The following is a 144179-nucleotide window of genomic DNA, read 5'->3' on the forward strand; positions in this document are numbered from 1 at the left end:
TACTGTTCACTTTAACGAAAAACCACATTTTTACACTAAAAAGTCAATCCTGGTACTATTCACTTTACCCTTTATTTTGTCCTTATCATTAAAACTCAAAGTTTTCAAGCCCTTTTCATTAGTTTTTCTTTAAATTTAAGAGGAGCGGAAACGAATGAGAGTTTGAATCCGAAGATTGAATAAGTCAAAAAAATCAAGTAACTACTATTAAGGGAAGCGGATATTGAGAGTTTGAATATGAATGTCCAAGTCCAATAAGAGAAGCATTAGAAAAACCATTTTTATATGGGCAGATAGATTAGAGTCTGAATATGAAGATTCAATAAGAACAAATATTATCATTCTAAGTTATATCAAGAGAAGCGGAAATGAAGGAGAGTTTGAATACGAAGATTCAGTAAGAGAAACCGTTTTCTCTACATGGTTACTTCGTCTATATATTAAGACGGTTCTATACAAATATCTTGGTTTTAAAAACTGCACATATTTACTAGCATAGTCCACCACTTACAGTATATGTTTGAAATTTCAAAATATATATCAATAGTAGTAAACGTAAGAGAGAATATATTAACAATCGAGATCACGTTGTTTCGATTACCATGCAAGGATATGACATTTCACCCTTCCATGTTTGTATTTTTCCTCTCTTGGAATGTTGCGTGTATATATGATGAGCATGTAATGCTTTGAATTTAGAAAAAAGTCGATTCCATGACTTTACAGCGAAGCAGGTGAATTTTTTTTCTTTCTTGACTCAAAATTTTACATCTCTTTGGCTCTTATAGCTTAATAATAGCGCACCATTTTCAACTGGTGTCCAGTGGCGTTCCATTTGTGGCCTTTGTCCCACTAGGTTGCTCGGATTATTAATTATAAACCATAAACCATGAGTGAGGTTGGTAAGGTGGGGATGGACGGTGATGAACAAACGAATGAGGATCCTTTATGTATTTTTTTAGGGAAGTTTAACGAAAAGCACCTGGTACTGTTCATTTTAACGAAAAACCACATTTTTACACTAAAAAGTCAATCCTGGTACTATTCACTTTACCCTTATTTTGTCCTTATCATTAAAACTCAAAGTTTTCAAGCCATTTTCATTAGTTTTCCTTTTTTTATGAGGATTTCGAAGATTATTTAATTTTGTTTATTTATCGTACATTATGCGGTTAAAAATTATTTTATTTTATATTTAAAATTGAACACAAATAATACCCGACAAAAACTGACCGTACGATTTACTATAAATAGATACGATTAAAGAATTCTCTGGATCCTCACAAAGAGGATCTGGAGACGATCCTCATTCTAAACAAATATCAAATATCTGCATGTGGAGGACGACTTCACAGGCACCCATCACGTCATGTTTTAATAAAATAACGATCTATGTAAGGTTTTCAATTGTGTAAGGTTTTCAACACATGATATGTATCAGACAAGGATGTTATAAGAAGGCGAACTCGATTGATGTAAAATGCTCTTTTTTGTGAGGAAAAAAACTTATATATAACTGGTTACAATCAATGTGGCGTCGTAATCCAGTAACGTCATGTTATGTGTAGAATTTTCTCTACACAATATAATATTATTGAATCGGTACGTTACATGATTGTAAATATGGCAAGTTAATTTACTATGTTAGAGCCACCGTGTACGTATGGCCTTAAATACTCTTGTTCTCCAACAAATACTAGACAATTTGAATAGTTGAGGGAATTATATAAGGAATTAGGAGGCACTGTGGGTATCCATATGGTCATATGGACAATTTTAATTAGTCTAATCCCCCATGCCAACATTCTAAATTAAAGTATGAATTATCCTAACCGAAAATAATCCCATCCATCTATTGGGATAAGTTATCCCAACTAATGAAAAAGTTTAGACAACTTTGTTTATATGATTGTTTTTTTTTATTCTTAAAAAGGAAAACAACTAGTGGCAAGCCACGATTATTCTTAAAAAGGCAATCATCATTCTTTATATAATAAAAGGCCACCTCATCCTAATTTTGGTAGGAAGCCTCCTGAAATGCTTCCTTTCACATTCATATATTATGTATGTTTGTACCATACTTGACCAATCCCGAAACTACTGAGCACCGGTTAAAGTTATATCGTCAAGGACCCAGAAGTGTTTCCCTCTAACCAGGAGGCCAATCATAGTACGACACGTGTCAACATCAAAAGCCAATCATAGCGCGATCAAAAGCCAATCACAACACGACACGTGTCAATGTCATAACAAAGTTAGAAACTCTCTTCTATAAAAGGAGATCATTCTCGCACAATATTTTCTAATGTCATTTGTACCAAATCATTCACTAGTACTCACTAAAGGAGAGGTTGAACCTATGTACTTGTGTAAACCCTTCACAATTAATGAGAACTCTTCTACTCCGTGGACGTAGCCAATCTAGATGAACGATGTACATCTTGTGTTTGCTTCCCTGTCTCTATCCATTTACATACTTATCCACACTAGTGACCGGAGCAATCTAGCGAATGTCACAAACTTGACACTTTCTGTTGTACCAAAGTCCTCAATGATAATTTGCATCAACATTTGGCGCCGTCTGTGGGAATGACACTTATTCCCACTCTCTTCAGCTTTGTTAAGCTGGTTTCCACCATTCGTACACTCTCTTTTGACCAGGCATCCCTCTCCAATATGGGGAGCGAAGGAAGCCACAGTACACAGAATGACACCCTCCACGCACCTAGTGCTAAACAACGAAAGAAGGAACAAAAGAAGTTTGCTCTTCAGGCTAAAGTCGATGAGCTGGAGGCTCAGAACAACAAGATAGCAATGAAGAATGAGATCTTCCAAGAGCAGTATGAGAAGGTCTTCGAGATGCTCCACGAGGCTAGATATACTAAAACACACGAGCTCATCACCCTTGTGAAAGTCAACCATCAACTGGGTGCCCCCTAACACAGAGGGTCATTTGCCCTCGACATGGGTATTCCTGTTGAGGAGCGAGCTACTCATTGAAATGGCTACCAACATGAGACTTCTCTCAACCCAGCTGCTTCGACCCGAAGTAGGAGGAGTGGAGGAAGGCACTTTCTTACAGAATGAGGGAAGGATCGAAAGTCGTCTTTCGCGATTGTCAAGACTTCAAAAAAGCAACGTCGAGACAATCTCATCCATGTAAGCTTGAAGATCAATGACCCAAGAGTCTCTGAAAGACTCGGTCCCCTCCCATGTTCCAAGCTGGCTACCAATTTGGGGAAGGGGTAACAAGTCTTAGAGAAGCACGAAGGTATAGGGGACTTAGAGATGTTCCGACAGACATACATTCAGTACGGCGAGTCCAGGGAAAAATCACATGCTCTTGATCAAACCTTCCTACTTCCAAGAGGAAATGGAGATTTACGAAAGAAAGCTCCAGTGGTACATGACTCCACTCAGGACCCTCTTGTCCGACAACTTCTTAAGGAAGTAAACAAGTTGAAGGCCGAACGACAAGCTGAGATACCTAATTAGAACCAACCTAGGCATGACCTTCTTACAAGGAGGATCCTCGACACCCCTTTTAAAGCGAAGACAAAACAAAAGTTTGGTTTATAACTCTATACTGGAAGGGAGGACCCGATTGAACACCTTAACCTTTTTGAGTCCACCATGGCATATCGGATGCACGCCGACGAAGAACGATGTCTTCTTTTCCCTTCCACCCTTTCTGGTAGAGCACTAAACTGGTATTGTCGTCTTCCACCCGAGGCAGTAGACTCATTTAAGGAACTAAGGAAATTGTTTGTCTCTCAACACATATTCCAGAACGATCGCTTACATTCTGCAGATGACTTGTACACTATTCACCAGAAGCCAGACTAGTCATTACGAGAGTATGCTGGTCGCTTCAGCCATGAGTATTCTTGCTGCGCTGAGGCAGATGACAAGACCACCCTCAAAGCCTTCACGGCAGGCCTATGTGATTGTTTCTTCAAGTACATGATCAATGCTAACACTTGGAAGACTTACTATGAGGTGATGGCACATGCTTATAACCACGCCTCCGCCGAAGCAAGGATATACCAAGGGAACCTTCATATGGTTAACCCTTATCAACAAATGAGAAGTGGAAGTCAAGTTCTACCAAGTGAGGAGATCTTGGCCATTCAAACACCCATTGCATCATCTCCTGCCTCATTTAGCTACTCGCTAAGTCACCCAACGTATTTGTCTCTTGGTAAAAGGAATGATGTTTACTCTCAGGAAACCCATTACAACAAGAAGGATAAAAGTTCGTATCAAGACAACCAGGGGTGAACGTACCGTCGACTATTATGACTATGGGCCCAAGCCTCACTCTTTCAAAATGGAGGACTAGGTACTGAAGGAAATGCTATTATAAGAAAACATACACTTTACAAATGTTTTGACCCTCAATCGCTTGAGATCTTTTGTCACATAAGCCATTCAGCAAATATTTAAAGAAGAGGGAATTCAGAAAACTTCTTTTGAGTCTTTTGCATTCCTAGCACTATAACACTTGGTCTACGCTGACCTACCTCTATACTCCAACTCAGAGCTTCAACATGCGTACTTTGCCACAAAGTATGTGATACTAAGTGTTACAACCAACATGGTTCACATATCGAAAGCATGGATCCCTTTATGCATAGCAAAACATTCATAAGCATCACTCATGTCAATTAACATAAACATCATACATTCCAACACATTCATATATAAACATCATACATTCCAACACATTCATATATAAACATCATACATTCCAACACATTCATACATAAACATCATACATTCCAACACATCCATACATAAGCCAACTGTGCTTCGAAAGGGTTCAACATACTTTGTGTCATTCGACACTTGCTACAATGTGCCTCGACACCTTGCCTTTATTCTCACCAACTAGGTGATGAAATGTGAAGAAGGTACTCATCTTCATGCCACCAACCAGGTGATGAAATGTACAACCCGTACTCTAATATCATTTGTCAACTTGCCATTCATGCCATCAACTAGGTGAAGAAGGAACTCATCTTCGTGCCACCAACTAGGTGATAAAATGTACAACCCGTACTTTCCTTCATGTCACTAACCAGGTGATGAAATGTACAACTCGTACTCTAATATCATTTGGCAACTTGCCACTCATGCCACCAACCAGGTGAAGAAGGAACTCATATTCGTGCCACCAACCAGGTGATGAAATGTGAAGTAGGAACTTACCTTCGTGCCACCAACCAGGTGATGAAATGTACAACCCGTACTTTAATATTATTTGGCAACTTGCCACTCTTATCACCAGCCAGGTGAAGAAGGAACTCATCTTCATGCCGCCAACCAGGTGATGAAATGTACAACCCGTACCCTCCTTCATGCCACCAACCAGGTGATGAAATGTGAAGAAGGAACTCATCTTTGTGCCACTAACCAGGTGATGAAATGTGATGAAAGGTGATGAAGGAACTCACCTTCGTACCACCAACCAAGTGATGAAAGCAACTTACCATTCATTCCACCAACCAGAAGATGAGTGTTACAACTTGTACATGTGAACTCCTAGCATTCACAAATAATAAAAAACCCTCAAGCTTTACAACTAAACTAGGGGAGCACTTATGCCTAACAAGGGTTATAGTCACCAACAAAGTCTTATTACAAGCCAACAACGACTTTAGTGCATGGTATACGAAAATCAAGCTCTTTAGCCCTCTTGCATCTGCTTCAAACATTTCTCCTCTGTAACAATACAAACATTATAACTTGTAGAAAGCTTCACACACTATTGATCAAGACTGTTTGAAGCAAATTCCATTTATATGGTTCATCCAAACCTTCGACTACTACAAGGCGTGGCCTGCGTCATAATCTCTTACTCAATAGTGAGGAAGCAAAATTTGTATATGTTGTCTCTCTTACATTTTCAAATTTCTAGTTTGCCCATAAAAAAAAAAGGAAATTGGGAAATTCAACAACTTCAAAAAATGGAGGGCAACTACAATTCTCAAAAGTTTCGCACATTCTTGATCAAGATAGTGTGAAGTAAAATCAATTCATGGTACCCAATAAAGCTTCAACCTCAAAGCTTCACCTACAAAGCTTCACCACAAAAACTTCAACATCAAAGCTTCACCAACAAAAGCTTCATCAATAGAGGGCAACTACAATTCTTAAAAGCTTCACACACTTTTGATCAAGACAATGTGAAGCAAAACCAATTTATGGTGCCAACAAGAGCTTAATCAAAGGAGTTCAACCACAATTCTCAAAAGCTTCACACACTCTTGATCAAAACAGTGTGAAGCAAAACCAATTTATGGTGTCAACAAGAGCTTCATCAATAGAGGGCAACCATAATTCTCAAAAGCTTCACACACTTTTGATCAAGACAGTGTGAAGCAAAACCAATTTATGGTGCCAACAAGAGCTTCATCAAAGGAGTTCAACCACAATTCTCAAAAGCTTCACACACTCTTGATAAAGACAGTGTGAAGCAAAACCAATTTATGATGCCAACAAAAGCTTCATCAATGGAGGGCAACTACAATTCTCAAAAGCTTCACACACTCTTGATCAAGACAGTGTGAAGTAAAACCAATTTATGGTGCCAACAAAAGCTTCATCAAAGGAGTTCAACCACAATTCTCAAAAGTTTCACACATTCTTGATTAAGACAGTGTGAAGCAAAACCAATTTATGATGCCAACAAAAGCTTCATCAATGGAGGGCAACTACAATTCTCAAAAGCTTCACACACTCTTGATCAAGACAGTGTGAAGCAAAACCAATTTATGGTGCCAACAAAAGCTTCAACTACAAAGCTTTAACTCCAAAGCTTCACCTCCAAAGCTTCGCCAACTCTAAAGCTTCACCTAAAAAAGCTTCAACTACAAAGTTTCACCTACAAAAGCTTTAACTCTAAAGCTTTAACACAAAAGCTTCACCTACAAAGCTTCAACACAAAAACTTCACCTACAAAAGCTTCACCTACAAAGCTTCAACTCCAAAGCTTCACTTACAAAGCTTCAACACCAAAGTTTCACCTACAAAGTTTCAACACAAAAGCTTCACCTATAAAAGTTTCACTTACAAAAGCTTCAACTCAAAAGCTTCACCTACAAAAGCTTCAACACAAAAGCTTCACACACTCTTGATCAAAATAGTGTGAAGCAAAATCAATTCATGGTACCCAACAAAACTTCAATCTCAAAGCTTCACTTACAAAGCTTAAATATATATATTTTCGGAAATTCAAAAATTTGAAAATTCGAAAATTCAGAAATTCAAAAATTAAAAAAAAAAAATCTAAAATTCGAAATTTTTTTTTCTTTAGAAATTCGAAAAAAAAGGCCTAAGCCTCATCTTCTTTGGGCTTAACAACTTTCATAACAAATATATATGAAGGAGGAGTTTTGGGCTACCACTTAGAAAGGAAAATGGCGAAGTCTTGTTACTCTAGAAAATTGGCTACTAGCAAGACACCTCATTCGTCAACTCCTTCGACCGGAAACTTGGGGGACTCATACCATATGCTACTGCATCTTGATACTCCGAAGTCTCACGACTACTCAATGACTTGGATTTTTCAAGTCTCAAACCGAGAAGTTTTCTTCACTCGGGAAATTAAGGGAGCATTACCTCAACCTACATGCTTCACTCACAAAGCTTCAACAAAAAAAAAAAAATCAAAGAATTTAGTGAAGAAGGCCTTGGTGTATTTAGCACAATATGTTGAAATGAAGCAAAGCTTATTTATTGATACCTCCAATAAGTTACAAATATGTGCATATACATGAATCAAAATAAACAAACAAGAGGGAGCCTTCACAAAGGTTACTCAGGGGAAGTCTCAGCAGTCGGCAGAGCCCTAGAAAGAGAAGGCACTGAAGGGTGATCATTTGGAGCCTCAGTACTGGGCAAAACCCCAGAAGGAAGAGGCACTAGAGGTTGATCATTTGGAGCTTCATTACACTGTACAGCCCCAGAAGACGAAGACAATAAATGCCTTTGGAACAAACCCACAAACCTCTGATGATCAAGTAAAATTTGACCATCAGATTCCTGCAGCTGGTCAAGCTTTCTCTTTATGTTTGTAGCTTTCTCTTCATGTTTGTAGCATAGTTATGTATAAGCCTGTACAACGATTTATTCTCATGCTTGAGCCCTCTAATCTCCTGTTTGAGACTTATCACTTATGCCGCCAATGATTCAACTTGGAGGGTTCGAGCAAATAGGCGTTGGGCCATATTAGACACAGAACCTGCACACTGAACACTGAGAGACAGAGAATCCTTAACAACCAACTCATCAGATCGTTTGGAAAGTAGTCTGTTATCTTTAGGAGTGAGAATGTTCATGGCCACTACCGCAGCGGTCATATCATTCTTCATCACAGAGTCCCCAACGGTAAGATGACCAGTAAGGGATAAGAATGATGGTCGGAAGGGCCAGACATTTTCAGAAATGATGAAGCGAGAAATGAGGTCCAATAAATCTTTGAAGTACGAAAATAAGGGGAAAATTCTTACAAGCAATACCTCTCTGAACGTACTTTTTGCACACAATTGATGCCCCTATAAAAGAAAGGGCGGCATGGTCGTTTGTTCAAAAATCAAAGAGGCACCACTCTCTAGATTTCGAGAAGCAGATTTTCCTCAGTAAAATATGTCGACAATCCTCACACACAACATTAGCTTATCGGGTACCACAGATAACTTTGCCAAAGATCCCTGAAAAAGTTTAGACACATAAATTTTGAAGGTCCAGCTACCCTACCATTACCCACAATGGTAAAGGAACAGCACCACTGCTTGATAACTGGAAAGTCCCTATGTATGTCAACCTCCGTACTCTGTGGCAAGGTAGACTGGCAAAAATGCCCAACCTTTACTCACATCGAGAAAACACTCCCAACATGATTACTTGCTCAAAAATCGAAGAGGCATCATTCTCTGAATTTCGAGAGCCAAACTCCCCACTAGGATTGCTTTCTCAAAAATTGAAGAGGCACTGTTCTCCGAATCTTGAGAGCCAGACTCCCACCAGGATTGCTTTCTCAAAAATTGAAGAGGCACCGTTCTTCGAATCTCGAGAGCCAGACTCCCACCAGGATTGCTTTCTCAAAAATCGAAGAGGCACCGCTCTCCGAATCTCAAGAGCCAGACTCCCACTAGGATTCTTTTCTCAAAAATCAAAAGGGCATCGCTCTCCGAATCTCAAAAGCCAGACTTCCAACATGATTGCTTTCTTATAAATCGAAGAGGCACCGCTCTCCGAATCTCGAAAGCCAGACTTCTAACATGATTGCTTTCTCAAAAATCTAAGAGGCACCACTCTTCGAATCTCGAAAGCCAGACTCCCAACATGATTGCTTTCTCAAAAATTGAAGAAGCACCGTTCTCTGAATCTCGAAAGCTAGACTCCCAACAAGATTACTTTCTAAAAAATCGAAGAGACACCGTTTTCCAAATCTCTAGAGCTAGATCCCCGACATGATAGTTTTTTCAAAAATCGAAGAGGCACCGCTTTCTGAACTTCGAGAGCTAGATCCCCGACATGATAAAGCTTGTCTGCAATTTTCACATGCAACATCAACTTTCCAGATACCATAGACCACTTTTTTCAAAGTGCTCTGACAAAGTTAAAACATGTGAATCTTGTAGCTCCCTCTACATTGCTATGACCGAGAAAGGTAAAGGAACAACGTTACTACTCGCTGTTGGGACAATTTCTATATATGTCGACCTTCATCCTCCACAGCCAGGCAAACCTGCAAATAAAAAAAAATGCTCAACTTTTCTTCACATCTGAGAAGGCACTCTCAGCAGAGTCTTTCGAAATACTCAGCTTCTTTTCCTCCCGATAATACCTTTGCAAACAAGCCACACCAAAGCAAGAGTATCTCATATCATCATGGTTAAAAGAAAGAGTATCCCATATCATGTTTTTTTCCCTGTCTTTTCCTTTGCCGTTGTTCTTACTTGCAAGACAAGGAGAAAGAGAGCAATCAGTCAGCGTCTGGAATCAAGTTTCCAGTCAGGAACTGACTGCCTGGAACTCCTTGCCTGATTACTTACTGGGCATTGCTCTCGATTACTCATCTTCAACATCTTATGCTTCCAGAAAAGATACCACATCTGCCTGAGAAATAAATAGGGCAAGTGAGAAGGATACAAGGAAGCATGTGAAGACAAGCGCAATAGAACACGTGCCGATTTATCTATTACTTTGTCAACAGCAAAAGTATCCCATATCATCAAGGTCGAACGCACTCTTGATTTGATGGACTTGTTTTGACCCTCAAATTCTTGAGTCGGCCTTATACTCTGAAGGAAACCAGAAAACCCTCCAGCCCAGTTCAAGAATAAGCATGTGGAAAGTTACTTATTCAAAAGAAAAAGTATCTCACATCAGCTTTTCTCCTTTTTCTTCTCTTTATCCTTCTTGCTGCCTGCAAGATAGGGAGAATGAGAACAATCAGCCGGAACTTGAAATTAAACTTCTGATCTAGGACTGATTGCTGGGAGCTTTGATTGCTTACCTTGTATGTCACCTCTTTCGACAGATCTCATAGCTCGGCGACTTAGGGGACTCCTACTACATGGTTTGTATCGCGCTTGACTAAGCCTAAAACTACAAGTAAGCTTCAAGTGAAATTGATACATTACCTTGTGCATCTCCACCGGTTAAAGATACCACCCCTGGATAGAGGAAAAATACTTCCAAAGAAGATGCAACATCTACTTATGAGACAGATAAGGCAAGTGAAAACGATACCACACTTCGGTACTTAAAAGTTTCATAATTACTTAGCGGCTTGGATTTTGCAAGTCCCCAACCGAGGATCTTTCCTCACTCGAGAACTTAGGGGAGCATTGTTTATACCATACTTGACCAATCTCGAAACTACTGAGCACTGATCAACGTTATACCGTCAAGGACCCAGAATAGTTTCCCTACAACCAGAAGGCCAATCACAGTGCGACACGTGTCGACATCAGAAGCCAATCATAGCACGACACATGTCAACATCAGAAGCTAATCACAACACGACACGTGTCAATGTCAGAACAAAGCTAGAAATTCTCTTCTATAAAAGGAGATCATTCTCCCACAATATTTTCTAATGTCATTTGTACCTAATCATTCACCAGTACTCACTAAATGAGAGCTTGAACCTATGTACTTGTGTAAACCCTTCACAATTAATGAGAACTCCTCTACTCCGTGGACGTAGCCAATCTAGGTGAACCACATACATCTTGTGTTTGTTTCCCTGTCTCTATCCATTTACATACTTATCCACACTAGTGACCGGAGCAATCTAGCGAATTTCACAAACTTGACACTTTCTGTTGTACCAAAGTCCTCATTGATTTTGTGCATCAACAATGTATATTATTAATGAGAATTGTTATTGGTACTCTAAAATTTCATTCTACACTCCAAACTTTCTATATTTAGAAAGAAAAATACATTTGTGAAGAGTGTAGAATGAGATTTTTGGAGTGCCAATAACACTTCCCTTATTAATTCTCTTCTTACTAAACTGTAAAGCACGTTGATGTTGACAATAAAATGAATAACTCAACTCTTTATAGTCCTTTCAAAGTTGATTGATTTTCCGACATCTAAGAAAATTTTCACATCTTCATAATCAAGAATTTCTACAAGTTACCAACATTAGTGAAATACACAACGCAAAAACTTGCGGATGCAGTATTGCTAAAATTCCTTCCAACGGGTTTCTCCAAACGACCAAATTTGATGTTCTTGTAAGAATTATTGTGAGCATCTATAACTTTGTCAATCACATCACTTGATTCGAGTGATCTTGCAGCCCTAATATGGTTAGAATAATAAAGTATTAACTCTGATTAACCAATTACGTAGTCCATATTTGGTAAGACTTAATATGGCGGGATATAAAATATATAATTGTGATTATGGTATTTCTTATTTAATAATAGGCTTAATTGAGAGATATCTTAGCAACTATATAAGGATTGTCCCTATTCTCACAATAATCTATTATGTGCAAAACCCTATTTATAGCAAGAACATATAGTTTGGAGAGAGTTGAAGACATTTGTAGGCATACGCCAATTCCTTTGTCATCTAAAAGAGCCATGTCTTCCGTATTCTACATATAAGTTCAATATAATTAATTCATCTCTATTTTATATTGATTCAATTCATTATATTCGTGATTCTAATGTCTTGTTGTTGTCATTTCAGAATATGTCTTACAACTCTTAGATATGTTTGGGTCATGGTTTATTTTCGTTCTGTTAAAGTTTGGGCATATATGATCAACAAAGCTTAGTCAAGTATTAAATTAAACTATACATGTACATAGTTCAAGGTTTAGGTTCCGAGGACAAGCTCGAGTCCGAGTTTGAGACTTGAGGCTTGGGTCCGAAAATTGGGGCATGGCTCCGTCCTTTTGCACTTTCAACCTCGGACCAATCCTCCCATTATGCGTTCATTCATATTCTTAAGAAAACATCTTTTTTGTAAGAATTATTGAATCGCTATCTACGAGGTGTCAAACCTTCTCATTGATGAGAGCTTTGGGGAAGATCAGTCTGTTATCCTTAGAGTAACTTTTATTCGTTGAGTGACGGCCCTTCCACTCGGCACCGCTGGATCACTAAGGCCAACCTTCGTCCCTCTTGAATAGTGGGTCTTGCAGTCAAGCTCCTTTTTACCTTTGCACTCAAGGGCCAATCTTTGGTTTAGACTATTAGACGACTAAGACTGTTTGTACCATACTTAGTGCCTCCGTATTTAGACCTCGTATAAATACTCGGGGGACTCAAATGTAATTATGTAATAAATGAAGGGGTAAATATGTAATAAGTGAGGAGCCCTTATTCTATAAAAGGACTTCTCAATTTCCTCATTGAGAGAGGCCAATTCTTAGGCCCTGTGGAAAGAACCCTCACTCTCACATTATAAAGGCTCTCTCCATCTTCAACATCTCAGAGAAATACAATATCAGTGTGGATGTAGCCCAAACATTGGGGGTGAACCACGATACATCTTGTGTTATTTACTTTCTTGCAGATTCACAGTCGGATTTACGTTGTTCCAAGACCCATCCAGTTTTGTGCATCAACATTTGGCGCCGTCTGTGGGAATCGACACAAAAACAAAGTCGCTCCTTGCGCTTTTCCAGAAAACCCCCACAAAGACAAAGTCGCTCGTCCCTCCCTCTTACTTTCTCTCTTTAAAACCTCCAGATTTAGAAAAGCTCTCTCTCTAAACTAAGCTTTCTCTCTCTAGAATCTGCAGCAATGATAAATAGTATGCTAAGGCTCTATCTCCTCTGACCCCAAGCTCCTCTTCAGCTACACCACTAACTTCTCCAGTGTTAACCGCTTGGGCTTCAACTGCGAACCGCCACTTACCTGCTTCATGCACCACAGATTCATCACCGCCAATCCCATCGGTGTCCAGCACATCCTGAAGACCAACTTCCCCAACTACCAAAAAGGACAAAGAGCATCTGGATTTGAACTGACCTCTTCAACAATGACATTTTCAACACCGATGGAGATGACTGGAAATTCCAGCGCCAAATCTCCAACTACGAGTTCAACACCAAGTCTCTGTGTAAATTTGTCGAACAAGTGGTCGACACTGAGCTTTCCGACCGCCTTATTACAATTCTCTCCGCCGCCCTCGAGCCTCCAAACCGACCACCTTCTCAATCTGTTCCTCAAACACAACACGGCCATGACTTTTGTGTTCGTAAACTCAGACCTAAAACTGGAGAACCACGAACTCAGTCGCGCCTGGACTTTCTGACGAGTTTTTCGTCATTGTCCCGACCAATAGCAAAAGAAAAGTCCACTGTAGGACTTCGACGAGTTGCAGAGAGAAACACCACTGAAGACTACGCCAACGGCTTGTCGTCTTACTATGAGGGGGTCTTTCTCACTCAGGGCAAGACCATAAGCGTTTGCTTCGGGTCAAACAATTACACCGACCCGACTCGACTTCTCCGTTCCTTTCGACACTCGATGCTACAGATGATACTGGAGAACGAGATATACTCCAAAGACGATCTCCGGGAGCTTCTTAACTGTTTCATGCAGCTCAACTTTCCCTACAACCACGACATTATCATCAGGATTATCACTGAGATCTGGATTGCTGTTTTCTCTGTCAGGTCTGGAGGTTCGACGTTGCTGCACTTTGCGAGCAACAAGTCATGTGAGTACGAGCTGAAGCTGTATCTTGTGCATGTGCAACAGAGTTGGGAGACTGAGTTTCCATTTACATGTCGAGTTAAGCAGAAAGACAATGGGATTAAATTAAGTTACTTTGCCGTCTGTGGCCACGTCATCGACTCGGGGCTTGTTCAAGCCGTTCAGCCTCAGATCCATGGACGAAATGACTTCGTGCTCGACCGTGGATGGCGGTCTTGTGATGAACAACCCGACAGTGGCGGCTGTTACGCACGTGCTCAACAACAAGTGCAACTTCCCCTCCGTCAACAGCAACATATTGGGACAATAAGCAATAATTCAGAGAGCTCAATGACCCATCCCCTGCATCTTCTTTACAGGGTGGTAGCCATGTGAAATATTTTCTGAGAAAGCAAAAGATGGCCTTGGGTGGATAGAGAAGGAGCAGGGAGATCAAGAAAAGCAAAAGATAAGCTTCCTATTATTGTTATTCTATCATGATTCCTTTTGTTTGCCAGGTGAAGAGACAGAGAGAGTGCGGTGGAAAAGCAAAAGCAAAGTAGAAAAACAAAAGCAAAGCAGAAAAAACAAAAGTAAAAGCAGAAAGCAAAAGAAGATAAAAAAACAGACATAATTGCGGTGGTGATGGCTTTATGGGCGTGACCCATTGAGCATAGGGTCGGATTTATTTCTGAATGATGTAATTTATTTTTCTTATCTTTCGGAGACATCTGTATAACCCCATCAGAGGGTAATAAAAAAACGGCAAGCCCAGTGTAATAGGCTGGAGTGTTATGTGGAGGGCGAAGGCCCATATGGCCAAAAAAGCCAGGCCTGTTATTATCACCAACCAGGTGATCAAAAGTACGCTCAGTACTCCAAAATTATTTGGCAACCTGCCACTTTTATCACTAACCAGGTGATCAAAAGTACGCCCAGTATTCCAAAATTATTCGGCAACCTGCCGCTATTATCACCAACCAGGTGATCAAAAGTATGCCAGTACTCCAAAATTATTCTGCAGCCTACCGCTATTATCACCAACCAGGTGATCAAAAGTACGCTCAGTACTCCAAAATTATTTAGCAGCTTCTGCTATTATCACCCACTAGGTGATCAAAAGTATGTCCCGTACTCTAAAATTATACATGAGCATTACTCATGTCATTCATACATAAACATTCATGAGCATCACTCATGACAATCATATATAAACATTCATGACCATCATTCATGTCAACATTCATGAGCATCACTCATGTTCACATCCATGAGCATCACTCATGTTCACATCCATGAGCATCACTCAATCAATGTAAACATTCATGAGCATCACTCATGTCAATCAGTTTCGAAAGCTTCATTTACAGAGCTCCAGCTTCAAGAGCTCCAACTTCAAAAGCTTTATTTACAAAGCTCTAGCTTCAAAAGCTTCACTTGCAAAGCTTCATCTATAGAGCTTCAGTGCAGGGTATACAAATACTGCATCCGAACAACCACCACTTCGGCCCATACATGGATTCAATTTGAAGTCTCCAGCCAACAGACTCTATTGACTGAAGACTTGGGGGACTACATTATGTACCATATATTGGGCTTCAACTGGGCCTCATGAAAAATACTTGGAGGACTTAGCCCATTATTTATGTACTGAGGAACAATCCCTTATTCTATAAAAGGGACTCCCTCACTTTCATTAGAGAGCACCCATTATTCATGTGCTGAGGAGCGAGCCCTTATTTTATAAAAAAGACTCCCTCACCTTCATTAGAGAGCATCGCCGCCAGCTGAGCAACTGCCTCGTCGCGAATATCACTCATAACCCATCATTTATGTATTGAGGAGCGAGCCCTTATTCTATAAAAGGGACTCCCTCACCATCATTAGAGAGCATCGCCGTCTACTAAGCAACCACCTCGCCGCGAGCTTCACTCTTAACCCATCACTTATGTATTGAGGAGCGGGCTCTTATTCTATAAAAGGGACTTCTTCACCTTCATTAGAGAGCATCGCCGCCTACTGAGCAACCATCTCGCCGCGAGCATCAACTCTAGCCCATAATTTATGTATTGAGAAGCGAGCCCTTATTATATAAAAAGTGCTTCTTCACCTTCAACGCCACAAGCCGAGCCAACCAAGGCAACATAAGCCACAAGCTGAGCAGCCTCGCAACATGCGCTATTTCTAGTTGAGCATCATTTCAGATTGAGCACTGCCTCATATCGAGTATCAGTCCTAGACGACATCTAGTTACTTCGGCCCACACATGGACTGAATTTCAAGTCTCCAGCTAAAAGACTCTCTTAACTGAAGACTTGGGGGACTACTGTTTGTACCATACTTAGGGTCTCCGTATTTAGACCTCGTATAAATACTCGGGGGACTCAAATGTAATTATGTAATAAATGAAGGAGAAAATATGTAATAAGTGAGAAACTCTTATTCTATAAAAAGACTCATCACTCTCCTCATTGAGGGAGACTAATTCTTAGGCCCTGGGGAGAGAACCCTCACTCTCACATTACAGAGGCTTTCTCCCTCTTCAACATCTCAGAGAAATACAATATCAGTGTGGACGTAGCCCAAACATTGGGGTAAACCACGATACATCTTGTGTTATTTACTTTCTTGCAGATTCACGGTTGGATTTACGTTGTTCCAAGACCCCTCCGGTTTTGTGCATCAACAAAGATCATCTCTAAAAGAGATTTCAAATTTTAAACATAAAATTTAAATTTGAAGGCTTATGTGGCACATATAAAAAACATTTATTAAACTTCCTCTGCTGCAATTTCATGTCATGCCATATAGGAATTGACATTTCGGTTGGAAATCACGAGTGATGTCTTTTTTTACTGTTATTGGTAATGTAGACTTTTTGACATCTTTTTTGGACATGCTCTAAGGTAAGCATAACGAAATATATGGCAATCAATAACTATTACACCTCATTTCGCTGTGCGATACTCTTTTTTCTTTGACATGATTAAAAGTTCTAAGAAAATTTTAACGAGTCCGCACTTATCTACCCCCATGATTTTGCTACCAATTCTTTCAAACTATTGATTTTGTTTCCAATATGCAATTGGCTTAGACATGGGCTGAAAAATCTGGCCCGAACAAAGTGGAGGTTCTACAGGATAAATAGGTTTGGTCATGGTCTTCCACCGACTACAAGAATACATAGTTTCCAAATGCCCAACTTCGATTTTGTCATTGGGTTTGCTCTTTCAGTTAAAGGCTAGAGAGACTTAGGTATTGTTTAGTATGCAGACAAGACGGGACGGGACGAGACAGAATGGAGAGGGAGCAAAGATGCCCTCGGATGGAAACAAGGAGGAAGAAGAAGGAGACAGAGAGGTTATAATTTTGTGTTCCACGGATGTGGAATGAGTCATTCTAGGGGGTGAGGCGGAACGAAAATTCATCCAAAATTCGTCCAGTGGAACAACGCGTTTCACCCGTTTTAGGCACACCAAACGTGAGACGGAACGCCTCGTTCCACTTTGTTTTGTCCCGTCCCACGTACCAAATGGTGCCTTAAAGAACGAATTTAACCATTAACTGTCGCATAATTCACAAAATATTGTTAAAACCTATAATCGAAAGAGAAGAAAAGAGAGAGAAGTAAAGAGAAAAGAGGAAGAAGATAAAACTAAAACATTCAATATTTTGATTCATATTTTCAAATGAGATGGAAGAGACCTCAGTAACTAAATCCTAAAATATCTAAATGGGTTTATTATACATTTTAGTACATTGATATATATTTTACACTAAGAGAAGAGAGGAGTTCGACAACCATGCAATAGGCAATATAATTTAGTATTGAATTTGCTATTCACGAGATTCGAACTTAAGACTTCTTACTTACAAATGAAGAGAAATACAACTAAACCATAGTACTAAATTGCTAAACTTATCATACTTAAATAGGCCAAACCTAATATGATATCATATAAAATATGGTCTAAAAATATAATTTGCCTAACATTTTTTCGTGATAAATAACTTATCTCCAAACCCAAAAGCTAGAACTTAGCTGACACGTCGTCAAACAGCGACCACGGTTTCTAAAGTGGCGTTTACAGGTATATCCACGGTCTGTGTGCCACCACGTTCGCCCCCAGTCAGCAACCCCCTACACGAACCTATCCTATCCAAACCTATTAATTTTCAATTTTTTACCCAAAATACCCTCCAAAATTCAAATCATCCCCCTACTTAACCAAATATCTTAGTCTTCTCCTTGTAAAATCACACTGTGTTCCCGCCATCCATTTGGACTCTGTAACATTGAATTCATCATCCCAACTTCAAAGTTTAGAAGATAAATTAGATAAATGTCAATATGGTTGCCTGATTAGAGAATCTAAAATTGATTCCTTAACTCACAAATTTAAGAGAGAAACTTCGATACAAATTTCAAATTAGGGCACGTCTCACTAATCCAGCGAAACTAGTGGATTAAGGTAAGGTTAACATGCTATTCTTTTTTTAAAAGGAGATCAGTTGGTGGTTTCGGTATGATAGTCTACTTTTCTGGAGACCGGAAAGACTCACAAAGGTATTTCAGCCTTCCTCAGCTGCCATCATGTGATTCACCAGCCATAAAACGAACCTAGAACATGAGGTGTGAAATACTGGTCTCAAGGTTCTAAAAGACGCTAGACGCTAGTCGGGCGGAGAGCTGTGGCCTAGCTCCTAGGCAGACTAGGTAGATTTAAGTAAATATATTATATTTTGTGTAAATAAGTGTCCGTTTATACTTAAAATATATATAATTTCATTATAAACTACAAAATAGAATGACATATATATATATATATATATATATATATATATATATATTAAGAGGTATTTGAACATAATGAAAACATTGGGAACATGCATATAATGTGTATTCATTTAAGTATTCAACAAGTCTCTTACAATTTATTGGAAAAAAAAATGCAAAGGGAAAGATATCTATTCTCTGTCTAAGTGAGTCGCAACCTAGGTGAGTCTAGTCGGGCTAGGCGGGTGACTAGACGGTCTAGGCAAGCGCCTCAGCAGGTATATGAGCCTTTTCTTAAATTTCAAACGTCTAAGCATTAATCGGGGTGGTGGCCAACCGCCTGGCGTCTAGGCGGGGATTTTTAGAATAGTAACTAGTCTACAAACGTTATTGAAACTAAATATTAATTACATAAAAAAATACACATGTATGCAATTATCACAATTTTTTTATAGGTTTTTATTACAAATAGTCTCTAAAATTGACCCTCACCATCAAGATTGTCCCTGAAATTGAAAATCAAACAATGTAATCCCTGAAAAATAACTGTCGCAAATCAATGTGGTGCTTCCGTTACAGTTCTGTTAAAAATTCTGTTAAGTGTTGAAAGTGGCATGGGCCCCATAAGTCAATTTTTTTTTTCTCACAAGTGGTCCTTGAAATTGACCCGGGATATCAAAATGGTTCTTGAAATTGACTCGCAACATCAAAATGGTCCCTAAAATTGCAAATTGCTCAATGTAGTCCCACAAGTAAGTGTCTCAAATCAATGTAATTCTTCTGTTACAATTATATCAAAAATTCTATTATGTGCTGATGTGACACATAAATGGGTCACACAAGTCTAATTAAATAAAAAAAAATTACAAATAGGCTTTAATAATTTAATAGTTAATAAAAAAAATTGTCAACCCAAAAGTCTAGTCTTGCAATCACCTTTGATGTTAGTCCACATTTCTCTACCTCCTTTGCTCTCTATTCTTTAAAAAAAAAAAAAAAAAAAATTCTCATTACACATATTGTTACACACTTCGGCACCTTTCACTGAATTGAACTTGGATCAAGATCACCTTTGGTGACGACTTGACCGATTGGCAATGACTTTTGGGACATTACCGTTAACATTTAGGCGATCAATATCCTCACAATCTTAATCTTGGAGAGATTGTTCAACGCTTTCCTGGTGGTCTGGTGATGCAAAGAACGACAATGTCTACCTTGAGATAATACGGTTATAACTGAGGTGCGTCTATTGTTGGTTGAAAACTATTTCCACAACCCCTTTTAGGCCTTGGTTAAGCCTTGTGCCTTTGAGAATTTATGGAAGGGATCTCTCATTGGTGTAGGCTTTATTATAAGAAAAAAAAAATTTCTATTTTGCAAAAAAGTATTTAGACAACTCTTTTAATTAATTATTAAACCCACATTAGCACATAACAATTTTTTTTACAGAATTGTGGCGGAATGATCATATTGATTTGCGATACCTATTTTCAAGGACTACATTAATCGATTTTCAATTTCAAACACCATCTTGATAGTGTGGTCAATTTCAAGGACCATTTTCAAGATGATGTGGTCAATTTCAGGGACCATTTTGATGATGTAGGTCAATTTCAGGGACTATTTGTGGTAAAAACCCGTAAATCTTGTAGAGCCCATTTATATGCCACATCAGCACTTAACAAAATTTTTAACAGAATTGTGATGGAAATATCACATTGATTTGAGACACCTATTTTTAGACAATACATTGATTGATTTTTAATTTTAGGAACTATCATGATGGTGAAAGTCAATTTCAAAAATCATTTGTGATAAAAATCATTATTTATTTATTTATTATTTAAAATTTTTAACTTATTTATTTTTTTATATCAAGAGGTGCAATTATTACCGGGAAACGCTGCCGTGTCGCCTCGTCATCAGTTTCGTCACTCCAACAAGAAAGATATCAGAAACTGATAAACGCACCTCATTTTCTCATCAGGCGCTCACCGCAGCAGCTTTGCCTTTTACTTGAGAGCTCTCTGCAAAGCCAAATTGCAAGGCCTTCCCCTTCGGCCTTCCTCTCTCTCCTCGCCATTTTTCAGTTCGCTTCAAGCTTCAATTTTCTCTTCTGGGTAACCTTGTTTTCAGCTTATTTAGGCGAATGGACGGCGGATTCGAGCCCCAGGTTTCTATTGACGACGACCATTCTCACCAGAAAGTCAACTCTCTCACCGAGATGGTATCTGGGAATTTCGGGTATTTCTCATTAAGATTCAATTTAATTTAATTTTTTATTTATTTTTGAGCTGAATTTTTGTGATTAATTGTTGTTGGTATGATGGATTTTTGAAGGTGCGCGCATTACAGACGGAGGTGTAAGATCAGAGCACCCTGCTGTGATCAGATATTCGATTGCAGGCATTGCCATAACGAAGCTAAGGTCTGTTCTTTTTTTTTTTTTTTTTTGGTTTTCGAGTTTTTATTGATTTCGTGATCGTTGTGAAATTCGGCCTCTTATGATTGTGGTAATATGTTTATTTGGAGCAGAATTCATTGGAAGTTGATCCTCTTGATCGCCATGACGTTCCTCGCCACGATGTGAAAAGGGTCAGTTGCTTTTAGACCCCCTCATTAATCACATCAATGTCGAGTTTGATACCAATTTATTCCCTCATCTTGGTGTAAATATATCGTTATATAGAAAAAAAATAGTTAAGAAGAAAAGGAATTTGGAAATTGGAATAGAATTAGAAACTATTGTTGGGCATTTTTCTCCATGGAGATCTGATTTTATCTGGGTTTTGCTGGATGTGAATTTGCTTTCCATTTATGTTTGCTAATCACGTGTAGCGTTAAAAGGGTTAACATTAGAAGATCTAAACTTGATGGATAAGGTGTATATTATGCCTCTTTCCTGTTATTCCCCTCGGCCCTCGTCATACCATTTTCTTTTGAAGTTGTTAATCATTGGGAAATGTTACTGATCCAGTTTTACTTTGGTTGCCTTGCCTTGTATCTTTCAGATCATCTGCTCCTTGTGCAACAAAGAACAAGATGTAAGCCTTGTTTTTAGAAAATTCCGATAATGATAATTGTATTTCGAAATCTAAGGATTGAGGTTAATGGATTCTCAAGCTCTGATATCTTTTTCAGGTTCAACAGCTCTGTATCCAATGTGGGGTTTGCATGGGAAACTATTTTTGCTCCAAATGCAAGTTCTTTGACGATGACGTAAGCCCTGAATTCTAATCTGCTGAAAAAAAGAGAGATTATTTAGTTCATATTCTCATAATTATAAACCCTGTTTTGAAAACACTTGCATCATCGAAAAATCCAAGTTTTTATTTTTTGCTAGGTTTCGAAGAAACAGTATCATTGTGATGAATGCGGTATCTGCAGGTTGGACTTTTTTCTACACTTTTGTGTTTGATTTTGTCGTTTGTTTTCTTGTTGCTATGTTCTTAAATTGTTATGAATACGTTTTACCTTTCATTATCTTCTGTCCAGAAAAGTTTCTTCATCGATAAGTCTTTGCACGTGTCTAAGTCTGTTTTAATTGTTTTTACAGAACTGGAGGTGGGGAGAATTTTTTCCACTGTAACAAATGTGGTAAGATGTTAACCTTTGGTTTTTAACTTTTACATTCTTTAATCATACTTCTATAGATAGTCTAATTTAGATATCTCTATCTATATTTTAGGATGTTGTTACTCAAATGCGTTGAAGGATTCACACAATTGTGTGGAAAAAGCAATGCATCATAATTGCCCTGTGTGCTTTGAGGTAAAGTTTGGAGGATACCATGTCCAAGTATTAAGGGAAATTTGGAAAGTTAACATTCTTTCTAACAAACTAATGACTTTTAGCCTCTTTTTCAAGATTTGGATATATATCGAGGCTCCCTCGAGTGGTTAAAATTCTAATAGTTAAAAAAATGGACTGAAAGTTTTGAACAAATTTAAAAATTACAAGTATTATATACTGAGTTTTCTGCGTTGTAGTGCGCCAACTCACATCAGTATTTGTGCAGTTTCTTTTCGATACAAGGGAAGACATTACTGTCTTGCGATGTGGACACACTATACATTTGGAATGTGTAAAAGAGATGCAGCGGCATTTCCAGTAATTCATTTTTGTTTTCAAGATATTTATATATGCTGATAATCTGATATAGGTTGTTACAAATGGTAAAGAAACTGTAGCCATATTAAATGTATAGAACTGTGCAGGTATTCGTGCCCAGTTTGCTCAAAATCATTCCGCGATATGTCCCGTGTGTGGGAAAAACTTGATGAGGAGGTAAATCTAGGATTCGATGATTCAATTTAATGAGTGGTATGACTACCTCTTAGTTACCTGTCTTTCTTGTTTACCGATCTCTTTCAAATCAATTTTCAGGTTGCGGGGACTCTCATGCCTCTAAAGTATCTAAATAAGATGGTATGTATACCCAGATGATCACTTTCTGTGGCTTCTGCAACTATTAGGTAATTAAATTTTGCACTTTTGGTTAGGTTTGGATCCTCTGCAACGACTGTGGAGAAATATCTGAGGTCAATTTTCACATTGTGGGACACAAGTGCCTCAAGTGCAAATCCTACAATACAAGGAGAACACGAGGAGGGCCAGCATCATGCTCGTCAAGGATTACTGCAACGATGAGGTGACTAACCTCTAGATCAAAACTTATGATGTATTACTTCCCAAATTATGTAAAAAAAGTCAGCGTTTAGTTGTGACGGGGGGAAAATTGGTATTGCCAGTCCCTCTGTTCTTAGGCCAGTAAGTTTCTCCATAGGTTTAGTCGCAGGAAATTTGGTCATATTTGAGACAATTTTCGTATGCTAATGGGTAGGGCGAAAGCATTTTGCATTTGAAATGGGAATCCATTGTATGAGGCTTCATCAATGGAAAGTGCTACAACGTTTCAGTAACTATCATGAAATAAATATGTAATACAGTTACAAATAGGTATGCAACTTCTGAAGTACATATAGATTTATTGAAGAGAGAAACTGAAAGCAAACGTAGACCTTCTGAGATAGACTTGAACACACAGTTTCTGTAGTACATATAAAATTTGCCAAGATGTTAGTTATGAATGTCTCACTTGCTGAACGATGAGCCGTGGAGCTTGACCTCCCGGTCATTTAGAGGTTGTACTGGTCTTGAATTCATCTCTGCATACTGCATTCAGACAAATCAAGAGGAGTTAGTAGGTGTGGCTGGTTATTTGGAAGAATCACTTCACGAAGACATGCACGCTACTCACCTTGTAAACGGCTTTTTGAAGCAACGCCACCTGTGATCGTGAAACTGTATGTACCTGCGAACACTTTGTAATCAGCTTGGTTCTCGTTTTCGGGTACCAAAATGTGAATTCGCAAGAGTTGGGAAAATTTTTCAGGGCAGATGAAGTGGCTGTACCTGTTTGTTTATGGTCCAAGTAACTCCTTCGGTGCAAGGAGGGGTTGTGAACGATCCCATGTATCTGTAAAATTTTGAGCTCATCCTCTTCATCTTCCTCTTTGCCGCATCCTGCTTCCCCTTCTGAGCCTTTTTCATCTTCCTCGGATCGACCACTCCCAAGTGGACCTCCGTTGGCTTTTTAATCATAGACCGTATCGCCTTTCTCACCTGAAAAGTAGGAACACCACCATTGATCTTCCTATATTCGCCTTTTCTAGCTTTTACTGAAACGAGTTTTTACAGCGTAATGATGGGAGTTTTAACCTGTGTGATGAAAGGATTGGGTTTGCCGATTTTGTAGAGGAATCCAACCACAGCTACACGAGTGTTGCTCGTGTCTTTGTGAACCATGTGCAGTTCCACATCATAGGTTTTGCCATCGATGGTGTGCTCGGAGGGCGCGTGCCAATGGCATTGCCGGAGCAAGTATTCTGTGCCGTTGATCGTGACTCCTCCGGCATCACCCTCCCACACAACCTGCTTTGTCAAAATTACAACAAAAGCAGTAAAAACTCATGCCGTGGACGGTGAATAAAACAAGAAAACAGAAACGGGATTTCACACTTTCTTACCGAAATAGCATGACCTTCGTTCTTCATCAAGGCTTGGGTAGGCTTGTAATGGATTTTAAGATGATCCAAAGTTGAGTTAACTTTGTCTGCAATGGCATCCCTCAAATCTATAGGTGATTGTAGTTTTCCATCCTTACATGTGCTCCATTCTTCCTTAAGGTCTCCCCAATATTCTGGTCCTCTCTTGTCCCCTTCAGTGTATACAAATTCTATGGGATCTTCTGCACCAAAAATCCAAACTCAATAAGATTGCGATGTCCAAACGTGAGTCAGGCTAGTAGGCCAGAGCACTGTGCCCTCCCAATGCCCGAATTCCAATCCCCATCGATTCCCATAAATTAAAGCAGTTTAGAATATTGTTTTCTAAATGAATGACGTTTATGATGATGAATAAGATGACGACGATGTCGAAAAAAAAGCAAGCATATAGACATTACCCTCATTGGAAAATTTGGAAGCTCTAATGGGTGATGCATCCCAGCACAGAAGAAACAGTGTGAATGCAATGAAGCCAAGGTGGATTTGCTTTGATCCAAACATGTTTTGAGAGGCAATTGTCACAAATTGCTATACCCCCAAGATCTCTTCTCTCCTGGGTTTTATTTCAAAATGTGTTGCAATTGCCAATAGATGGAAAACCAAATCACAAATTCTCCATGATGTGCCAGTCCCTTTTTGTGCTTTTTTAATTTACTTTTTTTGGATTTTTGGTGGGTAAATTTACTTGTTTTGTACCGAAATTTTGGAAGTTGTAGTAACTAAATGTGGTTAATTTACACCCAATATAAATATATATGACTGTTGTAAAACCTCTGGCCAGTATGTCCCTCTCATTCTTTTAACTCCTTGATTTATGTAATTAATCTCTCTGTCTCTAACAAAATATTTCTGTCCGCAAATCATTCTTGTTATAATTATCTCTAGATTAAGGGGAATCTAAGTTTCGTAGACTGAGAATAAAAAATATAGCTACAAAATTAACTCAGGAAGCAAAAATACCATCAACGGTTGTTTTGGTGTGGAGGTACACATATTCATGTCCTTTTTTTGGATACAACTTATTCATGCTTTCGATTTTTATGGATATGTTTTTAGTAATGTATGAGTTTGAGTTCTACTCTTAATATGAGTGAGATCAAACTATATATATTTGGTGTATGTGTTTTGGTAAGAGGTGGTTAAAACCTCTTAGGAAACTGGTTACATCCGACTCCATGACAGGACGAGTGGTTACCAACAGACCTGATATTCGTGTCGTGTTTTTTGTGTTCGTGTTGTTTTAGTGTCATACTTGATATTTTAACGGGTTGTGTCGTGTAATACCTCTTAAAATAAACGGATAAATGACCCAAGCCGAACTTGATCCGTTAATAAGTAATATGGCCCGATCCAAATCTTGTTAAAGAAAACATATTTTAAACCAATAAATAATCAAATGACAAACATAATCCTAAATTATTATATACATACCACATTGTTACATAAATAGTTCAAAACATAAAAACACATTTGTCTTTAATTAATATAGAAGTGTGGAAAATATAAAAAAGATATATCACTCATAAGGACAAGCTTTACAACTTTCGTAAAGAGCTCAACTTCGAAATTTGCTATTATAATTACATAAACTATAGGTCGAAATTTAACAATTGATTGTCGTTTTCATTTACGCTCCATTCTTCTCACCATTTTTTTCTCCAGATTTTATTTTTTGAAAACATGATCTTTCGAAGGATGAATGAAGATGAATGGTTTGCTTTGTTGATATTACGTTCAAAGTTTTAACGTTAGTGAAAATATTGCTCCGAGTTTATAAAGCCTCTAAAACTATATAACATTGACTCGTATTTTAGTTAACCATAAATATCGGAACGTGATATCACGATTTGCACCATTCATTTTTCTATATCCGCTAAAAGATCATGTTTTCAAAAAAGAAAATATAAAAAAATGATATTCGGTGAGAATAATAAAGAATAAACAACAATCGACGGTCAAATATAAATATAAGGTTTATGGATTATGGTGTCGGACTTCGGAGTTGAACCCTTCATGAAAGTTGGAAAGCTTGTCATTACGAGGGATTGTTTATCTTTATTTTTTACATTTTTCACTACAATAATTATTATGAATTTTATTAATTTGCACTCAAATAAAAAACATTATTCATGAGGCTTTTTGGAGGATTTTAAAAATCTAAACTGCAATGTAACCATCGCCTATGCGTGGATGATCCAAACACGAGCGTTTATATATTCCTTGACATTTTTCACACTTGTACATAAATTATTATTTATTTTTATTTATTTGGACATATCCTAAAAATACTATTCACAAGGGTTTGTAGGGTTTTAAAAATTCAAACAATGGTATACCCATCTCAAAGCGCAGAGGATGCGATCATGAGCATTTGCATATTTTTTCATATTTTTTCGTACTTGTAAATTAATTAATATAGTTTTTAATGTGTTTGGTATTTTTAAATTACTTTGATATTTTTATTTTCCAAAGTGTTTTATAATGTTTTAATCTAACTTTTAAGAGGATAAAACATTTAGGTTAAATTACATTGTGCACCCTTAAGTTTGGGTGCAACTATAATGTCATACTTCATCTTTAAAATTTTACAATGTCATACACAAACTTATGATTTGATTGCAATTTTTTACATTTGTTAGTCAACCCGTTAGTTTGACCATTAAATGATGACTTATACTAATGTGAAACATGTGACACGTAAAATAAAATCAAATTAGTTTAAAAAAGGGCCCACCTTTTTAATCCTAGCACTAAACCCAGTCAGACGCCTCCCACGCCATAAGCCAGCACACCCATCACCACCTCTCTCTCATGGTCTCACCTTATTGTGCAAAAATTCCATCACCATGCTTCAGGCTAAGACTATATAACTAGTCAATGATGACCTTCTATGAAAACACCGATGCCGTACATTCTCTTTGATATTAGAACCGTTGAGCAAAGCGGGACGCACAACGACATTATTATGGCAATGTGGCTGTTGGTTTTGGTGGTGTTGAGGGTGGTGCCGTGGTGGTGGTTGTGTGGACTTGAAGTTGTTGAGCGCTAAACAACATCCTCAGTTATAGGGGCCCACTCCCACGAAAGAAAGGGAGCACTTCGTGTGTGAGTGGCCTCCGTGGTTAGAGAGATTATTCAATGTGACCGGCATATGGAGTAGTACATCACGTGTCATTATGCAAATGGTGAGATATGTGTGCTAAAAAGTTAATAACTTAAAAAATAAAACTTCCCACCACTCTTAATAAAACACAATGGTGTACCACTTTTATTCTCGTCACAACTAAAAACTTCTCTGGTGGTTGAGCAGAAAATTTTAATTACGAAGGATACACAAGTGACACATTACGTGTTTTAATATGAGTTGTGAGAAATTTTAATTCTTAAGTTATTAACTTTTTAGCATACATATATCATAATTTGTATAATGACATGTGATGAAACCACCCGTATACCGGTCACACTTACAAATTTCTCGTTAGTTGAGAGATCCACCTAGAAAAGCTTCAGTTCTAAAATATAAGACTCACTGCCATTTCCAATTGTTGGATCTAGAGATTATGTACCTGTCAAGACCCTGAGTGCACCAATGTAGGACTCGCCGCCATCTCCAATTGCTTTGGCAAATGCAGATCCTCGCGACCCAGCTGCAGACCCACTGCATCCGCCTAGCCGTTCCTGCTCCCATAATTGAAATTCAAACTGAAATTATCGTGATTGCCATGTCGGAACTCATTGGAAGTGGAACAATTGTTAGAATTCAAATTGAGATTCTTGTCGAAGCCATTGTTGATCTTCGAAACCATGCTGAGCTTCTAATCTTGGTGATGTTTCAGCTGGGCAAGGTTGTGGAGGGGATTATTGTTGGGACCTTGAAACCCGACTAGATTCCTCAAATCCTCCAAGTTTCCCGGGAATTTGTTTCTGGCGAACTGGAGAAGGGATTCGGTGGAGACGAAGGGGGAAGGATTTTACTTTTCATTAATTTTAATTTAAGAGGAAATGGGAGGAATGGTCCCTGAACTATGCTCGAATTGTAGATTTGGTCCCTAAACTAAAAAATCATTAGATTTGGTCCCTGAACTTAACAAAATGTATAGCATTGGTCCCTCTATACTAACACCGTGAGATTTTCCGTTAGTTTGATGACGTGGTCTTTGTGGGCTCCATATTTTTGTTCACTAAATGCCATGTGGCTTAAAAATTCAAAATAAAAATAAATACAAACATAGAAAAAGAAAATAAAATAAAAAAGTAAAAGTTATCTCTCTCTCTCTCTCCCGTCTTCCCTTCTTCCCTTCTGCGACGACGAACTGCGACGGAGAGGGAGGTCGCATCGATCGAGCACGCCTTGAGGGAGAAGGAGAGGAGGAAGGCGCGGATCATGGCTGGGTCGGAGGCGTCGAGTCAGAGCGCGGATCATGGCTAGGTGGTGAACAGCGAGGTGCTCCCGGGAAGGAGAGAGAGAGCGAAGAGGATGGCGGCGAGGGAGACCAAGAAGTCCGACGCCATGGTTTCTTGGAGCTTTCTGGAATTTGGAGGAGACGGCACTCGGCGGTGGTGAAGTCGGCGAGGGAGTTTGGCGCCCAGATCAAATGGCATGATGTCGCCGTGGTGATCACCCAGAGACGGCGCTCGGCGGTGGTGAGGTCGGCGACATTCCATCTTCTTTCCTTGCCGTCACCGATCAAAACCCACCTGACTGGTACACCGTTATTCAAATATCCCGATCTAGATCCGCAATCCCAACTCTAATCCGGACCCAGTTGAAATCGGCGACGTCGGCGAAGAACTAGACAAAAAATTCAAGAAAATCTTAAGAGAAAATAAAACTAAAAATGAAATCTAAAAAAAACGGAAGCACCAGAATCAATGGCGTGTGGCTGGGGTTTGGAGGAGGCGAGGCAAAAGGGAAGACGGGAGAGAGAGAGAGAGATAACTTTTACTTTTTTATTTTTTTTCTTTTTCTATGTTTGTATTTATTTTTATTTTGAATTTTTAAGCCACACGGCATTTAGTGAACACAAATATGGAGCCCACAAAGACCACGTCATCAAACTAATGGAAAATCTCACGGTGTTAGTATAGAGGGACCAATGCTATACATTTTGTTAAGTTCAGGGACCAAATCTAATGATTTTTTAGTTTAGGGACCAAATCTACAATTCGAGCATAGTTCAGGGACCATTCCTCCCATTTCCTCTTAATTTAATTAATCTTTAATATTTTTAATATCTAATTGATTTCTCAATCCAGTTGGTGAGGAAGTGGATTTCAAGTTTGTCATGTCATTATTTACAAAGAAATTGACTGAGACTAGACATTGCAATTAATTCGTAAGATCAGGTATAATATTGCATTATATAAAATATGAGGTATGAGATTGTAGTGCAACTCATTAGCTGTAGGGGAGAGAGTAAAAAACTTTGTTAGGTCGTTAACTCTAAAATTGAATGTTTGTATTTTTGCCTATACTAATACTAAACTAGAATTTATTCCAGTAATGATAATAAGAATATGTGTGTTGTAGACTCTAAAATTAATAGTCTGTCTCTTTTTATTTGAATTTTGAATAGGTTAAGTAAAATTTATCCTAATAATGATAAATAAGCAACTCTCATAATAAAAATAAATAAATAAAACTTAAATGATTTTTAACTTATATAGAATAATAACATAATAGTACATACTAGCAACGGTGCCCGCGTGATGTTGCGGGTGTTAAAACTGTATAAAACATGTGAAAAGTTCTAAATATATACGATATGCAATACTATTTAGATATATGTTGAAATCTGTTTACAATCATATGGATTGGCGGTTCCATTGTACTAATATTCACATCTTTTACAAATTTGAAGTCCTAAGTGTCCTAAACTAAAAGAAAAGATAAAAGTGGTTATATTGCCATTGTTCTAATATTCACATCTTTTACAAATTTGAAGTCCTAAGAGTCCTTAACTGAAAGAAAAGATAAAAGTTTCTTTCTCACCGAAATCTATCAATTTGAATAAAATCTACGAAAGAAGAATATAGATTGTAGCATACCTTGTAATTTCTGCAAGTTGGACACCTGCTATATCAATAGTGACATAATTTCTTCCTAAGCCATCGGAAAAACCAAAATTGAACAGAACTTTCTCCCCACTCCTCTGACCATATAAAAGAAGTAATGTTTCTCTTTTGGAACCTCTAATCACATGACACAAAACCACACAAAACATAAATAAAAAAAAAAAAACTGAACACATTAACTCTTGACAAAAACTTATTACCCAAGAATGGAAAGTCATTGAAAACACAAATCGCCAATGAAGAAATGAGGAAACAAATCAGCAACCTAACTTATATAGCATTAGGATGAACCATGCTAATTTGTTCATAACTGATCTGTCTCCCTACATTTTTCAAACCTGCAACCACATAGAATATTATAACATAATGATCAAACAAAACAGACTTAACTTAAGCACACATTAACTGTCGAGCATGGAAAGGCTTTGGTTTCTTGCAAAATAATGGAAAATAAAATAAGAAATATAAACAGAGGTTAATGATCCAGCTCAGCAGATCAGTTTAGAGGTTGTTAGTGTTTGTTAGTCTGTTCAGTATGTACCATGAGAGCTAAGCAAGGTGATTAATTGTTGTATAAATTGCTAGCTCTCTCTGTTGAATAGTTAATTCATTCATACAATTATAGAGCAACTATTATATCACTCTCTCTAAAATTCCTTTTCTCTTTTGTTTACTTTGCATTTCTCAAATATTTCAACGTAGTTTGGGAAGTTCAAGTATACCGGTTGATATTCCACAGTCGAGAAGGGAGGCCAAGTTTGGGAAGTATAGATTCTCACCTTCTCTGGGTCTAGTACTCTGCATCGATTATCATGAGAGAGAGGGAGAAAGCGGGTATTCGTTGAGAGCATTTGAGTACTGTATATTGGTACAGAACCAATTACATACTTGTAATTAAAAAAACATCTTACAATTGTGCAATCTAGAACTTGAACAAATCCAAAATAAAATGAAAATAATTACAGAACATATGAATACCATAGTTTCTTAACTGGCATAGTCTGCCTGCATATAAACATTTCCATGTAAATTCATACCTCACTAAAAAGAGAACAGAGAATAAACCATACTTCATACAATATCATGAATTAACTTAGGAAAAATTCTTTAACCCATATTTTAAAATTAAAGTCATAAAAATTTGAACAACGAAAAGAGAACCCAAGAGCTAAACCCTAACAAAAAATGTCAGAGAACTCATCAGGAAACCCAAGCTTTCTAGGTTTAAAATTTCTTCAATAAAACCCAAGATTTCCTTTAATGGAATTCCAAAAAGCATTCTCTATCAGCATCAGGCATAACCCCACTTACATGTGTCCCTTGTGAAAACTTCCCATTTGAAGTTGTTTCCAATTGATTGTCATGCTACAGACAAAATGGGATTGAACTTGGACTTTCCAAAAAATTCACCAAATCAAACCACAAAAAATTAATCGCACCAAACAAAGTGCACAATTTGTTGAAAGCAATAGATCCAACATTCATACAAAGGAAATTCGATCATGAATTGAATAAAAGAGTGAGAGAGAGAGAGAGGAACCTCAAGCACTTGGAACCCTACACATAAAAGAGGCAAAAAACGATGACCACTGCTTCCCAAAATTAAAAAAGAACCAAATACCCACACTAAAAATCCAAACACAGAAACAAAACCCCAAAAATTAATTATTATTATTATTAAATAGATCTGCAAACGAAATAAGACCCAAAAAAATTTAAACTTTTGTTCAAGAAAACATTTAAGAGGAAAAACATAAATTATATACCTTAATCAGAAAAGGCTTGCAAGCTTCTATACAAAACCCTAAAATTCGAATAGCAACGTTTCCTGAAATAAAAAATGAAATCAGATCAAACAACCACATCACCAAAAAAAAAAAGAAAAAAAAAAGCAAAATACTCAATGCAAAAGGCCAAGGCTTGTGTGGTTATTTTTCTGTGTTCAAACCTTCATTAGAACACATAACACATGCCAATAAAATATTTCGCCAAATCTGAAAGCCATAACACAAACTAATTTAAAATTCCTGCAACTCAAAATTTGAATAAAAAAAATCATCAAATTAAAACTCCCAAACCCAATTCAATCCTTGATCAGAATACATAACAAAGGCTAATAAAATATCTCACCAAAATAAACAATCAATTCTTAACATCTAAAATTGAAGAGAATAAAACCCATAGATTTGGGAAAAAACCCTCCCACATGCAAGTTTTGAATAGCTGAACGAGAACTTCCCAGTGAGTCATTCATCTTGGAATTGCTCTCACTGATTCTCGCTTAACTTCGGAGTTCCTACGGAACCCGAAGCCAATGAGCTTCCAAAAAGCATCGTGCTAGGTAGAGATGAGAATATATATATAATACTTACATTATCTACTCCCCTGGGCGATGTGGGATGTTACAATCCACCCCCCTTAGGGGCCCGATGTCCTTGTCGGCACACTTTCGGCCAGGGATTGGCTCTGATACCAAATTGTCACATTCCGGCCCCGGCCGCCACCACATTCCAGGCTCAATTCCGCCATAGCACGATATTGTCCGTTTTGGGTCCCGACCACGCCTTCACGGTTTTGTTTCTAGGAACTCACACGAGAACTTCCCAGTAGGTCACCCATCTTAGGATTACTCTCGCTGATTCTCGCTTAACTTTGGAGTTCCTACGGAACCCAAAGCCAATGAGCTCCTAAAAAGGCCTCGTGCTAGGTAGAGATGAGAATATACATATAATGTTTACTTATCCACTCCCCTAGGCGATGTGGGATGTTATACGAACAAATGAAAAGCAACATAAGCAAAAAGAGTGAAAACCAAGGGAAGATGCCAGAAGGCACAACGATGGTCGACAGGTGGAGCGGAAGGGTATAACCGTCCTTTCACTGTAGATAATTTGAAACAAAGCACTGCTAGTAAAATAATTTGAGGGCATTTTCGCCACTCCACTGTCCACGAATAGTAACTGGGAATTTGAGTTTTAGTATATATAAATTTAATATATACTAGCATTTTCCTACACACTTTGTGTGTATGAACACATTTTTTTAGAAAATGAAAATGAGAGAGGGAGATAGAGAGAATATGGTAGGGTGGGAGGTTTTTGTTTTTGTTTTTTTATTTTTTTATTTCATTATTTTTTTAATATTGGAGGTATTTTAACATCACATGTAGGTGAGGCTTCAATAAAAAATAGTAAAATTTGAACCTGTGAAATTACATTATTGCCCATCATTTTTTTTGTGTGATAGAAGACTAAGTAGTTTTTTCACCCTCTTTTGATTGACAAAGAGGGTTTCATTAATTAATAGAGATTAATATACAATATATAATAATACATATTTAATATATTAATATATACATATATACACAATGACTATTGTATTTCATAGTAAGTTTTTTTAGTAGTTTAACTTTGTGAACAAAAGATATTATCTACATTAGGGAAGGGGGTGAGCTTAGTCTCACAATGGGCTAACAATAATGTGGTTCAAATTTGCATTTGGTGAGAATCGAACCTAAGACATCTCACTTACAAGCGAAGAGGAAATAATTTTTTCCTTAACAGGTCGAAATAGGTTACCTGCGTGTAAACCCTTTAAAACCATCTCCAACTCTTGGGTTAAAACCTAAAATTTTTAGCCCAAAAAATTAAGGTTTTAACCCAGAAATAACTTTTTAGCTCCAACTGTTAGACTATCTCCATTCCTTGGGTTAAGACCTAAAATTTTTAGCTAAAAAATTTAGGTTTTAACCTAGAAACAACTTTTCTGCTCCAACTCTTCTAGCCTAAAATTTTAGCCCCAGATTATTAAAGAATGGATTTAGGCTATCTTTTTTTAAATTAACTTTAAAAAAAATTATGTAGAATATTTTAAATTAATTTTATGAACATTTTAACCTCAAATTATTTAAATTCCGATAAATATTGAAAAATCATTAAATCGACACATGAAACTCATGAAACACTATGGAAGAATATGAAACACATAATAGAGATGTATAAACAAAAAACACACAAAACACATATGAAGCATATACAAAACACATGATAGAGATGTATAACACATGAAACACATGAAATACATACCAATTATATACAAAACACATGAAACACAAACCTACACACATAAAATGCAAACTTTCAATAATCCTCTATATAAACATAGGTTGAATATCTAACCATCACGCAACATATTTACCAATCACCCAACTTTCATAGTGTTTTTGTTTCCTCAAAATCATCACTATCTTATCAATGGGTGATAGAAGAAGGTGTAGCTTGGCAATGCAGGTGACACTATACCAAGCAAGCCTTGCAACTGGGGATGCAGAAATGAACAATGAAGAAGCTGAATTTGTAAACTCGATTATGCAATATGAGCATCATGCCAAATCTAGCTATCGTGGTTTTGTCACGGGGTGTTCATTTATGCAGCATGATAGAGAAAAGTGCCATGACCGAATGATGAAAGACTATTCATTGAACGTCTGAGATATCCTCCTCATGATTTTAGGAGGTGGTATTGGATGAGGAAAGAGCTTTTTGAAAGCATCTTGAACGTAGTTGTCCATCTGTTGGAAATGTGCCCTAAAGCCAATCATATGATGATACTTTACGGACATTTTACATGTTAAACTAATCTAGTTTAACTATAAAGGGCAAAGATTATTGTTTGAGCCGTCTCATATAAATGTTATATGCTTAAACGATAAAGTCCAAGGAATATGTGATTGGAAGAATGTAATCTAATGAAGTTAGATTTATGAGACCATTCTTTCGTAGACACATCCTAAATGTTCCTGATCATAGGATTGCCAATTGGGCATTGACAGTCCGTCAAGATCGGTACGTGCTATGTCTTCTCTCAGGGAGAGTGACTAGTCTCGAGTCAATGGTGTGTGTGACATCAAGACAAGTACGTAGGTGCTCAATAGAGAATGAGTTCACTGAACGCGATCAACGAAGAGTTCTCATACTCATGTCACATGAGAACTCATGTTTGGGATAATGCAAATTAGTCCTTTGACCTGAGGCATCACAGTTGTCTTGTGGTTAAGTCCTTGATCTTTGATTATGTCAAAGTCACCCCATCGGGGTGTCCACGGCATCGTTGGGGTTAAGCCACTTAGTCATGGAGGCAAGTGAATGCGCAACAAGGGATCTCTAACCTTCAAACCGTTTGAGGGAGAATACTCTATGATATGATTTAGAATCTCTGGCCAGAGTATGAATGAGATTTAGGAATGCGTTCCAAATCACATTCAAAGTAATCATATATGCACAAGATTCACATTGGATAGTAGACATGAATAAACTATCAAACCAAACAATGTGGTCAAGAGTATTGTATTAGAGAAGGACCGTATTGCATTTGTAATCCTAAACTGAATAGGTTCTTAACCTCTTCTGATTAGCTTGGGTAACCATGACATACGGCTAGGTGTCACTCATGGTTTGTGGAAACCCAAAAAGTGTATTATCACTAAAGGGAGAATTGAAAGTAAGTTTCAATTCATAATCGATTTGAAAGAGTTTTGATCGCCCACTGCCTCGCTAAAAGGAACCTAATGGATCGTACACCGTATAAGGTGGAGATGGATGAAACAAACTAAATGAGTAAGAATAATTGAATAGTTTAATTATTTATGGCAAGGATTAATTAATATGTTAATTAATCAAACGAATAAGTTCGTTAAAGACCTCGGGATAGGTTTTGGACCTTAAGGCCCAATGGGCTTCGAACGTCAACCCCATTGACTTAAGTTGTATGACAACTTAATGAATAATGATTCACTAAGACCCAAAAGCCCAAACAACCCCCCATGGCCGGCCATATAGAGAAATGGTAGTGAACTTGCTTTAATTACAAGTTTGCCACTCAAATGAATAAAGGTATAAATATGACTTTATAGCCTTTTATTCATTAAGGGTTTGTTTTGGGGAAAATTGGTGAGAATTGTCTCTCCATTTCTCTCTAGAAAGGCCGGCCACCATGGAAGTTGTAGCTAGCCATCTATTCTTCCATGGTCACTCATTTATCATCCATGCTCTCCTTGGTGTAGATCCATCCAAATCCATGGATCTAAGATGCAAGGAATGAAGGCCCTATCTCTTGGGTGATTAGCCTTTGTTTAAATACAAAGAGGAATCTACAAAGGTATATATTTCAACTCACTTTGTTTTGAGTTGAGTTTTGGTTCACCAATCTACTAGGCTTTGAATTTCTTGGTTAATGTTTTGTTTTTGAATGCATGCAAGCATGATTCCGCCTTTTAATTGTTATTAGCATGCTATAGATGTTATTCAAATGTACATGTTTTCACAAAATATTCCTTCAAGTGGTATCAGAGCCTAGGTCTAGTAGTTGGTGAATCCTTTTGGGTTTTGTGGTTCATAGTTTGTGATTTAAAAGTTGTAATTGTTACAAGCTTTATTCTTGTTTCTTTGAATGTAAATTTTGTTAGAAAATTTGCCATCTCAAATGTTGTAGATGTAGTTCATATGAGCATGAATATTGGAGCTAAAATTTGGTGCCATGACTTTGGGGATTTTCGGCCAAATCTAAAGGGTGGATTTTTGGGTTCTTGTTTGACTTGTTAAAAGTGTTTTCAAGTGACTTTTGGAACCCTTATGTACCCTAGTTTGGTTAGATGTTATTTCCCTAAAGTTTGAATGGTTTTGGAATGTTTTTGGGTGGAAAAAGTTCATGGAAAAATTTTGTTTTTTTTTTCATGAATGTTCTTCATTGTTCTTGACATTTTTGCCAAGAACAAAAAGGTTTGTGTTTTGATTCAAAGTTTTGATTTATTTCATAAAGTTTATGTTTTATGTTATTCAAATGTTTAAATGTTTTAGATATTTGTTTAAATGGTAATAGAAATAATGGTGGGTGTGAAAGGATTAAAACCCTTTCACACACACCACTTGTGCACTTGCATGCTTTATGTCAAAACTCACAAATCAACACACACATCACTCATATCCTCTTCCAAAACCGGCCACCCCCTAGTGGGGGTACTTTTGGGGCTTTTATGCAATTACATAAAGTTTTGATACTTTTATGTATTTGCACTTTGGCCCAAAAGTTTACGTTTTTACGTTTAGGTCCAAAAACGCTAAAGGACAAATTGTTTTGATCCTTTAATGAAGTTTTTGCATTGATTAAATTTTGGGTTCTAGTGTAATTACATGAAGTAGTGGACTTTTGTGTCTTTACAAAGTGACCCCAAAAGTTTTGCAATATAGCCCAAAAGTTGAGGTTAATTGCTTTATGGCCCAAAAGTTGTGGTTATTGCATATTGGCCCAAATTAGATAGAGAACAAAATTGTTTTGTCTCTTTAAATAAGAATTGGATTTTCATTTTGTTTAGCTCCATTTAAATCAATTTTATGGATACAAAAACCAAATGAAAATGTTGCATTCAATTTAATTAGTTAAAGTGTTAATTAATTAAAGGGTGATTATGAACCTAAGCCTAATATAATTGAGCTATGTGAAAGGCCGTTTCAAATTTGTTTGAACCATGGGAATGTGTAGATTAGATTTTGGTTGTAATTTGATTTGATCAAATGTTGTAAAAGGGCTTAAGCTCTTCTTTACTTTAAAGTAATTTGTTTTATGCAAATGTTGTAATGAGCATAAGCTCACCTTTACTTTGAAGTACTTCTTTCTTGCTTTATTTGATATGCATGAAAATGAAGTAGTTGGGTCCAACGCCCCTAAGACAACACGCCTTAATGTGATTAAACGCGTAACTAAAATCAATCACCATTCCTAGACCGAGATTCAACACAAGGCTCGTGTTGAATCTAAACAAAGGTTCATAGTCATCCTAAGGCCCTAAGGCAACTATATAGTCCATCAAATGAATGCAAAGGTTATGTTAGTAGTATCATATACTCTTGCTTTAAAAACCGTTTTATAAGCATAGTGGGAGTATTATATACAACTAAAAACAATCATATGGACCAATAGTTGTAATAGGACCAAAATAGTTTTAATAGAGATTAAAATGTATGTTTATATGTGATGAGACCTAAAACCCTCAACCAAACCATTATTAAGTTGATAAGCGTGAGAGTGCTTAGACCACTCTTTTGTAGGCCTTCCACCGTGGTGGCTCCAATCGTTTATGACTTGTACACCGGTTTCACCCTATCATGGGGGAGTACAAAGTGCATGCTTATACTCAGGAGGAATCCATAAACATATGATGAGGTTAGTGTAGGCAACGAGGATAGCCGACATCGTATCATCGTGAGGCTATTCTTGAACCCCTTCACGAACTAAGCATGGTGGGAATGACTTAACTAAGTGCAATGGAGCCAACATCATATCATTGTGAGGTGACATTCTCTAGAGGCCAAATAAGATGGGTACTTGCATTAGTTGCAAATGAGTAAGTGTACTCTCTCATTATTATTAATGCTAGCCAACATCATATCATTGTGAGGTGGGCTTGGTAATAGTGAGTCTCCCATAACCTACTAAGAGTTTCATCCAAAACTCTCGAATTCCAATGAGGGATATGGAATTTGCCAAAAATAGTAGGTGGTGCTATTTGATTTAAAGACCCGAATCAAATGGCTTAAAATCAATCAATTTATATTCGTTATGTATTTGTTTACCAATATATTTGCAAACGCTATCCAACACTTGACAAATAAAAGCCGAAAGTTTAGTTTCCGGACTTAGTACTACAAAACCATAGATTGTCTTTAATGGCTTGTAAATGTACTTAAGTAGTCTCATCCTCACAATCTTCCTATTGATAATGTATCATTAGAAGAATATGTTAGAAAGGTCTATCATGAAGAGGACAACACAAACAACCAATGCTTAATCCTTTGTTAAATGAACAAAGGAACTTACGAAGATTAGCATAATGACAAGGACACTTTTAGTGTTATTAGTTCTTCACTTACAAATCGTTGTATGAAGAAATAATAGTTGCTTTGAACAACCCTTAGTCAATGCAAACACTAGTGCTTGTTTCTTTGTTAAATGAACAAAGAACTTGAGAAGAAAGCACAAAGGCATGGACACTTAATGTGCCATGATTCTTCACTTACAAATTGTTGTATGAAGAAATGAGAGTTGCTTTGAACAACTCTTGAAAGTTTGTAATTATGTTTAGAACATAATGGTTGGTTGACAAAAATAGTCCATCAACATGGACTTATGATGATTTTGAATCATTGAGTGTTGAAGTGTTAAAACACTTCTAGAGAAGGGAACTAGGCAAGGACTTCACCTTTGTGTCCCTATCCTAATCGTTCACTAAGTTTATTGTAAACTATGTAGTGTACAATAAACACATGCTCTCCAAAATGTTTGATGTGTATAACACAATTGAAATAAGTTTCAAGAGAGATAGTGGGAGTTTAGGGACCATAACTATTGTAGTCAAAGGAGAAGTCAAATGAAGAAAGCGAAATAACTCCAAGGGAACAAACTTTCTTTATGAAAGGATGGACATTGGAAGGGGTATTTGCAAGAAATGTCTTGCAAGTGTCAAGAACACACCTTTCGAAGGTGTTGTAAATTGTTCTTGAATAGTTCAAAACAGTTGGTTCTTCTACTTGAATGTTTGATTCCGTATTAGTAACTATGTTTTACAATCGTTGTAAAAGTGTGGCTAATAAGAAGTAGAAGATTAATGAGAGAAGAGAAAGTACTTCACATTCGGAAAGTGAATAAAATATAGATTTCTGCGAAAGCAGATGGTACTTACTTCCTCATATGAACTACCAAAGAAATTGGAAAAACCAAAGATTGTCTTTACATTCCAATTTTAAGGAATTTAATTCCGTCACTATAGTAGAGATGGATGAATGTTTTGTTTGACAAAACATTGTTCTTTATTAATCAATGATTGGATTATAGTAATCTAATTGATTGTCTCTATAGTAGAGATGATATGGTAGTGTTAACTGTTTAGAATACAACGATGCTTAAAACCCAAAAGGTTGCAAGGTAGTGACTAATCCCAACTAAAGTTGTGATACCTCTAAAACATAAATTATGAGTTGGTCATAGATGGACGCTTTGGATCGTTAGATCCGGATCCAATGCCTTCTTGTTAAAATTGTATAGAGGCAAAATGTTTGAATCTTCATTCTTTTGGAAAGAATAAAGAATCACAAAGTTGTTGAGGTTAATTCACTTAGATGTTAGTGGCACTTGTCCACAACATAATACTACTCATGTTGTATGACATTCACCGAAGATCACCCTCGGTTGGACTATAGTTTATTTTAAATAAACACAAGTCCGAATACTTTGCAAAAGGTTTCAAAGAATTCAAGAAATGTAAGTTGATGAGTAAGACGTCTAAAGTATTTACATCCTTAGATTTGATCCAAGGAATGGTAACACTTTAGAATAGTTTTCTTGAAAGATATCAAGGAAAGAAGCATCATAAGATAATAGATTTCTCCATTAGGAGAAGAACGAATTTGAATAAGATTTAGTTCGTTGGATATTATCAATAACCCATATATAGGATATATATGCTTCTAAGACAATATGATTGTCAATTAGAAGATCTTCCAAATTTTTCATGACTCCATAAGATGTAGTTGAAAAGAAAGACAAATCTTAAGCATGTTAAGATTTGGGGTTGTGTGCTTATAAGCAATATTTGTTTGATAACAATCTTGTAGGATATCCTTAAAATTAACTTTTGGATATCGCTTCTATAAACCAATTAACAAATGTTGTTTTGTTGGGTAGTTCATTGTAATCCTACAATGTGATTTGCCTAAGAGCAAATGAACGAGGGATAGAACTCAAAGAATGGTTCTTTGAGAGACAAGATAATAATCAACAAATAGAACAACCTAGTTCCTATACCAAAAGCTCCAAGGTAGTCGATAAGGATTTATAAACCGTCTCAGTTGAATAGTTTGAACTTTATGACTATGTCATAGAGTTGCACCTCTTAATTCGAAAGAAATAAGAATGAAAATCCTTATGACTACATTGAGTGTATATATGATATATACTCAAGGAAATGGTAAAGTACCATTTAACCCGAAATAATGAAACCTTCATAAGCTAATTGGTAGCTTAAGGTGACTACAATCAAAGAGAATGGTTGACTTTGAAGGAACCATTTTTGACGTAGTCTTAGTTTCAATTAATTCGAAGATTGCTAGCTACAATTAAATGGTGATTCAATGTTTGGACATAATATGGGTTTCCGAAACCATTATTAAGATAGTCTTGATAATATATGTCTAAAACTATGAATCACAAGACATGTAAGTTGTAGAGATCCATCCATCATGGATCTTAGCAAGCTAGTGGGAGCTATAAGCGTCTTATAAGAGAAAGGTCAAATCGTTTGCTTTCTCATAAAGATGTAAATGAATCTTTTGTTTACTAGGTTTACAAAAGATTAGTGGGAGTTAATCATATTCCTAAATTTATATATATATATATATATATAAATATATATGTGATATATATGAATGTATATATGATATATTAATTTTGGAAATGAAAAGAATATTTCTTCGTTAAAGTTATGACTTTAAACATTATATGAAGATAGAATGTATATGGGAGACATAGTCTATATACATGGGATGGAAATCTATATTGATAGATTTTAGGATATAATTTGATTATATCAATCTCTAATAATAGACAAAAGATGCTAGGAAGTTTCTCATATGATGATAAACTTTAATCAGAAGAACAACTCTAGTGAGACTAGGAGGTAGCTCTTCTCAAAGGGAACGTACCCTTTGACTCCCAAAGAAATAATGCGTAAATAGAATCCTTTATGCATACGCATAAAGGTGATTTATGTATTTCATATTGTATGAAAAACATTGATATGAGTTGTACCTAGAACGGTACAAGATGATATCAGTGCAAGCCCAGGATCAGAACCATGGCAACTGTCAAGTGAGTCCTTAAGTATTTAAGAAATACTAAAGGATAAATTCCTCAAAGATCGAGGAAGAATTAGAGTAACGTAATGGAAGCGTAAATGTATCAGATTATGAATCTAATCCATCATTGGATGTTTCTTCATTATGAATGAAGAGATAAACGAATATCTCTTTATTATGACTAAAGAGATATTTGGATGGAAACATTAAAGTAATGACTTTAGTGTGTTCCATTATGAATGCAAAATATATTGCCATATAGAAGTTTGCAACAATGTTGTTTGGATGGGAAAGTTCATTTAGTGAACTCTCTATTCGGTTCCAACCAGAAAGTGTATCTAGTGTACTGACACTATGACACTAATGGGGCGATAGCTCAAGCCTGGGAATCAAGGTCTCATCAAGATCCGAACTCATATGAGAGACTGAACCACATGATTGAGAATCATGTATAATGGTGACGTCGTTATTCTCAAGGTTGCTTCTATGGATAACATATAGATATCCATTGCCTAGGCCTACTATTCAGCCATTTATGAAATGACTACAGAAGAGGTATCATAACTGATGACTAAGCTGATTGGCTCTAGTGCAAGTGGGAGATTGTTGGAAATGTGCCCTAAAGCCAATCATATGATGATACTTTACGGACATTTTACATGTTAAACTAATCTAGTTTAACTATAAAGGGCAAAGATTATTGTTTGAGCCGTCTCATATAAATGTTATATGCTTAAACGATAAAGTCCAAGGAATATGTGATTGGAAGAATGTAATCTAATGAAGTTAGATTCATGAGACCATTATTTCGTAGACACATCCTAAATGTTCCTGATCATAGGATTGCCAATTGGGCATTGACAGTCCGTCAAGATCGGTACGTGCTATGTCTTCTCTCAGGGAGAGTGACTAGTCTCGAGTCAATGGTGTGTGTGACATCAAGACAAGTACGTAGGTGCTCAATAGAGAATGAGTTCACTGAACGCGATCAACGAAGAGTTCTCATACTCATGTCACATGAGAACTCATGTTTGGGATAATGCAAATTAGTCCTTTGACCTGAGGCATCACAGTTGTCTTGTGGTTAAGTCCTTGATCTTTGATTATGTCAAAGTCACCCCATCGGGGTGTCCACGGCATCGTTGGGGTTAAGCCACTTAGTCATGGAGGCAAGTGAATGCGCAACAAGGGATCTCTAACCTTCAAACCGTTTGAGGGAGAATACTCTATGATATGATTTAGAATCTCTGGCCAGAGTATGAATGAGATTTAGGAATGCGTTCCAAATCACATTCAAAGTAATCATATATGCACAAGATTCACATTGGATAGTAGACATGAATAAACTATCAAACCAAACAATGTGGTCAAGAGTATTGTATTAGAGAAGGACCGTATTGCATTTGTAATCCTAAACTGAATAGGTTCTTAACCTCTTCTGATTAGCTTGGGTAACCATGACATACGGCTAGGTGTCACTCATGGTTTGTGGAAGCCCTAAAAGTGTATTATCACTAAAGGGAGAATTGAAAGTAAGTTTCAATTCATAATCGATTTGAAAGAGTTTTGATCGCCCACTGCCTCGCTAAAAGGAACCTAATGGATCGTACACCGTATAAGGTGGAGATGGATGAAACAAACTAAATGAGTAAGAATAATTGAATAGTTTAATTATTTATGGCAAGGATTAATTAATATGTTAATTAATCAAACGAATAAGTTCGTTAAAGACCTCGGGATAGGTTTTGGACCTTAAGGCCCAATGGGCTTCGAACGTCAACCCCATTGACTTAAGTTGTATGACAACTTAATGAATAATGATTCACTAAGACCCAAAAGCCCAAACAACCCCCCATGGCCGGCCATATAGAGAAAGGGTAGTGAACTTGCTTTAATTACAAGTTTGCCACTCAAATGAATAAAGTTATAAATATGACTTTATAGCCTTTTATTCATTAAGGGTTTGTTTTGGGGAAAATTGGTGAGAATTGTCTCTCCATTTCTCTCTAGAAAGGCCGGCCACCATGGAAGTTGTAGCTAGCCATCTATTCTTCCATGGTCACTCATTTATCATCCATGCTCTCCTTGGTGTAGATCCATCCAAATCCATGGATCTAAGATGCAAGGAATGAAGGCCCTATCTCTTGGGTGATTAGCCTTTGTTTAAATACAAAGAGGAATCTACAAAGGTATATATTTCAACTCACTTTGTTTTGAGTTGAGTTTTGGTTCACCAATCTACTAGGCTTTGAATTTCTTGGTTAATGTTTTGTTTTTGAATGCATGCAAGCATGATTCCGCCTTTTAATTGTTATTAGCATGCTATAGATGTTATTCAAATGAACATGTTTTCACAAAATATTCCTTCACCATCATGACCACTACCTTGCAAAGAAGATAGATGTTATAGGCAAGCAAAGTCTATCACCTCATTAGAAGCTCATATCGGCATTTCGGATATTGTCGACTTGTCGCGAGTACTGCTATTGAGAACCTCAAGTTCTTTTGTAAGGTAATTGAAGCCATATATGGAGCCACATACCTATGAAAGCCAAATCGTGAAGACTTGAAGAGGCTTCTACGTAGGGTAGACAAAAGAGGCTTACTTAGCATGATAGAAAGTCTCGAATATATGCATTGGCAGTGGAAGAAATGTCCTATTGCTTGGGCTGGCCAATTCAAGGGCCGTCACAACAAGCTAACCATTATGCTTGAGGCTGTGGCATCTTACGACACTTGGATTTGACATGCATTCTTTGGCACTCCTGGATCAAACAACGATATCAACGTTCTTTGGCCTTCTTCTATGTTCGATGATGTTGTCAATGGATGGGCACCAAAATCGAGGAATAAGGAAAACGTCACGAAGCCATGTTCAGGATAGTCCCACAGTCCAAGGAAGAAAGTTTGAGGACTTATATAAAGCGCTTTCAGGCAGAGGTGGCAGAAGTTGAGAAACCAGATAATAGGTTGGCCACCATGGTGTTCAATAGGGGTGGTATTGGTACAATTACCGTACCAAAATCCATGTACCAATTACCATACCAAACTTTTGGTATGGCAAAATCTATTACTATTACCGTGCCAAACTTTCGGTATACTGAATTTTGACATGCCAAATAGTTCGGTTGACATGGTATGGTAATGGTAATTACCAATTTGTTTTGGGCCATTCTTTTTGGCTAAAATTTGATTTTTTTTCCAACCTAATTCAATGCCCAAACATGTTTTGGCCACTCTCTTTGGCTTTCTAAATTTTTTTTTATTTAATTATGAGAATTTTATAGAGATTCATTTAAGAAACAAGAAGTAAATAGATGGAAGAATTGCTCAAAGAACCCAACATCCCTAAACAAAAATTGTATAAAGATTCCTAAATTCCATCTCTACATTCTTTAAAATTGTACAAAAATTAACTTGATAGACGAAATCAGGGAGAAAAACATCACAATTTGATGAAGGAGAAGATGAGATGGACTACGAAAAGGGAGAGAGAGTCGCCGAAACAGGAGCAACAGAGATGAAGCTGATGGCTAGATGAGTGAAAAGTTGAAGAGTCACAGTGCAAGAAGGCTTCGGTTTTTATTTATTTATTTATTGGGAAAGTAGAGGTTAGAGGGTGAGATGATTGGATAAATGACTAGGAAAACAATATAAAGTGCATATATAATGATAATAATACATAATTATATAAATAAATGATATAATATTAATAGTAGTGCTAAGGTATGGTATACCACTGGTAATGGTTTTGAATACCATTACCGTACCGAAAATGTATGGTACTGTACAAATACCGTACCATTACCAATTGTACAAATTTTTTGGCACAACTTTGGTATGGTACGATTGGTATGGTAATTTGGCAAAAAATTCTACCCCTAGCGTTCAAGCAAGGATTGCATGTCCATTCCCCACTCTCCGAAAAGCTGAACAAGAGAAAATATGACTACATTACTCTGGTGGAGTGCTTTGATATTGTGGATGATTTGATGGACTAAGATGGCAAGAGTAGAAGTACAACAACCAAGCCGGATTATCCCAGGAAAATCGACAGAAGAAGGGCCGACAAAGATACACCTTCCCTTTCTTTGTGACAAGATGCCAGAGGAGGACCCCCAGACAAACGAGCATCGCCAAAACCAAAATAGTATACTACTCTGAACATAACCATTAACAACATCCTCCACAACATAAAAGACAAACCGTTTCTCCAATGCCCAAACTCGCTCCCGGAGCACCTGGGCAAGAAAAACCCGAATGAATACTTCTTCTTCCACAAAAGTACTAGTCAAGCTACTAGAAGATGTAGAATGTTATGGGATCACATTAAAGAATTGATAGATCAAGGACACTGTTGTGAGTTTATCAGGGATAAAGCAAGGAAGCAAAACTAGGGCGAACCCAGAAACATAAACTAATCCGATAAGTACACTGATGTTGAGGATCGACGGCCAGCGAATGAACTAACCCTTAACATAAAATGAATCCACAAAGTACAAGAGAGGCCAAGGAACAAGCAGTTGATAGAAGTAGTCACAAGGAACCTGGTCCCGATTACTCTAAGGTGGGACCCCCTAGTGCCTCCAAATCAAGTAAAAACGAAAGTAGCGTGAACTACAAGTGATTTGATTCCCTTCCCAAGGTCTCAAGATATTTAGGCAGTCTTATTCGACCTAATCACAAAACCGCCATCTGTGCGAAGACAAGTCCACAGAGAGTCATCTCCTCACGTTCAACATAGGCTTATTGTTAAAAGTGATCCCTGGTGTAATTTTTACATCATATCATCTTTTTCCTAAATCTACATTAGTGATTTGATTATTTGTCCCAAAGATACGTAGGCAATCCTTTCCAGATTCAATCACACCCCTTCGTCAACCAATTCTACTTTGGGTTATGAAATAAAAGAAAATTTATCTACTTTAAATGTTTGTTCTTTCTTTCCTTTTTGGTGATGTAGGGAGTACCTTACTGGTCCAAATAGGGCCCAAAATTTGAAAACCTTCTTATAAACGCATGTCTAAAAAAGTTCTAAGTTACACTGTCAGAGGAACCTCTTTTAGCTTAATCTGTCTTGAACAATTAGTAGCTTGGGAGACTTGAATAGTAATAGGTGTGATAACAATTGGCGCGGTATGGACATAGGCACATGGTGTTATGACTTGAAAGTCTAATTCACCAACCAGCCTCCAAAAAGTTTATACAACAAATAAGGTTGTGGGTTATAACATTCAAACTCGAGCCTTATGACATTTGAGGGAATTGTAGAAAGGGTAATTCGAAAATTATCAGAAGGCGACTTTGAACTCTAACCTCAAGTACGACTGCTTCTATCCTAGACTAGCATACTTAGTCAAATACGTTTTCACCACCGTGTGTTAGCAGGTTCGAAAGGGGCATCCAAATTAGCCAATCCCAAGAGGAATTTTATTCCAATGGAGTTTAGATACGCGAAAATGCTTTGGTCAAGCCAACCAAGAAGGTTTGGTCGGAAAACTCAGGTCCGATGCATAAGGTCTGACAACAAGATTCAAAAAGTGTTTCCGACCCGCATGCAAGCGACCAAGTCTCCAAAGAACTTTCATTTGATATGATATTGGCTCCTTATACTAAAGCTGCTAAGCATGGATGAGTTATCGAGAAGTGATATTTTGACAGATCATTCAAAGGTAAAAGGTTGTGTACCACTTCTGCTGCCCAGGAGGCTGGAGTATAAGGATCAACAATAAACCCTTAAAATTTCAAAAGGAGAAAATGAGTAGTTAACTAAGTGAATGTAAGACCAACGTTCAATGATGGGAATCCTACTCATAGCCCCAACAAGCTCTACATGAGTCTATGCAACTAAAGGATAAGAACGACTTCAACTAGTATTCTATCTCATTAGTTTATATCATTCAAATAATGTACAAAAAGGTAATCTAAATTTTGAAAATTAATTACCAAATGCATTACAAGTTACAAACATGCTGCATGGATTGAAGTCTCAATAAGACTATCCATGGACTTGGCGCTACTAAACTATTGCATGGTCAAAGCATGACAGTTGTCACATGGACTCACGTCCTAAAAGGACACTCCATAGACATGGCAATTTTAATATATCTCATGTCTGAAGCATGATAGACATATAGATTTCAATAGTTCAACTTCTCGGAAGTGGAGATTAAAAATCCAAGCTCTATAACTCTCTAAAGGACGTTAGGATCCAAATTCTCCAAACAGGTCATCTATTAAGAAATGACTTTCTTAGAAGTGACAATGTAATGCCTTTGAAGAGGCAAGGATATCCAATGTAATGAAATGCTTATAAACAATGCATGCACATGCACATAAGAATTATGGGATTACGAATTGATGGTAATCAATGTTAATTTTGGTTTTTACAGTAGCTACTAGATTTATCAATGAGCTGTGTTGATGTTGAGCCATGTTAATTGTCGATGAAAAGAAAAATTAGTGGCCAAAATGGAGAGAGGCACCTCCATTGCTATTTAGTAAGAACGTGGAAAAAATGGACCTACATTTCAAATTGCCAAATGATGTTGAACCCAAAAGGTTACATATGGGCATTTACAGTGAAATACACTCCCATGATATGACACAAGGTTCCTAGTTGAAACCAAAAAATGTAATGCACTCCAGTAAACATGATTTACCATTGTGAAACTCGTTCATTTCAATGGAGAATTATATATTATATGAAGATTTATGAAATGCCTAAAGCACACATGTAAAAGTTTTCTCTCAAGTATACATAGAAGCAAATTGCTCTATATAAATTTCAAAGAGAATGTGTCATGAAGTGTAGAAAATTCTTGAAGGATTCAAATTGCTTTAAGTAAGCCCTATATAGGTAAAACACAAATTATGTACTCAATACCAATAAATTGTATAAATTGCCTTAGTGAATACTATCATTATGATATTGTTGCAACATTCTAAATCTCTTGCGAGAGTTGATGATTTTAGATTGGGACTCCTAAAGAGCCTAGAAAGATTAAAAAATGTTGAATGACATATTGTCTCGAGCTACAGATCGAACAATATGACAACATGAATCTTATCCATAATGCTCATAGTATTAAAGAACCATATGGATTGAAGATCATGAATTAAACATTGAAATGATTAACGATATTTAAACACTAAGAAATATCACTCATCCTCGTGAGAGAAATGATGAATTAATACTTGGTCCAGAAGTACCATATCTTAGTGAAGTATGTGTCTTTCTCTATTTATCACAATAAATCAGATGTACATTTCATGTGAAGTACACTATGAACATATTGGTATTGGAATGAAATAAAGTTTATCTATTGTTATCTCTGGGAAATTATAGACATGCACTTTCTCCATGCCAATAAAGTTACTAAAGTCATGGTCTTAATGGGCAAGAAAAATTTGAATATCTCTCTAGCCAAATGTTCACATAAAGGGTTTGTGTATTTACATAAGGAAATAGATTGATAACGCTCAACGAAGCAAACATTTGTTGTGACATCTTCGTATCTCTTAGAAATACAAATCTCCAAAAAATTTTAGTACACATGAGCGATCAGAAATTGAAGTCAGACAAATCTGTTCCAATGATAACTTGGTAGACCCCTTCACCAAATCCCTATCAAATTGTACGTTCCAGAAGTTGATGCATAGTATCGAATTATGTCAACTTAGTAATTAGTTAGATTGAAGAACACGGAATCAGGGGAAAATGCTCATCAGGGGGAACATTCAAGACACATGCGTGTTGTACTCTTTTTCCTTCGACTAGGATTTTTCCACTAAGTTTTTGCTGGCAAGGTTTTAATGAGGCAACCGATATTATATGGGCATCCAAGGGGATTGTTGTAAAAGTAGTGTGAATGCCCACCATATACGCAATGTGAATGCCCACTATAAAAGCATTGTGAGTATTCACATGATGACTTTGGAGATTATATCCTAGGATGGTAAGTATTGGTCGCCTAACTTTTGTATTTTATATTATTGGCAAACAGGAAATGGGAGGTTGAATGAAGAAAAGATAGTTGGACATCTGCCCATAAAACCAAGAGGAGAAGTAGCAGGAGAGGTAGAAGTGAAATATATCAGTAAGGTATAAGGCTAGAGAGAAGAGAGAAAATTAGTGAGAGTTATTTGCACTCATATATTGTAGCTATAGTCCCTTAACTTTAATTCAATTGGAGCAATGATCCTTCAACTAAACATCCATTACCGTTGGTCCCTCAACTCATCAAAACGTGCAGCTATGGTCCCTCAACTAAAAATTCATTACCATTGGTCTCTCAACTTTAATTCAACTGGAGAAATGGTCCCTTAACTTTAACCAAATTGTAACAATGGTTCTTCCAACATAACTCGTTTTGACAAAAATTTTTACGTAGTTGACGAAAAGGACCATAATTATATACTTTGATGAGTTGAGGGACCCTAATTATATAAATGGTTATTCCAACATAACTTATTTTGACAAAGTTTTGAAGAAATTGATGAAAAGGACTATAGCTACACATTTTGATAAGTTGAGGGATCGATGGTAATGAATTTTTAGTTGAGGGACCATTGCTCCAATTTGATTAAAGTTCAAGGACCATTGCTACAATTTACTCTATTTCAAAAAATGAGAGAACCATTATTGATGCCCCGATGATGTAGGCACATTTGCTGAACCTCATAAATATTGCGTCTTATTTACTTTATATTCCACTGCATACATATCATCAGTTTCACAACAAACTTATTTAATAACCAAGTAGAGAAGATACGCGAAGAGAAACGCGATTACTTGTGGGGATAGTTTAACAGTCTGTTGGGAACTGTGGTTTCCCTGTTTGGGGCTTTGACTACTCTTAGGACTGGCCGCATTGATCGAACCTTGAGGGCTTGATGAAGCTTTAATCGTCGTGTGAGGTACTTTGTCATCACTTAACGTTAATGACGGGACATAGAGCTTGATACCTCGGCCATTGGCAGGTTGCAGTGGTCTTGCATTCATCACTGCATACTGCATTTTAATTAACAGAAAAAGTAAATGCATGTCCTCAAAAGTTATACTTCATGTATGGATATACAAAGTCAAAATATGCTCTAGTGTGGCAAAAATTAGTACAGGAATCACTAGCAATGAGCATTTTGGTTTAAGCCAGGTTAAGCTTTTACCTTCTTGAAGGAGGTCGTGATTTTGAGTACAATTATAAACTTTTGTCATATTTTTGACATTAATTGAGTCAAATTGGCTATATTTCGCATTCTTTTCTTTTAATACAAATGATCATGCCACCTTCTTGACCACAAGTTTATACAGGATTGTGCCCATGTGTAAGACTAAGTATCTATTTTTTTTTTAATTTTTTAATTTTTATTATTATTATTTTTTAACAATCTTGGGAGCAGCCTCTCCTTAAATGGGGGTAAGGCTAGCCGACATTCACCTCTCCCAAACCCTGCGTAAAGCGGGAGCCTTGTGCACTGGGTACGACCTATTATTTTTTAACAATAAGATAAGTATCTTATTAAATTTGATGAAAAAACTATTAGATTTGATTAAAGGAGTAGGCTAAGCCTAATGAGCCAGCCATAATAATTTAGTTCGAATTCGTCTTGGAATCATATTTATTTGAAATAAATGAGATTCTCTCTTGCAACTAAGACATAGTCTTAGTGGCATCACCTGTCCAATAAACACCACGTGATGAATTGTGCCAAAGATACATACATACATACATACATACATATATATATACATACATACATACATATATATATACATACATACATACATACATAGATATATACATACATACATACATACATACATACATATATATATATAGTATACAGATAACATATTTTAGTTTGTTTTGTTCCATTATTCAATTTTTACCAAAGTTCAAATCCAAGTAGTTGTTAATTTTTTTTTTAAAAAAAAAAAGGAAAAAGAAAGAGGAACCACTAAACAATTAAAAAGGTAAGGTGACTTACATCATCAACAACTTGTTTAAGTAACTCCAGTTGTTCTCTTGAAACAATATTTACCTGAGGACACAGTACATGATTAACTAAATGCTCTCATTACTAGCTATATATCCAAGACATGAAAAAAATGCTGTAGGGTTCATAACAGTGTTGTACCCTTTCGTTTACCATCCAAATAACTCCTTCCGTACAGGGAGGGGTTGTGAGTGATCCTATGTATCTGTAAAATATTAAGCTGCGCCATATTATGTCCCTTGGATTAATCACTCCGAAGTGTTTCTCCTTTGTACCAATCATGGACAGGATATCCTTGTTCACGTGAAAAAGTGGAGCAGTTGGAATAACGCCATCAATCTCTTAACAATTCATTTACATCTATATGTTTTGAGGATTTTTACCTTTAAGAGAAAAGGATTGGGCGGACCAACTTGGTATAGGAATGCAATTACAGCTACACTGTTCTTGTCGGCGCTTCGATGTACCACGTGCAATTCCAAATCATACCTTACGAAGAGAACTCTTCAGATATGGAAGAAACGTTTTGGATTTTAAAGACAAAGGAGCTGAGGGAGAGAGACCTTATGCCATTGATGGTGTGCTCGGATGGGGTGTGCCAATGGCATTCATTGAGGAAGTATTCTGTGCCGTTGATTTGGATAGATCCAGCATCACCTTCCCATTCAAGCTGATCCAATTAAATACAATACAGAATCAACAAATTGGCAAGAATTAGAAAACCAAAGCTGTTTCGTGAAAATGAAAAGCAGCACTCTTAACTTTTTTGCTAACATTTAATAAGTATGCTGGGTTAAGATATATAACGTTTCTTCAATCTCCATTTTTTTTTTCTGAATTCACGTTGACAATATCATTTAATCTCCAGTTTTTGAATTCAAATCTCATGGACTATAGATATTCAACAAATAAATATACACAACAATAATACTTCCATATGACATACGTTGTAGAAATTCATAAGACCATGCATTCTCCACCTATAAAAACCATGAAGAAATCTAATGTGATTTTCACTTCCTCACCGCGATGTAGTGACCTTAATTCTTGAGAGTTGCATCAGAAGGCTTATGTCTCTGTGTAAGATCTCTTAAAGTTGGGATCACTTTGGCGGCGTGATTCTCTATTAAATCAATTGGTGATTGAGATTTTCCATCCTTGCATGCCACCCATTCTTTCTTAAGTGATGTGGGCCATTCTCATTCCCTTCTGTATAATCAAACTCTATTTCTTGGTCTGCACCCAAAATCCAAATTCAATATGTATGTAATAACGATGATCATGATAAGATGGTGAAAATGATTTCTGCACACGTTCTCCTTTTCCACATGATTCTTCTTTGATTTGTTCAACCTAAAAGGTCGGAAATGAAGATGTGTGTGAAGGAGAAAATGAGTGCGTAAATCAGTTCCCAATGGAAGTCCATATATCTGGCATTACCAAGTGGTTTAGCTGTATTGGAATCGGGTGCCAGTACAGAAGGAAAATTGTCAAAACAAAGAATTGAAGGTGAGTTTGCTTTGATTCAAGCATCATTCACAACAAACGGCAAAGATCGTTCATGCAAATGTTAAGAAAGAGAAGCCTAGGTCTATGAATACTGAAATTTATAGAGCTTCTTTAATCATACACGGCAGAGCTAATCACTGTAAAAAAAAAGTTAGAGGATGTAGATGTGGCAATAAATGTTATCTTCACCTATATTAGATGCTAAGTTTGAGTAACTTGCCTTGACTTAGGGGTGGTTTGGGAGTGAGGTGCTTAAAAAAAAAACACCCATGAAAAAAAGCTGTGAGGGTTTTAGGTGTTTGGTAAACTGAAAAAAATGGCTTATTTTGGAAGCTGCTGTGAGAATAAGCTGAAATCAAAGGAAAAAGCTGAAGCTGCTATTTGCAGCTTTGGAAAACTGGTTTTTTTTTCAAAGCACACGGAGCTACAGTGCTCCTTTAATGAAAAGACCCACTATCAGACTGCTTTTTTTCTTTTCCAAAAGCACTTTTACAAAAAAGTTTACCAAACACTCTGCTGATTTATTTCACAGCCGCTTATTCTCACAGCACAGCCGCTTATTCTCATAGTAGTTTTTTTTCAAAGCACAGCAATACCAAAGTCACAACGCCATCTAATAATATCTCACCATATTTCATGGGCGTGATAAACTTCTCAAAATTTAAAAGCTAGTTCATGCTCAAGTTGTTATTATTCCCACAAAATAAAAATCAATTTTTATTTTCGAATGCAAAAGAACGTAGAAATCCAAAGAATCAATAAATATTAGCTAAATTGTAGGAAAAGAGTAATTTAAGAACAAAATAAAACAGTTATTGGAATTAGTTGACGCAATAATTTTGTTATTTTTATTTTACCAAGAATATAATTTATTGATTATAATTGAATTGAAATGCATACATCTTCCGCTAAAATGTTAAATAGAAAATTGAGGCAAATACAATCTCACTCCCAGGGACAACCCTTGTTAAACACATGTTTGGCTACCAGTGTGTTGCACGATTACATTCTCTGGATACAAACATGAACTCCACCGAACCCAGACTTCGCGAAAAAGTCCAGTTGTGTTCCAAGATACATTCTGATAAAGTTTGTTACTTTAGTGTATTTTGATTCACTGTTTCATTGATTTCTAGGGATTTGAAATGAACAGAGGAATAAAAAATGTTGCAGGTTTGTGACAGCTCCAAGGCTATGCAAGTGCATCAACCATATTTTGATTTATATAAAGAATGTTTGTAGGCTTTGGTACATTCCCAACTCACAAACTTATCTCTAAATATGCTAGGAGACAAAATTGTGCTATGAAATACACCTAGCATTCTTTAGATTTAATCTTAGCCCTTCATTAGGGTTTTAAGTGATCTAATCTAGAATGTACACTTGTCACTTGATTATGTAACCAAAAGCTTTATACAAAACAAGCTGTTAGGATACAAACCCTTGTTCTTCCTCTTGCTTCTTCAATTATGCAGCAACCCTTCACTTGGAGCTTCACTTGTTGCCTTCAATCCTTGGAACCAGAATCAATTTAGGTTCCAACACTCCCTTCTAAATTGGTTTTGGTTGTCACGCCAAGCAAACTTCTTAGGTAATTGAATCTTAGCTTCGGAAATGCTTTTGTGAAAATGTACGCGATTTGATCTTTTGTTGTGCCATTCCTTGTTCTTCTATGTTACGGAGCTGTGAACCTCATTGACAAACCTAATCAATGAGGTTCATAGTACTTGAAAATCTCTCATTTCTCTGTGGATTTGAAACATGAAAAAGCAGTGACCTTTACCGAGAAATCCATGGAAACAAAGACAACCCAGTACTTGAAAATCTGTCATTTCTCTGTGGATTCAAAAAAATTATACCTGATTTTTTTTGGGGGGGGGGGGCCGGAACCTTTGTGCTACATCGAGAGAGAGAGAGAGAGAGAGAGAGAGAGAGAGAGAGAGAGAGAGAGAGAGAGAGAGAGATGGCTATGTGTGGTGGAGGGAGTTGAAACTTGAGATGGTTCATTAGAGCGGAGATGGGAGATTTTAGTCGGAATTGAGAATGGGTTTGTCAGTTTGAATTCAAGAGAGAGAGGGGTGGCTGGCTAAGGCTTTGAGTTGCTAAGGTTCGAAGAATCAAATGAGAGAGTTTGAGCGAGGCAGAGACCCTAACTTAGAACAGACGACCCTGATTAATTGGAAACAATCCAACGATTCAAATTAATTATAAATATATATTTCCAGTTCGGTTCGGGTTTCCCAAACCATTGAATATGTAATCCTGAAGGAGGGAGTGAGGGAAAGAATGAGTGCAACGAGCACAATGCAGATTGGATGAAAAGAAAATTGATTCAAAATTGAATTTCTCTTTTCTTTTTTGGTTATAACGAGAGAAACCAATAATCAGTGTTCTAAAAATCAGCCTAGGCGGTGAGCGGTGGGCTTCCGTGGTGATTTTGGGCAAAACGTTCAATAAAACAGAGAGGGTTTAGGCAGCCGACTAGGCGGCGTTAGGCGGTGCTAAACGGCATGGTAAGCGGTTCCTCATCTCTTTGATCTGTGACTGTGAAAACTGCAAACCCAGAACATCTAGATGTCTCTTGTCATGTTGTACCTCAGATTTGACCAGTATTGCGAACCCAAGACTTTTGTCCATGAAAACGGAGAAGCGAGGTGATGGATAGAGGGAGATGTGCGGTGGAGAGATGAAGGGATTGATGGAGTTGTTTTAATTTAGAAGGATAGAGGGAGATATTTTCGATGTTTGATTTGTGGTTTCTCAGGAAAAACAAGATGGAAAGAAGAAGAAGAAGATGGATAGAAGAAGACAAAGAGAGAACAGGCAGCTGGGAAACTAGGAAAGTGGAAAAGTCTGAAAAGATGCCTAGTTTGGCGTGAAGACCACCAGCCTTATCACAAAATAAAGGGACAAATAATAATTACCCACTATCCCCTAATAAATAAATTATATAAATTATTTAGATAATATTTTATTATTTGTTCTTTTTAAAACAACACTATATTACACTCTTGCATTATATTATTATATTATTTTTCCTTTTATGATCAGAATAAGATCAGCTTATATTATACTTTTATGTTAGATATGTATATTTTTTTTAAATAACGTCTTCCTCAATATTTAATCATCTACTATAAAATAAATTTAACTAATTTATATGGTACATAATATATTTATTCCAAGATATACAAGAATAATTTTTTGTAAGTGTCAATATGCACTTATTTACAAGATATACAAGAAATTTACCTAAATCCGCCTAGGTGCCCACCTAGACCCTGCCTAGCCACCTAGGCGCTAGGCGCCAGCCTGCCGCCCTACTAGCGCCTAGTGTTTTTTAGAACCTTGCCAATAATTGAGAGCAGTGTTCTAAAAGGCCTCACTTAACGTCACCTAGGCCTTGCCTAGGAGTTTGGTGGCTAGCCACTGACTAGATTAATCTATGGGCATTTGGAAAATAAGAAAGGGTGCCTAGATCGCCTAGGTGCCCGCCCAGCACCCCCAAACCCGCTTAGGGCCCCGCCAAATTCTCCTAGATTGTCTAGGTGAGCTAGGAAATTTTGTAACTTTTTTTGCTTTTGTTTAAGAAAATGATTTAGGTCACGACACTCACTTAGATAGAAAATAGATACCTTTCATTTTACATTTTATCTTTTCAATAAATTGCAAGAGACTTGTTGGATACTTAGAGGAACACTCATTAGATGTCAAGTACTATAAAATTTACATATCATTCTATTTTGCAATTTATTTGTAGACGAAGGCAATTATGTGTTTATTAAGTATCAGTAATCACTTATTTATATGTTATATAATGAATTTAATTAAAATTAAAAAAGCCTCTTAGGTCCCCACCTAGTCCTTGCTTAGGTGCCTAAGCCTTAGGCTTCTACCTGCCGCCCGACTAGCGGCTAGTGCCCTTTAGAACCCTGATTGAGAGAGCATGATGACAGCGGAAGGTGGATAGGGTAGAGGCAGTTGTCGGCAGCAACACCAAAAACCCTTTATCTTTTTCAGAACCTAATCTAACTCTTGCGACTATTCGTTGACATAGTCATAGGCCAAAATTCTCATTCATCATCTTTTTATCATTCTCCTCCTAATATGATGCCACTTGGCATCATCATAATGGGGCAATTGTAATATTGATTAGTTATTGTTTGCAACTAATTAGGAGTTAAAAGGTCATGTGGTTGTTATTTTGGAATCTTAGGGCGTGTTTGTTTGACCTCGTTAAGTTTCACTAGACTGGCCAGGATTACTAGTCAGTGGAATCTTGTGTTTGTAGTAGCAAGGACTAGGTTTAATGAGACTAAGGGGGACTCGCCTACACTAAATGCCAAAATCCCTTGAAATTGAGCAAATTGCTAAGAACAGCTCTGCTTCACCCCTCCTTGCTTCGCCCTTTCTCAAGTTCTGCACTTCACCCCTTTCGACTCCTATTTTTTTCTTCCCAAAAAACTCTTTTTCTAGCGAGGCAGCCATGGATTTGTGGTCAAAAACCCATTTCCCAACAAACTCATTTTCTGTTCAAAAACTTGTTCTTTGATAAACCCATTTCGTGGAGTTTTGTAAATGTACAACCTTCTTGGGTTGACATTTATCACTCCATGGCAAACCTATAGTAACAAAGGAATTACCCACATTGGATTTTGCAGAAATTGGAAATTTACCCTTCAAAGGCCATATCCAAATCTTGTATATAGAAATGCTTTCACCTGTACTTACACTGTTAATTTTCTTCCCTTCAGCATCTCCATTGCCAACATTGAAGACGAGAAAGATGTCGAGATTGGGGTCTTGAATTTGAAGTCGTTCGGTACATTTCCAAAGCCTCATTCTTTCGCTTCTCAGAAGTTATTCGAAAATTTCAATTTTGACTGGCGATTTCGATTTCAAATGAATTTTGTGGTAGTTTATGCTTTGTGATTTGGGAGTAAGCTGTGGAATTTTGGGAAAGGGAGGGGAATTTGTATTTTGTGTTTGGTGAGTTGGACGAGAATTAAGGGAAAGGGAAAAGAGAGAGCTTTCGAGAGAGACATGACGAAGAGTTCTAGTAAAAAGAGAAAGAAAAAAAAAGAATTTTTTTTATTATGTTGATAATCCTACTTAGACTCCGCCCGTGTAAGTTTATCTTACATTGCCAGTCCCAATCTAGGATAAAGGAAGAGGGGAACGGTGTCAGGTAGTCGACAACCGACATTCTTATCTTACGTCAAATCCTTATGATAATGAATCTTGAATGAAATTGCACTAAATCTAGGTCGTCACCAGTAAGTGGTGCGCTATATGGCCTGAGCACAATGATAAATGAGTAAGGGTTGCTGTATCTCCATTGGCGCTCGGATGCAGTGTTAAATGAGTAAGAGGGCCATAAAAACTTCTTTTTGAATGACTCTACTCAAAGTTGTTTGGTAGCATCTGCTCTCATCAACTTTGCACATGACAAACAAAAGAAGTACTTTGACTTTATTAGACGGGGGATGGTGAAGAAGTTAGGACAGAAAGGTAGAGTTCAAGAGAGCAGAATGTGTTTAGGAACATGGAATATAGGAACCTTAATGGGAAAGTCTATGGAAGTAGTGAAAGTTATGGTGTGGAGAAGGATAAGTATTATGTGCCTCCAAGTAGGCCTGGCAAACGAATCGTGTCTGCTTGTTAAGAAAAATATATTTTTTTTCTTAAATTTGCACATACCACACATTGCCACATAAATATTACTTCAAAACATTAAAACACATTTGTCATTTAAGTACTGCATCTACACTCGAAAATAAGAGCCTAATAAACAAACATCCATACACTACTAGTCTATTACAAAATATTAAATGTGCAAAGATATGCAAAATGAAAGAGTTTCTGTTTTCAAGGTTGTGAAGCTTTTCTCAAAAGTTTAAACCTTGCCAATGGAACTCAAAGCTTGCATGTTATTCCTTTTACAAAATCCTCAATTTTCATCGATCATCATGACATAAGATTTTGTGTTATCCACTAGTGTAAATATTTTAAATTGAAGATCGAATCATTCATTGTATTCATATAGGGTCAAGAAATGTAGCTATAAAAAATCATCAAAATCAGAGTTAAAATAACTGTTAAATTGTGATTTTTCGTTGACAACTGTCGAAAAGTGTTGTCCCGTTACTTGACCCTTGAATGTTTGATTTCTGCGATTTTTGGCGTATGCGGTCTTAAAGCATATACAAACAAGTTTGACGGTTGGATCGTTGAAATTAGTTTCGTAGAATGCGTATCCAATCAAAACGATAGATTAACTAACACTTAGAGTTTATTTATATTTTTATTAAGTATAACATAAGATTTTGTGGTATCCACTAGTGTAAATATTTTAAATTGAAGATTGAGTTCATTCATTGTATTCGTATAGGGTCAAGGAGTGTAGCTGTAAAAAATCATCGAAATCGGAATTAAAATAACCGTTAAATCGTGATTTTTCGTTGATAACAGGTCAAAACGTTTTGTCCCGTTACTTGATCTTTGAATGTTTTTTTTTTGCAATTTTTGGCATATGCAATCTCGAAGTATATACAAACATATTTGACGGTTTGATTATTGAAACTAGTTTCGTAGAATGCGTATCCTATCAAAACAATAGATTCACTAACACTTAAGAGTTTATTCATACTTTCATTAAGTATAACATAAGATTTTGTGGTATCCACTAGTGTAAATATTTTAAATTGAAGATCGAATTCATTCATTGTATTCATATAGGGTCAAGGAGTGTAGCTGTAAAAAATTATCAAAATCGGAGTTAAAGTAACCGTTAAATCGTGATTTTTCGTTGATAACCGTCGAAAAGTTCTGTCCCGTTACTTGACCTTTGAATGTTTGATTTCTGCAATTTTTGGCGTATGCGGTCTTAAAGCATATACAAACAAGTTTGACGGTTGGATCGTTGAAATTAGTTTAGTAGAATGCGTATCCCATCAAAACGATAGATTAACTAACACTTAGAGTTTATTTATATTTTCATTAAGTATAACATAAAATTTAGTGGTATCCACTAGTGTAAATATTTTAAATTGTAGATTGAGTTCATTCATTGTATTTGTATAGGGTCAAGGAGTGTAGTTGTAAAAAATCATCGAAATCGGAATTAAAATAACCGTTAAATTGTGATTTTTCATTGATGACCGTCGAAAAGTTTTGACCCGTTACTTGACCTTTGAATGTTTTTTTTTTTGCGATTTTTGGTGTATGCGATCTTAAAGCATATACAAACAAGTTTGACGGTTGGATCATTGAAATTAGTTTCGTAGAATGTGTATTCCATGAAAACGATAGATTCACTAACAGTTAGAGTTTATTTATACTTTCATTAAGTATAACATAAGATTTTGTAGTATCCACTAGTGTAAATATTTTAAATTGAAGATCGAATTCATTCATTGTATTCATATAGGGTCAAGGAGTGTAGCTGTAAAAAATCATCAAAATCGGAGTTAAAATAACAGTTAAATCGTGATTTTTCGTTGATAACCGTCAAAAAGTTCTATCCCGTGACCTTTAAATGTTTGTTTTTTGCGATTTTTGGCGTATGTGGTCTTAAAGCATATACAAACAAGTTTGACGGTTGGATCATTAAAATTAGTTTCGTAGAATGCGTATCCCATCAAAACGATAGATTCACTAACAGTTAGAGTTTATTTATATTTTCATTAAGTATAACATAAAATTTTGTGGTATCCACTAGTGTAAATATTTTAAATTGAAGATCGATTTCATTCATTGTATTCGTATAGGGTCAAGGAGTGTAGCTGTAAAAAATCATCAAAATCAGAGTTAAATAATCGTTAAATCGGAGTTATATTTTCATTAAGTATAACATAAAATTTTGTGGTATCCACTAGTGTAAATATTTTAAATTGAAGATCGAGTTCATTCATTGTATTCGTATAGAGTCAAGGAGTGTAGCTGTAAAAAATCATCAAAATTGGAGTTAAATAATCGTTAAATCGTGATTTTTCGTTGATAACCGTAAAAAAGTTTTGTCCCGTTACTTGATCTCTGAATGTTTGTTTTTTTGCAATTTTTTGTTAATGCAATCTCGAAGCATATACAAACAAGTTTGACGGTTGGATCGTTGAAATTAGTTTCGTAGAATTCGTATCCCATCAAGTTTAATGGTATATATATTTATTAAGTAGATTTAAATTTATTTATTTTGTACATATAACACTTAAGAAATTGAATGGTCTGTATATTTAAGCTGATCCAATGGTCACCAATTTTTAATATTTAATATATATATATATATATATATATATATAATTATTATAGTTTTAGGGTATAAAATTGTTAAATTAATATATACAATTATTATATTATTTTTTAGGGTTATAAAATTATAAATTAATATTTTGCTTATTGTGTATCGTGTTACCCACGTATATACCCAAACCAACTCATTAATTTAACAGATGCTTATCGGGTTACCCGATAATGACCTGATTCGTTATCGTGTCGACCCGAACACCTGTTAATTTAGTGTCATGTCGGGTTAATCAAGTCGTGTCATGAATTACCAGGCCTACCTCTAAGAAACTAAGTGGGTTGGTCATAAGGCAAAGGATCTTGAAAACTCAGGTTTTAAACTTTGGTATTCAGGCACAAATAGAATGAGAAATGGTGTTGGCATCATTGTGGCCAAGACCCTGACACAAGATGTTGTAGATGTCAATAGGGTAGGAGATAGAATTATGACAATCAAGATTGTAACAGGACAAGAATTGATCAAAGTAATTCGTGCGTGGGCACCTCAAGTTGGGTTGGATACGAGTTTGAAGAAGAAATTTTAAGAAGACCTTGAAGACTTGGTGTAAGGAATCACTCAAACGGAGAAAGTATTTATAAGAGGAGATTTAAATGGACATGTGGGCAAGGAGGCATGCAACTATGGAGGTTTTCATGGTGGCCATGGTTTTGGGGAGAGAAACAAGGACGGGGAAGCCATCTTAGATTTTGTAATGGCATACGATCTCTTCTTAGACAACACCTACTTTAAGAAGAAAGAAGAACAAGTGATAACCTACAAGAATGGGTCTTCAAAAACACAAATAGATTTTCTTCTAATGAGGAAGGGGTATCGTATAACTCGTAAGGATTGCAAAGTTATACTAGGAGAGAACTTGTCTAATCAACATCGCTTGTTGGTGATGGATGTACAAATCAAAAGAGTGAGAAAAAAGAACAAGACCTTGAAGTGCCTAATGACTAGATGGTGGAATTGAAAAGGAGAAAAACAAGCAATTTTCAAAGAGAAAGTAATCACCTAATGCATTTGGGATAGAGAAGGAGAAACTAGCCAAATGTGTGATTCCATGGCTAGTTGTATCCGAAAAGTAGCAAAAAAGGGTTATTAAGAGAGTCCAAGGGCTTTGCTCAACACCAAAAGGAATCTTGGTGGTAGAAGGAGGAGGTACATACAAGGTTTAAGGCTAAGAAAGAATGTTGTAAAGCCTTATACAACGACGTAACCTATGAAAGCAGTGAAAGGTATAGAATAGCGAAGAAGGAGGCAAAGAAAGTTGTGAGAGAAACTAAGCTACCGTCTTTTGACGATATGTTTAAGCGACTAGATACCAAAGAAGGAGAGTTAGATATCTATAAACTAGCTAGAGCAAGGAAAAATAAGACAAGAGACCTAAATCAAATGAGGTGCATCAATGATGAGAATGGAAAGGTTCTTGCTATAGAGAATGCAATCAAAGACAGATGGAGAAGTTATTTCCATAATCTTTTCAATGAAGGACATGAAATGAGTACTTCTTTGGGGGAGTTGAGTAACTTAGAAGAGTGTAAAAACTACTCATTTTACAGCCGAATTAGGAAGGAAGAAGTGGTTGTAGCTTTGAAAAAGATGAAGCATAGAAAAGCAGTGGGCCTAGATGATATATTGATCGAAGTGTGTAAAGTCTTGGCAGAGTCGGGTATAGCTTGGCCCACAGATCTTTTCAATAGGACTTTGAAAACGAAGAATATGCCAAATGAGTGGCGAAAGAGCACTTTGGTACCTATCTACAAGAATACAAGAATGAGGGCGACGTACAAAATTGCATGAATTATAGGGGTATTAAGTTAATGAGTCATACAATGAAGCTCTGTGAGAGAGTAATTAAGCAATTGATTGAGGCAAAAGACACGGGTCTTGGACAACCAATTTGAGTTCATGCTAGGGCGCTCAACCATTGAGGTAATCTATCTCTTACAAAGATCGATAGAAAGATATAGAGATATGAAAAAGGATTTGCACATGGTCTTTATAGATTTGGAAAAAGCATATGATAGGGTCCCAAGAGACATTCTTTGGAGGATTTTGGAGAAGAAAGAAGTATGAGTAGCATATATCCAAGTTATAAAGGATATGTATGATGGAGCAATGACGGCAGTAAGAACTCATGAAAGACAAACTGAAAGCTTCCCCATAACTGTAGGGTTACATCAAGGCTCACCTTTAAGTCATTACCTTTTTGCATTGGTAATTGATGAGTTAACAAGACATATTCAAGATGATATTTCTTGGTATATGCTTTTTGCAGATGATATAGTGTTGATAGATGACACTCAGGAATGAGTAAATGCGAAGCTTAACCTTTGGAGAGAAGTGTTGGAATCTAAAGGTCTTCGCCTAAGTTTGTCAAAGACAAAGTCTATGGAAGGCAAGTTCAGTGCAAACAGAGGTTTAAATGAGTTAGGGGTGAGGATTAGAGATTAGGAAGCACCAAATAGCGACCGCTTTCGCTACCTAGGATTTGTTTTGCAAAAGAACGGAGAGTTGGATGGAGACTTCAACCATAGAATACAAGCTGGATGGATGAAGTGGAAGAGTTCATCCGGCATGTTGTGTGATCGTCGTATGCTACTTAAGCTCAAGGGAAAATGTTATAGGACGACAATAAGGCCAGCAATGCTTTATGGCATGGAATGTTGGGCAGTGAAACGTCAACACGTACATAAAATGAGTGTAGCAGAGATGAGAATGCTTCGTTCCCTTCTCTTGTAAGTAAACATGCTTGTAATGAATGTTCTGCTTTGAGTCTAAGGTAGAAAATGAAGACATTGTGTGCATGCTATTACGACACGAGAAATAGGACAACGCAAACTCACAATTGGTGCAGCAGATTCATGCTATTTTCTCTTATTTGACAAATTCAACAAACCACATAGGGATTACAAGGCTACTAGGAAAGCATGAAAGAACAGTAAAGGAAAATATTTATCTTAATTGATAACCAATTAGAGAAGATACGCGAAGAGACATGCCGTTAACTTGTGGAAATAATCTGACAAATTGTTGGGGACTCTATCTCTTAGGGACTTGCTGCTTTGATTCACTCCCGAGGGATTGCTGCGGAATTAAGTCTCCCCCTGTGAGGTAATTCTGCATTCAAGTCACTTAACGATGACGACGGGCCATAGAGCTTAATATCTCGGCCTTCATCACGTTGCAATGGCCTTGCATTCGCCGCTGCATACTGCACATTCAAGAATCGTGCTATATCGTTAAGTATCTTATTAAATTTGAAGAAAAACATATCATATTTGATTCCCAGAAAAATTGTGCCTTTATATGACTGATATAACAATACCAAACACAAAAACCATATTTGTTCCAAATGAAGGCAGCTAACAGTACTGTAGTAATGTTTTATTCTATTAATAGTTTTTGCCAAGAATTCAGATTTAATAGACTTTAATTGTTAAATTTAAAACAAGAAAGACATAAGGAATTATTAAACAAAGATACGAAGACTTACATCATAAACAGCTTCTTTAAGTAAGTCCAGTTGTTCTCTTGAAACAATATCTACCTGAGGGCATGAAGTTTATGATTAGCGAAAGGTTCTCATTAATTATTGGCTGTATATCAAGCTAATGATGAATACTTTAGGGTTTTGGGTTGATGAAGTGGATGTACCTTTTCGTTTACGGTCCAAATAACTCCTTCTGTACAGGGAGGAGTTGTGAGTGATCCCATGTATCTGTAAAATCTTGAGCTGTCCCATTTTATTTCCCTTGGATCAATCACTCCCAACTTTTTCTCCTTTGTACTAGTCACAAAAGATATATCCTGGTTTATCTGAAAAGGGAACAGTACGTGTCAGAATACCCTGAAATGAATCTCTTATAATTCATTTACATGTGTTTTGTGGATTTTAATTACCTTTGATAAAAAAGCATTGGGCTGCCCGACTTCGTATAGAAATGCAACTACAGCTATATTGTTCTGGTCTGCACTTTGATGCACCATGTGCAGTTCCAAATCATACCTAATGAAGAGAACTCTTAAGTTTAGACATGGAAGAAACATTTTGGATTTTTAAGACAGGAGCTGAGGGAGAGGGGAGAGAGAAAGAAAGAGACCTTGCACCATTAACGGTGTGCTCAGATGGGGTGTGCCAATGACATCTTTTGAGGAAGTAATCTGAGTCGTCGATTTGGATAGATCCAGCATCGCCTTCCCATTCAAGCTGAACCAATTTAAAACAATACAGAATCAAGAAATTGATAAGAGGAAGAATTTTTTCTTAGAAAAAAAGAGTTCTACAAAACCAAAGTCATTTTGTAAAAATGGAAAGCAGCACCCTGAATATTTTTTACTACTAATAAGCAACTTTGGTTTTCATTAGAAGAACGTGTTTCTATAATTCACTCCAACATATTGGGAAAATGAATGAAGGTATTGTAAGAAAATAAGAAATGCAGTATTAAATATAGGGTAGTACTATCCACACACCCATTTTACTTCTGACACCCTTTTCAATTTTCAGACGTTGGATTAAATGAATTAAAAAATATCAATGACAAAAAATTAATGAAGGTGTGTGGGAAGTAAAGATGTGTGTGTCAATAGCACTATCCTAAATATATACATGGAAAATAATGTATGAAAAATGAATTAAGGACACTATGATCAAATGGCTCTGTCAATCACCTCCAAATTTCAGATCTTATGGACAATAATTGTTTGACAATTAAATATATACATAAATAGCACCTCCATACAACATAGGTGGTACAAATTGATAAGACCATGCAAACTCCACAATTTAAGTTAAAGCATAACAAAACTCTAATGTGATACTCTCACCGCGATATAGTGACCTTCGTTCTTGAGAGTTGCATCGGAAGGCTTATAGCTCACTGTAAGATCCCTTGAACTTTGGATCACTTTGGTGGCACGACTCTCGTCTAAACCTATTGGTGATTGAGATCGTCCATCTTTACATGCCGCCCATTCTTGTTTAAGCTCTCCCCAGTGTTCTGGGCCCTTCTCACTCCCTTCCCTATAATCAAATGCTATTTCTTGGTCTGCACCAAAAACCTAAATTCAAGATGAATGTAATAATAATGATCATGATAAGGAGAGCGAAATGATTTCTGCAGAGTTTCTTTTTCTGCACACATTTTTCCTTTGATTTATTCAATTCATAGATTAGAAATAAATACGGGTGTGCAACGGGAGAAAAGAAGCTTGCAGAAATCAATTCACAATGCAAGTCTATATACTTGGCATTACCGAGTGGTTTAGCTGTAACTGGTACTTGGTTCCAATACAAAAGAAAAATTGTCAAAGCAAAGAACTGATTATGGGTTTGCTTTGATTGAAGCATCATTCACAAAAATCACTAAGATCGATCATGCAAATGTCAAGAAAAAGAAGCCTCAGTTGTAATCCGATTTAGACAACAATGCACTATGAGGCTATGACGAATACTGAAATTTATAGAGCACAAGGTAGGGTTAACCACTGTAGAAGAAGTTTCAGGATCTAGATGGGGAAAGAAATCATTCCGTTTACTAATACCTATATCGGTTTTGTAATTCACATCACCTATATTAAATGCAAAATTCAAATTAATAATATGCCTTCACCTATTCTTCATTTTTCTGGTTCATTACTATATATAGACAACATTGGACGACAATTTAATTTGGATCCTCTACAGATTTTCTGTCTACATGGAGTTTCGATCTTGACCATTCAAATAGATTCAAAGTTTAGCGATACTATAAATTTATTTTACCATCTTTGGTCACCTGCCATCGCCAAGTACCATTTGGATCATCCAAGTATAGGGGAAAGATTCAATGGCCGAGTACCATTGGGTTCTTTATTATTTTCCTTTTAATAATTAATTATTATGGTAAAAAAAAAAAACCAGATATTTGCAATTGAAAAGGACAAATGCCATTCGAATCGTGGCTCTCTGTACTTTTTTATATGTAGAGAAAATAGGAATCATGTTGTGGTCCATTTTATCTGACAAGGAGAGGGAGGACCGGCTGCACAAAGAGATAATAGAGAGATATGTGTTTGTAGGGTTGTGTAGAGGATGTGTTATTCCCCCTACGCAATGCCTTTATTTATGGTAACAAGGGAGGGAAGAATAATTAGTATCAAATCTAATCTAGGATTTACAAAATCACACTTAAATAAGAAGCTTATAACACTCCTCCTTGAGTGTGTAAACACTCAAGTAGATTCGGCATCATGTAGAGTTGAGGAAATCGACTCGTTGACATTGATTTTGGGAACACGCTAGTCTCAAATAAGGTAGGAACTTGCATATGGAACTATAAGTCTCACAAAAAACCCTATGGCTATGGTAAAAACTCGAGTAGGGACAAAATCCCTAGTCTAAGGAAAAATGAATGAGAAATGCAAAGTCAAATGAAACGTTTACGAGACGTCATCAGGGATATGATCAACCCAAGGTGAGTGCCTCGTTAAAACCTCATTAGGTAGCAAAAACCCAGTGGAAAAAATGCTCCTAATCTTAGGGAAAAAGAGTACATTAAGATCAAGCAAGTATACTTCAGGATACTCCCCCTGAGTTTGACATAATTCCAAAGAAAACTAAAAATGCTACAACAGAAAGTTTACATATACCAATTCCTTGAACAAGCTCCTAAAACGTCGCCATCGGAATTGATTTGGTGAAGAGGTTGGCCAGATTGTCTTGTGAACGAATTTGCATGACTTCCATCTTCTGATGCTCTCGTTGTTGATGTGAGAAGAAGAAGTTCGGCCCAATGTGCTTGGTGTTGTCCCATTTGATGTAACCCTTCTTGAGTTGTTCGATGCATGCTGTGTTGTCTTCATAGATTGTCGTTGGGACGTCAACGACGGAGTAAAGATAGTAGAAGCTTCAAATATGGCTCACAACTGTTCTTAACCAAAAGCATTCCTAAGTTGCTTCATGTAAGGCGAGAATTTCAGCATGGTTAGACGAAGTGGCAACGAAGGTTTTTTTAGTTGACCTTCAAAAGATTGCGGTGTCTCCAATGGTAAAGACATAACCCATTTAAGAGCGTGCCTTGTGTAGATCAGATAAGTATCCTGGGTCGGCATAACCAACAAGGCGAGAATCGACTTGAGATAAGGGGGTGCGGCATTACTCGAGGATTCGTAGGGATAAAACAAGTCCAGATCCGTAGTACCCTTAAGGTAATGGAATATGTCTTTAACACCAATCCAGTGTCTGTGTGTTGGTGCACTACTGTATCTTGCCAAAAAATTAATAGCAAATGAGATGTCGGGTCTAGTGCATTGAGCTAAGGATAATAAAGCGCCTATCATACTTAGATAAGGAACTTCAGGTTCCAAAATTTCTTCATCATCCTCATTTGGATGGAAGGGATCTTGTTTTGCATCTAGCGATTAAACGACCATAAGAGTACTTGAAGGCTTCACTTTATCCTCGTTAAAGCAGCGCAACACCTTCTAGGTGTAGTTCGATTGATGTACTAAGATTCCATCCAAACAGTGCTCTATCTCGAGACCAAGACAGTATTGAGTCTTTCCTAGATCTTTCATCTCAAATTCCGACTTTAGGTGTGCTGTTCTCTGGAGCTCTTCAGGAGTTCAGATGAGGTTCATGTCATTGACATATACTGCAACGATTATAAAACCGGAATGTGACCTCTCAATGAACACACAAAGGCATAGTTTGTTGTTCACATATCCCTGACTAGTCAAATACTCACTCAAACGGTTATATCATACTCTTCTGGATTGCATCAAACCGTAAAGTGAACGCCTCAACCAAATTAAAACCGTGTTCCGGGGTTTGGAAATATTTGATTCAGTCAATGTAAGTCTTTTGGGAACTATAAATTTCCATATCAAGATCCCCATAGAGATACGCAGTTACTACGTCCATTAGTTGTATACTCAGTTTTTCGGAACGACTAAACTAATAAGGTAGTAAAAAGTAATCACATCAATAAAGGGTGAATAAGTTTCTTCATAGTCAATCCCGGGGCGTTGTGAGAAGCCTTGCGTAACAAGGTGAGCTTTGTAACACACAATTTTGTTCTTCTCATTATGCTTCCGAATGAAAACCCACTTGTAGCCAACAGGCTTCACATGTGGAGAAGTAGAAGTTATAGGTCCAAACACCTTACGTTTCGCAAGCGAATTGAATTCAACTTGGATTGCTTGTTTCCAGTTTGACTAATCAGTTATACGTCGACATTCATCAATGGAACGACGTTCAATGTCATCGCTCAACATGATTTCAGTTGCTACTGCATATGCTAATGCATCGTTAACGATCATCACATTTCTACACCAAACATCATCCAAGCTAGCATAATGGACTGAAATCTTACGATTCTCGGGAGGTGGATTTGTCTTTTCAAGGATGTTTCTGTAATCTAGAATTTTCTTATGAGTTGGATAGAATGAGTAGGTTACAGTCGGATTCACGGTATGCTCTTCAAAGGCCTGTGCCGTGGGTTTCCTCTTCTAGGGGTGTGAATCCTTTGAACCAAGTGGTCTATCACACTTGTGTAGGGGTAGATGATTGGCTAGTCGCTAATGTACATGGATTGGCCAAAGTGGCATCTCGGGCCTCCAAGAAGGAAGTTTGTCGTACATTTGGTAATCCATCTTTATAGGCACATTTGCAGCTGGAATATGTGATCTTGTCACTCATGCTAGATTGGTGAAAACATTTGGCATGCTCTAAGTTTTACTCTGAAGATCTAATATGCGTTGCACTTTAGTTTCAAACTAAGTGGTGCAATGATCTAAATGATACAAAGTGGGAGTCGTCCATAATAATTCACGCTGTTCTTTAGGAATGTTAACGTTCTTATCTCTCCCTAACGATGGGAAGACTGTCTCATAGAAGTGACAATCCGCAAAAAGAGTTGTAAACAGATCGCCTGTCAAAGGTTCTAAGTAACGAATGATTGAAGGAGAATCATATCTAACATAGATTTCCATCATTTGCTGAGACCCCATTTTTGTACATAAGGGCGGCGAAATCGGTATATAGACTGTATAACAAAAAACATTCAGATGCGATATGTCAAGAATGTATCTGGAAACCAACTTAAGGGCGCTATATGGTTGGATTGCAATAGGCCTCAGGTGGACCAACATGGTTGCGTGCAATATTGCATGGCCTTAAGTAGCGATCAGGAGCTTGGTACGTACGACCAATGATAGATTAATCATTTGTAATTGCTTAATAAATGTCTTTGCCATGTTGTTCTAGGAGTGAACATGGGGTACTAGATGTTCAACTTCAACACCAACTGACATGCAATAGTCATCAAAAGTTTTAGATGTGAAGTCTGCAATATTATCCAATTAAATATATTTGATCGGATAATCAAGGTAGTGAGCCCTGAGCTTGATAGCATGAGCCAATAATTTGGAGAATGTAGCATTCCTTGTAGATAACTAGCACACGTGTGACCAATGTGTGGAAGCATCAACCAAAACAATAAAATATCTAAATGGTCCATAGTGAGGGTGAATCGGTCCATAAATGTCCCCCATGAATCATTTGTAGAAAAATTGGAGGATTTGAGCAAATCTTGTCATAAGAAGGCTTAATAATAAGTTTTCCCATATAACATGTTTGACATGCGATTCCTTGAATCAAACATAAACTTTGGGTTAGTGGATGCCCATGTGATGATTTGAGGATACGGCGCATCGTTGTTCATCTAGGGTGTCCCAAATGATCATGCCAAAGTGTAATTATGTGCGCGGTCCCAACGGTAGGGCTGGCTGCATAGTGGCTCTCTATAGGGCGTATGGTCGTAGTATACAAACCACTTGGGATACGTTACATCTTCTCTAGAATACGCTTCTGGCCATATTCATAGGAAGTGATGCATATAAATTCAACTTTGTTTTCTACATAGGTTTCAGTGTGGTAATTATTATCTCTATTGTCCTTGAAACTCAACAACGTTCTTCCGAAATGTGGAGAATAGGCTGCCTCTTCAATGGTTGAGATTGTACCATTGGACAACATTATATGTGCCTTACCGTATCCTTCAATCAGGTTGGATGGTCTTGAGAGGGTTGTAAGAGGTGCATTCTTAGGTATGAAGTTAGTGAAATAGATACGTTCACGCAAAATGGTGTGGGTGGTTGCACTATCTACCAGACAACTAACTATCCGACTAGTCATACCTAGAAATAAAAATTAATTTGAATTGGTCACATGCATAAAAGTTATAAAGAAAAACAAATATCCATTCAAAATAATTTAAGTATGCAAGGATGGTAATTGAAAAACTTAATATCCAAAAAATAAACCACCAACAAATAATCCAAACATAAAGGAAATTGTTCAAAATTAAACCAAAAAACTAGGGGCTTCGGCCACTAGGTGGAATTTGGCCCTATTATTTCAAATAAAAACTAAAAATAGTTCATGTCTAAAATTCTAATCTTCTATAGGGATGGTATCTTCCTAAAAGTCAGAAACCTCCATCTTGGTACTCTCTGGTTCAGCCACTTGCACAAAGTTTAATTCAAACTTTTTATGACGAGAATGATATTTAGCTACAACCTTTTGGGGAGCACGGCAGACACAAGATAAATAGTCCTTTGAACTACAGTGGTAGCATATGTTCACATCTATGGTTTTAGGTGCTTTGACCTTATTCTTGAAGTTTGGGACCTTGGGATCAAGGTTAGGGCACTTTTGGGCTCGGTTTCCTCCCTTAGGTGGGCCTTGGCTTTGTTGACCTTGACAAGGTGGCTTATGGCCACCCTGACGACGCCCATGTTAACGCTTTGGACGTTGGTTTGTGCTATAATATGTTTCAGGCACATCAGTCGCACCAGTAGGTCGAGTTTGATGATTTTTCATCAACAACTGATTATGTTTTTCAGCGATAAGTAAAACAGAGATCAAATCTGAAAAATTAGTGAACTTCTGAGCCCTATATTGTCACTGCAGGACAATATTGGTAGCAGAGAAGGTCGTATAGTTATTCTCTAAAAGATTTTTTTTTTCGGTCAAATTCTCGTTACAGAACTTGAGAAGTGATCGAATTCAACAAACTTTAGAATTATATTCATTCACAAACTTAAAGTCTTGGAAGCGCAGATGCTGCTAGTCATGTCTTGCTTCAGGTAAGAAGATGTCATTTTGGTGATCAAAGTGATTAGCCAAAGCGACCCAAAGTGCTAGTGGATCTTCCTCAGCAAGGTACTCGATTTGCATTGCGTTATGAATATGTCTTCAGCTGATGATCATGACAATGGCTTTCTCAGCTTCCCTAATCAGGTTGTCTGTCTCATCTTCAATGATGAGACTCAAATTCTTTGCAGTAAGGTAGAACTTCACATATTGGACCCACTTGGGGTAGTTCCTTCTAGAGACCTCTAAAGCGGTGAAGTCGAGTTTTTTCAAATTTGACATGTCCTTATCATAAAATAAATAGACAAGAATATGGTTAGTGTAATGGAGAAAAAAAATCAATCCATTCATATAGGAGTAGAACATTCAGGTTCTAATAGACATTTATTGGTTTAAATTTACATGAAAAAACTTCGGGTTTTCATAAGTGATGGTTTTAAGGAAAACTTCAGGTTTTGAAACGAGGTATGTTTCTAGAAACTTCAGGTTTCAATATAATATGAACTTCAGGTTCATATGTTCTTGCAGACAAACGCAAATATATATAAATATGCAACAAGAAAATATGCAAATAGATTTTCAGGTCTATTATTATAATTGAATTAATTATTTGGACTTTAGGCCAAAATTAAAATGTGGGTGAAAAATTGTAAACCCATAAGGCCTAAAAAAAAATAGGCGTTTAAACTCGGGGCCCAAAATAATGGGCCAAAGCCCACGGATGGGCTAAGTAATTTGAAAGTAGGCTGCAATATGCACGAGCTGATTAGGCCTTAAAAGAATTGGGCTGCTAGCCTATTAGCAGCAAATGGGTTGTAGGAATAGGTCCAAAAATAAAGGGGACGCCCATATGGGCACTGATCAGGTACGGCAAGAAGTAGGCTATGGATGTAGGTTCACTTGAAGGCGTGCTCCGGTGCTTCGCTGTGTAGTGCACCGATGTTCCAGCTTCAGGTTGGAATCTGGTGCGACGCAAATGTATAAACCTAGGGAGACACAATCCAGTGCATCGCAGGACACGGGGACACTATAACCATGGGCTGGTGTCGCAGGTTGAGTCCAACAGAGGCCCAATTGGGCTCTGTAATGTGGGTGAGAGAAATAAAGCCCAAGTGGGCTTGGGTCAAGTCAAAAACACCCCAGGTTAGAACTGGGTTATGTTGCTAGGGAAAGAAACCGGCGCCGTTGCTTCAGGCGGCTGGGTTTTAACACATAGTTCTTGGTGCAGGGTCGTGGGTTCAATGGCGAGCCAATTCCTAGTGATGAAGGGAGTACCTCGACGTTGGGGAAAGGAAAAAGGGAAACCTATGAAATTTAAACTTGAATTTCACCCAAATTCGATGAAATTCATTTGGAATTTCAATGATTTTGGTTCAAAAATCACGACACTATGTCGGATTTTGCCAAAAAAGTGCATGGCAAGGTCGTGGTCTCGCCATAGGGTAGTTAGAGTTTATGGGTTAGACACCATAGGCATTGGGTTTTCCAGTGGAGCTCGATGGCTTTGTGAGTGGATCGGGTCATGGGTTCGAAGAACCCTAAATGAATTTTCTATTTTTTTTTTCAATTTATTCAATGCATATTTAATCAAATAATTGAATGCATGGACAGATATATGGTACAATTCATGGCAATATCAATTCACATAATTCAACAATTATGAATATAATGCAAGTACAATTTATGTAGAATCTAAAATTTGAAAAACGTAAAGTTTGGTCATGCATTATGGTGAATGTTCATGCTATTAGGGCTGCAAATATATTGAGAGAAAAATCGTTGTTTTGGAAGAACTTGATTGCCTGATGATATTGATAAGCTGGTTTGATGCAAAAAACTTCCACGTCTGATTCCTAAGCGTATCGGTAGGAGCGTGCTGATAACGTGTTGTGGTCTATTTTATCTGACAGGAAGAGAGAGGGCCAGCAACACAGAGAGAGAATAGAGAGAGATGTGTTTGTAGGGTTGTGTAGATGATGTGTTATTTTTCCTACGCAGTGCCTTTATTCATAGTAATAAAGGAGGGAAGAATCTTTCCTCTCCAAGGAATACAAGTTCTAATAGGAAAGAATAACTAGTATTAAATCTAATCTAGGATTTACACAATCACATTTAAATAAGAAGTTTATAACAAATCTTACAATAAGGAACCCTACAATCCGGGAATACAATATCAAATACAAAATCAATTACATAATATATTCCAATCTAAATATTGGTTTTCTAACATACACAAAACTTGAAAGATTATCACATGTTTACTTTTTAAGGTTACTATGGTAGTTTTCTATTTATTTCCAAGTTTGTTACAAAAATTGAAAAAATGAGACGTGACCACTTTTTGTAATTTAATGAATGAGGATCCTCTTTGGATTCTCTTTGTGAGGATTCATAGGATCCTCTAATCACTTCTGTTCATCGTACGTCGTGCAGCCAGTCTTCGTCATGTACTATTTATATTCATTTTACATAAATAAATTTACAATGATTTCTGACTGTACGATGCACGATGAACGGAAGTGATTGAAAGATCTTTGGGATCCCCACAAAGAGAATCCGAAGAGGATTCTCATTCTAATTTAATCACTTTCATTAAACAAAACGGACAAAAGCAGCCAAATCAAATCAAGCGATTTGTTTCAATCATCGGATATTTGTTTTGTGATCATCACATATTTGTTTTGTAATCATCACATATTTGTTTCTTACCGATAGTACTAAAAAAAAAACACTATTTTCAGCCGAAAAACCGATAGTACAAAAAAAAAACAACACAATTTTCAGCCGAAAAATATTAGTCCGGCAAAATAACTATTCCTCGCCTTATAATTTGTCTGACAACACTTCGTCGGGTAGACTTTGTCATCAAAGCTCATTGCACACACTCTAGCCCGACGAAAATAGCAAAACAATCAGGCAAAAGTAATTTGCCCGACTAATCCTCTGACATCAATTTCGTCGAGCAAAATTGTGTTGACTAGCTATGCTCAACGAATATAGCATGTCCGACAAACATTTTCGTTGGGCAAAGTTTTTTTTATTTTTTTTTTCAAAAAAAAATAGTAAAATACAAAATCAATGAAATTGTCGTCGAGTAAGATTAATAAAAAAAAAATTAAAAAGCTTGCTCGACAACATCTTTCACTGGGCAAACATTTTCAAATATTTTAAAATTAATAATATGTTGTAGGCATGATTTACTGAACAATTATGGAGGCTAGAGAGAGATGGGGTGCGGCATAGAGAGAAAAGAGAAATGTGTTATTGTGAGGTGTGTGTTATCTTATCCTATTGTGCCTTTATTTATAGTAGTAGAGAAAGTTAATTCCTTACCTTTTTGGGATTACAACTCTAATAGGATAATATCTAATATAAGAGATATGGTAGAATCCCATAAGGATATCTTAGATATGTTAGGATTTACACAATCACATTCCTAATCTAATTGGATTGCAACACTCCCCCCTGAGTGTGTAAATACTCAAACAAATGGTGCATCAGGTCTTCAGCAATGAAGTAACTACAGTTGATGAAGTTGTCGGCACAATAAGTGAACGCGAGTCTCAAATCAACAGAAGAATGCATAAAAAGGTAAAACTCACAAAACATTGCTATGGTAAAACCCAAGGTGGGAGAAAAACCCATAGACTAAGGAGAAAAGTGAGAAGTTGCATTAAGTCAAAACAATACGTCTTCTGGACACAAGTAGAAGAGCTCACACGGGTATGATTAGCCCAAGATGGGTGTCTCGTCAAAACCTAGTTAGGTAACGAAAATCCAGTGGGAATAATGCTCCTAATCGTAGGGATAAAGAGTACATTAAGATCAAGTGATATATTTTTGGATACTTCCCCTAAGTTTGATAGAACTTCCAAATAAGAACTACAAGCATTGCATATGAATAGTTAGGCATACCAAATTCTCGAACAAGCTTCTGGAAAGTTGACTTCAGTAATGACGTCGTGTAGAGGTCGGCAAGGTTGTCTGGGATCGGTTTGCATGACTTCAATCTCCTGATGCTTTGCTGATATGATGTAGACGCAATATGTCTTGGTGTTGACTTCGTTGATGTATCATGTCTTAGTCGGGTTAATACATGCGGCATAGTCTTTATGGATCGTCGTTGAGACTCAGAGATGGATTAATACAACAAGTACTTCAAATATGCTGAACAATGACTCCTAATCATGTCTCACTTATGGCGTAGTTAAGTGAGGTGAGTCTTGGAATGATTCGAAGGTTTTGCAACTAAGGTCATATCGTGGACCTCCAAGATATTGTGATATCCCTTACGGTAAAGACATAATCATTCGGGGATTTTGCCTTGTGCGGGTTTGATAAGTAACCAACATTGCTTAACAAACAAGGCAAGCATCATTTGGAGGATTAGGGGGTTGGATCCACTCGAGATGCATTGGGATTTGCCCAAATTTTTAGTACCTTCAGGGTACTTCTTTAATACCAATTCAGTGGTTACGTGTAGGTGCGGTGTTGTATCTTTACTAATAGATCAACATCGAAAGAGATGTCATGTTTAATACAATGAGCTAGGTACAACGAAGCGCAAAGTTGAACTTAGATATGGAATTTCAAATTCCATAACTTCTTCAAGGGTCTCATTTGCTTATAATGTATGGACGATCATAGGTATACTCAAAAGTAACACCTTCAGGGTGTAGTTTGACTAGTAGACCAAAATACCGTCAGAACAATGATTCAACTTCATGTCAAGGCATAAACAAGTTTTCCTAAGATCCTTTATCTCAAATTCCATCTTTAGGTGCGAGGTAGTTTTCTCAAGCGTTTCTAAAGTCTTAGTGAGATTCGTGTCAACAACATAAAATGTAACTCTAGCAATTCGGAATAAAACTTCATAGTTTAACACGAAAGAGCATTCATTCATATTCCTGACTGATCAAATAATCATTTAGACGGGTATACCACATCCGTCAGATTATTTCAATCCGTAAGTGAACGCCTCAAACAAGTTAAAAGGGTGTTCTGTGGTTTAGAAATATTTAAACCAGTCCATGTAATTCTTCGGGAATTTACATGTAAATCTCCGTATCAATATCCCTATGGAGAAAAGACTAACCACAGGATGTTGCTATCAATCACAGGATGTTGGAGAGAAACCTTGCGCTGTAAGGCATGCATCATATTGCACTATTTCATTCATCTTATAATGCTTCCTTTTCCACTTGTAACATAACATGGTTACCTTGGGCAGTGTAGGAACAATAGGTTCAAAACACACTTTGGTAAGAAATTTGACTTGGATTGTAATTTTGGTTGTCCAATCAGTTATACGTTGTCACTTAATCAACGAAACATGGTTCGTTATCATCGCTTTTCATTTATGTCGGTAGCTACCATATAAGTAAAAACATCATCGATGGTAATCTCATTTCAATTACATTAACTCATCCAAACTAATATACTGGACCAAGAACTTCAAGTCTCAAGAGTAATCCGGATTAATCTCATAAAATGAAAATGATTTGAGACAGCGATCGAGTATATATTCATTGTTGTGCCATGACCTTCCTCTTCTAGGGAAGTGAATCCTATAAACCGAGTGGTCTGTCATGCTCCAATCCAAGACAGATTGATTGGTTATCTGCCGGTTTACCGGACCATCCAACAGGGGCGGCACACCCTCCAGGGATGTTGACTCAATGTCCGTTAAGTACGTCTATCCTTGTAGGCATGTTTGCAGCTGGCATATGATCTCGTCACTTTAGCTGGATCAGAGGAATATGTCTGTAGCAACATTTTGAAAGCTAGAATTCATCGTACTTACTTGTGTGGTACGGAGATCGCGATGAGACATAGTGGGCAACGTTCACGCAAATTCGCATCATTCTACAGGAACGTTGATGTTTTTATCTTCTCCTAACGGCGGTAAGATTGTCTTATTGAAGTGACAACCCACAAATGAGCGGTAAAGAGATCACGTGCAAGGGCTATAAGAAAGCTAGTGTGAAGGAGAATCATAATCGACAAAGATTCATGTTCTTCGTTGAGGACCCATATTGGTATGTTGCGAGGGCGCAACTTGGCACATGGAATGCACACCCAAATCACGTAAATATGAAAAACGTCAAGTTCGTACCCAGTAACCAACTATAATGCCAAATAGGTTGAGTGGCAATGAGCCTCAAGGTGGACCAACATAGCTGCGTACAAAATTGCATAGCCCTAGGCAGAAACCAAAAACGTGGTATGTTCACTAAGGTTTGGGCGATCATTTAAATTGCACTTTATGATCACTATGTGAGGCTATTTATGGTGAACATGGGAATTCGATGTTCAATTATAAACCCAAAAGACATGTAATCCTTTATCGAAAATCGTCGATATAAACTCTCTGGCATTATCCAGTCTCCTAGACTTTAAGGGATAAGTAGGGTGGTGGACCTTTAATATCGACCAGGAGGTTTAGCAGCAATGCGTGTAGACAAGCATGTGACTAGTTTGTCGATTCATCAACCAAAACCATAAATATTTATATGGTCTACATTTTGGTTGGATTAGTCCACATATATTCCTTTGAATCCACTGTAAACAAGGGTGATCTCGTATCTTTGTGAGGAATGATTTAGAAAATCAATTTCCTTAATGAGCAGGCTTGGCAAAGTGTGCTTGTAGACACAAGATCCTTACTTCGAGTTAGGAGATATGTCGTGGCATCATTGTTTGACCTAAGTTTCCCAAAAGGTCATGCCAAAGCAAGTAAACTGCTCAATTACCCAGCTTTAGGCTGGCCACATGTGGCGTGTTCCTAGTTGGGAGGTAGCCTATTGGACCCAAATCAAAGCTTCAGGCTCATTTTTGGAGGTGGTGTAAAGATATTCCACTCTATTTTTTACACTGCTTTCATTCATGATCATTGTTCTCTCGAATATCTTTAAAACTCAACGATGTTATTCCAGAATAGGGAGAATATAAGGTTTCTAACATGCTAATTCAGTACCATTCATACAACGAGGAACGTGCCAATGCTCTTAATCAGGTTGGATAAACTTGAAGTCATTACTATAGATGTGGTTTAGGCATAAAGTTAGTGTGCGAAGTATCGCATTCATCCAGACAACTAACTAATCATGTGTTTAATTGAATTTGGTCACATGTATTAAGAAACATGATTCAATTAACTCATATTCGAGGACAAATCAATAAGATTATCCATAAATAAAACATACACCAAACTTAAATAAAAAAAAAAGGAAAAATGTCCACAAAGTAAACCAAAGTTACTAGGGTGGATTCGACTAACAAGGCCATTCATGTCAAAATTCTGCTCTTCCAACGATGTTCGGTGGAGCAAAATTAATCTCACATATTGACTACAAGAATGGTACTCCTTAAAGACATTGGTATGGGCACGAACAAGTGCATAACCAATGATTTATTCCATCGAGACGGAAGTAGATTCTGCAAGGTTAAGGTTTGGAAATATTATCCCTTATTCTTGAAGTTGTAGGTTTTAGGTGCCAAGGATCACGCTTCGGGCATGATGCCACACCTTTCAAGCCTTGATTCTACCATATGTTGCAAAAACAAACTCGAAATTGGATTGTGAGAAAGATAAACCATACTTGAGTTTGGTAGACTCCAGCCTAAGCTGGAGGGGTTTGTTCAGTAGGCCTCTACCAAAGCAGAGCAGTACCATTCAATGTATTTCTACGAAGTAGAGCATACCCCTCGGTGTATCCCTGCCAAAGCAAGGCACCATCATTTGGTAGGCTTTGATTGAATTGGGTCTGTACCTTTCGGTAAACTCCAGCCGAAGCTGGGTCTATACCTTTTTTCTCACATTTGTGGTAGTAATCAGATTCGAGAATTTGGTTAACTTCAACTTTCTACATTGCTGCTTCAGGAGTGAGTTAGAAACTTAGAAGGACGAGAAAAATATTCTCCAGTCAAAGTTCGATCAGATTTATAAACTTCAAAATTGTACTCATTCATGGACATAATTATAGTGTGCTTCAGGCAATATCGTTTATGATTAAGCGGGTCATCGAAGTGAGCCAAAGAGCCATGGAATCCTAGTTCAGGAGGTATTTCCATTTATAATGCTTTGGGCATAAGTCTTCAAATGAAGATCATGGCGGAGACTTATTTAGCTCTTCCATGCCATTGTTAGCTATAATGGTTTCTCAGCTACTTGATACTCAAGTGGAGATTCACGTCTTGTACCCATATAAAGTGGTTTCTGATTGAAACATCTAAATAAGGGAAATCGAACTTGTGATAGTTTGACAATCCACTGAATTGGAAGGAACAAGATTGTGATTGGTGCTATAAGAATGAATCATCCATAAGCATTAAAGCTAGAGCATTTGAGTTCTAAGACATGTTTTCATGAAAAACGTCGGATTTTCATGGGTTTATTTGTTTTATTAAAACTTTGGGTTTCAAAGGCACTAAATTTGAAACTGCAAGTTCAATTTAATTTATGAACGTTTAGTTCATAAAAAAGAGGTTCCTGCAAGAACACATAATACAATATGCTGATTTTAGTGTAGAGGATTTAAGTTGCTTCGGGAACTTAAGTGTGAGTGCTTCGGGACTATGAAAAGATGTCAACAGTTCAAAGAATGGAATTAAAATATTGAATTGTTAATGTCCAAAAGTGACCTTCAGGCTAATAATTTTGGATTTCACATCAGATTAATGGACTGCTAGTCACTTTTAATTAATTCAATAGATCTGAACCATTCATGGTCGATCGTAGAAGCAAAAATAATATTTGTCTAGGTCCATTTATTATTTAATGTTGGTTGCAGGCCACACAAGAAATTAGGCCTAAATTAAGCTTGGGTAGGCTGTAATTGGCAGCCTAGTAACATGGAAAACAAGCTGTTTGCTTGTTACAATGTTACAGGCTGAGAAAATGAGTAGCCTTGCAGCATTGGTGTCACATCTCGGCCCGGGCCCCCACCACATCCCTGGCTCGACTCCACTGTAACACAATATTGTTCATTTTGGGCCCCGACCACGCCCTCATGGTTTTGTTTCTGGGAACTCACATGAGAACTTCCCAGTGGGTAACCCATTCTGGGATTGCTCTCGTGTGAACTTGCTTAACTTCGGAGTTCCTACGAAACCCGAGGTCAGTAAGCTCCCAAAAGGCCTTGTGCTAGGAATAGATGGGCATATACATATAAGGCTTACAGAATCCACTCCTTTAGGCGATGTGAAATGTTACAATCCACCCCTCTTAGGGGTCTAACGTCCTCGTCGGCACACTTCCGGCTAGGGATTGGCTCTGATACCAAATTGTCACATCCCGAATCAGGCCCCTACCACATCCCGGGCTCGACTCCACCGTAGCACGATATTGTCCGTTTTGGGCCTCGACCACGCCCTCACAGTTTTGTTTCTGGAAACTCACACGAGATCTTCTCAGTGGGTCACCCATCTTGGGATTGCTTTCCCGTGAACTCGCTTAACTTCGGAGTTCCTACGGAACTCGAAACCAGTGAGCTCTCAAAAGACCTCGTGCTAGGAAGAGATAGGCATGTACATATAAGGCATACATGATCCACTTCCCTAGGCGATGTGGGATGTTACAATTGGGCTGCTGGCTGTATGACCTAAGGCGGGCTGGTATGCGGGCTAAAACAAAAGGAAACCCAAGTAGCTTGGTTTGTGAAAAAATAGCCCAGCTCCAGGCTAGTTATGGGTCGAAAGGGCAATAGGCCTAGAAAAAGAAAAAGAAATTGAAGCCTAAGTGGGCTGAGTCTGGACAAGGCCCAAAAGGGTATGGGCTTGATTCGGGGCACCCCACCTTTGTTGGGTGCATGTAATCATTGGAATAGTTAAATGACGCTGCCATGTTTGTGGTGTTCTCAGGAGAGGTCGAGGCAGGGTGTAAGCAAAAACCCTTAAGTTCACTACGAAGAGCATTCTCAACATCAGGGAGGTCCACAACTCGTCAATGGTGGCAGTCCAGTTTGGTGGAGGAGACGACGCGAGAATGCTATCATTTTTTATGACCTCGGGTTGGGTTGGGTAACAACTTAGTGGCTTGGCAGCTCACGGCTTGGCTACCTGGCATGGCTCGGTTGGCAACTTGGCATAAGCGTGTGGCTCTAGCGAAAGCTTGGCTTGGCAGAGCAGCTGCAAGTAGCGGCTCAGTTGAAGTTTCCCTAATTTTTAATTTTTTTTTTTGACATCTAGGGTTTGAAAAACCCTAATTGCTTCTAATTTATTTCGATGCTTTGACTCACAAATTCCACATAGCAAAAATTACACAATGCATGAAACGTGGATATATATATATTGACAAATATATGAAACATATACAATATATACATCGGAAGGTAAATATAAATGTAAGGCGTTCATGCATCATGGGGAATGTTTTCATGCTTCATGGTCGTTCCAAATATCTTCCTTTATTTTAAGCGTACCTGATTGGCAGAAAACAGCAAAAACCTTTGAATTTGTAGAAGATCCTTCTCGGAAAACAAGAATTGCATCTCCAATGCGTTGTATCACGTTCAACACAGAAAAATTTAAATGAATCAATAGCATGTAGATCAGTTCAATAAAATAATAGATTAATCATAAAAAGAATGATTAAAACGGAATACTCCCCTGATCAAAGATCAAACTTTCTTTAGCGCAGCGTCAAGGATGTGCTGATAACGTGTTGTAGGCATAATTTACTGAACAATTATGGAGGCCACAGAGAGAGGGGGTGCGGCATAGAGAGAGAAGAGAGAGATGTGTAATTGCGAGGTGTGTGTTATCTCACCCCATTGTGCCTTTATTTATAGTAGTAAGGAAGGTTAATTTCTTACCCTTTTAAGATTACAACTCTAATAGGATAATATATAGTCTAAGAGATATGGTAGAATCCCATAAGGATATCCTAGATATGTTAGGATTTACACAATCACATTCCTAATCTAATAGGATTGTAACTTAATATACATATATTAAATTATAAGTTAAGGAGGCCTTTAAGAGAAAGGATCCCCATATATATTTTTTATTTTTTATAGAAATGAGGATTAGTTATAAGGCCCACACCACATCGAACTTTAACGATCTGAACAGTCTACTTTTCAAGTTGCACCTCGTTATTCATCCTTGCAAAATATTAGCCATTTCGGAAATATTTGAGACATCTAATTGAGTTAAAAGAAATTGATGAACACTTTGTTCTATAAGAAACAATGAAAATTCATCGTGATAATTAAATAGGCAAATGATTTTGGATTAAATTCCATTTTGTAAGGATGATCTACAAATCGAGACTTACAAAATAGATGGTTCGGATTGTTGAAGTTCGACATGAATGAGCCTTATAACCATGGTTTTAAAATATGCGAGGTGCTAGTCGGGTAGCGGGTTGGGGAGCTAGCCAGGCGCCTAGGCGGACTAGGCGAATTTTTATTTTTTAAATAAATTTATAATATAATATATAAATAAGTCCATGTTTACACCAAAAAAAAAAATCATACTTGTTGAAGCAAATAAAATACAAAACATACAAAAATAAATATTTGCTATAAAATATAAGTATTGTATAAAATTTTAGAGTTTTTTTAAAGATCGTAATTATTATTGAGCCTTATTTTCTTTTTAAAAAAAATTAAAATCGGGCTGGCTACATATCTGGAAAAAAAGAAGTCAAACTATTTATTAAAAAAAAACCTACTAACCCTAGAAAATATAGCCGCACCCATCCCACCTTTCTCTCTATCTCATCTGCAGACTGCCTTTATCTCTTTGATCTCACTCTCTGCCACGCTCTCTCTCCTTCCATCCCTCTCCATAACAGATCGTTTCTCTCCCTCCCTCCCTCCCTCCCCCTCTCTCTCTCTCTCTCTCTCTCTCTCTCTTTCTCCCTTTCTCTCTTTCACATTCACTCCTTCATTTTCTCTCTCCCTCACTCTTTTTCATTCCTTCCTCGTCAGATTTAATTGGAGATCTAAGGTATGTGGGTGCAACTGGAGGTGGACGACAATTAGGAAAACAACGACTACGAGTTTGAAAGAAGGCAAGAAAATGAAAATACAGCCTAGCACCATCATCTAGGCTTCCTAAAAGTGCCCAGGTGGGTGCTTAACAGTTCCTTACTTTTCTCCATTAATTGGCACCTAATCGGAACGGCACCTCACCAACTAGCGCCTAGGCCGGTTTTTAGAACACTACCTACAACTAGTCCTCATTTTTACCCAAAAATGGGGATCTATTTGGATAAAAGGCCTGTGTAAGTTAAAAAAATAAATTATAAGTTCAACTGCTTCATTTTGCTTCATCCTTAGTGGCGCATTGTCTCTAAGATGTCCTACTGCTTCATTCTGAAATACGTCAACTTGTCCATACTATGCTCAAAATCCTGGTTGGATAGGTCAGAGCTTCTATAAATGTGAATTTCAAATTTTTGATGTCTACAACTTCATCATGAGTTTCAAAAGTCTTGTAGTGCCTGCATAACTCATACATCCACTCCTTGAACCGCTGAGTCCACAGTCGAGTTATGTAGCTAGACAAACCTAGCACTTGTAGGTCGATCTTGAAATTGTTCTAAAATTGACAAGAACAAATGTTAGTTTTAAATTTTTACTAAATAAGTAATTATCTCGAATAATTAAAATTATTAAAAATAATAAATTTAAAATAAATAAATAAACACTCTCTGAGAGCGTTATCATCATCCTTCTTCATCTCAGGGGATATATTCTTCCATTTAAAGGCTTTCATGGGGCACCTCATGTGGATGATGGCTCTCTTCTCGTGAGTCAGCCACATTTAAAGCTTGGGGTGGCACACATATGTTTAGGGTTGTAAATGACTTTGATTTTCCTTGCCTTATGCGGATAGTGAGTGATCTTGATATCTATGGAAAAAATTACAAAAAATTTCTAGAAAATCCAATATTTCCTAAAAATTTCTAATATTTCTTGAAAGAATTATATTTTTTTTTTGTAAAATTTTCTTATATTTTGTACGAATTTATAATATATAAAAAATTATAGTTAATATTTCCTAAAATTTTCTAATATTTCCTTAAATTTATAATATTTTGTACAAGCTTCTAATACTTCTAAAAAAAATTATAATATTTCCTAAGACAACAGTGCTTATTTTGTCCCTCACTTTCTCTACCTCGTCTATGAACCTTCCCCCACAACCGTCCGCGCCCCACCCTTCCCACCTCCCCCGCCCCTCCCCTCCCAACCTATCCTTCACCCACCCTCCCAATCCCGTCTTCCACTACCCCCCTCAGCACCCCTCTCACCCCATCTCTCACCTACCTTCCCCCACCTCCCCAATTTTCTCCACCACATTCCCCATACAAATTCACAACTAATTCACAAATTTAGACATACAAAAAATTTAATATAAAGAAATTTAATTCGAAATAAGTGGGGATATCATACCATTGTCAAAGTTTGAGAGTTGGAAAGAGAGTGAGAGAGATGGCAAGTGTGGGAGCTAAGGGGAAGGGGAGATAGGAGTTTGCAGTGAGAGGTGATTTTAGAGGGAGAGAGAGAGAGAGAGAATGAAAGCTATAGGAAGAAGAAGAGAAGCTCTAGGCTTAATATAAAAAACAGACCTTTGCCCAACGAACCATTTTGACACAATCCGACCCTGAATGTCCACTTGAACTCAGAATCGAGCTATGCTGGCTGACACCAGGAAGGTGATGAAGCCATAAAGTGTAGTGATGTGGAAAACGTGAGTAAATTTAAACCTAAAAGTGCCTAAATAGAAAAGTGCGCTTGTAAGTGGGAATGAACCCATTTCACACGTGATGTCAGCATAAGTAAAATACAGTAAAAGTAAGATAAGATTTATACCATCAAAGGTAATCTTCTATACCCACATTTGCCAATAATTCTGGTCGACACGAAAGCTCTGCTACTAAAAACTGGAAGGGCAAAAAACAAGGGTGAGTGGGCCTAAAAATAAAGCTTTGTAAAACCTTTCCAAAAAATGTAATAACCCCTCGATGTAAAGCAAGTATAGTTTCCAAATATAACATACTACGTGTATGAAAATACTTATCGTAGTCAGCAATACCTCAAAAATGCAATACTTCATAATAATTCGTAAATAAACACATAACTTATGGTAATCACAATATTATTTGCATAAATAAACATATCATAACGAGTGCTCATCGACATATGCTGACACACAAGTTCATGTAGGGATATTCTGACATGAATATGACTGGGTGTAATAATGATTTACTCTCTGGTACTACAATCACGTGAAGACTAGCGCTATGTGCATCACATACGAGTCCTAATTGCCTATAGCAATCTAGGATAGGACCGGTACCCATAATGGATCTAAAGTGAGTGTGCGCTGCAATGAGAACATACACGTGAAGCCTGGCTCTAACCGAGCGAGTATAAACACCAGTGTAGCACATGATGAGCAGAAGACATAGTAATTTGTTAATTCTAGTCAACATAATGCTATTCATAGTCGTAAATCCAATTAAGGCATCCTGTAGGATTATTTCATAATTTCATAATTTCTGTCATTTTGCAAATTCTTATAAACGTTAATTTAATATAGGCGTAACGTAGAAAATTCTTTATTAAATATATAAATGGAAACTACATAAATATGTAATATTTAAAAGCAAAGACCCACTTACAAATCATGTCGTCGAGTCAAACTCGCCTTGCTGGCATCGAAGATCCTTACGATGCGTTTCACCTTGAAACAAAACCATTTACATAAATATATAATGTTCTAACGTAAATTTGTGTATTCGTACAAAGTACGGATAATAAAGGAACTATTTTTAAATGATTGAATTTCAAAAAACGGACGGGGGATTCGGGTTCAACATGTCAAGAAACCTAAAGGGAGACCTCGAGTTCCTACACGTGTCACTATGATGTGAAAATTACTTGACACACAAATTAAACCCTCTTTTTGACAATTGTAGTATAGATGTAAGTAGGGTATCGTTCTAGGCCGGGGATTAGGAGGGATTGCTAATCTATTCTAAATTAATTTAAAAATATTAAACAAGACTCAAGGACACAAAACTAGGCTAAAAACTCTAATAACTCGAAACACACTTAGGATGACTCAAAATAATGAAAATAATCAAATTAAACACTAGGACTGAAATGGACGGAAATCGAATTGAAAGACTAACAATAATGAAAACTAACTAAATAATATAATTTAATAATGGAAGGGTGTTTGGTTTTGACTAGAAGTAAATTAAACTTAAATAAATTACAGAATTGACAAAAACATGAAATTAAGGTGAAAGGATAAATGACGGACTAGCTAGAGGGTTTTTCTCCACACATGACACATATGCAACCTAAATTGATTTTCAGTTGTTCTTTCAATAAGTTGTGAATTTCAACACTTCAGATTAACCGTGAATAGCACTTTTTTAATCTTCAAGTTTTCCTTAAGTTATTGAATTGGACGGGAAAACGCATACAACAATTCAAAACATTCTTCAAAAGTCCCCTACGTGAAAAGCACAATAGAGATACAATCAAAGATCATTAAACTTTGTGAAAACTATAAGCATTGACGAGGCATTCGTAACTATGAAAAGCATGATACTCTTGCCAAGAATTTACTTAACGTGATTGTGACTAGCAACCTTTACTACTTGTGAAAATAAGTTCATAACGATTAGGTGAAATTCACTTATATTCTAGCATCAAATTCATGCATGTAAATTAAGCGTGCACTCTCAACCAACATACACAAATCAGTTTTTATACGAACGGATAAGTAAATTGAAATCACGACTTATGAAATCACAACCGAAGGTAATCAATTCATATTACAAATATAAATCATGGCTTTGAATTAACCTCTAGCCAACATAAATTTAATTACACATTATTAAAACAGAAATAAAATAGAAGTTTGGAAAGATTAAACCGAAAGAAGGTGATCTGTTGCTGTGCAGCTTCACTGCGTCGTCAGTACGTGCTCTGTCAGTCCCTCCTCACATGCGTCTGCTGGTCTCCCTGCACTGTACTGCCCTGCCCGTGTCTCTCCTCTCTCCTGCACGTCCTCTCCTTCTTCCTGACCTCCCGAGCCTCACTTGCCCCGTCAGCCTTCCACCTGCCCGCTGCTGTCAGTCCTTCTTTCTCTGCCCAGTATGTGCTCTGCCAGCACGCTGCCAAAGGCAGCTTCCTCTTTTTCCGCCTGTTGACCTACCCTCTCTCTGCTTTCCGTTTTCTGCTGCCGCAAGGCAGATGTCTCTCCTCTTTATTTTCTGCCTTTGTTTTTGTTCTTCTCTGCAGCCTTGCTGCTTCTCTCTGCCTTTCTCACTCCTGCCGTGTCAGCCTCTCCTCACGTCTCTTCGTTCCTGCGTCTCTGCGAGCTGCCCAAAGGGCAGCCCCTCTCTCCACCCCGCTGCTCCCCGGCAGCTTTCTCCTCCTATCTTATTATTTTATTTCCCACTTTTCCAAGTCTTTTCTGTCTCCCGCCTCTATCCCTTTCACGCCTTGGATTCTCCTTTTTCTTCTTCTTTCGTATATCTTTCTTTAGATCCCTCCTTTCCTGATTATTTCTCCCCCGTATGCTTTTGCTTTCCATTCTTTTATTCCCTTTTTTTTTTCAGCTGCCCTTGGATTCTTTCACCGTTCTTTTTTTTGCTCTAACTCCTTCACGTGTCCAGCTCCTTCTTTCTTTTATTCTTTTCACCCTCCCGTGTGGACTCACTTCTCTCCCACGTCAGTCCTCTCTTGGATTCCCTTTTCTTTAGCTTTCTTTATTTTTATTTTTTTTTATTTCTTTTCTTTATTCTTTCTACAAAACAAAAATATGATGATGTTTCACAAAAATAACGTAAATAGCTCAAAAATATAAGGAACTAACTAAGAAAAGACGAGTGAATTCGAAGTAAAAATATATATAAATATGATCCGATCAAATACCCCCACACTTAATTTTTGCTAGTCCTCGAGCAAAACAAAGAAAATAAGAACAAGAAGTAACAAGAAAAACATTAGCTTCCTTCTATGTGACCCTCATAGAAATTCATTTAAGAAAACAAATCATCAAGAACCATAGCTAGCATCAAGGAACTAATCCAAGTTCATCTTCCTAATTCAAATATTAGCAGTAATCTTTAAATCATCCTTGAAGTGTAGTGTGTGAGATAGCCAAGCTAATGCAATTTCAAAATTTTTATATTTTTAAAATCATCATATGCAAACTAGCAACATTCTCACGGAGTATGCACTCAATCACACATGTGTTTAGTTTTAATGTGTTTCGCTCAAAGAATCAAATGTGAAAGTTCTACCATAAGCTTGCATAAAGATCACTTCTCCACAGTCATAATTGCAAAACTTAAATCAAGAGGACTTTTATTGGATGTAATGAGGCTTAGGGATAGGGTTATTGAAACGGAAGAATAGGAAAACACAAGTTCCAAGCTACATTGCAAGCAATTCTTTTGTTTAGATTTATAAGAACTCAAGCTTTCCCGCGATTCTTCTCGCACCTCCAACCACACCCTTAAACTGAAACTTTAAAAACTTTTTATTTTCTTTATATACAATCTTTCTTTTTCTTTTTTTTTTTTTTTTTTTTTTTTTTTTTTCACAACTAAATACAAACATGAAATACCCCCACACTTATTCTTTTGCCAAACACCTTCAAAGTACTTCACAAACGTTTCTCATAAGACAATCTCACATTGCTCACTAGCTTGCTTGGAAAGGGTAAGGAAAAATGTTTCAGGTATAAGGGTAGACATATCTGGTGATAAGAAATAAAAGGTTCAACATACACGGCTCAAATTGGCAATCTAATGATATCATTTTTCTTTGGGAAACATGGTTATTTGGGCCATAGTGGTAAACCTAATGCCTCTATCATTTCCAAGTTCATGCAATCAATGACAAACATTTCGAAAGATCGTTACGCAAGTTCTAGAGATGTATCTCACATAAGTTCATCACACATGAAAGAATAGGAGTGTATGAAAAATGCACACACTTTCAATCGGCTCAAAAACTCACATAGGATGTATATGGTCACTAAATTCACATATGAAACTTTAAGTCATACTTTAGTTTCACATTAACAAGGCTATGTGCATTTGGTTTTTCAAAGATGATCAAACATGTACAAAACTAACAAGAGAATTAGGAATTTCACAAAACACATGTTAACTAAGTTCTTGATGATCATGGTTCAAATTTGATCCAATTATATCATTGGGTTGGGAAACTAATAAAAATCTAATTCAAAACAATAAGGGAAACAAGACAATATTTTTGGATTTTTAAATTTTCTGAATTTTTAATTTTTTTAATTTTTAATTTTTTTAATTTTTTTTTTTTTTTAAAGAAAACAAAACTAATTACACAGAAACAAATGAAATTCTAGAGATTTCTACCCCCACACTTAAACTTGACATTGTCCCCAATGTCAGAAAACACTATAATGCAAATAAAAATAAAATAAATAAATAATAAGAAACAAAATAAAACAATTGGACTGAAAACTTCCCTAATTTGCAGTAAAATCAAGCGATGACCCCCAAGCTAAAATTCTGCAATCAACTTCAAGGGTGGAAATAACCAAAAGTTCCTGCAAAGAAAAGAAATAATTCAGTTAAGTAACGCAAGAAAATTAATTAAAAAAAAAAATTGCAAACGAAAAATTGAAAATTATGATAAAAGATAATGAATAAAACTAATAAGTAATCATTGGTCGTGCTTGTTGACTTTCCACAGCTTTCCTCTTGAACGGGGTGACACTTAGCTTTTTACTTGCAAGTGATGATTTGATGATATTGTACGGCGGAGCTTTGCTCTTTGGGAATGTTGCAATTCCTTATTTGTTCTCCAAGCAGATGTGGCAGCTTCTCTAGTTCCTCAGCTCGGACTCCTTCCGCTGGGATGATTGTGCAAGCTGCATTCTTCTCTGCTTGTTTCTTCTGTACGTTGTCTCCACATGCTGTTGGTATCATTTTCGCTTGCCTTATCTGTTCTTCAGGTAGATGTGGCAGCTTCTTTGGAAGTACATCAGCAGTGGAAGACGAGTACTTGAGAGCAATTTCTCCATGTCCTGCAGGTTAGAACAAAGACAAGGAAAAGGACATGGAGAATGCATGATATGAGATACTCTTGCTTTCAACCATTATGATATGAAATACTTTTGCTCTGGATGGTTTGTTTGCAGGGGTATCCCAGGGAATGAGGAATACAGTGTGACTCGAGAGGGTTCTTTGGGAATGCATTCTTGGAGATGAAGAAATGCTGAGAGGGTGTGCCTTTGCTGTGGAAGGCGAAGGTAAATACTTATAGGACTTTTCTTCACAACCGGAACTATTCTCTCACTTATTGTCGGTAGCCGGTGGATGGATGAATAGTACAAATTACGCGCATTCTGACAAAGCTGCTCGTAATTTCCGCAAAGCTACCGGTTGCATGTGACGAGTGACGACACGTCTGGACAAAGTGATCTTTCGAAATCCGGGATTCGGCTCGTGGTTTCTGAGCAAGCCCAATTTTTAAGAAATGAAACGCCTCTTTTGAGAAAAGAATCCGACTTTTGAGAAAGGAGCCCCTCTTTTGAGAAAAAACTCCGGCTTTTGAGAAAGGAGCCCCGACTCTTCGATTTGCGAGAGGACGCCTCTTCAATTTCTGAGGAGTGCCTCTTTGATTTCTTCCTTTTTATAGAGACGTTAAGCTTGTTCCACAACACACTTGAGCTCCCTCCTGTAAACACTCCCTTCTTGCACTTCCGAAATCTTAATTTGTCCGATCTCTTCTTTCTCAACACTTCCAGAAAATGGCTGGCCCTTCCGATCGCCGTTTTGACTTAAACATTGGTGAAGAGGCAGCTCCGCCTTCACCAGACAACATATGGCGCCCATCTTTCATATCCCCTACTGGTCCCCTTACCGTTGGGGCTTCGGTGATGAAGAACGATATGACAGCTGCGGTGGTGGCCCGGAACCTTGTCACTCCTAAAGATAACAGACTACTTTCAAGGCGGTCTGATGAATTGGCTGTCAAGGAGTCTCTGGCTCTCAGTGTGCAGTGTGCAGGTTCCGTATCCAATATGGCCCAACGCCTATTTGCCCGGACCCGTCACGTTGAATCCTTGGTGGCTGAAATACAGAGTCTCAAGCAAGAGATTAAAGGGCTCAAGTATGAGAATAAAGAATTGCACAAGCTCGCACACAGCTATGCCACCAGCATGAAGAGGAAGATTGACCAGATGCAGGAAAATGATGGTCAGATTTTATTTGATCACCGGAAGTTTGTGGGTTTGTTCCAACCGCATCTGCCTTCGTCTTCTGGGGCGGCACCGCGTAGTGAAGCTCCAACTGATCAACCTCTGCTGCCTCCTCCTTCTGTGGCCCCGCCGACTGCTGAAGCCCCGCCTACTACTGAAGCACCACCCGACCAATGAAAACTATTAGTTTACATCATTGTAAAATATTTGTACTTTTTTTTTTAATTTTTTTTTATAATTTTTTTTTTTAATTTTTTTTAATTTTTTTAATTTTTTTTTAATTTATTTTTAATTTTTTTTTTAATTTTTTTTTTTTTATGTTTTTTTTTTTTCATTAATTTTAAATTTTATCTTTTTTTTTTTATTTTTATTTTTTTTTATATGTAAATTAATGTAAAGAGACTTTGGTTAACCTTCCCCCACACTTAAACTAAATAACACAAACTCACAGAAATCAACCAAATAACACAACTAACTAAACAAAACAAAATGAAAGCAGTAAAGATAAGGGTGGAAGAATGCAAAGCTGATTGGGTTAGTGATTCCAAAGTCTTCCTTCGTTGAATGCTTGGGTTGCCTCCCAAGAAGCGCTTGATTTAACGTCTTTAGCCGGACGCATCTTTCCTTTAAATTTCCCTCGGCTCCATTTGAACCTAAAATCAAAGAAAGAAAAATAAATCAAATATCAAAAGTAAAATACACAAACACCAATATAAACATAAACAAAAACAAAAATAAAAGGATTAGCAAAGTTGCTAATCCCCGGCAACGGCGCCAAAATTTGATGTGAGAATTACTTGACACACAAATTAAACCCTCTTTTTGACAATTGTAGTATAGATGTAAGTAGGGTATCGTTCTAGGCCGGGGATTAGGAGGGATTGCTAATCTATTCTAAATTAATTTAAAAATATTAAACAAGACTCAAGGACACAAAACTAGGCTAAAAACTCTAATAACTCGAAACACACTTAGGATGACTCAAAATAATGAAAATAATCAAATTAAACACTAGGACTGAAATGGACGGAAATCGAATTGAAAGACTAACAATAATGAAAACTAACTAAATAATATAATTTAATAATGGAAGGGTGTTTGGTTTTGACTAGAAGTAAATTAAACTTAAATAAATTACAGAATTGACAAAAACATGAAATTAAGGTGAAAGGATAAATGACGGACTAGCTAGAGGGTTTTTCTCCACACATGACACATATGCAACCTAAATTGATTTTCAGTTGTTCTTTCAATAAGTTGTGAATTTCAACACTTCAGATTAACCGTGAATAGCACTTTTTTAATCTTCAAGTTTTCCTTAAGTTATTGAATTGGACGGGAAAACGCATACAACAATTCAAAACATTCTTCAAAAGTCCCCTACGTGAAAAGCACAATAGAGATACAATCAAAGATCATTAAACTTTGTGAAAACTATAAGCATTGACGAGGCATTCGTAACTATGAAAAGCATGATACTCTTGCCAAGAATTTACTTAACGTGATTGTGACTAGCAACCTTTACTACTTGTGAAAATAAGTTCATAACGATTAGGTGAAATTCACTTATATTCTAGCATCAAATTCATGCATGTAAATTAAGCGTGCACTCTCAACCAACATACACAAATCAGTTTTTATACGAACGGATAAGTAAATTGAAATCACGACTTATGAAATCACAACCGAAGGTAATCAATTCATATTACAAATATAAATCATGGCTTTGAATTAACCTCTAGCCAACATAAATTTAATTACACATTATTAAAACAGAAATAAAATAGAAGTTTGGAAAGATTAAACCGAAAGAAGGTGATCTGTTGCTGTGCAGCTTCACTGCGTCGTCAGTACGTGCTCTGTCAGTCCCTCCTCACATGCGTCTGCTGGTCTCCCTGCACTGTACTGCCCTGCCCGTGTCTCTCCTCTCTCCTGCACGTCCTCTCCTTCTTCCTGACCTCCCGAGCATCACTTGCCCCGTCAGCCTTCCACCTGCCCGCTGCTGTCAGTCCTTCTTTCTCTGCCCAGTATGTGCTCTGCCAGCACGCTGCCAAAGGCAGCTTCCTCTTTTTCCGCCTGTTGACCTACCCTCTCTCTGCTTTCCGTTTTCTGCTGCCGCAAGGCAGATGTCTCTCCTCTTTATTTTCTGCCTTTGTTTTTGTTCTTCTCTGCAGCCTTGCTGCTTCTCTCTGCCTTTCTCGCTCCTGCAGTGTCAGCCTCTCTCACGTCTCTTCGTTCCTGCGTCTCTGCGAGCTGCCCAAAGGGCAGCCCCTCTCTCCACCCCGCTGCTCCCCGGCAGCTTTCTCCTCCTATCTTATTATTTTATTTCCCACTTTTCCTAGTCTTTTCTGTCTCCCGCCTCTATCCCTTTCACGCCTTGGATTCTCCTTTTTCTTCTTCTTTCGTATATCTTTCTTTGGATCCCTCCTTTCCTGATTATTTCTCCCCCGTATGCTTTTGCTTTCCATTCTTTTATTCCCTTTTTTTTTTCAGCTGCCCTTGGATTCTTTCACCGTTCTTTTTTTTGCTCTAACTCCTTCACGTGTCCAGCTCCTTCTTTCTTTTATTCTTTTCACCCTCCCGTGTGGACTCACTTCTCTCCCACGTCAGTCCTCTCTTGGATTCCCTTTTCTTTAGCTTTCTTTATTTTTATTTTTTTTTATTTCTTTTCTTTATTCTTTCTACAAAACATAAATATGATGATGTTTCACAAAAATAACGTAAATAGCTCAAAAATATAAGGAACTAACTAAGAAAAGACGAGTGAATTCGAAGTAAAAATATATATAAATATGATCCGATCACACTACCACATGCCCGCCACAAGGTGGCTGCACTGGCAGCCACGCGCCGCACACGCCACTCGCGGTGGCTTCTCTATGGGCACCCATGCTTCTGCGAGTACGTTAGTACTCGTCTTCCCCGTCAAGGTCTGTATATTTACAGGCTTTCATACAACTTTCAGATCTCCGTTTGAGCTCATTTCCAGCCAAAATCAAGAACCAAATAAAGTTAGGAATGTGATGAACATAACTATACCAATTTAAGGCTAAGATGGGGTCGGTGTTGATTGAAAAAATGGCATGAATGTGGCTTAATGGCCACGGTTCTGGTCGAAATTTGGGGAGAAATTTCCCCCTCGCTGTTTCTGTCATTAAAACCAGTCCAAAACTCAATCATCAACTCTAAAAGTCAATTCAAATGATGAGAGGTAGTGTTCTAAATATCAACTTATAGGATTAAAAGCACACCACAAAGTAGCACACAAATGTCCTATTGATTTTCCTTATTAACACCAAGATTTGTCAATTGTAGCATATGAAAATAAGGATCCTTCCCGCAGAAGATTGTTTTATCTAACTACTTAAAATGTCACAAAAACTGGGCTACTGTCCCTACTGACCAGCCACAAAAAAATAATTATTAGACCGACTAACACTTATCTAAAGTCGACCAAATTTTATATGAACACACTAGACACACAGAGCTACACTCACACAAATTTTTGGGATTTTTGGAGTTGAATTGCTATTTAAATTAAATTGAATAAAAACAAGATAGAAACAAATTTTAAGTAGTTCACAAATTAAGAAAAACGAGTTAGGGGAATTGCTATCCACCACCATATAATCATGCAAACATGTTATGTTTCATTGAAATTCCTTTTATTTCCGGATGAAGATGCTCAAGTTGGTTCAATGTTAGAACTCAACCTATTACTCTTTCTTATGTAGTATGTTAAGAGAATGGCGTTTTCAACTTAACTTAGTCCCTAGCATGCAATCTAGAATGGCGTGTTCATAGATTTAACAAGTAGAAATCATTAAGAACGAAAAGAGTTTGAGTCATCACAAGGTATCGTAAGTACTGGCGTTGTCTTACTTATCATAGAAATTGGTTCACATGTTAATCGCAATTAACAAGTACTACTCTAGAACATATGTAGGTCCTCATTCGACAAGGGCAGACACACACATATTCATAGCGTTAGAATTCTAGTTATGCTTACTGTGTATGCATCCATAGAAAACAAATAAAAAATTCATCAATGAGACAAGTAGTGAACCAATTTTCATCCATTCATACAAGTATTTCAAACGAAATGTCATAACAAACTTGCAATCATATTCGGGGCTTAAAAAACAGCCCCTAACTACTAAAAATTTAGTAACACACAATCCTTAAGTTAAAACAAATGATAGACATGAGTTTGAGAAGATAGAACCGAAAGAAATCGACAGAGGCCTCCTCCCCTTTCCTTCCTTCCCCAATGCTGCTTTTAAACCAATTCTTGCTGCTTCTCCTTAACTCACCCACTAATAGCAATTTAATGATGACAATTAGTGAGAGGAAATGGTAAAACAATTGTAACTCTTTAGGTAGCCTTTATGCCACTTACTCCCTCTTAATCCTCATCTTTAATTCCATTCCCTTTTATATTTGAATAAGTGTCAGCTGACTTGTTCTTGGCTGCATCAGTTTTGGCTGTTAGATTTATTAGGTTTATTGCTTTCATTGCAGTCTTGTCAGTTACGAACTGTTCAGCATCTTGGAAACCTTTCAGTGTTAAAATGGCCATAACTTCTTCTAGACAAATGATATTAACAATCCGTGAAATGCTCCAGAAAATAGACATCCGTAGCTTTCCAAGAATATAAGGCTCATTCTGTAATTCATTCTGAGCTATTCATAACTTGCTTCCACAATTAGCTGATCTGCACAGGCAGTTTTGACGAATTTGTTACTTAAAATCCCACTTGTGCTATTTTTCTTTTCTTTGCTTGACAAATCTCACAAAACACAAAAACAACGTAAATAGCTCAAAAATATAAGGAACTAACTAAGAAAAGACAAGTGAATTTGATGTGAAATATATATAAATATGAGCTTATCATCAGCCTAGGCGGCACTTAGGCACTCGACGATGACCGACTGCCGCGATTAACTCAAAAAATGATTAGGCAGACGCCTGGGCAGGATTAGGTGGGGCTAGGCGGAGCTATACCGGCCTGGGCGGAGATTAGGTGAGTGTCTGTGAATCCGCCATAATTTGAAATTGAATCTGGAAAAATTGTTGCAGAGCTATGAATGCGCGAGGAAGATGATGGGCTAGTGGTCCCCACCATCTTTTTTTTTTTGCAATTTAAACGAACGTGTTGTTTTTTGTCCCACTCACCAGCTTTATTTTAGTTACAAGGTTTCTTAGTCCTCACTAACCTTTTTACTAATTTTATAGTAGTATTTTTTTTCTCTCACTTAAATCCATCTTCACTTTTTATTTTTCTATCTTTTTAAATGTTTTATTATTCTTTTACTTATTTTTAAGATCATAGTACATTGTATTTAAATCCTAACATTACACACACACACACACACACACACACACACACACACACACATATATATATATATATATATATATTATTTTAAAAGTAAAAACATTATATTTATGTATTCTATATAGCAAATCTAATTAATTTTTATGATAATTTTGAACCGAATTAATTTCTCTTAGTTTAATCTTACCCAATACACTCAAATATAATAAATTTACTTAAATCCACCTAATCCACCTAGGCTCCCGCCTAGTTGCCTAGGCACTAGGCCCCAATCCACCGCTCGACAAAGGCGTAGCGTTTTTTAGAACCTTGATGATAGGAGATCATTCGAAGCATTTTCGACACTCACCTTCACTGAAAACGATGAGATCCACGCCAGGAAATCTCCACTGTGTTGGAGCTCCATGATCCGAGAGTTATGTTGTTTAAATTTCTAGGGCTAAACCTAAGGCCTAGGCTAGGTTTCAGGTGAGAGGATAACATTGAAGTGGTGGGTCGGTCATCATTCACCCGAAAATGGTGTTGGTAAAATTGGCCTCACAGCCGTACCATGTTTACAGAGATGAAAGAGAGACGATAGAGAGGTTGAAAGAGAAAGATGCATGAAGAGATAGATGGGGACGAATATGGATGGCCTTGTGTGGTTTAGTAGTTCTTGTGGTGCTTGCTAGAGAAGATGGCGAGTGGTGGTGGTGTAACAACCAGTCCCTAAAGTTTACGGGTTATAAATTTTAAAGTGTGAATTTATGAAAATGCCCTTTGAGGAGAAAAAATGTTGACTTTTGTTGACCATTTCTTCGTGTCATGTAAGATTTTTTTTCTTGGCGTATCCTTGTAGTAGTCTTCGCTACAAGCATGTTGGAGCAAGCAGAATTAGATTTGGAGTTACGATGAACATTTTAAGAAACTACGATGTCAAGGGGCAAAATAATCACTTCACTATTCGAGATATTAGGATTAGATATTTTATTATTTAATAAAAATCTATCACATGGGGCCCACACACCACTTCTTTTTCTACCATGTGTTCCCTTCCCTGAGTTTTCTCTTTCTAGAACTTTCTCTTTTTTTCCCTCTCTTCATCTTTGTCTTTCCTCGGGAAACACTCTCCCTCACCCCTATTCTCCGCAACTCTTTCCCTCTCCATTCCCAAGCACCACACACACACATATACATATAAACAGACAACAACAACAACGACCTCACCAGTATCACTTTTTTCCCTCAAATTCCTTCATTTCTCTCTCTGCATCTGACTTTTCCATGTACAAGGAAGCACATCGACATCATCTCGCCATACTCCGGAGAGCTTCTTGAATCTCTGACCAAGGTAAACCCTTGGAACCCCATATATAGTGTTTAGTATTGGATTAGGATAGTTTAGGAGTTAATCACACGTGTGGATGCAGAAAACACTTCGGGAAAACACTTCCAGGCCATATTCCGGCCAACTCCAGCCACAATCAAGGAAACCAAAGGTATATTCCAACTCATTGTTTCTCGGGATTCAATTTGATATATTAGATTGCTATTTTTAGTTAAGATTTGAGGTTGATCGGAACTTGGGAAACTCTGGCTTTCTTCTTTGTGGATTCTGACCTAAAATCAGGTCGACCCAACCCGCAACCTAATCTAAACCCAACCCATTATCCAGGCCCAATCCTTTAAACTAGTAAACCAGGCCCAAAACCCTTGGCCCATTAACCCTAACTCAGCCCAACCCAACAAACCCGATCCTACTTCTCAGACCAAATCCCAAATCTGACTAGAGCTTGAACCCAAGTTCCATGATCGATGCGTGGGCCGTGCATGGGAGGACTGCTATTAGGGGTTGCCATGAGTCGAGCTGGGCCCAAATTTGGAGGGACCAAATTGAACTCGTTTAAAAATCGAACGGAGTGGGGTGAGTATAAGAATTCTGAGTTTTGGAACCAAACTTAACCCGACCAGTTTAAAACAGGTCAATTCGAGGCGGGTCCACGGGTCTACAGATGGGAACGACGTCGTTGAAGCCAGTGGCCTTTTTTTCGAGACAGGTCTCTCTCCACAATTAAGCTCAAAGTGTTTCCTTTTTTACAACACCTCCCTATTCCTTCCACAACTTCATTGACTGCAAATCTTCAAAATCAAACCACAGAGCAAGAAAGAGATTGAAAATTTAAGAGTTGGGAGTGGGTTGCATGCGTGATAGGTTCAAAGGTAAGAGATGAGGATTAGATCTGGTTCGGGTTTCTGGATGCATATGTACTTGAAAATTTCAAACTCATCCCACTGCAGATTTTTTTTTTGGGTTTTTTGGGATTTTGGTTTGAATTTTAGGGTTAGATCTGGTTTTGAAAATGGAAAATTTCTCCTATTTTGTTTCAATTTTGCCGGATCTTGGCATGAAAATAGTTGTGGTTGTAGAGGCTTTGCTGAGGGATTATCGAGCTTGACTAGTTGCGCCACTACAAGTTTGAGTATCTGAGATTGAGATTTAGAGAAAGAGAATGTGTGTTGTGACTTTTGATAGAGTTGGGAATCAATTGGTCCAAACCATCGTCGTTAATCAGTCAACGATGGTGGACATTGCTGGGGGTTAAATCGAAGTTACGTGGTTTTGGGATTTGGGTTTGGTGAGTTGTGGGAGTAGAAACTTCTTGATAAATTGGACAACTAGGAGATCAAATGGGGGCTTATCTCAGGTGTCAAGGAAAAAAGTTGCAAGTAACTTTTTGCTGTGTTATGACATGAAGCGTGGATCAAATAAGATTGGGAAAGATGAGCGAGAGAGATATGGACAAAGGATGAGCTTGACTGGTTGCGCCACTACAAGTTTGAGTTTCTAAGATTGAGATTCAGAGAGAAAGAGAGTGTTGTGACTTGTGATAAGGTTGGGAATCAATGGTCTTGATTTGAGGGATATTAAATCCAATGTGGAAACGGTTTAGGCCAGGGGCCTGTTTTTTAGACCCGCCCCGCCTCACTAATTTCATGAACCCGCCCTGCCTCGTTTTCTATTTGGAATTTTTGGACCCGCCCTAAACCACTTGGACCCAAGGCCCGTTTGCCCACCCCTAATTGATATGGCCGGCGCATGGAGCACACGCGCCTTTGTTGGAGGTATTATGCTCCGCCATCATCTACAGTAATGCTGGTGACTTTTCTGACGACCTATCTCGGTGCGTGGCGGTGTGTGCAGTGACGAGTGGCCTTTTGGCCACCGCCTTATGGCTACACATGCAAAGACGTGTGAGGGAACCCAAGGTCCCTCCTTATGCTTTTCGACGTGTCGAATCTGAATCCGTTGTCCATTTTCCCAGATTCGACTGTTTTAGTAGAGTTTTACTAAATGGCCTCTATATTTGTTTAGGTGAATCAGTGGGAAGTGACTCCATCCTCACTAGTTCGAGCAGCTTTTGGGCAACAAAATATTTATGAGTGAACCCCTTCTTAAATTGCATGTTTTCATAAAATATTAGGATTGCATTCACGAAAAGCATGACTTCATGATTTTACGTTTTATGCATTATTGATTATTTATCTAATTTAGGTTTTACGAAAGGTTATGAATTATTGGTTTTTCATATATGAAATTCTATGGATTACGAATATAATTTATTTTACAGATTTATGAATCATGGAATTATGAGACAAGGCTTTGAGCTTTTGAGCTCCATATTTAATATGAGTGTTGAGGTATGTTTTCAGTGCTTATCAAAAGGGTTATCATATAACACATACACACAATCAGGTATGCAGACGTCTATGGCCATAGGACACAGTTGAGGATATTTATGACATACCCCCCAGCTTCACTAGCCCGGGGCTAGTGTTTGTGTGATATGCTATGTGTATATGTTTCTTCTTTAGTGTAACCCAGAGTCATATAGCTTTACCATCGGGTAATGGACCCCCTTTTTCTTCTCTGGCATAACTTTGAGTTGTACAGCTTCTTCTTTGCGTTATGGACCCACTGCATATACATATATGTTATATCCTTTTCTCTGGCCTAACCCAGAGTCCTACAACTTCACCTTTGGGTGATGGACCATGGTTTCTTCACTAGCGTAACCCAGTGTCATATAGCTTCACCTTTGGTGATGGTTATGTCTTTAGGCCACTATGATACTCCTAGTGAGTACAACATTGATGAGATTATGGATTTACCTTCGGGCGGCGACAACACCATTATTGAGCATTCTTTTACACGTACATGTTTTACGAACGTTTTTCATTGTATGCAAGAGTTTTCCAAAAACCTATTATGTAGTATTATATGTGTTTTCAAAACAGGGGGTTAGTATGTTCATAAATAAAATGGTTTTCTTCTTATTAGTACTATTATTACAAACTTTGGTCCACTCACTTTTTTGGTTTTGCACCCCCTTCAGGTTTTAAATTCGAGGCACATGATCCTAACGTCAAGGCACTTCCACTTAGGCATCTTCGAGCTTCCTTTATGTAGGTTCCATTCCCCAGTTCATACCTTTCTATAATAATTATTTCACATTATTCTTGATTAGTTGTACGCTCTGAACATGATTTTGCATTGGTGTATCTCTTTCTAATTACATATTTTATTTATATGCATGTTTAAAATGGCTTCGTCACCCTCGGGTGCCGGCCAACATGTACCTATCCTGATATTTGAGAATTTCGGGATTAGGGTGTGTTAGGTGGTGCTCAGCTGCTTTGGTTTACACAGAGGGCGAAGAGTTTTGAGATGAGAGCTGAAGTGAGGTGAGAGAGAAGAGAGATCGAGTGAGAAAGATGGGGACGGTTCGAGAGAGTCCCCAAAAATGTAGGGAAGGAATTGCCACATGGAAGAAAGGGAATGAAGTGGGGTGGGGGTCCCACCAAATAAAATTTTAAAAGACAAAGAAAAAAGAAAAAAAAAAGATATATAATAGAAAATATCTGAAATTGTGAATATACTAAAATGCCCATGGACTTTGTAAGTTTGTAGAATCTCCATCGTAGCTCTAAATTTGATTACGCTTACGCCTATGTGTTCGTAGCGACAAGTACTATAAGGATACGCTAAAAGAATGTTTTGTACGTCTTACTATACGTTGGTCAACGAAAGTCAACATCCTCGTCTCTAGGGGCATTTTGGTCAATTCACACCTTTTAAAATTAATAAAACTGTAAAATTATGGATGGGTTATTACAATCTATCCACCTTAAAAAATTTTGTAACCAAAATTTGAATTAATTTGCTGTACATAAAATAGTGAAAAGATAGAAGAAAAATTTATGTAATGAAGATATCCAGCTAGAATAGTTGCATAAAAGAGAATGTCATTCCATCGCCATTGAATTGCAAAGATTCCTCTTTCATGCCTCCAAACTCAAACTTTCCTTCTCCTTCAATATAGTACTATAATATAATACCTTTATAAAAACATAGAGTTAAAATACATATATGTGTGTGTGTGTGCGCGCACGTGTGTGTCTAATAACATCATGACAAAATACATATATAATAATATAAACTTAAAATAATGGTACTGAAATTAAAACTGAAAATAGAAAAAATTTTACCTACGCATTCGTATCGTCATGTACTCCGAAAATATGTATGTAGTATCTTTGGGTCAAGCCAAAACAATAAATAAAAATACTAATGTAGACGGGCTTACTTGCCCATTTGCTTAACGAACCCAACAAATAAGTTATCGATATTATGATCTGCAGCCCGCAATACCGACAACTCACCGTTGTCTCGATAAGCAAGTAATATATTATCAATGTTGCAATATTACCACCTTGACCCTCATTGGGAAATACACATAAATCATCCGATTAAGGTCTTGATCGCGCTTATGCATTACCCTCTCAGTCGACATCGTCAATAGCACACAATTTCCTACATCGTAATCTCGATCCTTCAAGTACTTGTTCGCAACTCTTTTGTCTATCATGTACTGTTTTTAGAATCTACATAGAGTGCCATAAATGGTACCATACCAAAATCAAAATAATAACAGCAGTTGCACACAACTCAACGAAGATAGGTGTCTATCATAACCATGTTCAAACTGTAGGATGAACAAATGCAACATGTCCACTAAGGTTTGGATAGTTCGTTCAGACTGGTCATTAGTCTGAGGGTGAAAAGTGGTACTAGACAAAAATTTGTACTTTTGCCTTCAATACGGCTTCCTAAGACTTGGAAGTAAAATGTGCATCACGGGTAGATACAATAGTGATAGGCATACCCTGTAATCGAACAATGTAATTCACAACGCCTTAGCGAGCAGATTCATAGTGAATTTTTCACGGATTAAGCGAAAAACTATGTCGAGAAGGCTAAAAGAACACTAAAGAATATGAGGGTCAAAACAAGTCCATCAAATCTAGAATACAAGGTAACTAGATTGAATGCATGACATCCCACTACAATGGTAGCTTCCAGGATATTCAATCACCAACGATAAGGATTTGTTTAGCAGAATATTTGGTAGGTGATTGAAGAATTATGGTCACAAATAAATTTAAATGTCTAACGGGTTCGCTTAGACAGTCTATCTGCCTAAAAAATAATATGAAGTGTCGTGCCTAAAGTTGATTGGAAAGTCTTCCAATACACGAGGTGAATATGGAATCATAGTCATAGTAAATGCTGATCGAAACGCTAGAAAATCCGACAAAATCAAGAATGAGTAATTTTACCGAGTGATCTAAAATGTAGTCTTTCTGGACCAACAGAAAGTGAGTTGACTTATCAAGTTGGTCTATAATCACTGAAACATCATCATAATCTCCACATGTACAAGATACCTCGTACTGAGAGCTTATGGTGATATTTCCTATCTTTATTCAGATACATGAAGTGATTATAACCACTCAAACGATTTCTTGGTGATTCGTAAGTAAAGTCAAATCAATACTCGTGAATTCCAATTAAAATGGGATATGATAGGCTGAAGGTGTTCAAGGGTAGATATATCTTTTTGTTGTGGTAAACAATAATTATGTTTGCACAACCGAGGTGATACACGATGGTGCAATTGTAGGCTTTGATTTGGTTTTTCTATCGTCATTGTCAGAAATTTAGCTCATTTGAAATAAAGATTATTTGAGAAGTTTAAGGTTGGTAAAGATTTTGGACACGTTTCTCCATAGAAAAGTGTCATCCGGTTTTCAATTAAAGATGGTAATTGTTGATTCTAGGTCATGAATAAGATGTTTCATTTCCTACATTTCCGACCGTCGGGAAGCATAAGTGATACTCTATGACGCTACATTGGTACGCAATCAAAATATTTAGTGGAACATCATAGTAGATTTCAAAATTATCAAAGTCATCAAAAGGTGTGAGACAAAGGTGAAGTGAGATAACAACTCGGTTGTCAGAAAATTTATTCATATTCAACATCACAAACTAAACTAACTTTCCTTGGTCCACAAGTGAGGAAAAACACTATAGTTGAAAAATCGCTAACAAACTGCTGATAAAAATCGACAAGGCCAATGATATCTCGCATTTCACAATAATTTGTGGGAATGTAACATTTTCTTCATCTACAACTTTTTGGGGAAATGAAAAGAATGTCGTCTGCTGAGATCACGTATCCCAAGAAAAGTACCAATCTAAACAAGCTAACATTTAAGGAATTTGGTATAAAGTTGACTGTCAGTGTTTAGAAGATTTGATCTCGTTGTTGGGGTAGGTGAGAAAGTCTTTGGCAAGACTACTACGACTCCATTAGGCTACAAAAGAAAACTCTGGTTCAAAAAGTTGGTAGGAGAGACCATCAACTTGAAGTAGGGGTTAACGGTTTTTAATCGTCACCCAATTGAGTAGCTAAAATCTAGGTACGATCCTAAGGTTCAGTCTTTCGCCTTCACGGATAGGTTTGAGGTTCCCTAGATAAAGTATTTGGTTGGGTAAAGTCCTAATCAATAACCTTTTACAACTAAGTTTTCTAAATGTCAAAGAAGTCGTTCGATAAGATGCAAAGAGAATAAGTGTGATAATAGAAAGGTGAATCGATGGTGTACTTCACTTCATAATTTGGTGATATCGTAGGTAAAATTTTGAGAAATGACGCCAAATGTATATGTCCTTGAAACGTACCATACTACTTCATTTTACAACGCCACATACTAAAGGCCTTCACAACTTCCTTAATACTCATCTCATTCTTACAACGGGTTTGCCTGTGGAAGTGATCGGAAAGATGGCTAGTCGAAAAGGTTTTGGTTACCTAAATGGGTAATATGGTTAACACAAATGTGGGTAATATGTCCTAAGTTTCCACGATTTAATTTCTTCAACTCAAGTATTCACTGTTAATCAGTCTATCAATCATGCCATTAATTAAAACACTTAAAATATTTTGATATTGTTTGTTACCCTGAAACTGTGAATAAGCATTCTAGCATAAAGGTATCACTCCCAAATACTAGCATGTGTCTGGTATCAGAAATCATACTGCCTAAATACTGGTTAATAACTTATGGATATCGAACAACATCGTCAATAAGTAGTGCCACCATAGGCTGATTACAGGTTAGAGCCCGCTCGGGTGGATGGTTTTGGATGATTGGTAAGGAATTGGTCCGTGAGTTGGTTTCGTTGATTCTAAGGGAAATTACTTACTGCTTTTAGGATTTCTGCTAATCGAAGGTATAACAACTCGTACTCTCATGCATATACTCATCATAATAATGAGTACAACATCGAAAGAAATTCTAGTAATTAGTGTTAGTCGAAGTGTTCTAAGGTTGGGAAAAGGAATTTGCTAATAATCTACTCGGGATGGGGTTTAATGGAGTATAATCTTCCTCTTGAAGATTCAGAATTATAACCAGTGCGTTTAAGAAGATTAGTGCTATCGGGGACCAAAAGTGATTGTCTCCCTAGATGTTCTTTCGTCGAGTGCTACAACTTTAGCACCACATCGTCACTGGAGACATTTCCAAAGATTTCAACAAAAAGTAAAACTTCATAGGGATTTTGATAATTGGTATACTAATAGATACTACCAAGGAATCAAAATGAATTGTGGTTTCCTATCTCGAAAGGTTTGGTAATGATGACGAGAGAATAGTAATTGGATTGATTGGTGAATCTACAGTGGTACACAGTTATCGACATAATAGGCCTACTTTAGGGTCATCTGTTTGACTCCGATCTAAATCTTTCCTCGGCAGGAAGTTTCTTCACTTAAAGTATAAAGACGTTCACCAAAACGATCTTCCGTAAGGTTGATAACTCTTCTAAGTAACTCAAAACTTAGGAAAAGCTAAAACATTTTTCGCGCTCGACGAGGTGGCAAGATTCTCAATTAAGTTCAACAACCGAGAATGCTTACATCATGCATGTGATAAATGCAATACTGCCTAAACTTATGCTCTAATACCAAACTGACACACCTGACCTGGAATGTCTACCTGAACTCGGAATCGAGTTGTGCTGGCCGACACCAAGAAGGTGACAAAGCCATAAAGTGTAGTGATGTGGAAAATGTGAGTAAATTTAAACCTAAAAGTGCCGAAATAGAAGAGTGCGCATATGAGCGAGAATGAACCTATTTCACACGTGATTTTGGAGCATTTTTGGGCATGGAATGGATAGCATATGCTTGGAGCAAAGGGAATGGACGAAATTTGAAGTTTGTGCATCATCCTCTCCCTATAAATAACCATTTTTAGCACACTCATTTCACCCAACACATCCATTCACCTACCACTACATCCACTCATTTCACCCAACACATTCACCTACCACTATATCCACTCATTTCACCCAACACATCCACTCATTACAACCACCCAACACATTCACCTACCACTACATCCACTCATTACAACCACCCAACACATTTAGCTACCATTACATCCACTCATTACAACTCCATACACTCCTCTCCCTATCCTATAAATACATCCACCCTTCACCATAACTAGGGATCTAAAAAAAAGACCTTACATTCATCCATATATTCCCACATCCCACAAACACATACAATTCCATTCCCTTGTCGTGGCACTCATCCAACCAAAAATAGAACACAATCCACCCATCCACCCTTCACCATAACTCACCTATATCCATCCACCACCATAATTTACCACTCATCCATCAAACCACACCTTGTGCCGCAACAAAGAGAAGAAGGAGGAACCTTGGACGTGCTTGCCATTCAAGTTGGATTGTTGGAGCATTTTTAGGTGTTTTCATTCTTTTGTTTTCAATGTCTAAATTTGTTTATCTTTGCTTTGTGAGTATGTGGAACTAAACCCCCCTTAGCTAGGGGGAATTCGAAACCATGTTCATGCTTGCAATATGATTTGATTACCTTCAGTTGTGATTTCATAAGTTGTGAATTCAATTTGTTTAACTGCTTGATTGATAACTTATTCGTGTATGTTTATTAAGAGTGCACACTTAGTTTGCATGCATGAATATGATGCTAGAGTATAAGGGAGTTTCACCTAATAGTTACAAACTTATATTCACAAGTAGTGGAGGTCGCTTATAAACGATCTCGTTAAATAAATTCTTGGCAGGAGTTTCATGCTCATCATAGTAACGAATGCCTCGTCAATACTTATAGTTTTCATAATGCTTAATGATCTTTGATTGTATCTTTATTGTGCTGTTCACGTAAAGAACTTTTGAAGAATGCTTGAATTTTTGTATACGTTTTCCCATCCAATTCAATAACTTAAGGAGAACTTGAAGGTTAATTTAAGCGGACTTAATTAACTTGGGGTGTTGAGTTTCATGATTGATCAAAAGAACAACTGAAAATTGGTTTATGTGCAAGTATGTCATGTGTGGAGAAGAACCTCCTAGCTAGCCTTCTATCCATTCAATTTACTCAAATTCATGCAGATTTCATTAGTTCTTTAATTTACTTGTTTTGTTTTCAAATTCGTCAAAACCAAAACCCCCTTTACTTTAAAGTGTTTTATTAGTCAAAATCTGTTTTGATTTGTGTTTTTAGGTGTCCCAAAAGTGTGTTAGAGTCCAAATCTGCCCAGTTTGTGTTTTTAGGAAGATTTGAGCGTTTTTAGCTTGTTTTGAGTCATTTGAGTTTGTTTTAAGTTCTTTGAGTCTAGTTTAGTGTTTTTAACTTTGTTCATATGTTTTTAAGTCAGTTTAGAGGTTTTAGCAAGCCCTCCTAATCTCCGGTTTAGAACGATCCCTACTTGCATTTATACTACAATTTGACAACAAGAGGGTTTAATTTGTGTGTTAAGTTAATTTTCGCATCAGCCGACACCAAGAAGGTGACAAAGGCATAAAGTGTAGTGAAGTGGAAAATGTGAGTAAATTTAAACCCAAAAGTGCCGAAATAGAAGAGTGCGCATATGAGCGAGAATGAACTTATTTCACACGTGATGTCAAAGCATAAGTAAAATACAGTAAAAGTAGGATAAGACTTATACCATCAAAGGTACTCTCCTATACCCACATTTGTCAAGAATCCTCGTCAACATGAAAACTCTGCTACTAAAACATGGAGGGGCGAAAAATAAGGGTGAGTGGGCCACAATAATTTGTTAATTCTAGTCAACATAATACTATTCATAGCCGCAAATCTAATTAAGACATCCCATAGGATTATTTCATAATTTTGTAATTTCCGTCATTTCACTATTTCTTATAAATGTTAATTTAATATAGGCGTAACATAGAATTTTTTTATTAAATATATAAAAGGAAACTAAATAAATATATAATATTTAAAAGTAAAGACCCACTCACAAATCGTGTTGTTAAGTCAAAACCGCCTTGCGGGCATCGAATATCCTTGCGATGCGTTTTACCTAGAAATGAAACCATTTACATTAATATATAACATACTAATGTAAATTCGTGTATTCGTACAAAGTATGACAAATAAAGGAACTATTTTAAAACGGTCAAATTTCGGAAAGCGGACGGGGGATTTGGGTTCAGCATGTCGAGAAACCTAAGGGAGGGACCCTCCATGCACCACCGTAAGGTGGCTGTATTGGCAACCACGTGCCACTCCCGGTGGCTTCCCCACGCGCGCCCACGCACCTGCAAGTACGTTAGTACTCATTTTCCTTGCGAAGCTCTACATATTTGCAGTTTTGATCCAACTTTCAGAGCTCTGTTTGAGCTCATTTCCCAACCAAAATCATTGATTCAAGAACCAACTAAAAGTTAGGAATGTGATGAATAAAACTATACCAATTTAAGGCTGAGGCGGGTCGGCGTTGATAGAAAAAATGGCATGAATGTGGCCTGATGGCCACGATTCTCATTGAAATCTGGGGAGAAACTTCCCCTCGCTGTTTCTGCCATAAAACCAGTCCGAAACTCACTCATAAACTCTAAAAGTCAATTCAAACGATGAGAAGAGATCATTTGAAGTATTTTCGACACTCATCTTCACTAAAATCGATGAGATCCACGCCGGGAAATCTCCACAGTGCTGGAGCTCCATGATCCGAGAGTTATATTGTTTGAATTTATAGGGCTAAACCTAAGGCCTAGGCTAGGTTTCAGGTGAGAAGATAATGTGGAAGTAGTGGTTCGATTGTCATTCGCCACGGAAAATGGTGGTGGTAATCTCGGCCTCATGGCCATACCATGTTTACAAAGATGAAAGAGAGACAACAAAGAGTTTGAGGGAGAGAGGTGCAGGGCGAGAGACCGAGATGGACATATATGGGTGGTCTAGTGTGGTTTAGTAGTTCTTGTGGAGCTTGCCGGAGAAGACGGCGAGTGGTGATGGTGCTCAGCTACTCTAGTTTACACAGAAGGCAAGAGAGTTTTGAGATGAGAGCTGAAGTGAGGTGAAAGAGAATAGAGATCGAGTGAGAGAGACAGGGAGGGTTCGAGAGAGTCCCCAAAAATGTAAAGGATGAACTGCCACATGGAGGAAGGGGGAAGGAAGTGGGGTGCGAGTCTCACCAAATAAAATTTTAAAAGTAAAAGTAAAAAAAAATAAAAATGTGATATATAATAGAAAATATCTGAAATTGTGAATTTACTAAAATGCCTTGGACTTTGTAAGTTTGTAGAATCTTCATCGTAGCTCCAAAAATTTGATTCCGCTTGCGCCTACGCGTTAGTAGCAGTGAGTACTACAAGGATACACTAAAAAAAAGTTTTGTACATCTCACTATACGTTGGTTAACTAAAGTCAACATCCTCGTCTTTAGGGGCATTTTGGTCAATTCACATCTTTTAAAATTCATAAAACCGTAAAATTGGGGATTGGTTATTACACATTTCGTCAGGCAAGTCCCTCCATAAAAAAAGTATGCTAAATGAAAATTTTGACGAAAATAATGTAGGCAAGAACATTTGCCCAACGAAATTCATAGGATTTGGTCAGGCAAATCTTTAATATGAGGGAAATTGGATTTTTTGAGAAAAATATATGGGGAAACTTTAAGGTTTTCCTGATGAATATAGTGACAATGCTCGACGAAATTGAGTAAGTTTGCCCAATTAAATTTACAAATTTCCTCGGGTAAACTCCAAAAAATCAATTTTTCTCTATACTTTTATTTAATTTCAAATAGTTCAATCATCAAATTTGATGATCAGGTCTATTCAATGTGTGGTTTGAGCCTCAATTAGTATCCTTGCAAAAAATAAACAAAATCAAAGGTGATATAGCCATTAAATCATGATTCTACGTTTGTAACCGTCCAACTTTTTGTCCCGTTTCCTAATCCATGAAAGTTTTTTATTGGTGATTTTTGGTATATGCAATCTAGTATAATATCCAAATAAGTTTGACAGTTGGATCATTGAAATCAATTTCGTACACAGCGTATCTCGTCAAAATAATGGATTCAACGAACACTTAGAGTTTATTTAATACTTCTATTAAGAAGGATGTAAAATTTTGTAGTAACCACTATTGCAAATATTATAAATTGATGATCGGGTCCGTTCATTGTATTCTTATAGGATCGAGCAATGTAGTTGTAAAAGTTCATCAAAATTAGAGCTAAAATAATCGTTAAATCATGATTATATAGTTCTAACCGTCCAAGGATTTCGTCTCGTTGCCGAATCCATGAAAGTTTTTTTTTTTTTTTTTCGATTTTTGGCTATGCAATCCCGGAGTATATACCAAACTACACTAACTGTTGGATCGTTCAAATTAATTTGGCCGACTGCGAAAATCTTCAAGGAATTGAATATGCGAAAATGTCATATACCTTGCCAGACAAATATTATACCTTTGCCTGACAAACAAAAAGCCCTAAACCCTCAATCATAAAATATATCTTTGCCTGCCAAATTTCCCATGTTTTCGTCGGGCAAGGCGCCTTATCCGATGAAACTCTCGCCCTTCTATCGGGCGAAATCTTTAAATATTTTTTTAGAAATTGAAGATTGAATGGACCATTGTAAAAAATAAAATTAATCCAATGCTTTATTTAGTACACAAGTTTCATTACAATGGATTGCACATAATATTACAACAATAAACCTTAAATCACTGTTAGTATAATCTTCCATTTCATTATCCTCTTCTGAAGCCCTTTCATTACTTGAGTTATCGGTGCTATTGTCAAGATATTCGGCTGGATTGGTGAGAGGGGCCCGATGCCAATACATATTGCATCTATTTCAATTATGAGGACACATGACATCTGGCATGGTGGTTGTACGATGTGTTGCTTTGTACTCTGGGAATGTTTCGGGTCGCTATGGATGAATTCTCTTGGTAAACATTTTGGTCATAATCGGTATCCTCATCGTCCTCCTGTTGTGGTTTTGGCAAGTCCTAAGTATTTCTATGTTGTATGAAATGTAGTATTTTTCAACCACCTCTTGCTTTTGGATCATCGAGGTAGAATATTTTTTTGCCGTATTAGCGAGGATATAGGAATCATCTTCTAACCACCGGGTGTTTATGTTGACATATAACATGTAATTATCTCGAATGATAATCCTTGCGTTGTTTGGGTTTGTATAATACTAATGACACTTGAATATCATGACTTCCTTATGATTTGTGTATAATAATTGAACCACACCTATAAGTTTGCCGACGGAAAAACTATTTGCATTTTTCCCTAAGACAAAAACTCCACTGTTTTGAATGCACAATTTATCGTCATTTTGTCATCAAGAATTTAACTCCATTCACGTGAAAACCATAGTACGTTTTTGCTTTAACGGGACCACGTACCAATTTCAATAATTCTTAGTCGAACAAGGGCGATTTGGCTTCTCTCAACTACCTCATCTAGTAAAAGCCAAATACAACTATATATGCAAGTTTTTTTTTTTCAACAAACAAAATTAAATTAATTTAAAACTAAACTGACTTGCATGTTAGGCAAACCAACACGGAAAGAATTGTCTGTCCATTTCAACCCAATTTGAAGGATATTGGATCTTCATCAATGCCTCATACTGTTCTTGGAATAGCTAGATTTTGTCGCAATTGTTTAATATGGACCAATGAGCCACCTCCAAGTACCGTCTTTGAATGGTTCAAACAAGGGTCCTTAGCCGAATGAGCATGCAGGATGAGCAACATAGTTTTTCGTCTCACTCACCCCCATTGAAATTGCATGAGGCCTTATTGAAAGAAGTTTCAACATTTAGCAAGTACCTCGCACAAAAGGTACGCAATTTTTTTACAATGTACGCATCTGCTAAGTATCCTTCGGGTCGTGCCCTGTTGCGAAAGAACTGTTTATTACTGCCCAACAGTTTGAAAAATATCAATATTATGAACTTTTCTTTTCAATTGCTAAATAAAGAATATTAACAAATGTACTGTCAGGATTACCTCTCAATTGGGTCATCCAACGATTATACACTAGCCCTGCAAGCTTTGCCTCATTCGGCAGATGTATCATTACGTGAACCATACTTCTAAAAAATGCTGGTGGATATATAGTTGAATATCAAAGTGTGTGACAAACAAGGCTACAAAATAATAAGAATATTATTAAACAAACGAGAATGCCGAAATGACTACAAAATCCCAATAGGCTACATTGTGACTAACTTACTTAACTTCATACTAAACTATAAGATATATTTATAGAGAGCAAAACCTAGAAACCCTAATTCGGATGGACTAAGCCCATATACTAAACTAACAAGCAAACTCAAATAATCAAATAACCATAAATACTAATATTTTTCAACATATATTTTCTCTAGCATGCATAGGATGTACACAATATCTTCAATCATGTCATCTACATCCGACTTTTGCAATGCTTTAGCACATAGTTGCTGGAAGAATCGAGACAAATATATAATCGTCTCAACAACTTCGTCGTCCAAGTAGGGCTAAATACCAACCAGATGGAGCCGCTGCAGTAAAACATGGTAGTCATGACTCTTCAAACCCAACAATGTCCCACTGTCCATTTTAACGTGTCTTAATATATTGCTAGCTTATCCGTCTGAAAATTCCACACTTTGCATCCCACTTCAAGAATCATTTCTTGCTATCCGGCTTAAAGGTATTATTGGCAGGTCTCTTCTTGTATTTACCATTAACAAATTACAGCCACAGGTTGGGCCTTATCTCCATTTCTTGCATGCCAATCCGAATTTTCATGGTGTCCTTCAATTTTCCCTTGATAGGCAGAGTTGTTCCCACCACGTTATTGCAAACTTCTTCTCAATATGCATGGGATCAGCAATGTGTCTAATTTTCAATTTGGACCAGTATTCCAAGTCAAAGAATATATTATAATGCAAAACTAATTGCAAACATCTTTACCAAAGTATTGCCAAAGGACATGATGTCTATCTCATGGAATTACTTGGTGTCAAAGCAGAAAACCACTTAAAGGGGAGTGATGGAACATATGTTGTTCTCTATCAGTTTTTGTTCTACAGTTTTGATAATTAATTGAGTTTTGAATCATTACCAAAAAAAACTGAGTTTTGAATCATTACCAAAAAAACCTGAGTTTTGAATATAAAGACTAGTTGCTATTTGAGTGCAACGGCTAGATAGAAGGTTAGTTAAGTTAGACAGATGGACAGCTAAGATTAGATGTAAGGTGTAAGGCCTAGATGGCTTTGTCTTAGGTGCATGCCTTAGAGGCATTTCAACCTTATCTTCTTCTTAGAGAAGGGTAGGTGAATATCAGTAATCAGATTTTGATGAATGACTATACAAAGAGGAGCAGCAACGTTTTGCTCTCTGGAAAAGTTGAATTATCTCTACTTCATATCTCTCCTATTTCTTACATTAAATTCATATCCATTTCAAATATAAATGTTATCAAATTATGCTTAGATGCAACCTCTTGTAGCCCAGATTTTGGTAATAGGATAAAAAAACAAAATGCAATAGATATCATCACATTTCATTATTGTCCATTTTTAGTAGTAGGTCTGCAGAAAATTAATATTTGACACAGTTTTGCAGATGCAAAATATTATCCCACATAAAAACACAAGACACTCATTGCAAAACATTGACAGTTTTACGGCGTGTTTCTTGCGATTACTCACAACTTCACATGTGCGTCGTAATCAAGTTAAGAGGAATTGAATTTATGAGGAGTTGAATTGAGGAGGAATCATAATCAAATTCTTATGGAAGTTATTTACTAAATTGTCTAGAATCAGAGTAAGAATGATTATGATTCCATAAAAGTTGTTTACCAATTACCCTTGAATTGGAATCAAAGCCAGTATAATTACTAAACTGCCCATGTTCTTAATAAATTTATATATGCGCTAGATTATGACTTCAATTTCGAAAACAACATATACTTATAAATTTTAGAAACTTTCTACCTCTTTATAATATCATCCATAATTCTTTTTACCATTTTTCCAGCTCTTTAAAACCTTTTTTTTTTTTGCGTTGCAATCTTGCTCTTAATTAAGCATTTCTCCAAACTACTATATATACACCTTGGGCAAACATGGCTTTTTATGAAATATGTGGGGTATAATGGATAAAAATCATGCATTCCAGATTACCCCCAACTCTTGGAATTCAATTCTCACCTCCCACCAAGGAATCCAATTCCTCCACAAGGAGGAGTTGAGTTCCATTTTTCTTGTGGGCCCCACACAGTCTTAATTTCTCCATATCTTAGTATACATAAGAATGAAACATAATCAAAATCGGACTCCCTATTTTCATTCCAATTGCGGATGTGTAAAAATGGCCTAAGTGACAACAAAAATGAGTCATTAGTTTGTGAAAGTTTTCCTTTTCCATGTGTAATCAACCATATATACATCTTCCACATGCATTTTCTTCTCTTTGTGGCTTGATGAGGTTTAGACCTAAATCATCCCAAACTCTACCCAACTTATCATGTTGTATACTGGTTTTTCCTCATTCAGCAATACAAGAGTCATTAATTCAATGTTGTTTTGGTAGAAAACTGAACTGATTGTGTGCGATCTGATGTTGTGAATAATTCAATATTGTGAATCATCCATGTAAGTTTATAGGGCATTCTTTATTCGTATCAGGAGACTGAGACGTCTCATGCCAATACTATCCATAAAATTTGCAATGTGTCTATATATACCAATAAAAAAATCCTTTGTAAGAACAGCGTATCACAAAGAATTGCGCGTTTTATCTGATATGTGATCACTTACCACACCTTCTGCATCGTTTACGTGTGAAAAATGAAGAATCAAAGCAAACCCATCTCTAGATATCGAAATTTCGGTGAAATAAATGTTGACCAATAATTACAATTTCAACGCTCACATGTCAAATAAATTTTACAGTAGCGTGTGACTAAACGAAAAAATCAAAATAAATTAGAAAAGTCATCAAATAAGGACACGTGTCAACACCTGGCAGAAATGATTTATTTCAGCTGAATATTATATTCAAAATTAGGCCTTGAAAAATTATACAAAATACAAGGCCATTTCATTCATTTTGGGAGGACCAATTCATAACCAATTCACATTACTCCAAAACCTTGAAGCTTTGAAACTTTAAAGCTCCCAAGCGAATCCCGAACGATCAAGAAAGCTGTCTTCGTTCTTCATCAAATCCTCCTTCGAGATCAAGCCCCGACGCCCCTTGAAGAACTTCCACCAATTCAAGATCAAGCCCCGACGGCCCCTCGAAGAAAGTGTTCATCGTTCATCGTCCATTAATCCTAAGATCAAGCCCCAACGGCCTTTTGGATCAACAACATCAACAAATCCATACATCCAACCGTTCTTCAAGATCAAGCCCAAAAGCCCTTGAAGATCTGTTCACCCATCAACCTTCAAGATTAAGCCCAAAAGCCCCTTGAAGAAATCCGCACAACCATTTCTTCAAGATCAAGCCCAAAAGCCCCTTGAAAATCTGTTCGTCAACCTTCAAGATCAAGCCCCAACAGCCCTTGGATCAACAACACAATCCATAAATCTACACATTACAAAGATCGAATCAGTGGCTAAATTTGTAGAAGAGATTGTAACCCCTAAATTATTAATACAAATATTATTTGTACACGTGTTCTTGTCTCATTCATTGCAGGAATTTCAGTGTTTACAAATTTGGCTCGCCCAGTGGGACAATCTCTACCTCTCATCTCTATCTGCAAATCCATAAAAAGCACAAATGGCATCAAGGAAAGCTCAAGCTGTTCCCGTAACCAACGCGAAGAACAAGGGCGTCCTTACCGCAGGCGATGTCACTTCGGGCATCACAACTCGAAGCAAGGCAAGAGCTCTTTCTGCCATCTCTTCCACCCCTGCATCAACTTTGCCAAAGGAACAAAAGCACCCGAGGCACGAGCCCGTGATCACATTGGCCTTTCTAAAGGCACCAAGGGAGGAAAGCCCAAGGAAGTACTCCGAGTCCTTACTTTCCGATGCCGACTCGAGCAACAACACAGCCATGCAAGTCATGGCTATTGGAGCAACTTCAATTGAGGAACAGCTGGCTCAAATGAATGAAGCGATCGCAAAACTCACACGAACTGTGGAGGAAAAGGACTTGCAAATCGCCGCACTTGTCAACCAACTAGATGCAAAGCCTAATGTGAAAGTCGACCCAATGGTTAATTCATTAAAGAAAGAAGTCGATGAAGAAAATGAGCCTCTAGCGAAAAAAGTCGAAGAAAAGCCGGAGCCAAACCAAGCAATGCCATTCATGGGATCTCTTTCTATCCAGCAGCTGCAGGAGATGATCGCCATCACCATCAAGGCGTAGTACGAAGGAAGCTCGCATGATTCCATACTATACTCAAAACCCTACTCCAAGAAGATTGACGCTTTGAAGATGCTGATAAGTTATCAGCCGCCAAAGTTCATGCAGTTCGATGGAAAGGGAAACCCAAAGCAACATGTTGCCTATTTCATTGAAACCTGCAACAATGCTGGAACGGAGAGAGACTACCTCGTCAAGCAGTTCGTACGCTCGCTAAAAGGCAACGCCTTTGACTAGTACACCGACCTCGAGCCCAAGTCTGTCAACAGTTGAGATCTATTAGAAAGGGAATTCCTCAACCGCTTCTATAACACTCACTGCACCGTAAGCATGTTGGAGCTAACTAGTACGAAACAGTGGAATGATGAACCTGCCGTCGACTACATTAATAGATGGCACTCATTAAGTATGGATTGCAAAGATCGGCTTTCTGAAACATCTGTCATTGAGATGTGCGTTCAATTACATCCTCCAAGGTATAAAACCGAGAACATTTAAGAAGCTAGCAACTCGATCCCACGACATGGAGCTAAGCATTGCCAATCATAGGAAGGATAAGCCGATCACCGACTTCAAGAAAGATAAAGTGTTTTCCCCAAATGTAGACAGGACTGGAAAAAAGCCTTCAAATGAAGCTTTTACTGTCAACACCGCACCCATCAAGACATCCCCCGTGCCCATCAAGACCTCATCCGTGCCTATCAAGATCTCCTTCAAGACTAAAGCAAAGGAGATAAAGAGAAGTGAGCCTCCTCGCACCCAAGACAAGTACAAAAACACCTTGAGGGAGCTGGAGCAAAAAACATACCTTTTTCCTAACTCAGACATGTATGCAATGTTAGACGACTTGCTGGAAAAGAAGGTGATCGAGTTACCGGAATGCAAGCGCCCTGAAGAGATGAATCGCGTAAACGATCCTAAGTACTGTAAGTACCATCGTATCGTGAGCCATCCTGTTGGCAAATGCTTCATCTTCAAAGAACTCATCATGAAGCTAGCACAACAAGGGCAAATCGAGCTCGACCTTGAAGAAACGACCGCAACACATAGTACTACAATTGCTTTTGGATCCTTCGATCCTGTGCCCCTCTAAGTAACACCCGACCATTCCCGTCAATGCTCAAGCTGCACAACACCTTCTGCACAACCATCACTAGAGGCAAGCGACCAAGATGCACATATCGATGACGAAGAAGAATGGACATTGGTGACCTACAAAAAGACAAGGAAACCAAAACCACAAGGCACAAGGCTAAAGGTGGAACAAGGGAGAAAGCACCGTCGCTGCAATAGTAGGAAGCCCAAAACAAACGTAAAAGCCGCTAAGCCAACGTACGCTGGGGAACCTGTGGAGCAAGAGCCACGTATTCTTGTTTCCTTGAACGAGTACTTCCCAAAGGACTTCTTCCAACAGTGCACTATCGCAGCATGTCAAATGGTCGAAATAAAAATTGAAGAACTTTCAAAAGGCAAAGTCATGCCATTGAGGGAGAAATTACCCTCACACCCAAAGGAGGTCTACCGACACACTTTAGCATCGAGGAAATGCTACGATTGCCAAAGAAGATGCGAAGAGCACTAGCAGCGGTCTTGGCAAGTCCCGACGACCATGAAGTGCAAGAAAGCAAGGACGAAGGCTTGAAACTTCAACCACATAAGTATGCCACTTGTTGTGTTACCCAAGACACAATCCACTTCACCGATGAAGACTTGCTGCTAGGATCTAAGACTCACAATCATCCTCTCTTTGTCTCTGGGTATGTAAGGGAGCATAAAGTCAACTGCATGCATATGGATTGTGGATCAGCCATAAACATCATGCCGAAGTCAACAATAACCACAATTGGCATCAGGGTGGATGAATTATCCCTAAGCTGTCTACTAATCCAAGGTTTTAATCAAGGAGGACAAAGAGTGATTGTCATGATTCGAGTAGAGATGACCATTGGTGAACTTAAATCAAGCACGATATTCCATGTGATTGATGCAAGAACTTCCTACAGCCTGCTCCTAGGAAGGCCTCGGATCCACGGGAATGGAGTAGTGTCATCCACCCTCCACCAATGCTTAAAATTCTACCGGGAATGGGTAAAAGTGATCCAAGGTGATACCAAGCCATTCACCGAAGCAGAATCACACTTTGCAAACGCCAAGTTCTACATGGATGAAGATATAGTGCCTGAGGCTCTTCCATAAGAGATCAAATCCACAGGCAAAACAGCACCTAAAAAGCAAGAATGGCAAGCCGTGCCATTTTTAGGCATAAACGATGACGAGCCTATTAAACCTATAACAACCAAAGGGAGTAGGGCGCCTTCAGAAGGATCGAACAAACCCATATTCCGATACATCCCGATGTCAATAAGAAAAAATGGTCAATCCCCGTTCGAAATCGAAGCAAGCAAAACTAACACACAGTGGCACAAAGATAATGTGAAGTTGCTCAAGACGAATGCAGTTTTGCCTCTGACACATCTAGGCGGTGCTAAGGTTACAAGACTACCACAAAGCTTCAAAGGGGGTGGAACCAAGCTTTCTTCCAACCAAAAGAACAGAAGAAGGTTTTGATCCAAACGCCTACAAGCTCATGTTGAAAGCTGGGTATGACTCCGCTTCCTCTTCGAATCCTGGAAAGAAGGTTTCAAACATCGTTAACGACAAAGAACATAACCTCACCAAGACTCAAAAGAAGTTGAAAGAGCATGATTACGAAGTTGACAATAACAAAGCTGGGCTCGGCTTCACACCAAATGCACTCATGAAGATTTCAAGCAAAGCAAAAAATGCTGGTACTCAACACATCAGCGTGAGCGTTAAACAAAATCAAGATAAGCCTAAGTCCGCTCATCGGACGTCAGTTTTCGATAGGATTAATCGTTCAAGGCCTAAAATTTCGGCACTTGATCGTATTGGTGGTCAAGACCAAACCTCCGTTGTCAAGAGGCTTAACACACCAACATCCCAAAGCTCTGTTTTTGAAAGGTTGTCAAAACCCAAGCAACGAAGCAACACGGCTAGCTCTCTTCCGCGATGGTCAGCTTTAGAATAACTTGAAGACAACAAGAAGCCTTCTAGAAAGAGGGAAATGATGCCAAAGGAAGAAAAGCTCGACGGACTGGCAAGAAAAGATGATGTTCGAAACTCTATTCCTTCAAGGATGAAACGCCAAGCAATCTTGGAGGTTGACACAATTGGATTACCGAAAGTGAGAAGGCGCACCATCATTCACACCGGCCAATCTTTATGCCAACAAGCCTGGAAAGACGGCACTGAAGAGGAAGTCCAAGATGTCTTCCACATCACGATCCAAGAAGGCAAAGAAGATGAAATCCCTAAGGAAGATGTCACTGCTGCACCACCACAACTGGAGGATGGGGGGCAAGCCACGGTTGATGATCTCAATGAGCTCAACTTAGGCACAAAAGGGGAGTCGAAGCCTATCTTTGTAAGTGCGCTGCTAAGTGCGGATGAGACAGAAGAGTATTACCAACTACTACTAGAGTACAAAGACGTCTTTGCTTGGACCTACTAGGAAATGCCCAGCCTTGACCCTATCAACGCTGTGCATCATCTTGCAATCAAGCCTGGAATGCGACCGATAAAGCAAACTCAAAGGCGATATCGATCGGAGCTCATCCCATAAATTGAAGCTGAGATTGACAAGCTAATCGAAGCAGGCTTCATTCAGGAAGTGCAATACCCTAAGTGGATCTCCAACATCGTCATCGTTCTTAAGAAATCTGGACAAATACGTGTTTGCGTAGACTTCCGGGACCTCAATGATGCTTGCCCGAATGACGACTTCCCCTTGCCAATCATCGAAATCATGGTGGATGCAACCACTAGCCATGAAGCACTGTCATTCATGGACGGCTCTTTTGGATACAATCAAATTCGTATGGTTCTCGAAGACGATGACTGGCCAAAAGGTATCTACTGCTACAAGGTGATGCCCTTTGGTCTAAAAGACGCTGGAGCCACATATCAACGCGCAATACAGAAAATCTTCAATGACATGCTACACAAAAACGTAGAATGTTACGTAGACGATGTGGTGGTCAAGACAAAGAAAATATCAGATCACTTGAAGGATTTACGAATAGTGTTCGAAAGGTTGCGAAAATACAACCTTAAGATGAACCCGTTAAAGTGCGCATTTGGTGTCACCTCTGGAAAGTTTCTCGGCTTCATTGTCAAGCATCGTGGCATTGAAGTGGACCAATCAAAGATCAAGGCCATTCAAAGCATGCCTGAACCAAGAAACTTGCACGAGCTGAAGAGTCTACAAGGACGACTAGCTTTCATTAGGCGTTTCATCTCCAACCTTGCAGGGCGTTGTCAACAGTTCAGTTGACTTATGAAGAAGGATGTTGCGTTCGTATGGGACGAAGCATGCCACAATGCTTTTGAAAGCATAAAAAAGTATTTATCAAGTCCACCAATCATAGGGGCGCATGTGCCCAGAAAACCACTTATATTGTACATCGCCGCTCAGGAAAGTTCAGTTGGAGCACTCTTGGCACAAGAGAATGAATCCCAGAAAGAATGAGCGCTTTACTACCTTAGCCGAACTCTCACAGATGCCGAGTTGAACTACTCCCCAATCGAACAATGTGCCTTGCCTTGGTGTTCGCCATCCAAAAGCTCAGGCATTACATGCATGCTTACACCATCCACCTGGTTGCTAAAGCTGACCCAGTCAAATACGTCATGTCCAAACCATTCTTAACATGGCAACTAGGTAAATGGGCGTTGCTTCTCAATCAATACGAGATCATCTACATCCCAGCTAAGGTCGTCAAAGGACAAGCGCTACTAAATTTCCTTGCTGATTATTCAATCCTAGCCGATTGGAAAATCTCATATGACTTGCCTGACGATGAGGTGTTCTACATCGACATCTTCCTGACATGGATGATGTTCTTCAACGGATCTGCATGAGCAAACGGAGCAGGGGCAGGAGTAGTATTTATGTCGCCACATAGGCAAATATTACCTTATTCCTTCCAACTAAGCAAACTATGCTCCAACAACGTCACTGAGTACCAAACACTGATCATTGGGCTCCAAATGGCGATCAACATAGGAATCACAGCCCTTGAGGTATTTAGACTCCAAGCTCATAATCAATCAACTCTTAATTGAATATGAAGTGTGGAAAGATGATCTCATCCCATACTTCCGACTGGCAACCCAACTACTACAAAAGTTCGAGACGTGACACTGGAATATGTGCCAAGAAAAGAAAATCAAATGGCAGACGCTCTCGCTACCCTAGCCTTGAGTATGACATTAAGAGAAAATGAAACTACAGACGTGGCAGTTTGCCAAAGATGGGCGATCCCGCTCGTTACTGAAATGATATTGGATGATACAAACGTCATCTCAGTACTTTCAGTCGACGCTGAAGAGTAGAGACAACCGTTGATCGACTACTTGAAGTATAGAAAGCTTCTAGATGATCCTAGACACCGCTCTGAAATACGTTGACGAGCACCTCAATTCCTTTACTACAAAGAAACACTATACCGATGCTCTTTTGAATGAGTACTTCTAAGATGTCTGGGCAAAGAAGAAGCCAATCAAGCCATGGAAGAAGCACACTCAGGTGTATGCGGAGGGCATCAGTCTGGACCAAAGCTACATTTCCAGCTCAAAAAGATGGGTTACTATTAGCCAAGCATGGTGAAAGATTGCCTGGAACATGCCAAAAGGTGCCAAGCCTGCCAATTCCACACCAACTTCATACATCAACCGCCTGAACCTTTACACCTTATAGCTGCCTCATGTCCATTCGATGCATGGGGATTGGACGTCGTAGGACCAATTACGCCAAAGTCATCTGCATGAGAAGTTTACATTCTAGCAGCAACATATTACTTCTCCAAGTGAGCTGAAGCCATACCTCTAAAGGAAGTCAAGAAGGAAACTATCGTCCGTTTCATCAAGGTACATATCATCCATCGATATGGTATGCCTTGCTACATTATCACTGACAATGAAAAATAGTTCTCCAACCAACTCATGGACGAGCTCTGTGAGAAATACAAGTTCAAGCAACACAAGTCTTCCATGTATCATGCTCCGGCCAACGGTCTTGCGGAAGCATTCAACAAAACATTGTGCAACCTCTTAAAGAAGGTGATCGGCTGAACAAAGAAAGACTGGCACGAAAGAATAAGCGAAGCATTTTGGGCATATAGGACAACACATATGACTCGTAGCCAAGCTATGCCTTATTCTCTCGTATATGGCGTGGAAGCTGTTTTACCGCTCGAGAGTCAAATCCCCTCACTAAGGATGGCCATACAAGAAGGCTTGACTAACGAAAAGAATGCAAAGTTACGCTTTCAAGAGCTAAAAGCACTGGATGAGAGAAGGCTCGAAGCTCAGCAACATTTGGAGTGTTATCAAGCACGACTCTCCAAGGCCTTCAACAAGAAAGTTCGCCCTCGTTCTTTTCAAATGGGAGATCTCGTCCTTGCATTACGTAGGCCTATAATCACAACTCACAAAACAAAAAGCAAGTTCACATCAAAGTGGGATGAACCTTATGTAATACGAGAAGTCTACACTAATGGCGCATACTTAATCATGGCAGAAGATAGCATGGAGATCGGCCCTATCAATGGCAGATGCTTGAAGCGCTACTACCCCTAAAACAAATGGACCAAATGCTCCTTGCATGTACGAGCTGAAACTGCAAACGGCACCAAATGCTCCTTGCCTGTACGAGCTAAAACTGCAAACAGCACCAAATGTTCCTTGCCTGAACAAGCTAAAACTGCAAATAGCACTAAATGTACAACCCGCAAGAGCATAAACTACGTACAACACAAAAGAAAAATGTATTTGAACTACGTCATGACTTGATCCCTTATCAATCGAAGGTATGTAGGCAACTTGAAACTTCAAAACTTCAAGTACAGTCACATCATCAATAAAAAAACGCAAACACTTTGAAGAATAAAGAGCAAATTCAAAATGTGAAGACTTTATTTCTTTAAAATGAAGGATTTGGCTACAAAACTTTATTACAATAATCAACAACAAACAAGGTTTAAGGAAGACATTACTAGAGAACTATGTCTTTAAAATTACGAAAATGATCCTCAAGCAGGCCTTCCAAAGTCTTCAAAGTCTCTACATCGGTGGAAGACAAGGTGGGCAACTACATAGCCATGCCTTTTTCTTGCTCTAGGCATGACATTTCCTTCTGGTACTGAGAAATTGTAGCTTCCTGCTTCAAGAGAACACCTTCAAGTCGTGATGCTTCGATTCCCAACTGTTCTCACTCCCGCTCCAACTCTTCTAAACGCACTCGGACGGAAGCTAAAGAGGTCCTTATAACTTGATAATCTTTCAAAACAACTTGCTGAGAAGACCAGACTTAGGCAGTTGATAAATCCATTGCCGCAAGCTGTTGAGCTCTAACATCTGGACTTAACTTCTTCAAGGAAATAGCACGCAAGGAAGAGTACTCAGTAGAGGTGGCCTTATGTTCGGCAATCTGGACCCTCAAGGGCGAAGAATCAACGTTAAGGTTGTCAATCGCAAAAACAAGTTTCGACAAATCATCCTTAAGCAACGCAAAGTCTTCTGATGGGCACTTTGAAATCCTCTCCTCAATATGGCTTTTGACATTCATGGCCGCATTAAGTCTGATGTGATGGATAAGCTACTCAGTACCATGAAGGTTCGACCCTCTTAAAGAGACTTCAGAGCTAGCTGGTAAAGGTGTTGGACTCATGACGAGCCCTTGCATACCCTCACTTACAGCAAACTAGGGCAACTTGGCAAATTCGAAACGAGCTCTGCACCAGGCGGATTCCCAATCTCCCCGTCTGTAGGTAAATTACCTTCAAATAGCATCTCCATATAAGAATGAATGCCTGTGTTAGCCAAATCAAAAGAACAAGAAGGCCCAGCCTAAACAAGACAAAGAAAGATGTTAGAAATCAAAGCTAAAACAATGAAAGCAAAAAAAAAAAAAAAACAAAGTCACAAGAAAGAAGGAAACATGTACATCTTTCTCAAGTGACACATGACCATCAAATTGAGGAGGTCTAAACACTTCATTCTTCTTATGATGAAAATTAACGTCGTTATCAGCATGAACACTTTTCAAGTGGTCGCTTGTTTACAATTTGTTGACGTTATTGCAAAGCAAGTCCATCTTCGCACAAATCAACTTCATCACCCGCATCTTCATAAGCATCCAAATGTTGAGGAGACAAGCATGGGCGCTGAAGAGCTAGAACCACAAGTCTATCTTGCAAAAGAGTTGCACTCGCACAGTCAAGAGGTACCAACTGCGCAGAAATCACAGAACAACCCTCTCTCAAAGCATCATTACGTGAGTAAGGGGAATTAGTACCACTTGCCACCCCCAAGTTTTCATAATGTACCTTTGACCACCAATTTACGTAAGCACGGGTCACCGGATTGTTCTTGAACTCATCCTTGGCCAACAGGATGATAGAAGCATCTATACATGCACGGGAACAAGACTCAAAATGAGTATACACAGCTTGCAGAGACTCTGACTGGGCGTTTTCTTTGAGCTTGCCTAACGCATGTTGGACAAAACCAAATTGTCTACTGAAACGGTGAGGATTATACAGCTGAATGATGCATCGGTCTCCTTACCGCAAAGAAACATACCCCGAGCGAAGACTTATAAGATAAGAAAAGTCTGAGAAGCAAAGACGCGAATCATCTATGATGCCTCACCGAGCCGAGCTAACTCTTGCTAGGTAGTCCATCCTCAAGCCTACACAACTTCTGTACAATGCTTGCGTCTGCGAATCGTCGAGGCTCTTCACAGAAAGCACACCAGAATACTTCATCATGAAAGGCCCCAACTTGACTGAAGTCAATAAAGAAGACCCTGGTTTGCCTAAAGTTGACATAGAAAAATAAGTGCCAAAGTACTCACCTAACCAACCATACACATAATGGTAGAGAAATACTGCAACATGATCTTCAGTGTTTGACGAGTTTAAAACAACACTCAACCCTAGTAAATGTTGGCTAAGACTGGAATAGCAAGGCTAAAAGATTCTCCTGCAGCCATCTTGCTAGCGACTTTAAAGACTCCGGGGCGGATAAAGTTGACATCGTCTTTGGGGAAAACAAACTTACAAAGCCAACAAGCTAAGAAAGCAGCTAGGTAAGATTCTTCCAATTACTATGATGTTATGCCAAGATCCTCAAATACCCTCAACTTGGCAGGGGTACGGCGTCTAGCTGGACCAATGACGCCGGACGGATTCGAGTTTCCCTTAGGCGTGGTTGTCTTGATGCGGCCACTTTTCTTCAAAGATCTTTTGTACTTCATGGCATCCCGATACCAAAATCGGATCCATGAGGAAATCTTCAAGCCTGACTTACTCTGAGACTTCTGGAAAAGCTTATGGTACGCCCAAAACAAATAGCGGCAGCACGCAGGAAACCCTTGGCTGTTGCTATGAGAAAACTCCTCCGCGCTAGGAACAACCTCGTCATAAAACTTTCCTTGCATCGACAAGCCTCCTATCTTGTGGAGATCCCAAAGTGAAATCGACATCTCCCCTTGAGACGTGTGAAGTGTATTAATTGCTAGACACCAATGCTCAAAGAATGCACGAAGGACGAAAGAATGGCGATCATAACTAAACAAAGACACATAGACAGCATGATAAAGGCCCACATTGGTAAGTACATCTTTGGAGCAGCTCAAGACATCTTCAAGCCACTCCCAGTAGAACTCGGCAAAGGCGGCTCCTCCAGTAATCGACAAGGTGCTACTCCAAGTCACAGCTCTGTTACAGATACGTTGGCCAATAAGCTCAAACAAAGCTGGAGAATCATCACGCACATGGTGCAAAGAGTTCAAGATAAGAGTTCTCGATGTACACACATTTTTCTTTATATTTGGTCAACAAAAACTGTCACCTCGCAAGATACTTCAGAAGACCACGACTTGATATGCATTAAGTTGTCTTTCGCATGAAGGGTAAGCGCCTTAGAGCCAGTTAACGACACACAAAGCTTCAACGTCGTTCCCCTATCTTGTGAATCAACTTCATTCGCAAGAATGGTGATGGTGTTGCTCTTAAAACACTTAAAAATACCATGGTTGCAACGGAAAGATCAGCCACAAAATTGAGCAACACAACAAAGAAGATAGCTGCAAGACGGTCCTTCCAAGTAGCGACAAGAGGCATGGCGAAGTCACCACTGAGGAAAGTCGTGACCAAAAGGTACAACACAGCATAAACTCACTGCAGTCTTTTGCACAACCCCACACGGTAAAAGTGAAGCACTTTAACAAGCTCCAAGTAGCAGCAAGGACGAAGTCACCATCGAGGAAAATCGTGACCAAAAGGCACTACACAGCATAAACTCGCTGCAGTCTTTTGCACAACCCCACACGGTAAAAGTGACGCACTGCAACAAGCTCAAAGCAAGGGCAAAGGAACCTCCGTCAAAACAGCAAAGAAAATCCACCAATGTAGTGAATACCTAAAAAAAATATATATATATATATATAAAATAATAAAAAAAAGGAGTCAAAATCAAAAGCCACGTGAACCGTGTGTGTGTGTGTGTGTGTGTGTGTGTATGCACACATGACTAGTCAAAATCAAAAGCCACGTAAACATATACATATATAAACACACACGCACACATATATATATATATATGACTAGTCAAAATCGAAAGCGTGAACTCTGTGTGCGTGTGTATTTATATATATATAAACATAACATTCTTTTGGTGCCCAAAAAAAAAGAAGAGAAAGTCATAGCAAAACTTGCGGCAGCAAGCAAAAAAAAAAAAACGCAGTAAGAGGTGGTCAATGGTGGTCGTAGCACAATCTAAGCACTCTGCAAATTGAAGGAAATGGAATGGGGATTAGATATCTGTCTAAAACCTTGCATAAAGGTCTATTTATACACAACGGGAAATGAAGAACTTGATATCTGGCACGACAACAAGCATCTGCTTTTCTCCAATGCTAAAGTATCTGCTTTTCTCCAATGTTAAAGCATATGCTTTTCTCCCCAAAACAAGGAACATGGTCCCTTATTTTTGTCTTATTTATTAACCAAACAAAGTGGGAAGCCGAAAGTAGATTTAGAAATGTCAATTAAAAAGTTGATATCCTAAAAAGAGAAAACAAAACGGGGGGGGGTTGCTTCCATACATCTAGAATAAATAATGATGGCATGTGGAAAGCAAAAAAAAAAAAAAAAAATATATATATATATATATATATATATATATATATATATATATATATATAAAGAGTTGAAAGTAAAGAAAGTGTAATGATGGACATCATTACTTGAAAGATGGTGCCATGTGTGGATATATTTGTTATATAGAAGTTGTAATTTTGTGGAGTTTGAAACTCACATGGTGCCAGTCGCACCGGCAGCATTAAAAAAAATAAAAGGTGATGGTGTCGCTATTGGATAGATATACCTTGAGTAAAATAAAAGCTCATTTACTCATATCTCTAAAAATTTACAAAAAAAAAAAAAAAAAAAAAAAAAAGCCTTCACAAAGGTTGATCAGGTAGCGCCTCATCACTCGGCGGAACTCCAGGAAGAAGAGGAGCCAGAGGTTGATTGTTTGGAGTTTCAACACTCGGTAAAACTCTAAAGGACGAAGGCAATAGATGCCTCTGGAGTAAAGGCACAAACATCTGATGGTCACTCTTAATCCGACTTTCGGATTCCCGCAGCTGATCAAGCTTTCTCTTCATGCTCGTCGATTAACTATTGACAAGCATGTGCAACTCTCTGTTCTTGTGCCGGAGCCCTCTAATCTCTTGCTTAAGACTCGCCACCTTAGCCATCAGTGACTCAACTTGACGAGTTCGAGCAAAAAGGCGTTGGCCCATGTTCGATACAGAGCTTGCACACTGAACACTGAAAGCCAAAGAGTCTTGAACAGCCAGCTCATCAGACCGCTTGGAAAGGATCCTGTTATCCTTGGGGGTGAGAAGATTTCTAGCAACCACCGTGGCAGTTATGTCGTTCTTCATCACAAAGTCCCCAATTGTAAGAGGATCGTTGGGGGATACGAAGGATGGGTGCCATATATTATCTTGAAAAGGCATGTCGACATCTTCCCCAATATTCAAATCAAGACAACGATCAGATGGGCAAGCCATTTTTAGAGATGTTAAGGGAAAAGAAGAGGTTGGATAGATTAAGATCTTAGAAGTGTAAGAAGGGAACTTCTATAAGCAGCAACTCTCAAGTGTGCTTTTGAAACACAATTATTACCTCTATAAAAAAATTAAAAAAAAAAAAGGGGCAACAAGGCTGTTTATTCAGAAATCGAAAAGACGCTTGTTCAGAAATCGAAGAGGTGCTTGTTCAGAGCTCAAAGGGGCACCGCTCTCCAAATTTCAAAAGATCGGCTTTCCGAGATTTGTCAGCACCTTTCACATGCAACCTCAGCTTTGCAAAAATCACGGGCAACTTTGTCAAAAATTTCTAACAAAGTTGAAAACACGTGAATCTTACTGTTTCAATTACCCAACAGTTGATTACAAAAGTAAAGGAATAGTGCCACTACTGGCTATTGGGAAATTCCTATATATGTCGACCTCGTCCTCCATAGCAAGGTAGACCTGCAAAAATGCCCAACCCTTCCTACCTCCGATAGTACACTCCCAGTAGAGCCTCTTGAAATACTCAGTTTTCTTCCTCTCCGGGAATACCTCTGCAAACAAATGACACCAAAGCAAAAGTATCTCATATCACCACGGTAGAAAGCAAGAGTATCTCATATCATGCTTTTTTCCTATCTTTTCCTTTACCCTTGCCCTTACCTGCAAGACAAGGAGAAAGAAAGCAATCAGTCGAAACCTGAAATCAAACTTCCGATCTGGAACTGATTGCCCAGAACCTTTGCCTGGTTGCTTACCTAGCATTGCTTTTAAGTGCTCATCGCCGCTGAGAAGTAGTGCTCTGAAAGACCATTTAAATGCAAAGGTTGTATTCCACTCCTGCATCGGGGGTAAATATTGCAAGAGATTGAAGTAGAAGGATCAATGATGAGTTAGAACATATCATTATAGCACGACGCCCTTCCCTGCAGAACCGCATAACCTAGATGGAGGAGTCTAAATCAAAGCCAACCTCGGCATCGTTGCCCTAATCAAAGAGCTCGAGAAGCTTCAATAGCTTTTCGCTGGCACCATCGTCGAAGAGCAAAGCCTCGTTGTGCAACGCTGTCAAATCGCCACTACTTTTTCGAAAGAAAAAGTATCTCATATCATGCTTTCTCCTTGTCATTTTCCTTGTCCTTGTTCTTACCTGCAAGACAAGAAGAAAGAGAGCAATCAGTTGGAACTTGAAGTCAAACTCCCAATCAGGAACCGACTGCCTGGAACCCTTCCCTGATTGCTTACCTAGCATTGCTCTGCCGGGGAAATAGACAAGTCTAGCAGAAGATGCCACATCTGCCTAAAGAACAGATAAGGCAAGTGAAAATGATACTTTGAAGCATGTGGAGACAAGCACAACAAAACATGTGCCAATTCATCTGCTACTTCTTCAAAAGCAAAAATATCTCATATCATCAGGGTTGCAAATACTCTAGATTTGGCGAACTTGTTTTGACCCTCAAATTCTTGAGTCAACTCGCTAGGCGTTATGAGCTGCACGTACCAATTCACCACCCTTGAATCAAATTCTTAAAGATCAAGTCACAAACTTGAAGAAATCAAGTCCGATTCAAGATCAAGTGTCCACTATCCTTGAACCAAATTCAGCTCCAGATAAAGGAGTAAATCCAGACACTTTGGGGTAAGTCTAGAAGAAGAAACCTCTCTGCCCAGTTCAAGAATAAGCCTGTGGAAAGTCAACAATTGGAGGAAACCAGAAAATCCTCCAACCCAGTTCAAGATCAAAGCTTTGGAAAGTCAACAAGCACAACAAAATACGTGTCGATTCATCTACTACCAAAGCCAAAGATCATCTACCACGTGAAGCTCCTTGTGGTCCAATTTAATTCAAGATCAAGCCTCGACGGCCCTTGAAGAAATTTCAAACAAAGTTCAAGAACAAGCCTCAACGGCCGTTGAAGAAACTTCCAGCCCAATTCAAGATCAAGCCTCAACGGCCCTTGAAGAAATCTCCAACCAAATTCAAGATCAAGCATCGATGGCCCTTGGATCGACATCTACATTAAGGGACTTCAAAACGCATCTCCTACATGTGACAAACACATGTATACGACGCGCATTGAAGTGGGGGCATTTGTAGACATCGAAATTTCGGTGAAATAAATGTTGACTAATAATTACAATTTCAACGCTCACGTGTCACATAAATTTTACACGTAGCATGTGACTAAACGAAAAAATCAAAATAAATCAAAAAAGTCATCAAATAAGGACACGTGTCAACACCTGGTAGAAATGATTTATTTCATCTGAATATTATATTCAAAATTAGGCCTTGAAAAATTCTATAAATTCAAGGCCATTTCATTCATTTTGGGAGGACCAATTCATAACCAATTCACATTACTCCAATACCTTGAAGCTTTGAAACTCTAAAGCTCCAAAGCGAATACCGAAGGATCAAGAAAGCTCTCTTCGTTCTTCGTCAAATCCTTCTTCAAGATCAAGCCCCGACGCCCCTTAAAGAACTTCCACCAATTCAAGATCAAGCCCCGACGGCCCCTCGAAGAAAGTGTTCATCGTTCATCGTCTGTTCATCCTAAGATCAAGCCCCAACGGCCCTTTGGATCAACAACATCAACAAATCCACACATCCAACCGTTCTTCAAGATCAAGCCCAAAAGCTCTTGAAGATCTGTTCACCCATCAACCTTCAAGATTAAGCCCAAAAGCCCCTTGAAGAAATTCGCACAACCGTTTCGTCAAGATCAAGCCCAAGAGCCCCTTAAAAATCTGTTCGTCAACCTTCAAGATCAAGCCCCAACAGCCCTTGGATCAACAACACAATCCATAAATCTACACATTACGAAGATCAAATCAGAGGCTAAAATTGTAAAAGAGATTGTAACCCCTAAATCATTAATACAAATATTATTTTGTACACGTGTTCTTGTCTCATTCATTGCAGGAATTTCAGTGTCTCTTCACCATTTCTTGTTTTCTTTTATTTATTCTTTTTTTATTCACACATTCCACATCAGTCACAGCTCAAGAAGTTGGTAATGTAGAAAGCAAATATATATATATGTTATTATTCCTTTTTTTATTGTCCTTTTTTTTTTTGTTATGGAAACTAATATGAGAACACACATAAGTTCAGAGGATGAGAGGAATTTTGATTATATTGAAGGGAGCGAGAAGGGGCCAGCTTTCTGGGGAGATATTAAGAGAGAGTGGGCAGCATGTAAAAATGGACGCTTGCAATCTCCCATAGATTTATCAAGTCTGAAAGTTATAACAATCCCAAGCTTGGTGGGGCTAAAGACGACATACAAGCGTTCTAACGCGACTCTCAAGAATAGAGGCCATGCTATGAAGGTAAGGGTTATCTTCATAAATTGTCCATGACGGTTTCAAGAGTCATCATTTTGGTCATTGGTTTCAAAATTAATCAATGTCATCTTCTACATTTTGTTCCCACAGTCTTTGCCGATAAATTTGTTAAACTTTCTATCAAATTTAATAATGAGCTACCTGGGGTAAGAGGTCCAACAAAATTAGGAGAAAATAATTATGCTAGTGTGTAACTCAATAAAAAAAGAAGTATTTGGAGGGTGCAGCTTGAGTGGGCAGGCTATTCAGGATCGATTGAGGTCAATGGCATTGAGTTTACCTCCAACAAAGTCATAGGCACTCACCCTCCGAGCATTCCATCAATGGCAGGAGGTCTCTATAGTGCACCCATAATTAAAGTTAAATTTTAAACAAGTAAAATGAGTTTCTTAATATGTATTTTCCTGTGTTAGGTATGCCATGGAGCTCCACATGGTTTATCAAAGCCCGGATCCGAAAGTGGAAAACTTGTTGGTGTCCTTTACCAGATTGGTCACCCAAATGCCTTCCTTTCTAAGGTAGAATGCTTTCTAAATTATTCAATGTATACCATGTGGCGGTGTGATGGACACATCCAAGTTTTTTTTATCCGAGTTACCTATTTTGAGTACCAAATAGGGAGATGATTTTCATACGCCCTTTTGGATTCTCACACACTCCTCTTTAGTTCTGGCTATCATACTAAATTAAACTAAAACAACTAATATGATTAAATAGGGGTGTATAAGAGGCTAAAAATGGTGTGTTTATCATTTTCCCTAACTAAACCCTCATGACTTATATTATGTCCCGTTTGATAACTATTAATTTTTAGTTTTTAAACAGTTTAGTTTCATTTTATGTGCTAAAAATAGAGAGAAAGTACATGAGAGAAGTGAAGAATGGAGAAGATGTTGGAGTTTGAGTACAAATCTCATTCTATCTCATTGTCTCACTTTGCTTACCACCAAAAATTTCTCACACTTTGTCCCTCTTACCAAGTGATTGGAAAGATAGACCATATGGAGAACAAAATTGGGCATGAACCTTGGGTTTGGGTTTTGTGGTGTGATTAATTATATATAAAATTAATATATATTTAATTATCAAAAGATGTACCTTGGACCTTGAAGCTCGGGCTTTAACATTAAATTCAAAAATTTATTTATTAAATTAATGTCGAACTTAAGTAATCTTTTTATTTTTCAATTGAGAACGTCTAAAAAAAGTCTGAGGAAAACATGAAGTCACACATCCCTTCTGTTGAACAATCACTTCCCCATTTCATACCTGTTGTAAACATGTATATGATTACTATATATACATGCATCTGCATATTACTCAAACACACAGGAAATCATCTTTCATATGATTCTTACCAAAACCAAGCATATTGAGAGAACCACAAAGAAATTCGTAAGAAACTAAGTTTTACAATGCTGAAATCTTAGTTTAGATCGTTGAATCCTAGTGAAGCAGATACCTACAAAACTACAAGCATATAGTATGGCGAATTTTTGTTTCAAGGATATTGCGGTACACAAGCCTCAATCTTCATTTCGTTTGTTTAAATGACTGTCTTGTTTGTTCTAATTCTGTCAATATATATAGTTGCAATTTTTTTATATATTAGATTATAAATTTTCTATGTATGTTTTGTTTTACCCCTGAAAAAAAAAAAAATATATATATATATATATATATATATATAGTGATTGATTGTTGATTATTATCCAACAGAAAGAGAGGCATGGGAGGGAGATACTTAAAAATGAAAGAGATTATTTGAAAATATAAGAAACCCAACTTAAGATACACGTTCATTTCATATATCTTCTACCATCCTTCCTTTACCTTTTTAATTTCTCATTTATTTGACATATTTTCACTCTATTCATAACACAAAAAATAAAACCGAGAAGGTTATCAAGCAATAATCGAGTTATATTCTGCTCAAATAATTTTTGCGCGCAGAAAACTCTGGTTCACTTTATACACACCAAAATATTTTGTTTTAGGCTTTTTAGCCAAAACGGTCCATACGATTTGTATAACTGATCACTTTGGTCATTGAGATTTGAAATCAATAGAAGTGGTCCCTGATTTTGTTCACCATCAATCATTTTGGTCATTTCTTGAAAATTCTTCATTAAATAAGGATAAAATGACAAAAATTTCCTTAATTTTTGTCAAATCATTTTGGTCCATTGTTTATTAAATTGAGGGTATTTTTGTCATTTGTTCCTTATTTAACATAATTTTTCAAGGAATGATCAAAATAATTGATGGAGGATAAACTCAAGGACCACTTCTATTGATTTCAAATTTCAGGGATTAAAGTGATGAGTTATGCAAATCTCAGATATCATTTTGACTAAAAAGCATTTGTTTTATTCTATTTTTTGTAATCGCTAATTCAAAATAATGTACCCTAATACCCTGCATATCAAATGCCATACAACTACCATATCCATTGGACCGTTAATAATTAGAATTGATCTCTAACATGTTGCTATTCTGAAATTCAGTTGATGAGGGATGTAGCATTCATGACTGACCAAAAGACAGAGAGGAGCATTGGGGTGATTGATCCTGCTGAAATAGTCCAACTGAATGGCAACAACTACTACAAATATATCGGCTCGCTCACCATTCCTCCCTGTAGTGAAGGCGTTATTTGGATCATCAGCAAACAGGTAAACCCAAGCCCTTCAACTATGTGTATTAGTGCCTTTCTTTTAATTTTTGTTAGTCTGTTTGATTTCTGCTCCTGAATTACCTACATTTCAATTGCTTCTGTATGCGCCGTTAGGGACAGTTTCAAAAGAACAAATAGATCTTTTTCGAGTGGCTGTGTATGATGTACGTACAAAGACATATCTTCTATCCTTTGTACTTCTTATTTGAAGACTCGAAGCACATACATGCACATCAATTATTTAATGATGTTCTTAAACTAATTGCAGTACGCAGAGATGAACGCAAGGCCAGTGCAACCACGCAATCTGCGAAGGATATTCTCTTTCTATGGCAAAAATGCCGAGAACAAACACAATTGACGATATCAGAGAGTTCATACGTAACTGAAAATAGCGGATTCAAAAATAGAATTAACTCACATGATATTGACGTCTTGGTCTATCTCAGATCTGCAAGAATAAAACATATTTTTTAAATGTAGCTTCATAAATAATTAAATACGATCATTTATCCGTGTTATAGGTAAGCCATACTGCCTATATATAAAATACTTAATGTGATCATTTATCCATGTTATAGTTACGCCATACTACTGTCTATATATACTTAGATGTAATCATTTATCCATATTATGGTCATACAAGCAAAAGTTAATAGTTAGATGTAATCATTTATCCATATTATGGTCATACAAGCAAAAGTTAATAGTTATCAAAAGGTTTGCAGTGTTCAACTACTCCCTTGTTAAAAAAATATAGAGATGCCACGAAAGTTAGATTTATGTACATAAGTTCATAGTTGTCAAAAGATTGGCAGTGTTCAATTATTCATTGTTCAAAAGATATAGATACTACGAAAGCTAGATTTATATACATATCTATAGTTATTAAAAAGTTGGCACTACTCATCTACTCAATGTTCACAAAGACTTTTCTTGGTCATATTTGGTCTTGCTAATTTGCGAATGAGCATTTTTCCCTTGGCCATCATGATGTTGAAGCACTGCCTCTTCTTTTTTTGTTTTGTCCAAGAGTTTTCTCGTGCTTGTTGTGTATTAGGACTTGAAGTCTGTAAGTACTCAATATAAAGAACTAAATTCGTCAATTTATTTAAATTTATTCTGAGCTTCATCAAATCAACCAAGAGTATAATTCAGCAAGGCTACATTTTTCATTTTGTTTAATTAAAATCAATTATACTTGTTCCCATCTATTTGCACATCCCTTCAACACTCTCATTGTTATTGTCTGTTGAGCTATATCAGGCATGCATGTACTACTAGAAGTAGGAAAACTATGGCTTTCTTGTATCACCTGTTGTCTATTGCTAAGCCTAGTTTTTTTTGCGCATTGTACCTCACAAATTTATATCGCTAAACAACAAATTGATAGATGGAAGGGGGAAAACACTAATGAAAATGAATACTATTTCAACTAAACCTATACCCTACCAAGCAAACCAAGTGCATACTAACAAGAGGAATGCTAGCTACTTTTCCCACTTGCCTTTTCCCATTTGCCTTTCCCACTCATCATTTGATACATGGTTCCACTTACACATTAAGCTGAATAATTGAGAGTGCTAATATACCCACCCTAATGTCTTATCTTTCCAGCCATCTTATATTCTCATCCACCATAAAAAGTAAAAAAGAAACCTGTACTATTTTCCCACCCACCATTATTCCCAAAGCACCCTTACCCCCAACACCCTGCTCGTTGACCTCCTATTCCGATCATTACTGGCCGCTTAATTAAAGCCCAGATCCTATCATATCAATGCTTGATTTCCTTCTCCTGTAACATGTTTTCCATTATAGTTTCAATTCTTTAAATAATATTTCCAAATATGATGGAAGTGTTGGCTTTCCTTGCTGCATTCATCGGTATAAATAATTAGTCTGAGGTACAAGAGTCCTACTGGGATACTGAGTTCCCATCTATATCGAATACACAATATTACAATTATCACATCCTTTGACATATTACAATATGCTTATAATTAACATGGGGCTTTTGTTTAACAATTTTGAAACAAAATAGAAAGGAAAATGCCAAGCTCGTCAGTCACTTGATACAATCATACACATACTCTGCATTTCCATTGCAATTTGCAAGCTCTGCCTGTGCCTAGCTAGCGGGTTTGTCAACGGTAGCGGAAGTGGCATCTCAATCCGTAATAATCGCCTTCCCTCCAAATGCCTCATCCTCGTCCTCTCTCTCCTCACCATTAACCAACACAAAGTAACAGAGACATGACCCTCACTTGTGTCACCTGTCCACGAGATCCAGTCTGTCTCATAACCTTGATCACAATAGCATGCTTAATCGTGTTGTCCATTCTGGGGGTTGGAGTTTTGGAAAAGACTGAGAGAGCTGAGAGGAGACGATAAAATGGCAATCCGAGAAGTGTGCTAAATTGCTAGGGACGAGAGAATGGCGCTTCCTTTTTTACTATCCTTATATGTTATTTTATGAGAGGATATATTAGTCCTTAAAAATTTAATAAAAAATGGGGTGGGATGATAAGACATTGAGTGGGGTATAGTAGCACTCATAATTATTTATTTTGAAAACACAAACTTCTTTCCCCCTTTACCCTTAGTAAATTTGATCAAGGAAAATAAAATAATAAAGGATAATGCTAGGGAGACCAAATTTCCAAACCAAATGATGTGTTACAAATAGAAAATAAGCACGTTAATCAACACTTAAATAATTATCCAATCATCAACATCCACATCATTTGGTTTACAAAATTTAATTTAGAAATTTGATCTAGTATTACCCAATAATAAACCCAAAATGTTTTTCTCTCTCATCCCTTCCACTTCCTCTTGGCTGCCATGGCTTTTATAAGAGCTAATGGGAGAATTTCGAAATTTTAACAATCACCACATTCTTTATTAAACACCGAATTTACAAGCATAAAAAAATGTGTATGGAAAATCATTGGCCATTACATGGATAAAGAATTGATGGGGTTAGTCACTGGCCATGGCGGCTGCTCGGAGGAAAGCGTAGAGAAATGAAGTTGGGGAAGAAGGTGATCCTACCGGGCGGTTCCCTCTCTTCCTATCATCCACACAACAGGCATGGACCGTAGGATATGGCTCTGCCACAGGTTGTGGGGGACGACGGATGTGGAAGGAGAAAGGTCTGCCGGTACGTTATTTGGCTTTTTGGGTTCCTTGTCCGCTGCCCTGGCTCTACTCTTCTCTAAAGGTTTTCCTACTTGGGTTTCTATAATACAAACCGGTTGTCATCCATGCTAATATAAAATCAAACTTTATGGTGGTCGCATTAGAAAACTACTTACTTTGGAGTAGCTTAATCAAAAAGTTTATATATAGATCTGTTTTGTATTGTATTATGTATATATGAATAAGACAACAAACTGAAGCAGGCACGATGACAAGTGACAACGCTAAGATTTAAAGGCCTCCTTTCATACATCAAACAGTTTATATAGATCTATTTTGTACTGTTGTATGTATACATGAATAAGACAACAAAATGAAGCAAGCACGATGACAACACAAAGATTTAAAGACCTCTTTCACACATAAAACAGTTTATTTTCAAGTTGCCAGCATCTTATCTTTTCTTTACTTCTTTCTTTGTGTTTTACGCATGATTTATAGATGGTGCCGTGAAGTGAGGAAGCTTATTCGATTTTGCAGAATTAATGTTTTGGTGGATCATTTCAAGATGGCCTTAGATTGCTTCTTTGCAGTCTTGTTTGTTGTAGGCAATGTGTGGATTTTTGGAGGTCATTCTTCTCGTTCTGATACTCCTCAACTCTACAGGTACATAATGTCAATATGTACTGCGTTCCAGTCTTCTAACATTTCGTTGATTTCTTCTAGGTTATCGAGTCATTTAACGTATCCTGTGTTTCTTATAGGTTATGCAGAGTGTTACATACCTTTAGCTGTATTGGATACGCCATTCATACTATGTGCAACAACTTGCTGCTGCCTGCCTCGCAAGAGTGCTAAATTTTTTTTGCCAAGTGAAAATGCATACATCATCGTGCTTGTGGGTTATTCATTCCTTAAGTTATAACATGCATACTATGTCCAACAACAAGTTGCTGCTACCAAAGATATTTGTTATCAAGTCATGAATTCACATAAAAATAAACCAGAAATTTTAAATAAAAAGTTCTTTATAACATGCATGTTGATAATACCATGAAAAATTCCACTACATTATCCGTGCATATTATTTTCTTATTTCAGATATGAATTTGACATCATCTCTTCCAAAACCACCAACCAAAATCATTTCTCGAAGAGATTATACATAGAAGAGAGGGGAAACTTACCCAAAGCCAATTGCGTGCTGCTATTAGTAGTGAGGTACTGCTCTCTCCTTTTTCTTCTTATTTAGACCCAACAATTTCTGCATTTAATTGCAGAGTGTTCACTCGTAAACCTGAATAATTACTTTGTTCCCCTCCCTGCATTTTCTACAAAAATCAGAAATCAAGTTAAATAAAAAAGTCCAACAAAATTTAAACGAAAATTTCATCTGGTAATTATCAAATATCGAAAAAGAAGATTAAAATGGTCAAAGGAGAGAATCAGAAGAAGACTTGGAACATTAAAAAAAATTAATAATAAAAAAAACAAAGGGAAACACCAGCTAGAGATGAACCCAACATCACCAAACACGAATGAATCATGAAGAAGAAGGGGCCGGCACAGATCGTAGTATTTATGTAATAAAATTCTACAATTATCTAAAGAGGTGGGGAGCAGTTTGTTTCGGTACGGTTTTAAGATAAATTGAAATCGAAACCAAAATTTATTTTGGTTTGGTTCGGTACAGTTTTGGAGTAAAACCAAAATGGAACCAAATCATTTGATTTATGTTCAGTTCGGTCTCAAACCATTTCTGTTTGTGCCTCACTTGTAGGACCGTAATATGCATTAATACGAGTGTTCAATATTCAAACAAACTAAAAAGTTTAAAACGTAGTCATTTGCAAACTAAATGTTTTATGACATTAATACAACTCAATTGAAAAAAAAAATCATGGTCACCATCACCATACTAAAATTCAACTTGAAAGAAAGTTCACCATCAAAATGTCTTTTATCACTACTTAGTACCATCCAATTGAAAAAGTTAAATTTATCATACTAAAATTAAAGTTCAAACAAAGTTCAACATCAAAAGCCTTATGGCATAAGAATTAGTACAACCCGAAAAAATAAATTGTTCATGCAATTCAACAAAAAAGTTTTGGTGTTTCAAGTCACTACTTTGAATTGCTCAACCCTTTTCCTTTTCCTTTCCTTTCCTTTTCTTTTTGGACACTTACCCTTCGAAGGTTTAGGAGGCCTTTGAGCTTATGAACAGGGTTGCGAAGGCATTCGATCTTGAAAAGGCAATACTTGGTAAGACCTTGGACCTTGTGAAAGTGAAACGGATAGATGAGAAACCATTCAACCTTGTGAACTAGAAGCTTGAGATTGCCTTGGAGCTTGCTATTGTGGATGTGGATTAAGAGTAAAAGAAGCGATGCTTGAATTCGAATGGGTTTAGCCATATTACGATGTGGTTGAGTCTATACTAAATGTATGGACTCAACCAAATAAACAATTAATTATATTATGCCACCTAATTGACTATTAAATTAATTCAGTTCCAAATATTAAGAACCGAAACCAAAAAGTTTATTAAGCTTGTGGTTCAGTTTTAAACCGAATCCATTTCAAAACCGAATAGTTCGGTGTGGTCCGGTTGGTCCATGTTTTAGTTTTGGTTTTCAGTTCCAAGTGCCCACCTATATTTACCTAATACTTTGATGTGATTGCGGCGAATGAGAGGGGCGATGTCGAGATGGGGAAAATTGGCGAAGGGGGAGGTGGAGTTTGAGAGGCAATCAAGGAGGTTTCGATATATGAGGTAAGGACGAAAAAGGGAGAGTAGGAGTCGTCGAGGGTAACCAGACCTTTTCCTAGGGATCCTGCAACCGTGTCCGTTCATCGTACATCGTGAGGTCAGAAATCATTTAAAATTTAAAATTCAAATATAAATAGCACCTAATGAAAACTGACCGCATAATGTACGATGAACGGATACGATTGCAGGATCCCTAGGAAAAGGATCCGACAAGGATTCTACGACCTTTATGAGAATTGGTCAAGAGGTCAAGAGAATGTGATCCCACGTGTCAAAGAATTAACAAGGCAAACCGAAGAAAACCTAGAATAATATAAACTAAGCGGGGAAAAATCGGAAACACACTGTTCCTAAGCTACGGAAACCCAAAACTTGGTTTTAGTATATATAATATCATTTATAATGGCATATTAGCTAGGGATGGGCACGGGCCAGGCCAGGC

The 144179-nt window shown here is 37.6% G+C and overlaps 3 protein-coding genes, 1 long non-coding RNA gene and 2 pseudogenes across 5 annotated transcripts; 2 read left to right on the forward strand and 4 right to left on the reverse strand.

The window, feature by feature from the left end:
* Nucleotides 1-20879: 20879 nt before the first annotated feature.
* LOC126593788 (E3 ubiquitin-protein ligase RZFP34) lies at nucleotides 20880-23918 on the forward strand. Its single transcript, XM_050259900.1, has 12 exons — nucleotides 20880-21204; nucleotides 21301-21388; nucleotides 21496-21555; nucleotides 21972-22004; nucleotides 22102-22179; nucleotides 22304-22347; nucleotides 22517-22557; nucleotides 22649-22731; nucleotides 22979-23070; nucleotides 23178-23247; nucleotides 23347-23388; nucleotides 23463-23918. The coding sequence occupies exons 1-12, from the start codon at nucleotides 21110-21112 to the stop codon at nucleotides 23613-23615; spliced, it is 879 nt and encodes a 292-aa protein (XP_050115857.1). The 5' UTR covers nucleotides 20880-21109; the 3' UTR covers nucleotides 23616-23918.
* LOC126593789 (alpha carbonic anhydrase 7-like) lies at nucleotides 23801-25586 on the reverse strand. The gene is made up of 6 exons (XM_050259901.1): nucleotides 25427-25586; nucleotides 24990-25207; nucleotides 24682-24894; nucleotides 24376-24585; nucleotides 24221-24274; nucleotides 23801-24135 (listed from the first exon to the last, which is right to left on the reverse strand). The coding sequence occupies exons 1-6, from the start codon at nucleotides 25527-25529 to the stop codon at nucleotides 24055-24057; spliced, it is 879 nt and encodes a 292-aa protein (XP_050115858.1). The 5' UTR covers nucleotides 25530-25586; the 3' UTR covers nucleotides 23801-24054.
* A 27663-nt stretch (nucleotides 25587-53249) lies between these two features.
* On the reverse strand, nucleotides 53250-54541 carry LOC126591854 (alpha carbonic anhydrase 4-like; annotated as a pseudogene).
* Nucleotides 54542-65597: 11056 nt separating this feature from the next.
* LOC126592188 (alpha carbonic anhydrase 4-like) lies at nucleotides 65598-87261 on the reverse strand. The gene is made up of 8 exons (XM_050257919.1): nucleotides 87222-87261; nucleotides 84363-84431; nucleotides 67632-67852; nucleotides 66905-67011; nucleotides 66705-66810; nucleotides 66459-66620; nucleotides 66298-66351; nucleotides 65598-66015 (listed from the first exon to the last, which is right to left on the reverse strand). The coding sequence occupies exons 1-8, from the start codon at nucleotides 87259-87261 to the stop codon at nucleotides 65872-65874; spliced, it is 903 nt and encodes a 300-aa protein (XP_050113876.1). The 3' UTR covers nucleotides 65598-65871.
* An 11067-nt stretch (nucleotides 87262-98328) lies between these two features.
* LOC126591855 (uncharacterized) lies at nucleotides 98329-112329 on the reverse strand. Of its 2 annotated transcripts, none has more exons than XR_007612525.1 (4): nucleotides 111878-112329; nucleotides 111673-111779; nucleotides 111220-111281; nucleotides 98329-98888 (listed from the first exon to the last, which is right to left on the reverse strand). It is a non-coding gene; the product is annotated as an uncharacterized LOC126591855 (long non-coding RNA). The 2 variants fall into 2 exon arrangements; XR_007612524.1 differs by lacking the exon at nucleotides 98329-98888 and adding an exon at nucleotides 106275-110961.
* Nucleotides 112330-132736: 20407 nt separating this feature from the next.
* Nucleotides 132737-138290, forward strand: LOC126594428 (alpha carbonic anhydrase 7-like; annotated as a pseudogene).
* Nucleotides 138291-144179: the final 5889 nt, after the last annotated feature.

Source organism: Malus sylvestris, chromosome 12, assembly GCF_916048215.2.
Source record: "Malus sylvestris chromosome 12, drMalSylv7.2, whole genome shotgun sequence".
NCBI classification, from domain to species: Eukaryota; Viridiplantae; Streptophyta; class Magnoliopsida; order Rosales; family Rosaceae; genus Malus; species Malus sylvestris.

Bases quoted from the DNA above. Each gene is read 5' to 3' on its own strand.
- LOC126593788 (XM_050259900.1), top strand. From the start codon at position 21,110: ATGGACGGCGGATTCGAGCCCCAGGTTTCTATTGACGACGACCATTCT. The intron at 21,556-21,971 runs GTCAGTTGCTTT...TGTATCTTTCAG, and splicing joins CTCGCCACGATGTGAAAAGG to ATCATCTGCTCCTTGTGCAA. The intron at 23,071-23,177 runs GTAATTCATTTT...AGAACTGTGCAG, and splicing joins GAGATGCAGCGGCATTTCCA to GTATTCGTGCCCAGTTTGCT.
- LOC126593789 (XM_050259901.1), bottom strand. From the start codon at position 25,529: ATGTTTGGATCAAAGCAAATCCACCTTGGCTTCATTGCATTCACACTG. The intron at 25,208-25,426 runs GTAATGTCTATA...TTGGTGCAGAAG, and splicing joins TTCCAAATTTTCCAATGAGG to ATCCCATAGAATTTGTATAC. The intron at 24,586-24,681 runs GTTAAAACTCCC...CCTACTTTTCAG, and splicing joins CCAATCCTTTCATCACACAG to GTGAGAAAGGCGATACGGTC.
- LOC126592188 (XM_050257919.1), bottom strand. From the start codon at position 87,261: ATGGGGAATGTGGTGGAGAAAATTGGGGAGGTGGGGGAAG. The intron at 84,432-87,221 runs GTAGGTGAGAGA...AACGCATTGGAG, and splicing joins AATTGGGGAGGTGGGGGAAG to ATGCAATTCTTGTTTTCCGA. The intron at 66,621-66,704 runs GTAATTAAAATC...TTCCCTTTTCAG, and splicing joins CCAATGCTTTTTTATCAAAG to ATAAACCAGGATATATCTTT.